The following is a 144,179-nucleotide window of genomic DNA, read 5'->3' as shown; positions in this document are numbered from 1 at the left end:
CTTCCTGAACATGTCCACAGCCCTGGGCATGCACACAGTCCTATACGTGATTTGGCTTTCTAGATTCCCAGGAATATGTTAGAGCTTTTCAAAGTCCCCAAAATCTCATTCTGCAGTCTCCTTTTAAGCTTTTTGTTTAGCCTATTGCTTGCCCCAACTGGTATCCACTTGGGGCAGCCACAAAAATAACCAATTGCCTCTAATTATTTTCAACAGAGCTTTTCACACTGGACAGCTTCCAATTAGGTCAAGTAAAGATAGATTTGCAAGTGGGGCCTCCAGGGCCTGAAAGACCGGTCAAATAACTACAATTCTCTGGGTATTTGGCTTTGAAAGAACTCCAGTCCCATTCTACCTCCTCCAGTGGCTGCTAGACTGCTGGTGTTCACCATAATTGCAGGCTGTTGGTTTTCAAGGCTTCTTTGGAACTGGAGAGGGAGATAAGAATAGGGGGCAAGTTACAATATCGCAATGTTCACTGTTCTCATAGAGATTTAGTCTTTTTCTTCAATAAATGCTCCTGATTTCTGAAAGCCTTAGGTTAATTTCCAGAGTTCTAAAAATTTGCTTGTATTTTTGCAGGTTTCTCATTGCTTTTATGGAGGAAAGAATTTTCAAAACTCCTTATCCCAACATTTTTGCTGATGTTCTGTCACATACTCTTTTTTTGGAAACCTGGAATGCCTGTTTCCAGTCCCACTATCCCTTCAAATCCTGTCCAGATTTTACCTCCCATGTGTGAATGTCACTTTTCTGAGGACACTGTCTCCTTGGTATTTGTTGCCTTCTTTGCCCTCCAAGTCCAAGAAGGCCATGACAAAAAGAGAAGGAGCAAATAGGCTTTGAATGCCTCAGAGCTAGGGCTCCTGATGATGCCATGTGCAAACTCAAGGTGGCCTTAATCATTAGTACAAATAATCAAGAGTTGGATCGATTTGTTGGGTTCTGTGTTCTGTCCTCAAAAAAGCACAAACTGATGAGTTGAAAATCTCACAATTTTCCAAGGTGTTTTAGGGCACAGGTGCTGCAGTAAGACTTAGGAGTTCACTGCCTCCTAGCAGTGATGATAATGGTATGCACATTGTTGGGAGCCTGTGAAGATCAGATGGAAAACAATTAAAATAAAATCTTTGACAGCATCTAGCATGAATACTCCATACATAGTTGCTGGCATTTTCATTATCACTGTCAGAGCACCAATACCTAGTAGAAATCCTTTATTGTACATCTGAGTAGGAAGGGATCTCAGAAATCCACCTATTCAATTGTACAACGAGGGCAATAACTCACAATGCCTCAAATTCCTAACAAATGATATCTAGCATATGCTCATATTTCTAAGGACAGGGAGTTTATCCTCTCAAAGGTAGTTCATTGCCTTGCTGAACCACTCTCATCATTAGCAAGCTTTCTCCTGCTAAGCTCTAAATCTTTCTCCCCCTTTTCCCTTGAACTCTTCAAAATAAAGCCATTATCATTTCAGTGCGACAATTCTTCCACTATCTGAAGGCTTATCATGAGCCTACGAACTCTTCTTTCTAGCTCTTGGGAAGAGGTTGCTACCAGCTTTCCCCTGCCTCCCACTGCCATGGCCTGAGGTGTCCTCCTGAAGTGAAGTGGGATATGGAAGGTCTGGGTGGAGGAAATAAATTCCCTTTAAGATCACAAGAGATCTCATGATCTCTTTTCTACCTCCCCTCCCATGACAAGTGAATCCCTGCCCCAGCTCTACCCTGTGAGCAATACCAGTTAAACACACACACACACACACACACACACACGTGCACACACAGAGAGAAAAGAGGTTCAATTTATTGATTGCTCTTTGGGAAAGGTTATATAGAACACTATTGGGGTGAAATTAAATTCTAGTTACAGATTTATAAAACTTTGCTTAAACCAAATTAGCTTTTATAAGACTACCAAGTCCCCTCTCATTCTCTCACACAGCAAAGGACCCCAATCATAGTCTTTAGAATTCTCTATTGTCCTTACATGATTAAAGCAAACATAATACATAATGCAATCGATATTAAATATTTTAAGAATGACAAATCAGTAGAACTACTTTCACTCTTAAGCATTAGCTGGTCATTTATAAATGTTCTGTACATAACAATTTTTATTTTAGATTTTCTCCTTAAAAGGACTGGTGAACTACTCATTATTATCTGCTATTTGTTTGTACACACACATCTTAATTCTTCCAAAATAACACTTAAAATCTTCGTTAAATTGCCTCAGAAATGTTACTCTTTAAGGAACATTCAATTAAAAAAATTAAAGCTCAGATCTTGACTCTATTCAGATGTATCAAGATTTTATTGTTTCCCTCTGACCTGATAAAAGCCTCCAACAACATACAATATGCCAGCCTCTTATTTGCTCAACTTAGAGGAAGTCATATAAAGGAGAAAAAAAAAATGCTTAAAATCACAGTGACCAAAGGATCTGAGTTAATAATTACATTAAATAACCATAACTTTTTAACTATTCACATTCCACACAGTGGAAATTATCCTTTCCTCCAGACTTTTTTGCTTATATTTTTAACTTTGAAGAACTACAATAACAACAACAACAACAAAAAAAACTTAAAAGACTTTCAGGATGTGTGTTTTTCTCTTTTAATGCCAAGCACAAAGTGTACATGATAAAATTCATATTTGGTGTTTGGCATTATTTTAATAGGAAAGATCTAGATCACAAATATCTCGCCATTAAAAGATTTCTACTATAGTAATGAGAAAAACATATCATTACATCATCGGTGACTCCAATACAATATGTAACAGATATGGCATGTTCAATAAATGTTGGAAAACACACGGTACTTGTGCTGGTCTTAATATAGGCACAATAAGAAAAGCAGACATTTCCTTCTTTGGCTAGTGCTGTGCTTTTAGGGCAGTTATGCTGCTGATTATCCCAGTGAAGTTCATTTTGAGGAAAGTCTCTTTACTTAAGCCAAATCTGACTTACATGCAAGACTGTGGTACAAGCTACTAAAAGAAGATTCCTGTTGCCAACTTAAGTCATCTCTTTTTAACAAAACTGCATGCTTGTGGCAGAGTTAGAACAACAACAGAGATTTACTGTCTGTTGGTTTCTGAATGTCATTTTTCCTCTCTAGTGTGGTTTTATATTTTCAGCTCCTTCCCCTTTCTTTTCCTCTCCTCCACCCTCAAAATTCTGGCGTAGGATTTGCATGCTTAATTAAATCCATTCTGTGCTTTATTGTTGGAGGATGCAGATGATCGAAGGATTTAGGGCAAGGGGGTACAGTGTATATGAAAAGCACAGACTCTTGTGTTTGCACAAATTCGCCTGGTATAGAATCATCAGTAGTGAGTTTAAAAGTTTTAAAATTAGACCCAATATTTTGAGTGTTGAAGATGACTTCTGCCTCCAAGCATGGTTCCTATTTAGTTGTTAGTTGGGAGAGCACTGGACCAAAACAAAAATAAAATAAAAGCAGCCTCTTTAGTTGCAATAGTTCTTTGAATGCTGGAGCCTTGATGGGCAACTGAAATGCAAGCCTACAGAGTTTGTTTCCCATGTTACACATGATTTGGCTGGTGAGGCTGAGAAGATGTAAAGGCAAAAAGAGCATCGGGGAGGGGGTGGGGGTTTACTTATGAAACTTCAGGCTTGAAAAGAGCAGGCTAGCCAAATCCAAAATGGCCGGAAGGTCCGCCCAATCCTGAGCTCTGGCCAGTAGATAAATCCTAAATAGGCAGTGAGAGCAGCCCAAGTTTAATCAGAGAACAACCTCAGCCAATAGGTTCTGAATGGCTACAATGTTACATAAATCCTACCAGCAGAAGGACAGCTAAGGCTCTGATTTCTTAACTAAGGGCTTCCCATTAGACCCTCAGAAGGCAAAGGAAGAAGGGCAGGTCATACCCTTGCATTTCCTCCTTGCCTTTTAACCACCCCTTAGCCAGAGACAATCTCCCTCCTCTCCTTTCCTCCACCCCTCGGCTCTCCAGCTATCAAAGGCTAAAACAAAAAGACCCCAATGTTACTTCAAGCTAAACAGAAGTTTGCCCTAAACTCTCTTATTGTAGCCTGGTCCTTCACTGGCAGGTGCATTCAGCAGAGGCAGAATATAATACAGGGTTGTGGCTCTCAAGAAGCATTACACAGAAATAATGAACCAGGAAAAAGGTTTTATAACCAAGCCAAAAGAAGAGATAATAGGACCTTATGCTTATGAGGGTTTTATCTTTTTCCTATTGCTGTGGTGGTGTTTCTGAACTACATCTTCTGTCCACCTAAGGGACAAAGCAGGAGGGGTTGTTTTGCTTTCCTTCACTTACTTGGTTCTGAAAATAGGAGGGGGTCAACGCTTGTTTTAATTTTGCTAATGGGTTACAGCTAATTTCAACAGTCACAGTGACTGCCAAAGTTAGTGATTTGGTGCGCGCCCGGGGCAGGGGGCAATTTCATTTCTCCTCTGTTCCCTTGGGTTTTTTAAATACCAGGAAAAGATCTGCTAAAGCATGGGTCCCACCACGTTTGGGGTTGGCCACGTTTGGGGGTTCTGGCCCCCAGGAGGGGAGGAGACCAAGGCAGAACCAGACCACAGACCTGCCCCCCCGAATGTGCCTTTCTGTGCCACCCTGCATGGAAGCAGATACGTTTACATACTAGGAAGTGGCCTCTAGCAGAGACTGTGTTTCCTCTGGTGTCTGCAAGCACCCACAGGCACCCACGCACACTCACGCACACAAACTACGCACTAGCAGGCTCCCGGCAGGAGGCAGCTGGTGGTTCTTCTCGCCTCTGGGTTTAAGCCAAGTAAGTATTAGGTTGCTTTAGGTATGGCTCTGCCCGCCCGGGGCTGTGTCCCGAGTACAGGCTGAGTGTGTTGGGCTTAATCCAAATCGATGGATATGCAACGACACTGCTTGACGCGCGTGACTCTCTTCTTCTTGGTGGGTGGCTGGAGTTCGGGGCAGTTGAGCGTGACCATCATGGTGGTGAATTTCTTGGGCTTGCAGAAGGAGCAAGACTGAAAAGAGCCTTCCTCCTTCCGGATGTGCCTGGGGATGTAGAATGAGTTGCACTGGCCGTAGCAGAAGCGGTTGATGATGGTGCGACTGTTGCAGCCCTCCTCGTGGATCGTCTGCTTCAGCGGCTGGGTTTTGCACCAGTCTCGCTTCAGATATTTGCGCTCTGTCACGTGCAGGGCCTCCTGGCTGGACTCCAGGACCTCCTCCCCGGGCATGGCGGTGCCCCGCCCCTGGCCCCGCCCCCGGTTCCTGGAGCCGGGCTGCTGGGGAGATTGAGTCTGCTCAGAGTCGTTGTGCTGGGCCTTGTCTGGCGGGGGGATGGCCCCTTGGGACCCCTTCTTTTTCCCTTCAGCAGCTGGCAGCAGGGTCCCCAAGAGGAGAAGCAGAGCTCCCACAGTGTAGGCCGTGCGGCTCATGCTAAAGGGAGGAGACACAGAGAGGGGCGACGTGAAAAATGGAAACCTGAGTTAAGGAAAACGTTAATGAAACAGCTACTGTTTTATCAGGTGCTTGCTAAACACTTGCTGTAATTGATTTCATTTACTTTCACAATAGCTTCACCAGTTTGGGACTGTTTTTCTTTTCACCCTCTGGACCATCAGGCCAGGGAGTAGCTTGCCGCGTTTACAGTGAATAAGACAAGATGTGAACCCAACCAGGCCTGTGTCTTGGCCACTTATATTCCCAGGGGAATTTCCTCCTGGCTTCTGGCACAACCTAAGTTTAACTTTGTATTATGGTCACTTAACTGTATTCAGCCTTCTTTTTTTTAATCAAAGTATAGTTGATTTACAGTGTTGTGTTGGTTTCAGGTATACACCAAAGTGATTCAGTTTTTTAAATATATATTATAACATATATATATATATATATATTCTTTTTCATATTATTTTCCCTTATACTTTATTGCAAGATACTGAATATAGTTTCCTGTGCCATACAGCCCTTGCTATTTATCTATTTTACATATAGTTATTCATTCTTGTACCTGACAATATTTAGTCAGTCGCTACTATGTCAGTGCTAGGATGCCTTTGAATCTCTTGGGGGGAAACTTATTTTCCATCTTGTTTTGTGGCAAGGTGAACTAGACTTGCTGTCCAGAGGGCTCATCTGCCAGGAAGGGGTCCCAGTCTTTTCTCCCTGACTAGCCTGGGCTCTTCCTGAATTGGGTTGGTTGGATGCTTAGAAGATGCTCACTGTTATCAGGCTTTGAAAGGAGATGCACAGAGACCAGACAGAGGGAGGAGAATCCTTCACAGGAGTAGCACAAGGCAAAAAGTCAAGACTGAGCTTCTGATCAAAGTCCTAGGGCAACAGTTTGTTATCCAACCTTGAGAAAGTCACTTTACTTCTCAATAAGTGACTTCACTTAAGCAAAGATGCAAATACCTCACCTCCCCAGATAGGTTCAAATTTGATGTAAAAATGAAAGCAATTTGAGAACTAACTGAATATATGGCAGTACTGCAGACAGAACAAATTAGTTTACCAGAAAGATCACAGAACTCCTAAGATTCTTGGATCTTTCATTCCCATTTTTAAACTATACACAGATATTCATTATATCACTTCCTTTACACCAATAAACACATTTTTCTACTTTTAAACAATGAAATGTCTTTCGCTATATATGTATGTGTGTATAAAATTTAGAGGGTAGAAAATGGGCAGAAGAGAACAGGTATGTGCAAATATTTACATTAGTAAGTGCCACAAACATGCTTAATAAGTTATTGATAGTGAATTATTGTGGATAGGTCTGGAGTTAGATGTGGGTCAGTAGGAACAATGACATATGAACAATGGCCAAAAAAATTAAAGGTGGGGGGGGGGACAAAGGGAAAACTGATCCAAAAAACCAAGAAAGCAAGAATGGAGAGAGAAAATAATACATAGAGTGGGAACTGTAAATCAGAGAAAGGAGGACTGTTCTAAGGTGAAGTGTTCAGGGAAGGTGGGGCAGATAGAGGAGGAAGAGAAGCAGAAGCATATTTTTTCAAAAGAAGGATGTGAGGGAGAAGCATCAGAGAGCTAAGATTCTCCTGGGACAGTGCTTCTCATACCTGCCTGTGCAGACAATCCTTGGGATATTGTTAACATGTGGGTTCAAATTCACCATGCCGGCCTTTCTAACATGCTTTGAGCATCAAGGGTGGCAGCACTGGCAGCCACGGAGGGAGTTGTGAAACGTGTGAAAAGTTGTCTTTTCAGTGAGTGTGGTTTCAAATTCACAGCCTTCCTCCTCAGGCCATCACACACATGGAACCTGAAGCTTGAGGCTCCTCCTGCCTCCCACCCCAACCATGGTTCTGAACCCAAGGTCACAACTGTGAAACACCCTTCCCTCTTCTTCCGCCATTGTGGCACATGATATCCACCAAGTGCAATTTGCCATGCCTTCCCCCCCACCCCCCAAGGAACTGGACAAATTGGGATCCTCTGGAATAATTATCTTTCAAAGAAAAAGGCAGGGGAAGTTTTAAAGGGGCAGCCCCTGTAAGTGATGAGCATGCAGCCCTAGGGATAACGTCAAATTAAGATAATTAAATATTAAATTCAAACTCTCCTTATATGGCATCCCCTTTTAAACCTTAACCTAATACTCTGGGGCAAGTTCCAGTTTGGAGCTGATAATGTGACATTTCTCTCCTGCTCTGACTGTGGACTTCCTGGCTTTTGTCAGTTTATGTTACAACATCTTTGTTCTTTAAACAGAGCCCTTTCTGCCTCAACAACAACAAAAAATTAATTTCCTTGTTTTCTCTTTAAAAAAAAAAAGTCACTCATGAGGAAAGTCCAGTTATAAAACACTGCTGATTTTCTCCAGAGACCAGAATAACTTGAGCCATGACAGTTCAGTCTCCAGGACAAATATATCGTGAATGTGAGAAGCTTTCATAAGTTTCTGTTCTTTATTCAGTTCAGGGCCAGGATCTAAACTAAAATTCAGCCTCTGCCCATTTCCAAGAGGAACACTTAGGACAGCCCTAGGCTTCCACCCGTCATCCTCTCCCATCCCTCCTAAAAATGGCCTCAGTACAAACTGACCCTCCCAGAGCAAAACTTTCAGAGCCAACATCACAGAGGCCAACCTGAGACTTGACCAGAAATGTGTGTATATTGCCTGCATGGACAGCTTCATATCATGGGGCTAACCTTCCCACAAATATCTGTCCAAAAACTTGCAATTTTTCTTCTTGATACCTCGTGGGACCCTCTTTATACTCAACTTTCCCTATCTGGCATTTTCCCATCTGACATTAAGTAAACACCTAGACTGAGAGTCACGAGGGCTTATTTATCAATTCATCCTCAGTACCAGGAAGAGGAGATGCTCTTTTGTTCAATGAATGATTACCATGGACCACATGGACCAACAGAGTTTCTGTTCTTTGCATTTAAAATACCTTCTTGCGTGCTGATGATCTGCAGCAATGACTGCAGTTCTTTGCATTTCTGACCCTCAGTATAGGAAACCCCTTCTAGCCCAGGGAGCTTCTTAATCCTTCTTGTCCTGTTTCTAGGAAAACTCCAAATACCCACTACTTTTTATCTGGTCCCATGGAGGACACTGCGGGGTTTATTTTCTAATTGAAGCCATTGTATTCATTATGGCAGAAACCAACACTAAAGCAGTAAATTCAAAATTAGTCAACTGTGGTTTTCCCTTTTAATGTGGACCAGCTAACTGTTTCTAGGGGAGTGTGCAAACCCCAGAAGAAAAAGGGGTCAAGAGTAACAGGCTGTTTGTTTGTTTTTAAGAGAAGAAAATTTTCTCAAAATAAGATTTATTAGGTGTGAAAAAGAAATGCCTTTTTACTTTCTAAAAGGCTATTCTTTAAAGATCTTCAGCTTTTGAGCTCTTAAATCTTTTTTTTTGCGGGGGGGGGGGGGGGGGGGGGGCCACACCCATGGCATGCAGAAGTTCCTGGGTCAGGGATCAAACCAGCAACACAGCAGTGACCCAAGCCACAGCAGTGACAATGCTGGATCCTTAACCCTCTGAGCCACCAGGGAATTTCTTGAATTCTTAAATTTTATAACTAGTTATTTGGAGGGAAGAAAACAACCAACCTTAGGAATCTCAATAGAGACTCAGCTTCTTGGAGAACAGCTGTGCTCTCTCCGCAGGACCCTGCATATTCCACAAGAGGAAGAATGAGGGATGAGAACACTAATTAGTTCTAGAACCAGGGCTCTGGCAAGTCATTGAGGTCAACCACCCAACCTCTCCCCAAACCAAAACGGTCTGGGTCATTCAGTGAAGGAAATCGGACAATTTTTGTTCTTAAAATCCCATCTGTATTGCCCCCAAATAATTTGTACTTCATAAATATCATGGGCATGCAGGAAACCAAGAAAATGTAAATTCCTTGAGGATACTTCTTTTTCATGTAGACATCTAGCAGAGTGCCCTACTATCAAAAACCAATCTGAATGTTAATCCAGATTTAGATTCTTGTGAATTATCACCCATGTCCAACCATGAACTGAAAAAGATTTCTGATAATTTGCATTCATGAAATGATCCACTCATATTATCAAATGAAGGCTGCATCTCATGGACCCAGAGGCCATCATATGCCCACGAGGACCTCCCTTTATCCTCCTTTACAGACAATATTCTTATTTCAAATGCTGCCTCAATTTCCCCTTAATGCATTTCTGCTTCTCATACTTTCATAGTGAGCTTTCTCTGCCCCAGTTTCCCACCAGCAAGCCCCACCTACCCCTACCATTTTTTCCTTTACCACTGTCTTCCCCTCTAATCCACATGTCCCAAGGGACATAAATACTCCCAGAGCATGTCTTCTCTACCTGGCGATTTCTTTCAGGTTCCCCTAGTGATCTTCACAAAGTCACACTGGCCACCTCTGTCCTGTGCAGGTCATGGTGATTGATTCCAATTTTTGCAAGGCCATAAGAACCAATCATCTAATTCTGGAGAATCAGAAATAAAAGTGCTATGTGTATCCTGTTTTCAATATTCTTGATGTGTTTGGAAAGTTTAGGCCACCTCCTTTTGGCACTCTTCTTGCCGTATTTTTCATTTTAGCTAAGCAACCTGCTTAGAATCAGTTAAAGGGAGTATCGAGTAGGATTAACAGTGAGGAGACAACATGCCTGGGGCTGAATATCTGATCACTTCCACCTCATGAATTAAGTTTAAAAGATATTTAACAGGCAGGACATCAAATGCCTCCTTAGCATGAAAACATAATGGAAGTGATAGCAAATGCTCTAAGTGCGGGCCAGGTAATAGACTCATCTATTCCTTTTTCTCAGGGCTAAATCTTTGAGAAGGGCAAAGATTGTTTTTAATTTGATCTCAATTTTTTTTTTTAAGATAGTCAACTTTTAGATGGAGCAGAGAATTTCTTAAAAATACACTGGGTTGGAGTTCCCGTTGTGGCGCAGTGGTTAACGAATCCGACTAGGAACCATGAGGTTGTGGGTTCAGTCCCTGCACTTGCTCAGTGGGTGAACGATCCAGTATTGCCGTGAGCTGTGGTGGAGGTTGCAGACGCGGCTCGGATCCCGAGTTGCTGTGGCTCTGGCGTAGGCCGGTGGCTACAGCTCCGATTCGACCCCTAGCCTGGGAACCTCCATATGCCGCGGGTGCGGCCCAAGAAATAGCAACAACAACAACAACAACAAAAGACAAAAAAAAAAACAAACAAAAAAAACATATATATATATATACTGGGTTGATTTTTTTTTTTTTCAGACAATTTGCACCAAGATAAGAGTTAATGGTTGACAAACTAGCAGAGGATAAAGTTTCATCCTGTATATATCACAGGTACTGTCACCACCACCTCCCTATTCTGAAGACCATTCAGGCTAAATCAGGCTGAGGCCCAACATCATATAAGGCAGGCAGGAGACCACCTGGTAGTTAAGGATCTGAGGGGTTCTCCAAGCTCATTGGAAGATTTTTTGGTGAAGTTAATAACTGCATAAAATTCTTGTGGTCAACAAGAAACAAGTAAGAAAGTAGTAAATGTTAAATGTTCACTGGACAGCAGCACTCTTGAGAGACAGCCAAGTCAAAGGTTCTGTATTGTAGTGAAAGATGTGTGTTAATCCCTGTGTGAGTAGAATTTGGGATTTAATTTCAGAACAACCTTGTGGTATGCCCTGATGCCACATAACGCTACTGCCTCTCCCAATACCACCAGTAATAATCAGAGCTATCTGTATTTTCAAACCCTATGCTCAATTCTGATCAAATTTTAGAATCATTTTTTGGCAACAAAATACAGGGTAGATAATATCTTCCTTTTACAAGTCAAGGGATCCAGACTCTAAAGGGTTAGGAATTTGTCCAAGGTCACACAGCTCCTCTGTGGGAAAGCCAAGGTTAGAGGCCCATTCTGCGAAGTCCCCAAACACATGTCCTTACCCACTATTCTAAGGATACTCAGGATGGTATTTAATAAGGGACACATGGACTTGTTTCTAATGCAGTGAAGTTTGAAGAATAATATTAACTCAATTTTCAATTTTGTTCACAGTCAAAGAAAACTTTCTCATCCCAGGAATAACTGTTGTACTTTGCATTTCTAAGAGCATATGTAAAACTAAAGACAATTCCTTGCAGATGTAAGACGTGGGCTGATAACACTGACCTGATCTGTTCCTTTCAGCTGGAAGCTACAGTCACCTCCCCTTCCTCCCCCACTCCCTTTACATGAAAGGTTTAAGTTTTCTGGGGTTGTCCTCTACTCTCAGCTTTGCTGCTCCACAGCTTTGCTGCTGACAAGCTTTTCTTGGGAGAGAGGTTTGTGGAATAATATTTCTTGGCATAACATCACTTTTAACACTTAAATCTTAAGATAAAGGGCTTCAGTTTAGAAGACCAGGCAGGCTGCTCTCATTCAGAGATGCAAGATGTAACAGGGTTCTTTTTTCCTCTAAGTTGCCATTTATATAAAGATTATGCTAGCCAGCTTGGATGTTCTATAGAAAGCGTATGGGTTACCAAAACATTTCACTCAAAATGAACCTTTAAGAAAATAGGAAACCTGTGAAGTTACAAAGTTTACAAAACACTTTAATTCCTACAATGACCTGGGGGTTAAACACACACACACACACACAGCAACTAAGTTCTAAAGAGCCCTTAAATAATTAGTTAATACTAACAATTTGAAGCGTGCAAATTTATCCAGTGATGGTAATCAAACCACCTACTCTTGTCGACTGGAGTGTGCATAGGAGGAGGTGAGAATGCAGGTTTTTTTAAAAGATCTTTCCCTCCTTGCTCTGAAAAGTCTGTCCTTTCAAGTTCCCCATGAGCTCCCTTCCTCCCCCCACCCCCGCCAAAAAAAAAAAAAAAAAAAAAAAGGAAAAAAAGAAAAAAGAAAGAAGGAAAGGGGAGGGCTGGAAAGCCCTGGGGTGAAAGAAGACTCCTGGCCTTGGAATCGGGTTATCTTAACCTCTTCTCCGCTATTTATTTAACTTGTGTGTACAGCCAGAAGGAAGCCACTACTCTGGGGTCCCTGCGACAGCTTAAATCCCTGGTGACCCACTTAACACAATAGATTGTTTTAATCAACTCGTGTCGGGGCACCATCTCGAAGGGGAATATAAACAGACGAGGGCACCTCTCTCGGATCTGCTCTTTCCAGTGGGAGATCCAGTTACCTACCCATGGTCGCCTCTCTGCCTTTGTACCATTTAAGAAGAGATTTTTAACCCCTAACTTCAAGGCTATATTTCTGTCTAAAGGAGCCAGGATTAAGAGTCGGCATGGGAAAAGAAGGCAGCAGCCAGATTTGGCCCGGGAGCTCCTTCAGGCACGCTCTAGGCGCGCTGGACTGGCTTCACTGGAGAGGCTCCTGTCTGCCTCGCGCCTCGCCTGGAAGACTGTCGCCAGATCCTGGTGCGGGGAAATGCCAGGCTGAAGGGCCCCTAAGGCGGAGGTGGGATCTGAAGACAATGCAAGCCGGAGTGGTGACATGTCTGTTCTTCCCAAGCCTGAAATCTATAGATAACTACAGCCAGAAAAATGACAGTCTCGACAACCCACAGCGCCCACCCTCCCCCCTACCCCCCGGCCTTGCTCCTGAGCTGCAGAAGGGTCAGGAAAGTGGCCGGAGAAGACGAGGGAAGACCTGGACGTTCAAGCCGGGGACTAGCCTCCTGCCGTCAGTCCCGCGTTGTCAGTCGCTAGGAAAGCGCAGCGAGGCTAGGCGAGGGCATCTCCGACACAAATTAAGGAGTACTCGCGGAAGTGGGAGCCGACTGGTTGTCACTGCGCGTCGCCTGAGCGTCCGCCGTTCAGTCAAGACGCCCATGGGGTAGGGAGAATTCAAGAAAAGGGCACCCAACGCCCATGAGTGTGCAGCCAGCATACTCGGTATTTTCAGTGTGAGCACCGCGGGCTCGCTGGACTCGGGGTCCAGGACCGCGCGCCCGCACTTCATCTGTCCGGTTACCTGACTGACCCTCGGGTTTCCGCCACGGCCGAACTCAGCGGCTCCCGAGTCTCACGAGTCTCCATTTCACTTTGCAGATGGGCAAAAGGATGCATCGCTGATTCTCGGAATCCTCCACCCCGAGGCAGGCCCACTCACAGCCCTCTGTCTGGCGCCCCTCGAAATCTCCAGACCTAGAGACCCGCCTCAAACACAGAGGAACGCCTCAATGCAACTTGCCCCAGCGTCTGCGGCGGAGCCTAAGGACCCCTCTGCTCTAGCTCACCATCCTTCTGCTCCTGAGCTCTCGACTCCCAGACTCCGCGCCCTCATCCAGCGGGCGCCGCTGGCCAGAGAGGCTGCCACGCGCACCAGGAGCGCATTAGCGGAACTCTGGGAGGTGGAAATGGGATGTGGGGCTCTGGCTCTTGACATCCTTTCCCAGTCTTTCCCTCCAGACCGCGCAAGGTGAGGTCACGGCAGCCAAGACCTTGGCACGAAGGACCCCGCCATGGGTCTTCAGGGTTCACCCTGGGGAAAGTGGGCGCTCGACCTGTGAGCACTGAGGGCTGCCGCACGTCTGAACCAGGCGAGATGCAAGAGTGGTTAGCCGAACCCTACACACACACACGCGCGCGCGCACACACACACACACACCCGCGCTTCCGCGCTCACCTGTCAGTGCGGCGAGCCTTCGGGGCCTGCGCTCTCGACGCGTGGCTGTGTGCGCGGCCGCGGCCCGAGCCGCCTGGGCTCGGCGCGGGTTCAGCGGGACAGAGAGTACCACTCTCTCCACACACTGGGTCGCCCGGTCCGCGAAGGGCGCACCGAGTGCAGGGCATCGCGTCGTCTCCCGTTTAAATGCCGGCGGCGGAGCGCGGCGCCCGGGGCCGCGCCTCTTCATTGGCCAGGCGCCGCCGCCGCCGCAGGACCCGCTATCCGCCCCCTTTCCCGGTACTGCCCCCGCCCCCTGCACCCCTCCTGCCTCCCCGCGGGGTCCCCTCTCCTCCTGCCTCGCCTCTTTGTCTGCTCCCCCCGCCCAGGCCGGCTGGGAGAGGTCACCCCAGGGAACCGCGCCTGGAATGCACAGCAAATCACATTTTCCGCTCCCGTTGGAGGGGGAAGCGCGGGAGGAAATCCCCCCGGCTCCCGGCCCCTCATTCCTCCTCCGCCCCAGGCCAGGGCTTTTCCTCTCGCCGGCTCCCCTCCGCCCGCGTCGGCCCCGCGACGCGCTAGGTCGCTGAGACTGCACTGGGAACATCAAGATCTCCGCGACAGATTAGGCGATTCTTTCCCCGTGGAGGAAGCGGGACTGCAGGGCGCTCTGGTTGAACGGTCTCCGCGGCTCTGGTGCGGTTCCGCCCAAGGCCCCCAACCTCGAGGGCGCTGACCCCGGCACCCCAGTTAAACCCATCGGGCTCGCCGGCTGCCAGCAGGAGCCTGTCGCCAACATGACACCCTCCGCTCCTCGCCCGCCACGGGTTCTTTCAGCTCAGATGCTGGCGTCCTCGGCTGTGAGTGTACAGAAGGGAGAAACGGGGGACAGAATAATCCTAAAATGACCCTAAAAATCTAAAATGGAAAGTCAAAGTCTTCGTTGCTAAGTCATTTTTAAAAAGGGGAGAACAGTCGTTCGAAGAGGTTTTCTGTAGCATGTTAAAGATTAATAAATCGGGAAAATAAAACCTCAGACGAGGAAAATAACTTCCCAGGAATGGAAGACAAAAAAACCTACGGATGTGAAGAACCGATGTCACATTCTGTAATTCATTACTGAGAACCTGATGAATCGTGGCGAACATACCAAGCGCAGAATTTTTTTTATTTTTAAGATGAACGAACACTTTCATTTGTTCTCTTAACTTGAAAATTGGTTCCTCAAAGAGGCCATAAAGTTTTGTGTGTCGAGGTTAGAGCCCGTGTAAAAAATCAAGCCGGCTGCATGGTCTGCAGACGGCTTGTCAGCTCAATCAGATGATGACTTCTAAAAACATTTGTTACAGAAGGAAATCTGAAGGTGTTTGTACTGACTACAGCAAAATAAACAAAACGGTGAAGCCCATCAAAAGGTGCTTATGGAACATTCGTGATTTAAGTACTGGGCTAAGAAAACAAATCAAAACCCCCAAGCAGCATGGTTTTTTTCCTTTAGTTAGGGGGTGTGGGGAATGGCAAGAACTGTTGAATGCCTAATAGATAATGTTAGGAACTTGAAATCGAGTTTACAAAATAAATGAAACAAGAAGGAAGTCTGCATTAAATCAGTATCTAGGGAATCTTCATCATCTGAATGTTTTCTTTGTGTAAACGACATACTACTCATGAATGCAGTGCTGCACTTCAAATGTTTTCATTAATTTTTTTGTTGTTGTTAAATCATCTTTGTGAGCCATAGTTTTGTAGTTGCCAGCAAGATGCAGACGTTCAGCAGGGCTCAAAGACATTATCTTGGGCAAGTGGGCTGCAGAAGAAATATATGGTCAGAAATACACAAAATACTTAGGCAATTAACTGTCCAGTCAAAGCCTATCATCAAGCTGTAAGAACCCCTGTTCTCTCTCAGTGTGTAAACTATTCCTCCAAAGAAAAGGAAGCATATTTTACAAATTCATTAACTCTTTCTGATCTAAAATCAACACTTTAGTCATGTTTTTTTTTCAAAACTCAATTAAACAGCTGCAAATACAAAGAGACAGAGCTTACCTGCTACTTTGGAAGTCATTGTTTTAAAGCCCAGACACCGTGGTTTTACATATCTCAATCCATTTCTATCATTAGTAAATTAATCACTGAGGTCCCTCCTAAGGAGGCTTCTCCAACCACACTCTTTAGAAACACTGCCACCCCCATCTCACCACCCACCACCCCACAGCTCTCTGCCGCATTGCACTGCATCATTTTTCTTCGTTGTCACTAAAGTGTCTCTGCCATGGGAATGTAAGCACCATGAGGGTGGGTATTTTGTCTTAGTCACTTTGATTGCATGAAGCCTATAAAATACAGAGTGTCTAACACAGAATTGGGATTCAATAAACAGCTATGGAGTGGAATGTTCAGCACATGCCCACTGAGTAGGATTAGCAGTTGGGCCAGTGCTGAGGCTCTAACCATCACGCCTGTGATAAAGACCGGCCCTTGCCTCACAGAGTTTATAATCTAGTATGTTGGTAAATATTTATACAGAGAGCCAAGCTTTCTGCCTCATATTTGTGTTTCCAAAACTCTCAACCAGTCATTGCAAACCATTATCCAATCAGGATGAAGGCACAAGAGTAAAAACTCTTCAGACCTCTTTAACCATAATTACATAATTGGAACCTGCTCTTAGTAAGAGAGAGTAGACTGACTCCATGTAGGCAAAATTAAAATTTGAAATCTAAGATGCCAAAACAATGATCACTAAATGATACATTTCACTTACAGAAACCACTTTCAAATTAATCTGAGGCTGTTGGGAGACATGTAGATGCCCTCAGCTACTGGTTTGTAAAAATTAAGTCCATTTCTCTTGTTTTGCTTACCTATATATAAAACGTGATTCTGTCCATCTAATTCACAAAATGTTGAGAGGGGGCTACTCTCTAGATTTGGGGGAGAAATTTGAAGGCCTCTGTAGGGAAGTTTTTGCTTAGATCTGCAAAAGCTGTTTATGCCTGTTCCCCTAATTGCAGAGACCATGTATGTCATCTTGCATTGGCTTAAAAAAAGAATAAAGCCCTTTATCCATTTGGAATTGACCTTATATACCCCTCCTAAAAAATGTGATAATGAACGATGAGGGTTAAAGAAAAAGATATTTGCAATGATCAAATAACAGATTCATATCCATAAAATATTTCTTTTATAAATTAATGAGGACAAAAGTCCACAAATAACTCAATAGGAGTTGGCGAAGCACATGACCAGGCATTTCGCAAAAGGAGAAACCTGAACAACCAATAAAAGTGAAAAGATGCTAGATTATACAATTGTGAAATGCAAACTGAAGTAGGAAGTTTCCCTTGCTTAGCAGGCACATTAGCAAAGACTTAAGTCTGTTTGTATCCAGCACTGAAAAGAGTACGGAGAAGCAAGTACTTAAATGTATTGCCAGTGGCACTGTAAATTGGTACAACCATGTCAGAGGGTAAATTTTCAGTATGTGATAAAATTAAACATACAACTAGTGTACCACTCAACCATTCCACTTCTAGGTAAACACCTTAGAACTTGAGTGACATGTATAAGGCATAGAAACTTGGGTGAGCATTTCTATTGTGGTTTATTGATAACCATCTTAGTGCCCATTGACAGCAGTAGGAGAAGGCATAAGAAATTATTTTAGTTGTATAACAAAAGGCTATGCAATTACTAAAAGGAATGGACTAGATTTTTCTATCTCAACACAGAGCTCAAAAACTTAGTGATGTTTGGGGGAAAAAAAGCAAGTTGTAAAATGATACAAGTAGTTTGACACCATTATGCATATTTTATAATAAACATATAAAACAAAAGTATAAATTGTTTATGGAAACATATGTGTTCATGTAAATATATAAACAGTGGCTTGGGAACCAGACCCTGAAGGTGCCCACCAGAATAGAGTTGGGGGGAAGGGAGTAGGATTGAAGATAAAAGACAAAAGTGATTGCAACTTTACAATTGCTTTTTAAATTTTTATTTTTTAAAAATCTTGAGATTGGAGTTCCCGTTGTGGCACAGCGGAAACGAATCCAACTAGGAACCATGAGGATGTGGTTTCGATCCTTGGCCTCAATCAGTGGGTTAAGGATCAAGCGTTGCTGTGAGCTGTGGCGTAGGTCACATGTGCGGCTCGGATCTGGCGTTGCTGTGGCTGTATTGTAGGCCTGCAGCTACAGCTTCGATTAGACCCCTAGCCTGGGAATCTCCATATGCCACGAGTACGGCCCTAGAAAAGACAAAAAAAAGAAAAAGAAAAAATCTTGAAACTAATATATGACAAAACGTTGACAACTTCAATTTCTGGGTGTGGGTATGTGGATATTTGTTAGATTATTCCCTTTACATTTTGGTAATGTGTAAAAACTTCCCAGCATTAAAAAAAAAGAAAAAACCTGATCTTTATATCATGCCTTCTGGAGTTATTTTGGACACTGAGGATTTTTCCTTCCTGGGCATCCTCTGTAAACAAGTCCAATCAAGGCAGGCAGGCTTTCATAACACATACAAGCCCTTGCTGGTATGTATGTCTATGTCTGCAGATCTGTCTGAGCATTGACTCCTAGCTAGTCACCCTACTCTTTACACATTAGCAGTAAAACCTTCACCAGTTTTTTGTATAAAAAGAATGCATATGTATGTGAAATTTCTGAACAATGCTGCCAAATACAAGCATATGAAAGGCTCAGTCATGCAAATTTTAATACAATTTGAACCTAATTCTATGCAAGTATTTATTGTGCCTAATAACTGTGCAGTGCAGTATAGAAAAAGTGAAAGCATGAAAGTATAGACAAAAGGATAAAAGTCCTGGGAGTTCCCTGGTGGTGCAGTGGGTTAAGGATCAAGCATTGTCACTGCTACAGCTTGAGTTGCTGCCGTGGTACAGGTTCAGTGCCTGGTTTGGGAACTTCCACATGCCATGGGTGTGGTCAAAAGAAAAAAAAAAAAAAAGGCCTTCACAGTCAATATGTAGGCACAGTGGGAAAGGCACTGAACTTGGAGTCAGAAAAATCAGAATGAATTCTTAACTCCTCAAAGGAACTGAGTGCCCCTGAATTGGATATTTAAACCCCCTAAACCTAAATTCAATCATGTCTTATAGGAATGGTAATAATACCCCTCTCTGGGTGGATGATGGAAGTTAGTAAAATAAGCTACATGCAATAGATGCCTAGTAAGCAGTGGTGTCTGCTTGGATACTGGAGTTCAACTGGGAGCTAAAACAATACAATGAAAGTATAAGATTAGCATGGGTGGTGTCTGATGTATCTTAACTTCACCATGCATGGCACACTGGATGCCACATCATAGGTGGTTGATGAAGCTACTAAATGGATCCTTGCAAAGGGGAATGGAAGAACGAGAGGGAGGGAGAAAGGGAAAGAGGGAGGCAGGAAGAAAGGGAGAAAGGAAAAGAGCAAGGGAGGGAGAGAGAGAGAAAAAAAGAGAACGGAAACAAAAAGAAGCCATCCCATTCCAGTAAATGGCACAACAACTTCTATTTTTGGTAAAACCAGTGAATGGTATAAATCCCCCACAGAAGGGCACAGGCAAAACAGCAGACTCTTCTGGCTGTCTTCTGACTATGTCATCAGAATCACTTTAACCCAAACTGACAATCCTCAGGATGTTTTCACTGCAGTAACAGAACTTGAGAAAAAGAGGCCAGAAGATGCCTGACCATAGAGCTAGAGGTCGTCTGCCGGCAGAGACGTGGGAGGGAAATAGGACAAAGGCAGAGACATAAATGTATCTCTCACCAAAAAGTCACATCTCCAGTGCCAGAATATAACAGAACCTGCTGGAAAGGAGGCTCCCAGCTTTGTGTACAGCCTGGGTGACTCGTGAAGCCTGAAAAGTTTCCCTGTGTTTGAGCTCTGTGACGTGACCTCGCTCTTGGAAAAAATCGGATGGGATTTTCATCAGTGATTGATTTTTTTTTTTTTTTTTGCTTTCCCTTAGTGCTTGGGCTGCTGTGGGTCTTCGTTTTTAAATCTTTTTCAGGTACACAGGCCAAGAAAAGCTCATTTTACTGCAAATTTCATTTTATTTATTTAATTTTTGGCCTTACTTGTGGTCTCTGGAAATTTCAGGGCTGGGGATGGAAACCATGCCACCACAGTGGCCTGCGCCACAGCAGTGACAACACTGGATCCTTAACCCACTGTGCTACCAGGGTACTCCTCTACTGCAAATTTTAAGTTCCAGAGCCCTGGAGAAAGCCCACCCAAGGTGTTTATTAAACTGAAGGTCTTTGGGCTTTACCCCTTTCTCTTTGGCTGCCATGTTCTTTTACTTTTTTACTCATTTAATTCACTTACAATCTTTATTCCCTTGAGATTTTGCTATTTACTAGGAGCCATGTTTTGAGATTTACTTTTTCAGCTTTTTTGTCCTTTAAGGCATGGAAGTGCATATGTGATTTCACTCTTGTTATAACTCCTACTAAGTCACTTTATATATTTGATAAAGAATGTATAACATTGTAAAAATATTATAAACTCATCATAGAAAACTTGGAAAACAGAGAAAATACAAAAAAATAAAATTTTTTCATCATCCCACAACCCCCAAATTACCACTGCTTGCTTATACATCTATAACACATACACATGATACATATATCCACATACGAACTTCCTTCCAGTTATAGAAAGTGTGTGTATATATCTTAAAGCTGACTTTTACTACCTACTTAATATGTACCAAACACTAGGCTTTACATACATTACTGAACTTAATCTTTATCAAAATGTCTCAAGGGCACACAGCCATATAAGGCAGAGGAAATATTCATGGCCAGCTAATACCTAGGCCCCTTCCAACTTAACTTCTACACCGTACACTGCGTAGAGTCTACCTTGCACACTGTCTTACAGCTGGGATTCGAACACCATGATCACACCCACAAAAAAGCATCCTAAATGCCGAGTGATGTAAATGATGCAAGAGCTTGGGTATTGTTAAGACATTTGGTTGTGTAAGATATGAACATATGCATGAGAAATGTGAGTTTTGGATTGTACATGACTTTACTTATAAAAAATTCCTAACATGTGGTCAGTGAAAACTCAGATATGCTCTGTGTTTTGGGGTTTTGTATAAAAACCACTTTCCTGCTATTGCAAATGTTATTAGTGACAGATAGTATCTGTCCCTTTTTAAAACTAGGAGCTCATTGGAATTCCCTTATGGTGCAGCGGGTTAAGAATCTGGCATTGTCACTGCAGTAGCTCAGGTCACTGCTACGGCACAGGTTCATTCCCTGCCCCAGGAACTTCCACATGTCAGGGGCATGGCCAAAAAAAAAAAAAAAAAAAAAAAGGAGCTCATAAGTAAGCTCAGTGTTTAGGGGCTCTGCTCAGGGCAGAGAAGTGCAGAGCTGAAGGTGGGAAAGTAAATTCAAGACCTATTTTCCCTCCTAAAGATCAACAGGAGCGCCTATGTCAATTTGCACTTGGCTTACAAAGAGTCCAAATTTAAATCTCTTTTAAGTCTTGGTTCCTTTTCACGCATTCCCTCCCTAGCTTAAAAGGTTGGATCATCTGGAATATGAGTTCTCATTCCTTTTTAAAAGAAAGACAAAAAATGTAAACTGTGGGCTCCTCGCTGCTTATGTCAGAGCAATACATGTGTGCTTTATATAAACTAACCATTTGTCTATTAATGTTTGTAAAGAGCTTCTTAGACATAAGGCATTTGGGACACACTCTAGAGAAATGTGGTATCTTTGGAAAGAGGATCAGAGGAAGGAGAAACCAATGAGAAGAGAAATTCCTTTATAGGCATATCCCGAATGTGAAAGGAAATCTCCAAGATGAGCATCAAACTGCATTTCCCCCTATGCTGAAGACCATGGCAGGAGGTGGAAATTTCCAAAGAGACTAGGTAACCTGGCCTGGAATGTTTGTTTCTAGATTATATGTTACTTCTCTGTGTGAAAAGAAAGAGAAATACAGAGGTCATACTTTGGATTGGATGACATGGCCATACATCCCCACATACTGGCTTTCTGATGATCTCCCAGGGGAACACCAGTGACTGATAATCCCCATCAGCCTGAGTGGTGGGGGGACCCTAGGATCTCCCAAGAGCAGGCGTCCACCTGCCCACATGCCTACTGTGTTGTAGACACACGCAGGGCTGAGCCCAGGCTCTCGAAGACTGTAAAGCAGGGTTCTTAGTCACAGTCACATAGAGCCAAAGGAGAAAAACGTTCTGAAAAGCAATCAGCATGGTTCCAGCAGCAGCTACACTGCTAGTCAGAGCAATCTATGAGTGTCCATGGACAGATTAGGATATACTTTCCCTAGGCAAATCTCTAAGGCCACCTCTCAACACTAGCAACCTCAAAAATCCTGCCTAGCCAAAGCCTCAGGACACTAGCCTAAGCCTCTAGTTATGTTTCCAATATTCCTTGAAAGGGTGAAAGGGAAGGAGGAAGGGAAGGGAGCATTCTTTTTAAATAAGAAAGACAAATTATTTTTGGAAAACAATAGCTTCCCTTAATTAGTACGTAAACTTTGCCTTTTATTTTTGTTTTGTTTTTGGGGGGGTTTTTTTGACATGTGGAAGTTCTCCCAGGCCAGGCATCGAACCCACATCATAGCAGCGACCTGAGCCACAGCAGTGACAATACTGGATCCTTAACCCACTGAGCCATGGGGAAATTCTGGCTCTGTGTTTCTAAGAGTCTATTTTAATAGCAGTTATTTCTATGTGAGCTCTGTGCTGTCAATCTAGGGAGAAGAATCCTGCCATCAGGAAGAGGAATTTCAGAGTTAAAGTTTGTTTTTGATACAAACATTTGATACAAAGTTGCACAAATACAGCTGAGGATGGCATAAGAGCCAGAGGCTGAGCACCAGGGGGAGGCACTCAGTCTCACTTTCTGCACAGCCAGCACTCAAGCCAAAGTAGACCACAGACTGGTCCCTGAGCACATCTCCAGATCCCCACTTCCAGGCTGTTGTTTTTGCTGCCCCCTCCACTTAGGATTTCCTACCCTCACCTCCTTCTTTGCAATTCCTGCCTCTACTTCAAGGCTCTTTTCAGATGCTTTAGCATTTTTTGTGATTCTGATCGGATTTTTACTTTGTCTTAGTTGCATGTCTACTTGACATCACTTTCATCAATGCACTGCAGACTCCATGAGGTCTGGCGCCCTTTCTTTCCTCATCCTTGAGTTCCTTATAGGTCTAGGGCTGCATCCTAAGCAAAGATGACACTCATTCAGCAGATGTCTGTTGAACCTGAGGCAAGGATTTCACTTAAAGGAGGCTGAGTTGAATTGTAATAAAAATACCCCAAATCTCATTATTTCAGTCTCCTGTTTTATCCCATCACCTGTGGGAACTGGATCAGAAGCGTTCATCCAAACTTGGTAGCAGGTGTTGAGTTTGAATCCATCCCATCACTTTGCCACCACTGCCCCAGTTGACGTCACATTCATTTCCCATCCGCACGCATGCGCTGCCTCTTTACTGACTGCTGTCTTCATTTCCATTGCCGTTGACACACAGCTGCTGGCGTCAACCTAAATCACACAGGAGATCATGTCCTTCCCTTGCCTTAAAGCCTTTCTTCTCCCTAGCTCTTGCCAAACTTTTAAATGATTCAGTTTATTTTGCCTCATTTCTGTCTCTCTCTTCTACGAGCTCCATGGGGCAACCATCTCCGTCGGGTTCTATGTTTCCCCAGGCTCTTGCACGGTGCATGGAATATAATAGAGCCTCACGGACATGTGTTGAAGGACAAGATTAAAAAGTGCAGAGTTGTTATCATTCTCTCTGACATTAGAAGCCTCGCTCCACCTCCTGTTTTCCTGGTTTCTATACTTTGCCTGGAATTCAATGAACGGAGGAGCATGGTATGGCTCTGGATCTGAGCTTTCCAGTGGAACCTCAGTTCTTAGTTTTGTTGTGGAATCAGAGAGCACATCTCTGTGCTGTGTGTGTGTCCCGCACACTAAGGACAGCCAGCAATGATGGCTCAGGCTTATTCTGGGCACTTCAATTGCATTCAAACTTCCCTTGTAAAGCCAATCCTGAGACAACACTCCTAAGACCCCAGAGAAGTGAGTAAGTTTCATTACCTGCCAGATAGGATAGCATCCACTCCACTTTAAATATCATGGTAGGAGTTCCCATGGTGGCTCAGCGGTTAACAATCCCAGCTAGCATCCATGAGGATGCAGGTTCTATGGGTTAAGGATCTGGCATTGCTGTGAGCTGTGGTGTAGGTTGCAGATGTGGCTCAGATGCCACGTAGTGGCGGCTACAGCTCTGATTGGACCCCCTAGCCTGGGAACCTCCATATGCCTCAGGTGCGGCCCTGAAAATACAATAAATAAATAAATAAATATCATGGTAAAGTCTTACGAGAAATTAGTAATGTGCTGTTCTGTTTGTGTTTGGGGAAACCTTAATAAAGATTTACTGTCTGCGGATACATTCATTTTCTTAGCCTGATGAAATAAGGTACAAAAGAGGAGAGTGAGGAGTTCTTCTGTGGTGTGTCAGGTTAAGCATTTTCATTGCAGTGGATTGGGGTGCTGCTATGGTGCGGATTCAATCCCTAGCCTGGGAATTTCCACATGCTGTGGGCACAGCTTACAAAGAAGAAGAAGGAGGAGGAGAAGTGATATTGTTGTGAGCCACACAGGAAGTCCAGAAGAAGCGATGTTGAATGAGAGAACATTTGCCTATGTGGCTAAGAATGATGCATGTTTTGCCACTGATTTTATTTTTTACTTATTTCTTTTTTTGAAGCAGGGCGTCCATATTCCAAAGTCCTCTTCCTTTACTATTTATAGATGGAGACCTACATTTCTAATTCTAATTCATCTTGAGGAGATAGGGCGTGGCAACAGCATTTTATTATGATTGTTGTGGCTTCTTTTTTTTTTTTTTTTTTGTCTTTTTGCCATTTCTTGGGCTGCTTCTGTGGCATATGAAGGTTCCCAGGCTAGGGGTCGAATTGGAGCTGTAGCTGCTGGCCTATGCCAGAGCCACAGCAACGCGGGATCTGAGCCTCGTCTGCAACCTACACCACAGGTCACAGCAACACCGGACCCTTAACCCACTGAGCAAGGCCAGGGCTTGAACCCGCAACCTCATGGTTCCTAGTTGGATTTGTTAACCACTGCACTACGACAGGAACTCCTGTTGCGGCTTCTAAAGGTACAATTCTGAACCACGGGAGTACCTGATGGCTGCCTGGAAGGAGGCTAGCTGATTAGGAAGGTCTGGGGTCTCAGAAATATATTCAAGTGAGGCCAAGGCATGTTTTTTCAGATATAGCAGAATGGTATGAGGCTGATTGTGGCTGGGTGTAGATTTGCAGGCTACTCACACAGCAGCAGGGTGCCTATATTCTGTCGGTTCCTCACCTGGCCTCTTCACCCATCCTCACACTATCTCTGGTTGTTGTGGTGGGCACTGTTTCCCCAAAGGGACCATCCATCGAAGTCACTGGAGGGACTTACCAATTTATTCATTTCTTTTCTTGCTCTAGACTTCCGAATCAAAGTTTCCTGAGCTAGGGCCTAAGAATCTGTATTTTCACAATATTCTTTGGATGACTCTGACAAGTAGCCAAGTTTGGGGATCATTGACATATTAGAAAGAATTATTTGCACTGAAGCTCAACCACCAACAATCTAACCAACTTTAGACAAGTCACCTCTTGAACTATCAGGAAAACAGAAGAAATGACACCTACAGAAGACTGATGCTGCAGAATTAAAGGAAATGACATCTGTGATCTCATCCTATGTGTATTTAATAAGTCAAGTTAGTTAATACTCTGCTGGTGACCTAGAGGCTTCCCAGAATCTCTTTTATGAAATAGTGTTTAGCTTCCTCTTCTGTGTTTAATTCCTTATGAAACTTCATTCCTCCTTTTGTCAGTCACTAAGAATAAGGCCATATGCAGATGAATCAGAAGACCATCATACCATGTGTTCTAAGAGCCTTCCAAGTTCATTGCTGCAAGAAATGCTCAACATTTAATGCATATTGTTTCTCGATATCTGTTTCCAAATTGCCAGTACAGTTTCCATTTCTGGGAAATTACATAGACATGTCTGGATCCAACTCTTTTATCTTTGCATTTCCAACTGCTCTGTTTTCCTTCTTTCTTCCCATCAAATTCTCATATTTTGACAGTTTTAAGACCAGTTCTTCCTTGATCTTTTCCTTCCTGTAATACATTGAATTCAAAGGAGCCCATTCTCCTTGGTATGCCTTCTCTCCAAACACAAAATATTCTGAAGTTCAGATTCTCTTTCTGTGAGTGGGTTAACATCACAAAAAAATTGTGGTTTTCTCAATCATAAACAAAAGTGTTTTAAATGAACTCTGTTTCTTTTCTTCCAAGCATCGCAGAAAAAGTTGGGACAAAATGAAATGAATTTTCAGTAAGATAATTACTTATTAAAAATAGTGATGAGAAAAGTATGTAAATTGATTCATTAGGAAGAATTTATAAAATGCTTTAACTTAAAAGGAAATACTCTGGTAGGCATTCACAATGAATCAGGAGGAAAACACTCTAGCCTCTTGAAAAAAGCTGTTAAGACTGTTCAGCGTTGACAAAATGTATCTAAAAAAGCCCTTTCCTGGAGTTCCCGTCGTGGCACAGTGGAAATGAATCCGACTAGGAACCATGAGGTTGCAGGTTCGATCCCTGGCCTTGATCAATGGGTTAAGGATCCGGCATTGCTGTGAGCTGTGGTGTAGGTTGCAGACGCAGCTCGGATCGCGTTGCTGTGGCTCTGGCATAGGCCAGCAGCAAGCAACAGCTCTGATTAGATCCCGAGCCTGGGAACTTCCATATGCTGGAGGTGCAGCTCTAAAAAAGATAAATAAATAAATAAATAAATAAATAAGCAAGCCCTTTCCTCTTATAATGCGAGAGAAGAAGGCAAACTGCATGTGGAAGCATCTGATCATATTTCATGTGGGAATGTGCACTCAGAGTTGATCTGAGCATATTAACAAGGGGAGTATTAGCCGCTGACAGTGTTTTGTATTGAACACATCCATTTGTAAAAATAAAAGAAATACTCTATTCATATGTCCAATTTTCCTCTTTATTCAAAATAAAATTCTGCAGTGTGGTTTGAGTTGTAAATCTATTGAAAACAGCTTTGTTGAATCAACAGTCAAGGCATACATAAAAAGTGATTTGGAAATTTTTCTGGGTTATGGGTCGGGGTGGGGAGGGGAAATGGGAATAGAACCTTGGGGCATCTCTCCATACTCTTTCTGGTTTTTCCATCAGCCCCTCTCACTCTCTAAGTTCATTCGCTGTTAACAATAAAAAGAACTCCCCTTCTCCAATGTCACTCTCTCAGAGTTTTCTGGGGGGTATGGATGACTAGTGGAAAAGTAATCTGAATTTTTTAGATAATGGGTACCACCTAGATAGGATGATGATTCCCCATCAGACCCTCAAAAATAGCATCAGCCAATCAGGAAACTTACAGAAGCTACCGAGGATAAATAAGCTAACGGCCCAATCCAAACCTTAACCAAAAAATGTCAAAGTATAGTGAAAAATGAAAAGAAAAACCAAAACACCTCCATCTTCACCTTTTTCTTTGTCCATGCCATTTTACATCTGGAGGGGAGAGTGGAATGGCTTCCCAGGTCAATATCAATGATTAAGCTTGAGTTCGATTACATTTTTTTGCTTCAATGACTCATTTTCCTTAGAATACATTTCTTTCTCTTTTTTTGGATAATGATTTTTATTTTTGAATACATTTTTTAATTTTATCAAATAAGAATTTTTTTGTCATTTTAGGGCCATGCCCGCAGAATGTGAAATTTCCCCGGTTAGGGGTCCAATCAGAGCTGCAGCTAGCTGCCAGCCTACACCACAGCCACAGCAATACCAGATCCTTTAACCCATTGAGCAAGGCCAGGGATCAACCCCGCATCCTCATGGTTACCACAGCCACTGCAAGAACTCTCAAGAATTTTTTTATGTATGTATGTATTTATTTATTTGGGCCGCACCCACGACATATGGAGGTTCCAAGGCTGGGGCTGCATTGGAGCTGTAGCTGCTGGCCTACCCAACAGCAACACAGGCTGAGCTGCATCTGTGACCTACATCACAGCCCATGGCATTACCAGATCCTTAACCCACTGAGTGAGGCCAAGGATCGATAAAACCTGCGTCTTCATGGATGCTAGTCATATTCGTTTCTGCTGAGCCCCGACAAAAACTCCCCAAGAATTTTTTTAAAAAGTGGTCTAGGGAGTTCCTGTTGTGACTCAGCATGTTAAGAACCCGACATAGTCTCTGTGAGGATGCGGATTCAATATCTAGCCTCGCTCAGTGGATTAAGGACCCAGAGTGGCCTTGGCTGTGGTCTGGGCAGGCAGCTTCAGCTCTGATTTTACCCCTAGCCTGGGGAATTTCCATATGCCACAGGTGCAGCCATAAAAAGAAAAGTGGTCTAAAACTCCACAATCTACCATTTGGCCACACTTTCTCCCATGGATCTATTATAAAATGGTAAATGGAAGGCTAAACTGAGATCAGGCCAACAGATCTTTGATGGAGCCTTCAACTGACCTGGGCTTCGACTGCTCCTAGATGGAAAATATAGATTTCCTAATGATTTAGTTGACAGAGTAGAGCAGAGAATGATGATACAGACTAGCTCCACTTCTAAGAATAATGGCTTATGAATACTGGCTTAAATTTGTATATCTATTAATAATGATAATTAACATTTGAGATCATATAATGTTAACTCCGTGCTAAGTAGCTTAAATGTTGGATATGGTCAACTGGCACACAGTATTTATTCCCATCACCTTCCATGTGCCTTCTTGCATAGCAAGGACTGGAAAACCAAAAATTGCATTAGCTAACTCATTAGCAGAGAATATTCTGGAAGCAAAATAGAACACTAAATGTCCATCAACAGAGAACTGGATAAAGAAGATTTAGTATGTGTGTGTATATAAAACAGAATATTAGCCACAAAAAAGAACAAGATAATGCCATTTGCAGCAATATGGATGGACCTTGAGATTATCATACCAAGAGAAGAAGGCCAAAGATTAATATCATATAATATCATTTATATGTGAAATCTAATAAAATGACACAAAAGAACTTATTGATAAAACAGAAGCAAACTCAAAGATTTAAAAATTAAATTTAGGATTACTAAAGGGAAACCATGGCAGGAGGAGAGAGATAAATTGGGAAGATGAGATTAACATACACACACTATTATATTAGATAAATAACAAGGACCTACTATACCATGCAGGGAGGTTTACTCAGTGTTCGTAATAACCTATTTGGGGTGGGGGAAGGATGGATATATGTATTTATGTATAACATCCATTTTGCTGTAAACATTATGCCAATACGACATTATAAATCAACCTTACCACAATAAAATTTTTAAAAATTAAACAAAAATAAAATAGAACACCAGATAAATGGGTTCCCACAAGCTTTGGAAGAGGAAAAAGAAAAAACTATTCTTCTGCTGCTGTTTCTGCTGAGAAACAGTTGCTGCAGGCAAACTTGGCACACCTGTGTCAAGACAATGGCTTGGGGGAGGAGGATGCCATCATCAGCCTTAGCAGGGTTGTGATAGCAAGTACATTAGTTACCACTTCTGAACCTCTGAATTCCAGTTATGCTGATGACCTTGAACTTTTTAAGCCCGGCCATGGGTTCCTGCCTTCTCCTCCACATCTTCAAATAATTTTGTAAGCTCCTAATGCTTTGCATTAAATTGCTTTCACCTGGAAATATCCAGGGTAAAGAATTTGATTCTCGCACTATAATCTAATTCTGAATTTGGCATCCAAATCAAGGTTTAATGCAGGGGTTGTATTACAGAGAATTTGTCCTCCTATCAATTTAATGAGTTAAGTATTACCTTTTCCCATTTGTCAGATGAAAGAATTAAAATTTAGTGAGACAAAATAACTTAATCAAGGTCACTCAATTTGTAAGTAGCAGAAGCCAAGGTCAAATGCCAGTCTAATTACAAAGTTTTGGTGCCTAACTACTTTGAGGGACTCTGATAGCTTGGGATCAGATACATAATAATTATGTACAAATAGCTGAAGATTTATTTATTATGGATGGATGGATGGAATTTGCTATAAAACACATGAAGGAATCACTTAAATCTTGTACATCTTTGTACAAGACTCCCAAATCCCATGGGGGTGGCTCAGTATTTAGCACCTAGAATAGGTCCTTGATAAGTTACTGCTGAAAGAATAAATGAATGGTCTTGTGACAAGTCCCACCAAGGAAAGTGACACTGAAAGGTGATAACTCATATGCTGGCCTGCTTGTGATTTAATTAAGTTGTCAAACTGATTTTATTAAGATGTTTCTCACTTCTCAAGTGTTCTATTGCTTCTACTAAGAGCTATTACAAATATTTTTGTTTCCTTTGTGTGTATTTTTGTTTTCTGTGGGGAGGAATAGCTTATTGACAAGTTCTCCTGCCTCATCAAAGTCATCAAACATGAGAAGATTCAGTCTGTTAGGATGGATTTTAGGTCTATTTATCTTATCCCATTGTTTTAGTGCCTTTTTTTCCAAAACACTCTTTCTTTCTCTCTCTCTCTCTCTCTCTCTTTTTTTTTTTTTTGTCCTTTTAGGACCGCACCCATGGCATATGGAGGTTCCCAGGCTAGGGGTCTAGTCAGAGCTGTTGCCGCCAGCCTACGCCAGAGCCACAGCAATGCCAGATCTGAGCCATGCCTGCCACCTACACCACAGCTCATGGCAAAGCCGGACCCTCAACCCACTGAGTGAGGCCAGGGATCAACCACGCAACCTCATGGTTCCTAGTCGGATTCATTTCCACTGCGCCACGACAGGAACTCCTGTTTCTTTCTTTCTTTTCTTTTTTTTTTTTTTTTTTTTTAGAGTCACACCTGAGGCATAAGGAAGTTCCTGGGCTAGGGGTTAAATTGGAGCTACAGCTGCTAGCCTATGCCACAGCCAGAGCCATGCTGTATCTAAGTGGCATCTGAGACCTACACCACAGCTCACAGAAATGCCAGACCCCACTGAGCAAGGCCAGGAATTGAACCCACATCCTCATGGAGACTAGTCTGGTTCTTAAACTGCTGAGCCACAATGGGAACTCCTAAGATATTCTTGCTTTACAACTTACAAGTAAGGTTTCTAAACACAAATTCAAGGACATGTTTCTAGTAGAATCTTTGCAAACACCTTGCCTGCTTATGAACTTCAGAAGCCAAGGTGTGACAACCACAAGTCTCTTGCTGGTTTTCCCCATGGTTTCCTCTGTGTCTATTAGCAATCATGTTTTCTTTCACTAAATAGTTATGACAATTTTCAGTGGCCCCTGCCTTCTCACAGGGCTAGGAGTTACCAGATCTACAGATCTACTATATTCCACATATTTTCTTTTAATTGCCAAGCCCATGTGTATTTTAGGAGGAAATTTGATCCATCTGTTTCTGATACCTCTACAGTAAAGTAACCAAACTAGGAAGAGCAACCTGACAGCCAAAACGTCCTGGAAGACTCTTTTTTTTTTTTTTTGGATGTGGGTGCTGTGCCCACGACAAGTGGAAGTTCCTGAGTCAGGGATCAAGCCTGCACCATAGCAGTGACCTGAGCCACAGAAGTGACAACACTGGATCCTTAACACCAAGCCACCAGGGAATTATCTTTTTTTTTTTTTTTAACTAGGAAGTCATGTATATGATGAGCAAGCACTCTGGTTCCTGCTCTGCTTAGGCTCTTGGTAAAACCAAAGCTTCAAGGAATGTTGCATTCTCCAAATATATTCTCTTTAAGTAGGTCTGGCTTTCAATACTTCTCATGATTAATGTCCTGGGAGTTGCCTTTGAGAGGTGAGGGAACTGACCCACCCTATTGGCTTCTCCCAGGGGCTCCTCTGTGCTCTGAGCAAGCTCCTCATGGATTGGCCAATGCTTCCCCAGGCTCACAGTTCTAACCTCCAAAGCAGTTGCCATAGCATTTGATGTAAAGACTGGCATATGCCCTGTGTGCTGCCCACATGGCTACTAGACATTCCCCCTGATCAAAGGAGCACTGACAGATGAACAGCCATGGCTTAATCTGAGGCTGAGGCTACCCAGAGATCTGCATTTGTGGTAAGCAGGACCACTATAGTAGTCTGTTCTATTTCCCTGATGAGTCAGTCATGCACAGCTATTGTCTGAGTTCAGTAAATGGAGGCATGTGGCCAGAACTCTGTGTCTTGATACTTCTTGACTACTGACATCTAGGTGGTGATTCACGGAAGCAAGGAACAGTTCTACTGGCTGATTTTTTTTTTTTTTTTTTTTTGCTTTTAGGGTCACACCTGGAGCACATGGACGTTCCTGGGCTAGGGGTAAAATCACAGCTGCAGCTTCTGGCCTGCGCCATAGCCACAGCAATGCCAGATCCAAGCCACATCTGTTGCCTATACCACAGCTCAGGGCAACACTGGATCCTTGACCCACTGAGCAAGGATAGGGATCGAACCGGAATCCTCATGGATCCTAGTCTGCTGAGCTACAGTGGAACTCCCTATTGGCTGATTTTAAAAGAACATATCCACAACTTAAATTCAATCTGTCAATCCAGCACAACATAAGAGGTAATTCCACCCTTCCTTCTTAACACATAGTCTAAGATAATCCATGTTATATTACTTCTTTAAAACATTCCATAGTGTTCATCCATTCAGCACTTATTGCGTTTGTCAGGTTCTATGTAAGTACTAGAACAGAATGAAAAATAAGACACAGTCCATGGCCTCAAGGAGTTTATAACCCAGTAGAGTAAGACAGACACATAATAAGCAAATAAAGATTTTAGGCAACAGTGTGATACCTAAACACACTGTATTTAGGTATTGCGATACCACAGTATTAACTTGTGAAGCTCAAGAGACCAAAATTCAAGTTCCAACTCTGTCACTTACTAGTTGTAGACTCTTGGTTAAGTTATATATCCTCAATTGCTTCATCTAGAAAATGTAAGGAGGGAGAATTAAATGAACCATGTATACATAACCACGTATATAGTAACTCTTATTACCATGTCCTGTTACAGGGACTGCAGAGAAGTACGTGTGAGGTCTCCTAGGAACACAAAGAGTTATGAAAGTGTCAACACTACCTGATGTTGAGGGAAAGAGTGACCTCTGACCTGACCGTATGTCCAAGTGAAAGTTGCTGGGAAGAACATCTACCCAATATGTTGGGGTTCACATTGTCTTAGAATTAGCCTTGGCCTTCTGACATAATGAGATGGATATGACAGGCTTGTCCAGCCCTGAGTCCACCTTGCTTTACAAATATCTCCCAGGGCGCATAAGACCTGGAATTTCTATGTGCCCTGACATTGCAGTATTTCTAGTTGCCTTTCCCCCTTTGCCTATTTTTTTCCTTGTCTAGATTATAAACTTGAACAGCCTTTGGCCTGGTCTATCCACTATCACCAGTGACATTTTAGTGAACTTGATAACATCCTTGCCTCTTAGGAAATCCTCTTGGGACTTATCATCTTCCAGGACAAAATCCATCCACTTTAGGTCTTCATGCCAGTCTCTTCCTCTCTCACCAGACTTCCCTCTTGACTCTCCCTCCTATGTTACCCTTAAAACTATCACCAGAGAGTTCCTGCTGTGGTGCAGCAGAAACGAAGCCAACTCGGATCCATGAGGATGTGGGTTCAATCTCTGGCCTCACTCAGTGGGTCAGGGAACCGGCATTGCTGTGAGCTGTGGTGTAAGTCACAGACATGGCTCGGATCCCCTGTTGCTGTGGCTGTTGTGTAGGCTGGCAGCTGTAGCTCTGATGTGACCCCTACCCTGGAAACTTCCATCTGCAGGTTTAACCCTAAAAACAAACAAACAAACAAAAAAAGCTCTCATCAGACTAGGCTCTCCCACAAGCTATTGCTTCTTTCCGTCCTTTGTAGTTTTGAACATGCAACTCCTTTGCCTAAAATATTCTGCCTTCCATCCTCCATTGTGGGTTTGAGGAACTCTCTTGAGACTCAGCTCAGGAATGACCTTGTGGCTTCCTTTCCAGATCCTTTCCCTCTGGGTCAGCTGCCACACACACCCCCAACTTCCGCCACCTCTTTACACCTGCACAGATTTTGCCAAGACGGCTGTCACCCTATCAGCCTCTCTACGCAGTGAATTCCTTGGGCTCCTAAATCATGCCTGTCTCCCCACCTGACTCGGCCGGTCCTAACTCATCACATGTTTGTGACAGAATCACAGGACCTTAGACTCTCAGCCATCCTACTACTCGGAGGTGCAGGAATGCCCTGTGCCGAAACTAAACCAAGTGCCTAATGAAAGGGCTGCTTCAAATGCCAGCCTCTTCTGTATTTAGCAGGGAAGTGTGAAGCCCACATGGAGCAGAGACAGAAGATGAGAACTATTCTGGGGAGAGGGGCCACAGGCTCTTTGTGACTGTAGAAGTGTTCTGGGGAAGGGTGTTAGCTGGACCTCCTCTGTGTGAGCGTGGTCCTTGAGGGGAGAGGTAGGGAGGTGGCAGGTATGGGAGCAGCTCCGCCTGCTCTGTGAGCTGCCCTGTGCTCTAGAAAGCAGCTGTGACTGTGAATTGATATTTTAACTTTATAGCCCAGTCATGGGCCCCACATCAGCCGCCCTTGGCCTGAGCCTGGCATGGTGTTAGGCAAACCAAGCTTTACTAAAAATGTTGTGTGGTAGCAAGATGCCTGAGGTGGCTGACAAGGATCCAGATCCCACCCCACTTCAGACTGAGGAAGTGCCCTGGGTTCTTAAACTGTTATTTGGAGGGGTCCTGAGGAAGGAGATTCTAGACCACTTGCCAGGTATGTGCTTGATTGATCACCGAATGTATGAAAGAACTCTTGAGTTGATGAAGAGTTGATGGTGATTGCACTGTGGTGGGGAACTGTTGCAATTCTGATCTCTGATGGAGTATCTTCTAGCCTTAAATAGGTGTTCACTGGGAGTTCCCTGGTTGCCTAGCGGTTAAGGATCTTCGTCTCTGCTGTGGCATGGGTTCGATCCCTAGCTGAGGAACTTCTGCATGCCGCAGACGTGGCAAAAAAAAAAAAAAAATGTGTTCACTGACTCCCAAAAGGCTCCAGGTGAGATGTGGCTGAGAAGATGCAGTTCTTGGGTGTCAGACTCTGTGCAGTATCTCTTTTTTTTGCTTTAATTTTATGGTAATCATAAGATGACTCAAGCCTAAAAGCGAGGGCTTTTGCAGATGGGGAATTAACTAGGTTCTAAACTGGAGCTGCTACAGCATTCCGTCCTCCCTGACCCTGCCCCCTGCACACCCCCACCTCCAAATCCAAGACTCTATCATCTATATTCACAATTCCATTTGACCTCACAATGCCAGCCCTGAAATGTGGGTGTGGGCTTGCAAACCCTTGTGTGCCTTTGCACTGTGCATCAGCTTTATGGCTTTTGCTTTACTGCTGCTACTTTCCTCTCCCCCCCCCCAACACAGATGATATAATACCTAGGTCAGTACTTCCTCTAAGTCATTTAATGTAGAATCCCCAGAAACAAGGCTTCTCAATCTTTTGCAACCCACACCTTGTGGGTGTCTCACTCTCACTGGTGCCAGATCAAGGGCCAGGCAGAGGGTATAAGGATGAACAACAGCAGCCCCACAGCCCTGCTGGAGGACTGACTTCCTCTAGCTGATGATCTAGCTGATGTCTGCTACTTTAAATAAGCATTCCTGGCCTTCTGGTTCCCAAATTCCCCTGGGCCAAGATGTGGCACTCAGAGATCACCCTGAGGGCCTGAAGACTTCTGGTGCCCAACCCCCAGCCTCTGCTATAGCTGATATCTGTGCCACTTCTCAGTGAAGCTGAGTATCTCTGAAAATGTTCAAGAAAGAGGAAAAGAGGAAGGATCACTGTGCCCTTGTGTCTAGCTGGGTAGACAGGAAAGATTCTCCGGCTTCCCCACCCCCCCACCCCACCCCCCGCAGTGAGAATGGGGGAAATCCTCATCTGTAATGGCCCCACCATAAACTCCTCCAGGCCAAGGGCTGTGGCCACCGCCCTCCCCACCCCCCGCTGGGTTAACTGCTCCCTAGGGACCTCCAGCTGGCCATGCCCACAGTGGGAATCCAATCAGGATTGATAGTTGATGGTGCTGGCACCTTACACTCTATGCTCAGGTCACTGTGCCCAGCACAGTCTTCTTTTGCTCTCCATGTATATGTGTGTGTGTGTGTGTGTGTGTGTGTGTGTGTGTGTGTGTTGGGGGATGGTGCAGGGATCTACAACCATCTTCCTGGTTTCAACCATCCTTGGCTGAAGCATTTTGGAAAAACGGATAGGACCCCAGAGGTGAGGTGATGCCCCTTCTGGCACCCAGTAATTTCGTGTGTTTCTGCTATAGATGCCACCCAGACTCCATCAGAAAGAAATGGCCTTTTTGAGTCCTGTTGGTCTCATAAAAGTCCTCTTTCTTTCCTGCCTCAAGTCATCTTCCTCTCTCCAGGAGAACCCCTGCTCCTGCCAAGGACCCTGACCCTCACCATCCAGCTCACTGCCACCAGTGGATTCTGCCTCCCGTGAAACCCTCTGCTATCTCCTTTCACAGCCCCCCAGGGAAATTCTCTTGATCAGACTCCCTTTGTGCTTCCTCACATTTTCCACAGCCTTACCCAGTAAAGCTTCATACCTTGTCCTACATTGTTGTTTCTATGTCAGTGCTTACCTTAATTTACTCTTATTCATAAACTATTAATTGTGGTTTTATTGTGGAATTTCCAATGTAGAGACAGAGGTTCAATGAACCCCCATGTGCCCATGAGCCAGCTTCAACAATTATAATTTATGGCCAGTCTTGATTCATCTCTACCCTCCAATTCCCTCCCTCATATCACTACCACTGGGTTATTTTAAAGCAACTGCAAGATATTATTCCATTTGTAAATAATTCAATATTTATCTCTAAGTGGGAGGACTTTTAAAAAATATAGCCATACACAAAAACAGACATATGGCTCAATGGAACTGAATAGAGAGCCTAGAAATAAACCCACACACCTATGGTAATTAATCTATGACAAAGGAGGCAAGAATATACAATGGAGAAAAGACAGTTTCTTCAATAAGTGGTGCTGGGGAAATTGGACAGCCACATGTAAATCAAGGAAGTTAGAACACATCCTCACACCATACACAAAAATAAACTCAAAATGGCTTAAAGGCAAATATAAGACATGATACCATACACACACACACACACATACACAGTGGAATATTACTCAGCCATAAGAAGAATAAGGTAGTGCCATTTGCAGCAATGGCACTAGACATTATCATACTAAGTAAATCAAAGATAAATATCATGTGATATCACATATATGTGGAATCTTAAAAATGATCCAAATGAACTTATTTACAAAACAGAAACAGACTCACAGATTTTGAAAACAAACTTATCGTTCCCAAAGAGGAAAGCAGGGGAAGGATAAATTAGGAGTTTGGGATTAACAGATATACACTATTACATATAAAGTAGATAAACAACAAGGTCCTAAAATACAGCACAGGGAACCATACTCAATACCTTGTAATAACTTATAATGGAAAAGAATCTGGGAAAGAAAATATATACATTTATTATAAATCATAAATCATATATACTTCAATAAAATAAATTTAAAAACAAATCTAGCCATGAAAACCGCATAACAACTAAATATCACCAAATATCCAGTCACAACTCAAATTTCTCCCATTATCTGATCAATGTCTTCATTTGATTTGAATCAGGATACAAATATGACTCACATATTACTATATTTGGTTTATACATTTAAGTCTTTCTATAATAACTGTTCTCCATCTTTTTTTTTTTTTATTCCTGCCATTTGTTGAAAAACTCTAGGTCACTTGTCCTATAGAGTCTCTTTTAACCTAGATTTTTGCAATTGCTTCCCAATGGTGTGTTTAACCCATTTCTGTTAGGAGGGAGTTAAATCTAGAGGTCCACGTAAGATTGGGCAAGAACATTTTGCTGACAGTGCTTCATACTGATCACACCAGGAGGTACAAAATATCTGTCTGTTTGATCTCATTGACCAGTGGATTCAGGTGCTGCTGGCCTGACCAATCTATTAGCAATTAAGCCCTTGGTCTTTCACCTGGTGATTAGAAGCTATTGATTACTGGCCATGACAATTTCCTCGTGATAGCCACTTAAGTCACTCTAACCTCTTCTTTCTTTCTCAAAGGCCTCTCATGACAAACCTTTCTATTCCTCAGTGATGGCCAACATCGCTCACATTACCACTCTCAGCAGTAATTTTCTAACCTTTTGGGGATCACAGATCCCCTTGAGAATCTGAAATTTCATAAGAAAAAAAAAAAAAAACCCAACCCACAACATATGCATAGACACACAGAATTCCACTGAGCATCACAGGCTTTTGGACTTCAGATTCAGCCTGCACCCTTATATGGTCGAGGGCAACTTTGACCTTGTACAGAACCTTGCTGCCCTGACCTCACACTCTAACTCCATGACTACTGCTCATGTTAGTGACTCTGTCTTTTGTTCCTTGACCTTACAATTTTTCTATTTCCTCAAGTCCTTTGATCTTTACCTCCTCTCAACTCTGATTCCTGTAGTTGTCACCACAAAGTTGTCTTTCACCATCTCTTGAAATTTTTCTTTTGCCGTGAATCCAAACTCAGCTTCCCTCTGGCTGCCAACCTATTTACCTTTCCCTCTCATTTTCCTTTGTACCTGTTGAAGCTTATTTTGGTCAACATCATTTCCGTGATCCTTTTGATCTTTCTCAGATCACTAGTCCAGTCTGACCCATGGTTATAATGGGTACCTCAGTGTCACTTTCCCTCATGTTTTAGAATCTTGATTCCTTGATGTCCTACCCATGTGCCAACTTGTGGTGCTCACTCTTGTGTCTGCCTTGCTTTTCCTCCCAGGGCACAAAAAGGGGCTGGATAAGGTTAATAAACAATGTTGGCAGGGTCCTTACAAATTCAGACTAAGTTACTACACTGGTCTCTCAGAAGAGTTCATGCACTTTCATTCATCTTTTCCTAATTCTCTGTTTCTGTGCTACTCAAGACGTTGTCCATGGGTCAATGGCATCAACATCACTGTGAACTTAAAAGCAAAATCTAAGGCCCTTCCTGGAACTATTGTAATAGACTGTGCATTTTTCACAATATCCTCAAGTGAATCATATCCACATTAAAAATTAAGCACTGTCCTATCTGTTCCTCACAAAAAGTTGTTCTAAATTTTTCTCACAGAACTTTTTTTTAAACTTTCTTTTTATGGCACACCTGCAGCATGCGCAAGTTCCTGGGCCAGGAGTCGGATCAGAGCTACAGCTACTAGGCCACAGCAACGCCGGATCCGAGCTACATCTGCAACCTGTTCTGCAGCTCATGGCAATGTCGAGTCCTTAACGCACTGAGCAAGGACAGGGATTGAACTTACATCCTCAAGGACACTATGTCAGGTTTTTAACCCACTGAGCCACAACAGGAACTGCACAATACTTAATTCTTGATTCCCACATGTATCAATCAGCCAGGGTCCAAGCAGGGAAAGAGAAAACACTCTGATTTCAGAATGAAAGAAGTCAATAAAGAAAATTGGTTACATAGTGATGGAAGGGCCAGGAAGCCAAACAGGAGTTGGTGAGATAACCCTGAGATGAACCATATGACAGAAACCATGGCTTCCTTAGGCTGCAGGGGCCAGGGAAAGAGGCAGCATGACTGGGGTCCCAGAGACCAGGCTTACCTGGCAGGAGATGGAGCCTCAAAGAAGATGCAGTTGCTGGGAGAAAAAAAATGAATCACCTTGTTTTTTTCCCTTTACTCACCTTCTACTCGGCCCTCCGTGACCTCACGTTAACCCCAGATAGAAGTCAGCTGACAAGGGAGCCTTAGAGAACAAGGGAGGGCAGAAAAGGCATCTGAAGGCAAACAAGCCAAACACAGGCACAGGGACCTCACTTTCTCCTCCTGCTTCACCTGTATGTCCTTCATCATAACCTCAGAACATGACCTGAGCCATTTTTCCTTCCTTCTGTCCAATCTCAGAGAAAGAGACATGCTTTGGTTTTTCAAAGAGAGCTGGAACTGGTATGAAATGTAATTAAAATGCTTGTAAGACACGGAATCCATAGGGTAGACCCTCCCAACTCTGTAAGTCCCCAGAACATGAAGGAAGTGTCTTTTGGAATCAGGTGGCATTGGCACTTCTGAAATCATGCTGCAGGTTGTGAAAAAACTGCCCGTGGAAGCCCTCTAGGAAAACCACCTCCTGCTATGAAACAGGTGCCAATACTTTTCTTGATTTGTCCAAGTTGATAACAACAGACTCACATGCTAACCGAATTCAGTCAAGTTATTCCTCTTAGACAAGTCACTGACAGCTAGATTTAATGTGCACTGATAAAAATGAAAATCAAGGATGATCTTTTTCGCCAAGTGCTTTCTCACCCAAAGCTTTAAAAGCAGCAGGGGCTGGAGTTCCTGTCGTGGTGCAGTGGTTAACGAATCTGACTAGGAACCATGAGGTTGCAGGTTCGATCCCTGGCCTTGCTCAGTGGGTTAAGGATCTGGCGTTGCCCATCAGCTGTGGTGTAGATGTGGCTCTGGCAAAGGCCAGTGGCTACAGCTCCGATTAGACCCCTAGCCTGGGAACCTCCATATGCCGCAGGAGTGGCCCTAGAAAAGGCAAAAAGACAGAAAGAAAAAAAAAAAAAAAAGGCAGCATGGGGCTGAATGACCTACTTGGAGCTCACAGATTGGGTGCTTTGCTTGAGGAGTTTGTTTGTGTTAATCTGAGTCCCCAGTGTGCCCCTAGAGCCTGGACCTGTGCCTGGCACATGGTAGAAACCCAATGTTTGCTGAATGAATAAAATAACTCAGAGACTAATAACCTTGGTCCCTATGTTGATTGTGCCACTTCCAGCTTCTCATGGAAACTCAGTCCTATTCTCTGTAAAATGGGAATAGCAATACCACCCTCCCATTTACTTCACAGTATTATTAAGATCAGATACAACCATATTTGTGAGTTTGTTCTAGTAAGCAAGGAAATTGTTCCCATGATGCTCTAAATTAAAAAACTTCACACACACATGCTTGCATACACATTTATTGAGATGCAGCCAAGTGAAATGTGTCCACTCCTCCTCTGGGGCAAGATCTCCTTTATTGGTGTGTAACAACACCCAAGGGCTGGAGGAACTACATAATCAAAATCAAACGCCAGCTTCTTACAGACTCGGCCACAACAGTGCCGCCCTAAACACCATTTTAAGCTGCAAGAAATTGGAGGACATTTCATTCATTGGCTTTTTATAGTTGTTGACATATACACTTCAATTTTAATGCTCATTGCAGACTCACATTAAAAAAAAAAAAAAGAAAAGCTCTTACCCCAAATTAGCAGTAAGCAGAGCTATGAGAGTGAAGGACAACACAATATCAAACTACGGCTGCTGTGCAACCATACTTGTTTAAATTAGAAACAGGCTGCCATTCACATGGCCTCTAGAGACACGTGCACATAAGCAATACCAAAGGAGAACCAAGGGATCGTGGGGGTTTCCGCCAGCATCGTCACTTTACTCAGGGTCCTTATCCTCATCTGAAAAGTGGGGGACCGACTTCTTTGCAACAACGTTGTCCAGTCTCTGTCCTTGTAAATATGGATTGACACTCTGGAAAAAAAAAAAAAAACAAGGTTTGGTATCCCATGCAAGCATAAGATACAGACGTCTCACAGAAGAGGAGAACAAGAATCATTTCTGGCCCCCTGGGTTAAAAGATAACAGTGGTACCTACCACCTACCAAATGATTACGTACTAATCAGTACCCCAGTGACTGGAGAAACAATGACAGATGTGTCTAATTAGGTCTTTCACACGACTAGTACTGGATGTAATAATGGCCCCACCCTCTTTTTTGGCATAAAGATTTGAAGTGAACAAGCTAATAAACTCTTCCTATTAACTTAGATACAAAGCCCCATATGAAAGAGAAATTATTATCTTGTGGCCCCATTTAGGGGGTGAGAGAGAACAAAATGTACTAAATTATTTTACAAGAATATTCTAAAGAAGATGACAGAGCAAGGCCAAATGGGAATTAGCATCTGCAGACTGGTCACAGATCACCTGTTGCTGTGATTGATTCTTGCAAAACAGTATCCTACTTAAAGAGGACTCATCAGGGGCCCCTGGCAATTATTTTCACCTTCCCTCAGTCAAATTCGTGAGCCTAAGAAAAGAAGGAAAGCATATAGAAAGCTCCTTTATTTTTGACTCAGGACTCCATCATCTGAAATCCTGTTCATCTGATGGTATTCTGAATGAGTCAAGGTTTTTCCATTCCTTGTCTAATACATACCTTTTTTTTTTTTTTTTTTTGAGGTTTGGATGTGAACTAGTAATTGGAGCTTTACAACATAGTATTTCGCAAGCAGAAAAACATTCAAAAGTTTTGGAAGATATTTATTGAAGTTGCCTTCCAATAACTGAACAAAAATATAAGAGAAGAACTATAGTTTCAAATGGCCAGCAATCCCATGGCACGCCTAGTGCCCAGGGATAAATGGAGGCATTTCACAGGGGTCTCTCTTGTCTATAGGACATTGTTACCATGACTTTCAAAGGATGAACAGACATTCTCCAAGAGAAGGCCTGGAATCTGAGGTTAGTATTTATAAATGCCCTTCCACATTCTGATAGGTAAAAGCATGAATGATGAAAGGCCCTCTCATCTTGCAAAAATGCATCACAAACAGGCTGAGAGTTATAAAGTGTGCAATGCTCTCATATAGCTGAAAAGTGCTATGTCACCAAATAATAGTATTTCTGGGAAGCATCTTTAAAATATTTTAAGTAACTAAAGTACTTTTTATATCAGGAATTGTCAAGGAGAATGGCCTGGCCTTCCCCAGGGAGTCAATCACTCAGAATCTCTGGCTACGTGGAGCAACTGTGGACTGAAAAAGTGTATTTTGTATTATAAATATTTTGATTTTTAGTCAGTATATTTCCTGAAAATAATCCCAATATATGTTAAACCGATATGAGATTTTCATATTTCTCAAATATGGGAATAAAGAGTTGATAAACTCTATAAATACAAGAAATAGTAGATCTCAAATATTAACAAGATATATCTTAAGAGTTAGAAAATTTGCAAAGTCATTTAAAAGTGAATGGACCCTTTATTCGCTAAGCAACTAAGAATCCAATTGGATTTGAGCAAGTATAGAAAATTACATAAAACCACATGGGCTCTGTTGTAATTCTGGGGAGAATTCTTCTTGGTAGGGGATTTGATGGGAGGAAACCCTTCTGCTCAGACCCAGGACATGCCAAATGTTAAGGGGGAAGGAGAGGAAGGAAATTAATGAGGAAGTAAAAGGAGAAATCACTTGAACTTTTTTTTTCTTTCTAGGGTCGAACTTGCATATGGAAGTTCCCAGCTAGGGGCAAATTAGAGATACAGCTGCTGGCCTATGCCATAGCCACAGCAGTTCAGGATCCAAGCTGCACCTGCGACCTGAACCACAGCTCATGGCAACGCGGGATCCCCAACCCACTGAGCAAGGCCAGGGATCGAACCCTCGGCCTCATGGATACTAGATGGGTTCATTCACCACTGAGCCATGATGCGAACTCCCACTTGAACTTTTTTGATAAATGTCTATGAGTATTGAATCCTACACATAAGAGTAATGATAATGATGATACTTGGTTTTAATTATCCTCTGAAGAACTCAAGGCACTTAGATATTTATCTTCTCCCTTGGGTGAGAGACTGGCTAGGTTATACAGGGAATGTTACTACCATTTCACAACTGGCTGAACCACTGGGATGGGATCCCTGCTGTACCTCACTGGAGAAAGCTTTGATTTTTTTCACAAAAGCAGGGCAGAATTTCTTTCTATCAATCCACACCCTTGAGGGAGTGGCTGAAGTCTTCAATCAAAATGAGAACACCGGAGTTCCCGTCGTGGCGCAGTGGTTAACGAATCCGACTAGGAACCATGAGGTTGCGGGTTCGATCCCTGCCCTTGCTCAGTGGGTTAACGATCCGGCGTTGCCGTGAGCTGTGGTGTAGGTTGCAGACGCGGCTCGGATCCCGCGTTGCTGTGGCCAGTGGCTACAGCTCCGATTGGACCCCTAGCCTGGGAACCTCCATATGCCGCGGGAGCGGCCCAAAGAAATAGCAAAAAGACAAAAAAAAAAAAAATGAGAACACCATCTGATGGCAGGGGAGGCAAGTTCTGTCTCTCCATCAGCTCTGAGAGGCCCGTGGTTTACAGCCTAAGCATGGATCATTGTAGATGCCTGAGAATAGGAAGAACTTGATACCCTTGGGTCAAAGTGACCTTTGTTTTCCTAAATTCTAAGCTTTTCCTATGTGGAAGAAGTTGAGGCCAAAAGAAAATCCTTTATAACATGCGCCCTAGCCAGAATCCTGAGTTTTGGTAATCACTGGTCTCATGGAAACATGACCTAAAGCGTGACCCACGGTCATTAACCGAGTCAGGGCAGAAGGAACAGTGAGCCAGGAGTAGGGACAATGAAAGCTTCACACTAAGTTCCTCACTGTGGTGTGGTCCTTGGTCTCATTTGGAAATGTCCTTGTCATGCCACAGAAAACTATTCAAACCATCTTCCTGGTAAATTATGTGTATTCTGAGCTCCTGGAAGAGAATTTATTGATGTTCTCTCTCACAAGATCACAGCACAACCTTCGGACTCTTCCTTCTACCATCTGCCATTGAAAACTGTAATCACCCAAGAAAAAGCCCTAATAACCCCATTAACTCTCTGACGATGGTCTGTTTCCAAAGCAAAACTTGGCTTCTAGAAGAGAAAACTGGTCATGGGTCTTCTGTATTTTGTCAGGCAGCACAGGGGCTGGGAACTTGCCTTTTGGGGGGCCTGAGGAATGAATGCTGAGTCCAGAAAACCCACATCTCTTAAAACATTCGCTGCCTGGATTGGCTTAAACCATTCAGAATGGCCACAATGACCACTGTCCAGATTCCCAAATTTTGCCAGTATCTAGGTACTTGCTGGTCTACATAAATAGCCAGTGGCCTGGGGTACACTGTTTGGTTTGTATATTCTAACTCAAAGGGTTACTATCTGGTAGCACTTTGCTATGTAATGGCAGGACTTTGACTTTTTTCTTCCATCTGATCAGGAAAAAAAAAAAAAAGGCAGGTGGCCAGGCAGGTAGTAAGGCACCAATGGATGAGAAGAATGGACACTGACCACTTGTTCAGTTTCAACACCATAAATTGCACTGAACATCCAAAGAAAACTGTCCTCAGCTTTATAAGAGGCATCACTATAATGGCTAAATGAACAGCACCCAGCCCGGGTCCAGACCACCTTGGGCAGCCCTGAGACGGTTCATAACTAAGCCTGCAGGTACTTCACCCGTCAGCAAACAAATGCAATAGATCTAGTGGATTTTTTCACATCAATCTGGTTAGGCCAAGGAAAAAAGGTATGAAGGTATGTAGAAGGAATGAGGATTGTTCATCTCATCTTTTGCCCCCACATTCCTTCAAAATTACTGCCTATAGCAAAGAATTCAACACTTTCTGGTTCCTGTCTCGTGTCTGTATAATGCAGATGTGTGAGCAGTTTCCCCCAGTGGCCTCCAGACCCTTTGAGGAAATACGTACTCCCTGCATCCCTAGACCCATGGGAGGGACACAACAGGCATTTCATGAATGTGATGGAGGTGGTGGAAAAGCCATAAAACCTGGTGCTCCTCAGAAAATCATGTTGCCAAAGCTTGGGGAAGACATCCCAGAAACCAAGGGCAGACTTTCCAGGCCTGGCCCTTGTCACTCGGGCCCACAGTTGAGCCCTCCCAGGACTACACATTAAAGGATTCAGCTACTTCCCAACAACTAAGGGTAACAGCTTGTCAAATGCCCCCTCCCCCACTCCAGAAAGCTCCTGGTAACCCAACAGCCCCCCAGCCAGCCAGACATTACCCTCCGCTTGCGTCTCTGTCCTCCCTTCATCTTCTCATACAGGAGTTTCTTGTTCTAGAATGAGGAGAAAAGAAAACACAAATGCAGAAGCATGGATCACACTTGGTCAACATCTATTTTATAATCGGTGCATCCCCCTGGATACGTGTGCACACATATATTTTGGAAACGAAACTAGATGAAAGGAATGTCGTGTCGGCAAGACAGACCACAAGAGAAAAGCTGGTGGCTGGGCAGCTTTTAATAGAGTTCTCTGCAAGGCCCCGAGGCACACCAGCATCATCAACCATCACATAAAAAAGAAAATACGACATTCTAACATACAAGGAACCCCCGAGACCCATCTCTTCATTGTGAACGGCCTTTGTTTCAAACAAACAAATTTTGTCTTATTTTACTTTGGGATCTAACTCCCCTTTTATGAGCTATACACCTCAACTGTTCTCTAGAGTAGCATCTGACTATTAGTAACAATCCTCTATGTAAATAAACGAGACATCTGACTCCTGTAACCCTTCCTCTTGGGGCTTAAGCCTGTGCCCCTAGTCAAGAAAATCAGAAAATCATTTGGTCTATAACATTTTTAATAGAGTGAACCTTTTAAAAACTGCCAAAAAAACTTCTTGGCATAAGGGAAGTTATGTTGGGTGGGGGTGGGGTGGGGGGAAAAACAGGCTTTGTTACCACAGTTTGTGTAAGTGTTTCTACTAATGCTGGATTCCCAGTACACAGTGGACTTGAATGAGCTCTAGAATATCAGATGCATGTTGAATAGATGTCCCTTCTGTTGTGATTATAAGAGACAGAATAGTCAGCCTGAAGGCCGAAAAAGATGGGGAAATGAGGGCTTTACTTGTGTTTTCTTCTTTTTAATTTGATTTTTTTTTCTCTTTTTATTGGCTGCATCCACAGTATATGAAAGTTCCTGGGCCAGGGATTGAATCTGAGCCACAGCTGCAGCAACACCAGATCTTTAACCCACTGTGCTGGGCCAGGGATCAAACCTGCGCCTCCACAGCGACCCGAGCCACTGCAGTTAGATTCTTAACCCATTGTGCCACAGTAGAAACTCCTATTTGATTTTTTAATCAGATGGAAGATAATATATAAAAAAGAGGTGAGTCATTTTACTCTAAATCAAATACCCTGACATTGACTTTTTTTTTTTAAGGAGATAAGAGAGTTTTGGTAAGGAGCAAGTTTATAACACTTGTATCAAGTTGTTTTTTTTTTTTTTTAATGGTAGATTTGGAAATGAAAATGACAAATGCCAAGAACAAGCTGCATAGTTTTCGTGTTCATTAAAAACTACTCCACCCACAAATTACAATGAGTTATCTCTTGCCCAACTTCAACTATGCACAGAGCCCATGCCAAGGAATCAAGGAGCATCCAAAGTCCCAAAGGCTGGTCTGGCCTCCATCTCATACTCACTTAGAGAACCAATCGAGTGACTCTCAGAAGGGAGAAAAGGCAGATGGGCAGATCATTCACTTGAGGAATGAAGATGTCACAGTGAAGTTCATTCCTGTCATCTGCACTTGCCTTTCTGTGGATGTAACAATTTCTGATGCACAGAGAACATCCTGGGAGTTTGTGCTGGGGGGCTGGGAGATGGCAGCCAGGAAACAGGCTTCTCCCTGTGCATCATCAGAATCAGCTGCCTGCATGGAAGGGAGTGCACAGGGCCTGCCAGCTGGTGCCAAGGGGTGCGACAGCCAATCAGTCACGGCAGAGGTCCACTCTGCCACCAGCCGGGTAAAGGCAGCAGCATTTCACTTCCTCACCTTTAGAAGGTCATGGGGTAGGTTATGCCCATAAGAGCCTTTATTCAAAAAGAAATGCAAAGGTCTGGTAAGTCTTCTTCTCAAAGCTGGTCCTTGGGTTTCCCTAACAGCTCAGGTTGGGATCACAGCAGGGTGTTTTCCCATCCTTGCCTGACAGTGGCTGTGGCGTTCCTGACCAGCCCTGCTATTGCATAGATATAAAGGCAGGGATTGGCAGGTCTAGTGTAGGTAAAAGAAGTACACAGAATGAATGAGAAGCCAGCCCCTCTCCTGACATCCATTCCTCAGAGATGGGGTGGGGAGGGGAGAGGGGGAGCCTGTTTTCCATATGAGTAGCAGGTTTGAGTTCATAAAGAGGGCTTTCCATTGTGCCATCAAGATTTTGGACAATTGCCCAGATCTTGGTTTCAAATTCCATTCCTAAATGGAACCAGGGAGGCTTCTTGGAAAAATGTCTAATTCCAGGGCTAGGGCTGGGAAAGTACAAGGATGAATGAAGTTGGGATACCTAATTGCACCAGAAAAGTAAGGAAGTACTCAAAAAGTGATGAGATGTGTTGAAAGGAAAGAAGAGCCAGCTTGCAGAGACTCCCACTGGCTAAATTGGGAACGGTTTGAACGCAAAATAAATAACAGCAATCAGTAAATCCATACTGATAATCAGTAAACAAAATTTAAAATATTTGAATAGTAGTTCCTTTGTGGTACAGCAGGTTAAGGATCCAGCATAGTCACTGCAGTGGCTCAGGTTGCTGCTGTGGCATGGGTTTGATCCCTGGCCCAGGAAATTCCACATGCCATGGGTGTAGCCAAAAAAAAAAAAAAATTAATAAAAATAAATAAATAAATAGGGGAGCAGGGGAAACTCTTGCTTAGAAGAGAATGCCAACAAATAAATGCGAGGATCATAGAGTTTTTTAAAAAAAAATCACCATTTACCACTATCATAGTTATAACCGATTCAGAGCGAATATCATCAATGGATACTAAAATTGTTAGTTGAAAGGGAAATGCGGACAGAATATTTGTACAATCTTGAAGTAAATCACCACAGATTAATTATTAATTTCAAAGTAAAAAACAGTAATTTCACTCTGGAGAAACCTGGCAGACAACACTTTGACCAAGTCACCACCAATTCTGGGACATGTGCCTCCTGAGATGAAACACTAAGAAGAACATAACAGAAAGTCATAGCTCAGGAGTTCCCTGGTGGCTCATCGGATTAAAGATCTGGCATTGTCACTGCTGTGGCTGTCACTGCTGTGGCATGGGTTCAGTCCCTAGGCTGGTAACTTCTGCATGCCACAGGTGCACCGCCCCCCCAAAAAAGAAAGAAAGGCATAGCTCATGTTTAACCACATGAAAACACAAGAGAAATCCAAACTGAAGAGCATTTGACTCTGCAGATATGTCAGGGGCATGAGAGATAGAAAGATAGAAGGTCCTGTCTTTCATTTCTCCCATGGCTCAGGTTCAGCTGCATCCTCACTTTTCTAAGTAACGTTCAGCAATTAATGTGTGAAGGAGGGAGTGACTGACACTACGGTAGCCAGCCTTTGGTCATGGCTGCTCAATGCTGTGGATGCACTGTCTGAAAGACAACCAGTCCTAGATAGGACTCGACAGGACCGCTATACAGGACATACTCTGAGTGATGAGCCATGAAAAGATAAGGAATTTATCCAGTTTTCACAGAACCCGTAGGGTCGGATGGTCTGATTCAAATCCCAGCTCTGGGAAGGTTATTCAAACTCCCGAAGCCTGTATTTTTTCATCTGTAAAATGAGCATGATAGGGAAGGGCAGACTGAATGAAATAATTCACATAAAGTGCGCAGCATGGTGTCTGGCACACAGTACATGCTCGACAAATATGACCATTTACTACCTATTATAACATACAATGACTATTACTATCATCTTTATATTCTCATCACCCAATACAGGGCCTGAAGACACATGACATGCATTTTGTTCATGTGTCTTGATGCATTAACAAAGAGAGAGAAATGCAGGAAGTCAGACAGATGCTGATATTTAGAATATATGAATCATTGCTCAAGACCCAGCTGAGCTCCAGCTAATATCTAAGAGAGGGAAACATTATTAGCAAATAAGGAATCAGGGTCTTGGGTGCAGTTCTCTGATGAAAGATAACTCCTTAGTTAAAGGATGGTGGAGCTTAAGACAAGCTTAAGCTCATCATTCTTTACAAACACTAAGGCAGGCTTGGGGACTCAGAAAAGCAAGACATACTCAATTTACACTTCCATGTGAAGATCAAGCAAGTCATGTTTGACTCCTAGGTGGTAATGAGAAAGTAAAGAAAGGAAATCCATGTTTAAACATGCACATAATTACAGACGGTAAAAGGTGTGTAAACATTGTTCCTGGTCAGTGATCTCTAAGAATCCTAATTTCTAGTCTTTGGCTCTGATATGGTCAGGGAGTGACTGAGAGAAAACTACTCAGGATTTAGAGAAGGAAGCAAAGAGAATGGAGATGGCAGCTGCCCTCTTCCTAGAGTGCTGGGAGTGGGCAGAGCTTAGTAAGAGATATCTGTAAAGGTTTTCAAGAAGAAGTGAGGAAGGTTGGCAAAAGAGAAGTTTCCATCTCTCCTCTTCCTCAGTTGGGCTCTGTGTCCTCACTCAGGCTGTTCTTCTTCCCCTTGCTTCCTTTCTCTCATTTCCAGCCTAACGGTCACGTGAGGTAGACCTGTCACCTTAGACTTCAATGCTGCCCTTTTCAGTGCCTTTGACACCCTCAAGGGTTACTATCCAATTGGCCATGTGAGTGCTCAGTCCTGGGTCCTCTTCCACCCTTCCTTTCCACCTTCCCCAGTAATTGCACCTTGTACTCACAGTATAGCTAGATCTTGAAGCTGAACAGTGCTAAGGTAGGTTCCATTTTATTTTCATGCAATTCATCTCCACCACAAGATGGTAAGCTCACAGAAGATCATGTTGATGACACTTGTATATGGAGCACCAAGGCCTGCAACAAAGCATCTTGCCCCCTGCTTCTGTTTGGCAATACTCTTGCCCATCTCTTGTGGATTCCTTCCCAGTGCTCCACTGGGGTCTACTTTTTTCCTACTCTTTCTCTCTGCTCTCTTCTATCTTCTTACCTCTCTGTCTTCTTCCTTTATTTTATTTATTTATTTATTTATTTATTTATTTTTGTCTTTTTGCTATTTCTTGGGCCGCTCCCACGGCATATGGAGGTTCCCAGGCTAGGGGTCGAATCGGAGCTGTAGCTACCGGCCTACGCCAGACCCACAGCGGAGAGGGATCCGAGCCGCTTCTGCGACCTACACCACAGCTCACGGCAACGCCGGACCCTTTAACCCACATGAGCAAGGGCAGGGACCGAACCCGCAACCTCATGGTTCCTAGTCGGATTCGTTAACCACTGCGCCACGACGGGAACTCCTTGTTTATTTATTTTTATTTATTTTGCTTTTTAGGTCCACACTTGCCTGCAGCATATGGAAGTTCCCAGGCTAGGGGTCCAATGGGAGCTACAGCTGCCGGCCTACACCACAGCCACTGCAACATGGGATCCAAGCTGCATTTGCAACCTACACCACAGCTTATGGAAACAGTAGGTCTTTAACCCACTGAGTTAGGCCAGGGATCAAACCTGCATCCTCATGGATCCTAGTTGGGTTCATTAACTGCTGAACAACGAAGGGAATGCCCCCCTTTAAAAAAAAAAAAATTTCCTCAGAGGAAAAGTTCATACCTTCCATTTCATATAATCCTGACATAGTGCTTTTTTTCCCTTCCTGGTGTTCTGTTTATGCCATGTGTCAATTCTCATCAGTTCTCTCGTCCCCTTTGAAATGTCTTAGATTCTCATTATGTTGTGAGAGTCACTTAAATTCTCTACATTTACAGCCTTCGTACCTGGGATTACTTCTTCTATTTTTTCCTGCCTTTAGTGGCTTCTCTCCATAGTTCATCTTCTCATAAGCCACCAGAATAACTCTTTTATAGAAGACTTTCATGATTTCAGTCTCTTATTCAAAAACCTATAGATGTTTGCCTATGTAACGCAACACGTTAAGCTCTACTAGTAGGTTTCATAGTGGCGCTACAACTTCTCCCTAACAGAACTGTTTATGAAAGGAAAGAGAAATAGAACAACGCATAGTAGAGGAAGCAAAATTAACTTATAAAAGGGTACTGTTGCTTTAAGACAGGAAACTTGCACATTGACAGTTGAGGGTGTCAACTCAGTGCTTGGGTGATGGAAAAGATGATGGAAAAGAAAGTGGTTATTAATGAGGAGGGTCCTCTGTCTCTGAAACAATGAATAGGAAGAGACAGAGTTTAGTCCCGAGACCACAGTATTCCTAGTAAAGTAGGGAGTCAGATGGGCTGTCAGTTGGGAGCTGAGAAGAGACCTATAGGTCTAAACAGGCTTAGCCAGTCAAGAGTCTCCGCTCATCCCTCATTCACTCACTCCTTCCACGGATGTACTGACCACCTATGTATATGTGAACGAACATTCTTGAGTATTTTTCCATTTTTCTCACGTGGCTTCAGCATTTGATTACATCAGCCAAACCACAGGAAGATAGATCGATAGATTCACAAACATTCAGTTGTGATCTGGTTCAATTCATTGTTCCAGCCTGTTGGAATCTCCTTGAATCCCAACTCTGTCATCCAGTGCTAGCCCGTCCAATGTTGTGTCATCCTTTGAGAATCTGATAAGTACATGTTCTATACTTTCTATTACAAACATTTATAAAAAGGTGGAGTGGGATAGCACTAAGACACACAGGATACCATGTGAATTCACCCTCTTGATATGGACTCTTTAACAAGCTCCCTTCTGGTGCTATTCTCCTGCCTGAGCTGTATCTCTCCACCTCTTCCAACAGGAGACCAGAAGAGAGCTCATCAAATACTTCAATCAAGTCCAAATGCACCACACTCACTTCATTTCCCTCATCAAGCTGGCAAGTCAATGAATAATGCTGGCAAGTAGAAGGCTACAATTAGATTGACAAAACTTGTTTTTATCAAACCTGTGCCAAATGGTCATGAGTGCTCTTTCCAAGTGCCTATAAACAATTTCCTTAACCAGCAGTTATAGATTCTTGCCTGGTATTGACATCAAGTTCACTGCTACCCATTTTGGAATTTTTCTTCTCTGTTTATAAAGCAGAATTGAATGTCTGTCTCTAAGCTTCTAGTATGGTTTTCCCTTAGTTCTGCATCTTCTTCAGTCTAGAGATAAAATTTGCAAATTTTCTTGGTATCTTTTTTTTTTTAACCAGAAAAAAATCATGTACTTCCTAAAAGAGCTTGTGAAACACTGGTGAGATCTTAGGATGTGTTATTACATAGGCTGTGGTGTAGACCAAACTAGATCTTAGGATGTGTTATTACATAGGCTGTGGTGTAGACCAAACTAGATCTTAGGATGTGTTATTACATAGGCTGTGGTGTAGACCAAGCCTCTGGAAACCAGAGAAGATGAGATTGATTCAGTTCGCTAACACTTCAGGTGAGTTGGTGTATTTCGCCCAAGACACTGAGTGTGGTTTGGAATGATAATTACTCAAGGTCCCTCTCAACAAGAGATTGCTAAAAAAATCAGCTTCTAAACAAAATTTCTTGTCTCTGCCCAGCCATACTGCTCACCTCTGCCATCAGTACCTTCAGAGTACCAGTGTATAAGACCTACCAGCAATTAAGATTGGACTTACCCACTTGCCCAAGCCTGGATAGTCATGTTCTGGATCAAAAAGGTGCTGGTGTAACTGGAATTCTCGACTGAACTCCGCTGTGTCAGGGGTGTTTTCTAGACATCCATCATCTACTGCAAACAACAGAAGGTTTCTGAGAAACAGCCAAGGCATCTATTGTTATTCTAAGAGTTAACTGATTAAAAACAATCAGACACCCAAAGGTCAAAATCTATTCACATCAGTTACTCTCAGTCACTTTCCTGCAGGGATTTGCTCATCCCAGACTCCCACCCATGGCAGAGGCTGGTTGGCTACTCACCAAAACCACTTCCCAATCCCCATCGGCATATGGCTAACTTCCCAACTTTGCTCTGCAGTCAGGTGGAGTCATATGCCTGGGTTTGGGCCAGTGGAATGTGGGCAGACGTGATGTACCTCACTTCCAGGCCTGGCCCATAAAAGCCTTCAATATGAGCCCCTCTCCTTTTCCTCCTAATCTCCCTCCTCACCCCACCACCTATTTGTCTGTTTGCTGACTGGGACAACTGTGGATGTCAAGTGTAAAAACAGTAGTCAGCAGCCTGGGTTGCCGAACGCCCCCACCCCCCACCACACACTCACCTACCTCTGGCAGGACCTCACATGGATGAGAAATGAACTACCTCTACCATGTTAAGCCACTATCATCTTTTATCTGTCATAACAGCAAACATTTCCTTCATGAATATGCTTTCAATCCATATGACTCACTCAGTCTTCTCTGGGGCAAGCTCTTTAGAAATGATTTTGGCTTCTTGGAGAAAATTCATTATATAAGAACAATACTTTAATTAGACAGTACTTGATGTATGTGTTGTAGTGGTAACAGTAAGCTTGGAGTCAGATGGACAGACCTGAGCTCAGGGTTCAAATCCTAGTTCATAAGTGACAGATGGGTTTAGATCCTTGGGAACGTTAACTTAGACCCCCTAAGTCCATGTATTTATTCATCAAGGAGATGGGAATGATAATGGCCTTACCCTACAGGGTAGCTGTGAGGAATAGAGATGATCACATAATAGGTTTCCTCTATGTTTTAGTTCCCTCCTCACCATCTCTCTTTAAATGACAGTTCGAATTATCAATGCCCTTTGAAATAAAGCATGTCTTCCATTCAAATCCAAGAAACTTTATTCCTTTGGGCTACTGCTTTATTCCTAAGCCCTGTCATCACTGGACACAATGCTCGGAAAAGAAGAGTCATTTTTTTTTCTATCTCTAATGTGCTTTCGACGACAGTACATTTTAAAAGAGAGGGGAGAGATTGTGAATTTTGTACAGGACCAGGAGAATGAAAGAGACTTCCTTTCAAAGAGATAGTGAGGCAGCAAAGTCAAGGCCAAAGGGGGCCTGGTACACTCAGGTAGTCTGGTCTCTAGAGACAGTTCTGACACCCGCCATCAGTGTTAAGCATCCAGTCTCTCAGTACTTAGCAGCATGAAGCTCATGTGGATGACATGAGCATTCAGATGAAATCCCTGATGTGGTTCTAATGTGATTCCTCACTTCTTACTGAACTATTTATCTCACTTCATCTACAGCAATGAACATGCAGGAAAGGAAGTGCAAAGCAACAGAAGTCAGGCAGGCTGCATATGGCAGCTTTACAACCTTTTCCTAATTGTTTCTCAAGTACCTCTGAGTGGGCCCAGACCAAGATATAGAGATAAAGCCCTGCTCTGGGAATCAAAGGTATCTGGGCTTGAACACATGCCCTGGAATTCACATCCCATCCCTGAAGACGAGGATGAGGACAGACCCTCTAAATTCTGACTGCTGCTCTGCGGGGGTGGAAGGGCCATGATTCAGAGGCGGGTACAGTTTGGGAGGGGAAATCAAGGTTCTCTTCTTGGATTGCAAGATGGTGTGGTGTCCTGATTCTCAGGTGTGTCTCCAGCAATTTCTTACAAATAATGGCTAAATTTAGCAAGTAAGTTCTTTTTTTGTCTTTTTAGGGCCACACCTTTAACATACGGACGTTCCCGGGCTGGGGTTGATGCGGAGCTGCAGCTGCCGGCCTACACCACAGCTCAAGGCAACGCCAGATTCTTAACCAACTAAGTGAGGCCAGGGATCGAACCCACGTCCTCACGGACACTGTCAGGTTCTTACCCTGCTGAGCCACAGTAGGAACTCTGAGTTCCTTTTTAGAATGCAGATTATGGTAGAACAAAGAAGGGCAGTAGCCTAATGAAAAGACAGGAGAGGAGATGGCAGATAATTTCAGATAAGAAAGGGTCTGGGAGCCAGGTTTCAAGCCAGCTCTACCAGCTTGTCTCAGAGCTCCTAAGGACACAACATTAGTGCTTGATTCCACGCATCTCTTCCTGGGCTCCACCTTCAGAGTTTCTGATTTAGCAGGTCTGGAGTAGGGCCTGAAAATTGGCATTTCTAATAACTTTCCAGGTATGTTCATGCTGCTGGAACTATACCTTAAGAACCACTGTATTATGTTATAGCTGATCAATTTAACCAAGTCCCCATAGAGACTGTTTACACTTCAGACTTTGAATTGGCCTTTCTTCCTACCCATCCAAAGCCCCACAAGCAAGTGAAAGGTGGCTAAAGCAGTTGCTTCTGTGCAATGATTCAGATTTTCCTGCACTGGCTTGGTCACATCTACTCTGGTTGTCCCATCCCAGGATGCAATCTCTGTCCCCCATGGAAAACAGAGACCTCACCCTAAATGAAAAGAGGACTCTCTTTCAGAGAGAGCCTCTATCAGAGAAAGCTTAGATTATGTTCACAAAAAGCTGAGGGGCCAGAGTTCCCATCATGGCTCAGCAGTAGCAAAATCGACCAGTATCTGTGAGGATACAAGTTCGATCCCTAGCTTCACTGGGTTAAGTGGGTTAAGGATCCAGCATTGTCATGAGCTGTGGTGTAGGTCACAGGCAAGGCTAGTTCCATGTTGCTGTGGCTGTAATATAGGCTGGCAGCTGTATCTCCGTTTTAACCCCTAGCCTGGAAACTTCCATATGCTGCAGGTGTGCCCCCCAAGCCTCCCAAAAAAGTTGAGAGGCCAAGATTGTCAGAATTTTCAGAGCAAGGCAGTATGTCATGGCAGTTGGGTGAACAGTCCTGAATCAGGAAGACCTGGGGTTGAGTCTTGGCTCAGCTACTTGCTACATGGATAACCTTGGGCAGCTTACTTTCTAAGCTTCATTCTCCTTATATGTAAAGGAGGGATAAAAAATACTAACATTCCACAGCCTGGGCTGTGGGATGGAAATCCTGTGAAATCAGATTGTTATGATCATTATACAACTACAGATGTGATAAATTCATTTGAGTAATAAAAAAAAAAAGGAAAAAAATACTAACATTATTATTACTGGGCTGGCAGGGAAAGACTATTCTGATGCTGGAAGTTAGTACAAGCCCAGGAAAGAAATGCATTGCTTCCTAGTGGCAAAGCTATTTATAACCAGGATGCCATTTCATGAGCCCTTACTCAATTCTAGGTGGTGTGCCATGGGCTTAATATGGATAATTTCATTTAATCCCCACAACAAACCCCATTTTGCAAATAAGGAAACAGTTGCAAGCAGTTCATTAACTTGTTCAAGATCACATGCCTTGTTCACCATGACCCTTAACTACTGAGGTAAACTGCTCAAAGCCCAGCATGTGTGTAGTCCACTGTCCATTCATTCTCTTTGGCACTAGGGGTAGGAAAGTGAAAGGGATTCCCGAGTAGCAAGGAAAGTGTTCACCTTCTTCCTTAATCACCCTCCTACCTTCCTGGGTCCTCTCTCTCTCATGCCGCCCCCAATCCCCAAGAAATATTTCAGGATAGATTCTCACTGGTTATGACATAGTTGAAACATCCATTGTCTAGAGAAGGAAGGAAAACAAATGGGCATGGATCATCCACAAATATTAGTTCTGAAGACTTAAAAATGGGCAGCAATTGTATCACAGAAGAGGCTAAAAGAGAAAATCCTTCTCCCTTTTTATTAAAAGTGGAGCAGGTGCAGCAAGTTCCCTGGTGACCTAGGAGTTAAGGATTCCACCTTGCCGAAACCTGCTGTGGCTTGGGTTCAATCCCTGGCCTGAACCAAGGGGGTTAAAAATAATTTTTTAAAAGGTGTTAAAAAATTTTAAAAATTAGGAGTTCCCATTGTGACTCAGCAGGTTAAGAACCCAACATAGTCTCTGTGAGGATGCAGGTTTGATCCCTGGCCTCATTCAGTGGGTTAAGGATCCCACATTGCTGTGGCTGTGGTATAGACCTGCAGCTGCAGCTCTGATTCGACCCCTGGCCCAGGACTTCCATATGCTGCACGTGTGGCTTTAAAAAGAGAAAAAAAATTAAAAATTAAAAAACAAAAAAGAAAAGTGGAGCAGGTGCAGAAAAAAAGCATCAGTTCCCAAAGAGGGAGAGAGGCAGAAGACAAAGCCTCTTCAAGGGAGTCCTCTGTCGGACAATCTGAACAACTGAATCAACTGCCCTTCCCAAGCTACATACTATTACACGGGGGCTCATCTGACTAGGAGTACTATTTCTCTGAGTATGTGCAGCCTGTGTTAGAATGTTTAACTGTACTTCCCATGGGAACCCAAGGGCATGCCCATTACCTGTTTTTCCAACGGGACAGGGATTTGGAGGGTCCGGGTAGCCCTGGTCTTCACTGAAGTCTTTAGGAATGTTGTCACCAGTCAACTCTGCCACGATGTTTGGGATGTTGCCAAAGGGTCCCAAGTGCTGTAGCCCCTCATGAGCTCCACCTGTCGGGGAATCAGAAGTAGTTCCTTTCAGGCCCACGACATTCACTTCAACTAATCTTTATTCAGGCAAACCATACTGAAAAAGCACCGTGCTCCTTGCTCTGGAGAGAGGAAAAGAAATACAACAGTTGCCGCCCTTGAGGGGGCTAAAAATTTCGTCATGGAGACACGCGGCACATATATCATTTCCACACAGGGCACGCTATATGTGCTATAATAGACATGTTAAAATCTAGTAGTGGAATTTCCTGGTGGCTCAGCAGGTAAGGATCCAATGCTGTCACTGCTGCTGCCTGGGTCACTGCTGTGGCGTGTGTTCGATCCCTGGCCTGGGAACTTCCACAGGCTGCAGGTGCAGACAAAAAAATACAATAAATTTTAAAATAAAAAAATAAAATATAGCATTGGGAGTAGAATAAAGGAGAGTTTCATCTGACTGATAGAATGGGGAGGGCTTCTTGGATAAGCTGGAGATTGAGTGGCATTGACACAGATGGGGAGGGCTTTGGAAGCTGGATGTGGACCTTGGGGAAGAGAAAAGGAGGCTGTTGGCATCCAGGGAAAAGAACAGGCTGAATAGCAACCAATTACGAAAAAAAGGGAGATGAAGCAGTCTCTGACCTCCTGAAATTCTAGAACAACCGCTTAAAATCAGGTGTAGTTACTTCGATCTCTTCTTCACGGCATATCTTTTTATATCTGTTTGTGTATACTCATTATTTTACTTACTATTATAGCATGTGGCTGCATGGTCTCTGTTCTCATGATTACAAATGACTATGCAATCTTCTACCCAGGGGCTCTATCACAACATATTAATCATTCCCTCATTGCAGGACACTTAGTGTTTCCCAATTTACTCTTGGGCATTTAATTTTTTCCATATTTTGGATTAATTTTCACAAGGAGAAATTCCCAGAAGTGAAATTACTGGGTCAAAAGCTATAAATATTTTTATGGCTCTTTATATTATATTGCCAAACTGTTTTCCAAAAAGAAAATATCATCAACAAAATCTGAGAATACCATTTTTATAACATCCTAACCAGCACTGGGTTTTATAAAGTTTTATGTTTTATTTGCTAATTTAAAAGGTTTTTAGAAAAATTACTGTTTTAGGGAGTTGCCGTCATGGAGCAGTGGTTAATGAATCCAACTAGGAGCCATGAGGTTGTGGGTTCGATCCCTGGCCTTGCTCAGTGGGTTAAGGATCTGGCATTGCTGTGGCTGTGGTGTAGGCTGCCAGCTACAGCTCTGATCAGACCCCTAGCCTGGGAAGCTCCATATGCCGTGGGAAGCGGCCCTAGGAAAACAGAAAAAAATTACTGTTTTATTTTGAATGTCTTTGATTACTAGCACAGCCAAATATTTTTCGCATGTTTATTTACAAGCTTTAATTTCTTTTCTTTGAGTTGTCTGTTTATGCTCTTGGAATTTTAGTGTTTCTCCTATCAGTTTTCATGAACATTTGACAAAATTAACACATGAAGCCTTTGAATGTTACACTTCCTGCAAACATTTTCCCAGGTTGTCTGACTGAATTCTGGTCATTACTGTAATAGCTTGCTAACATAGGCTTTTATTTTTTTATACTTAATGACTTTTATTACATTTATAGGTGTACAACAATCATTGCAACCAAATTTTATAGCATGTCCATCCCAAACCCTCAGTGCATCTCCCCACCCCCCAACCTATCTCAATTGGAAACCATAAGTTTAGCCAAGTCTGTGAGTTGGTATCTGTTCTGCAAAGAAGTTCATTGTGTCCTTTTTTTAGATTCCACATGTCAGTTATAGCATTTGATGTTGGTGTCTCATTGTCTGACTGACTTCACTTAGCATGATAATTTCAAGGTCCAACCACGTTGCTACAAATGCTGTTCTTTCCTTTTAATGGCTGAGTAATGTTCCATTGTATATGTACCACATCTTCTTTATCCACTCCTCTATCGATGGACATTTAGGTTGTTTCCATGTTTTGGCCATTGCAAATAGTGATGCAATGAACACTGGAGTACATATGTCTTTGCGAGTGGTGGTTTTCTCTGGATAGATGCCCAGGAGTGGGATTGCTGGATCAAATGGTAGTTCTATTTTTAGTTTTCTAAGGAATCTCCACACTGTTTTCCACAGTGGTTGCACCAATTTACATTCCCACCAACAGTGTAATAGGGTTCCTTTTTCTCCACACCCTCTCCAGCACTTATTGTCTGTAGACTTTTTGATGATGGCCATTCTGGCTGGTGTAAGGTGGTACCTGGTACCTCATAGTGGTTTTGATTTGCATTTCTGTAATAATGAGTGATGTTGAACATCTTTTCATGTGTTTTTTGGCCATCCGTATGTCTTCTTTGGAGACTTGTCTGTTTAGATCTTCTGCCCATTTTTTGATGGGGTTGTTTGTTTTTTTGGTATTGAGCTATAGGAGGAGTTTATAAATTTTGGAGATTAATCCCTTGTCAGTCGATTCATTTGCAAATATTTTCTCCCATTCTGTGGGTTGTCTTTTTGTTTTGTTTAGGGTTTCCTTTGCTGTGCAGAAACTTTTAAGTTGAATTAAGTCCCACTTGTTTATTTTTGTTTTTACCGTCATTACTCTCAAGAGGTGGATATGAGAAGATGCTGCTGTCAATTGTCAGAGAGTGTTTGGCCTATGTTTTCCTCTAAGAGTGTTATAGTATCTGGTCTTATATCTAGGTCTTTAATCCATTTTGAGTTATTTTTGTGTATGGTGCTAGGAAGTGTTCTAATTTCATTCTTTTCCATGTAGCTGTCCAGTTTTCCCAGTACCACTTATTGAACAGGCTGTCTTTTCTCCATTGTATATTCTTGCCTCCTTTGTCATAGGTTAGTTAACATAAGGTTTTAATATTTATGTAGTAAGATTTGTTGTTACTATCTTTTGTGATTTATTTTCACTTTCTGAACTTACAAAACTACTGCCTCTTCAAAAGAACCGTAACATTTAGATATTTCTTTCAGTGTTTCTATTTTTAAAATCAGTTCTTTGGTGCAGCCACACTATGAAAACAGTGTCGAGGTTCCTTAAAAAATAAAAATTAGAGCTACCATACAATCCAACAATTCCACTCCTGGGTATTTATCCAGAGAAAAAGAAAACCACTAATTCAAAAAGATACATGCTGCCCAATATTCACTGAAGCACTATTTACAATAGTCAAAATATGGAAGTAACCTAAGTGTCCATCAACAGAGGAATGGATAAAGAAGATGCAAGATTATATATATAGTCAATGGAATATTACTCAGCCATAAAAAAGAATGACATCTTGCCATTCATGATTTATGACAACATGGATGGATCTGGAGGGTATTATACTAAGTGAAATACTGTATTTTTCACTTACGTATTGAATCTAAGAGACAAAATAAATAAACACAATAAGACATAAACAGACTCACAGATACAGAGAACAAACTAGTGGTTGCCAGAGGGGAATGGGGGGTTTGGGGTGAAACAGGTGAAGGGGATTAAGAGGCACACATTTGCAAATATAAAATAAATAGGTCACAGGGATGTAATGTACAGCACAGGGAATACAGTCAACAATATTATAATAAATTTGTATAGTATGCAATCTATAAAAATATTGAATCACTATGCTGTGCACCTAAAACATATAATACTGTAAGTCAACTATACTTCAAAAAATTAATTCTTTAACCTATATTCTATATGTTTTAGTGCATGTAAGTAATTAATCAATTATTCCATCAGCATTTAAGTAATTCTGTCTTTTCCCCATTTATGTCATTCCTTCAACAAATATTTAAGTGCCCCAGAGATACCAAAACCTGACCTGAGCACCAAGGCACAGCAGTGAAGAAGAAAAACTTATGTTGTATAACTTGTTTTACTTACATATAATGCATGTCAATTTCTGGACTTTCTTTTCTTGTAGCCTTAATATCCTATAGGGTTCAGAAACTTTACTTTTCCAACAGTAGAGCTGTCATTTCAGGAATGAATTCCTACTTTATTAACCTTGTTGCTCCCTTAATGCACAATCACCCTGTTCACAAACCTCCACACAAAGTGCCAAATCAAAAGCAAAAGGTACCTTGCCTGATGTGCATGAAATTAGAACCAAAATCAAGCTAAAATAACCATACTTCCACCTTCCTGGGAAGAATGGTCTTGATGACAGGTTCTATTACTTGAGTCTAGCTGAGCAAGGGTCCCTTCAGCCCTGGATGAGCTGTGCCATGGTATAGCCTTGGACACTTGCTTTTTCTCCTCTTTTTTGGTTGAACCAGCTCCCCTTTGGATTGACACATTATTTTGTTTGGAAATATTAATATATTCAGTAGGATCATGGCTAGATCTTCATGTCCTGGGAATCATATTGTCTCTTTCAAGTGACTTTGCATACTTGTCTTAATGTATTATATTTGATTAATGTTTATCCTCAAAAGGATCACTGTACCTCTTTTAATTCCAAATTCCTCTGGCTTCCAAATATAGATACCACCAAGGGACTGGGTTGTTTGGTTTACATTTATAATATAGTTCATGGCTTTGTGAGTGAGTAGCCTGCAAAACTTCTGCATTTAAAAAAAGGTATTGTTTTTGTAAATTGTCCATGTGAATATTTAAATAAGATGTATTTTTATATAACCCATAAACATCTAAATAGAGCTAATTATTCAACTTTCTTAATCATAGTCTTTTATGTCCTTATTCATATTTCATCTCTTTATCATGATCTGACGGCTATGTACTAAAATCTATTACTACCAATAACTGTCTGTCAGTATTTTTTATTTCTTACTGTTTTTGTAGGGCCGCACCTGCAACATATGGAAGTTCCCAGGCTAGGGTTAGGATCCAAGATACATCTGCTGGCCACAGCCATAGCCACAAAGGATATGAGCCATGTCTGTGACCTATACCACAGCTCACAGCAAAGCTGGGTCCCCAATCCACTGAGTAAGGCCAGGGATTGAACCCACATCCTTATAGATACTAGTCGAATTAATTTCCCCTGTGCCACAACGGGAACTCTGCTTTAGCATTTTGATGCTATGCTAATTGGCATGCCCAAGAGTATAAATTCTACATTTTAATTGTGTTACTAATTGATTAAGTTAAATGATTAATTGACCAATCATATTTCTTTTTGGGGGGTGGAGAGGCTGTGCCTGTGGCATACAAAAGTTCCTGGGACAGGGACTGAACCTGTGCCACAGCAATGACAACACTGGATCCTTAACTGCTAGGTCACCAGGGAACTCCTGACCGATCATACCTTGAGTCATGTTTCTTCTATTAGTATTACAGTATTGTTTTGTTTGATAAATCTTTGATCATTCTTTTAACTTTTATGTACCTTTCCAATGATCTTTCCAATTCATATTGAAGTGCCTGCCTTGAAAGACATTCAAGAAATTCATATTTGTTATCCCACATTAACACAAGACCTGCAAAAGGTTACAGAGACAGATACACTTGGCATTGATATATATGAAGCTTTGTACAATCTTGGCATTAGAGCCACCGCCATGCTTGCTATAGGGCATGCCTTCTGGTGTGTCAATACATGTCTCAACTTTTGAAAGCACCCTAGCCTTAAGTGCCAGGAATTATCCAACTTGGCTTAAGGGAGAATGCATGTCTTAATGCTCCATTGGTAATTAATGAAGGAAGCAAACACAGTTTCCTTTATGGAAGGCCTGCCAGGGCTCTGTTTACCTCTGTGCACCAGTGCCATTAGAATGAATGGAGCACTTGTTAGGCAGCAACAGATGTTTAGCACCAGGCAGATACATTATAACACAAGCTCTTTTAAAACTATATTTAATGACATCAAATCAAGAAAAATGCACTGAGGTAGGAACTATGGAAGAAATGGAAGTGAAAAAATGCAATTCTTTGCTCTCCAGGAGCTTGACTTTTATAGACAAGCAAAGTAACCATATATAGAAAATAATCAGAAAGGATATGATTGAGGATACAACCTAATGCCAGTTATTTGGTTCAGTATAATGTTTAGAGTATGCTGATTTCGTACCTGAAAACAAGTCAAACGAACTGCTTTGAACCCATGGATGCGATCTGGTCTATTAGCCTCACTCTCAATAAAACATACACTTAAAAATCATTATTCATCAGCTTAAAAATCTGTACTAACCTCACACCACCCGTCAGAATGGCCACCATCAAAAAGTCTACAAACAATAAATGCTGGAAAGGGAGCCCTCTTACATAGTTGGTGGGAATGTTAAATGGTACAACCACTCTGGAGAACAGTATGGAGGTTCCTTAAAAAACTAAAAATAGAGCTACCATATGATCCTGCAATCCCACTTCTGGGCATATAATACAGAAAACCATAATTCAAAAAGACACATGCAACCTAATATTCAATGCAGCCCTATTCACAATGGCCAAGACATGGAAGCAACTTAAATGTCCATCAGCAGAGGAACAGATACAGAAGACATGGTACCATATATACAATGGAGTCTTACTCAGCCACAAAAAAGAATGAAATAATGCCATTCGTAGCAACATGGATAGATGTAGATTATCTTACTAAGTCAGTCAGACAGAGAAAGACAAATAGCATGATATCGCTTATATGTGGAATCTTAAAAGATGACACAAATGAACTTATTTACAAAATAGAAATAGGAGTTCCCATCGTAGCTCAGCAGAAATCAATCTCAGTAGCGTCCATGAAGAGACAAGTTTGATTCCTGGCCTAGCTCAATGGGTTAAGTATCTGGCATTGCTGTGAGCTGTGGTGTAGGTTGCAGACACGGCTAGGATCTAGTGTGGCTGTGGCTGTAGCTGTGGCTGTGATGTAGGCCAGCTGCTTCAGCTCTGACTCAACCCATAACCTGGGAACTTCCACATGCCATGGGTGTGTCCCTAAAAAGACCAAAAAAAAAAAAGAAAAAGAAAAAGAAACAGAAACAGATTCACAGGCGTAGAAAACAAACTTATGGAGTTCCCATTGTAGCTCAGTGGTAACAAACCCAACTAATTCCATAAGGCCAGGTTTGATCCCTGGCCCCACTCAGTGGGTTAAGGATACAGCATTGCTATGGGCTGTGGTGTAGGTCACAGACACGGCTCAGATCTGGCATTGCTATGGCTGCTACATAGGCTGACAGCTGCAGCTCTGATTCAACCCCTAGCCTGGGATTTCCATATACCATGGGCGTGGCCCTAAAAAGAAAAGAAAAAAGAAAAGAAGAAAAGAAACTTATAGTTAACAAATGAGAAAGTGAGGGGGGATAATTAGGAGCCTGGGATTAACAGATACAAACTACTACATATAAAATAAATAAACAACAAGAACCTACTGTATAGCAAAGGGAACTCAACTCAGTATTTTACAATAACCTTATAAGAATCTGCAAAAGTACATATATATGTACGTATATGTATAATTGAATCACTTTGCTATACATCTGAAAATTACTACTACATTGTAAATCAACTATACGCCAATTAAAAAAAAGAAAGAAAATATATGTATTGAACATTACTACATACCAAGACCTGGACTAGAGGATCAATGAAGCAAATAAATGGGAGCCTTTCTCTCACAGAGCTTACAGTGTGTAAGAGCTAAGTCAAGAAATGTATTTAAGATGCAGAGCTGTAACTCACTTGTAATGTAATGGAGATACAGCAAGATACCACAGGTGTGTAGAGAAGAAACTTCTAACCCAGACCTAGGAAGTGGAGGACTCCCTGTAGGAAGCAATGTACCAATGATTGCAGTCAGTGCTGTGAAGATAACATGGTTCCTGTTCTCTTCATTCTTCATTCTAGTTGGTTGTTCAACACAATAAGCTAGTGGTATGTGATAAGATATATTCTCTTGGAGTTCCCGTTGTGGTTCAGCGGAAACGAATCTGACTAGGAACCATGAGGTTGCGGGTTTGACCCCTGGCCTTGTTCAGTGGGTTAAGGATCCGGCGTTGCCGTGAGCTGTGGTGTAGGTTGTAGACGCGGCTCAGATCCCATGTGGCTGTGGCTGTGGTTGTGGTGTAGGCTGGCAGCTGTAGCTCCGACTGGACCCCTAGCCTGGGAACTTCCATATGCTGCAAGTGTGGCCCTAAAAAGCAAAAAAAAAATTGGATGTTGTGTAGAACATTATTTTAGCAACAGTTTAAAGCCCTTCTTCCTACCTAAGGGTACACGTCAGAATCACTTGTGGAGTATTTTAAAATTCCAGTGCCCCTTACATCAGATCCACTGTACCCAAGCACCCTTCTGTACAAAGGAAGATTTAAAGGGAGTTAAGGAGGCCTGCTACAAGGCTACTGCAGAAACTCAGGGGAGAAGTGATAAGGATTGGCCTTAGGATGGCCCCACCACTTAAGTAGAAATAAGAGAAATTTCAAATAGTGCTCAAGGGAGAGATGAGTCAAGGGTCCATGAGGCTTGCAAAGTCTAGAGGCCCCCTGATTCGGAGAAATAAGGCCATTGGTAAAGACAGTGTCTTTCACTACAGCTTTTAAATTACTTCAGGTGATTAATTAATCCTATCCTGTGATGATGCTCTGTGTATCTGTTTCCATCACAACCACAGCATTCCAGAAATGTCTCTAGAATAGACAGAAATATTTAATTCTTGCCAAATAAGTTTTGAGCCATTTTGTTTATATAAACCTTGCTTTCTATAATAAAATGGGTACCATACAGCTGTGTACTTTCAAACTCTAGATATCAAGTCATTGGTGGGTTTTCTTTGCATGGTTATAGCAATAAAATGCCAGTCAGTCGTGACGTTCAGAGGCAAGGGAGGGCATGGAGTGGGAAGAAAGGACAGAGACTTGGGTTGTCTGATCTAGGCTAGGGCCCTTAAATCTTGTTCTTGGCCTACACTGGAGCCCCATAAAAACTTCTCAAGGCTCTTGCTATACCTTGTGGAATTTCTCCATTGTCTTTCAGCTCATTTCGACATTCCCATCCCTGCTTCGTGCTGGGCCTCTCCTTCTTCTACATGCCCTTTTAAGTTGGCAGTTCTGCTGGGTAGTTGAGCGTGTTGGTTTCATATAGCTATCTGGTCAACCTGAACACCATGCTTTGCCTCCCACAGACTTGGTCGGTCTCAACACGGCAGCTCCCAGCCAGACTCCAGTGGACCACCAGCCAAGGCCTAGCATCTCCAATAATCAGCTATCCAGAAAAAGGCACTCTCTTTTCCAGTTAATTAAAAACTCCAATTTCAAACTCATTTTCCTAATATAGTGCTTCTGATGATCATTTGCCATCATCAAGTAAGTGAAAATATGAACACTGGATACTACCTTCTGACCCCCAAAATTTTATCCAGCTCCACAGAGTCATGAGTTTTTGGTTATAACAGCTGCATTTTTTAGTTGTTTAGTTATAGAGTAAATCTCTGGTATCACACCTTATCTTGATGTCATTTAACTCTCCTAAATGTAGTCCATAAAAAACAAAATCTGAGTGAACTGAGGTTTCCAATTATAGTAACATCTCACTTATCTCTTTACTTGAGAATGTGGTTTTCCACATAGTTATCCAGGTCCCTGAAATATCCCTATTGATATGAATATTCATTTATTTAACCATTTTAAGGGGGAAATGTCACTAGGATTTCTGGCTAAATACTTTATTTTTATCTTTTTTCTTCCCCATATCTGCAGCATGCGGAAGTTCCTAGGGCCAAGGATCAAACACACCACAGCAGTGACCTGAGCCACAGCAGTGACAATGCCAGGTTCTTTATCTGCTAAACCACAAGGGAACTCCTCTAGGTAAATACTTTAAACAGCAGTTTTGGAATATGATTTGACTTTTTCTTGATAATTTGGGATTATTATTGGGAATATCCATGACTATACAGTGTCATAGCAGTGTGTTCTCAGAGCATGCAAGTGTATACAATGACACAACTATATTAAATGGCCCCAGCTGCTACGACTTTTAAAATTCCTTGTCTCCTCCCTCTTTGCAAGCTATTAATCCTAGTCATCCTCAATCTTTTTCATAATCAAGAACAGTGCATAAATAGAGAGTGGGCCTAGGCCCTGCAAGGCTTGTCTTCTTATTTGCTTTACTACACACATGAATTGCACGAAGACCTCAAAAAAAATGCAGATTCTGATCAACACAGGAGAGGTGGACCTGACTGCAATCCTTACAAGCTTCCCAGGTGATGCTGATGCAACTGGCCCATACATAAATCACACTTTGAGTAGCAAGGGCTAGACAATGCGTGAGCCAAAGGGAGTCGTAGCTACAGCTGAAGTCCCTTTATTTAAGGTTTCATTCTAATTATAGAAGCACTGCCTCTCAGTCCACAAGAAAAGGAGCGAGCCCCCCGCCCCGTCCCCTTTCTCATTCAAACTACTTTCTCTTGGGGACCAGAAGTAAAGCGCTTGCTCAGGAAGGTACATTCTCGAAGTTTAAGTGACTTTCTCCTCTGCAGGACTGAAGGCCTCACTCAAGGGCCAATTCTGGTTGCTGCTGAGGAGGACAGTTTTGGTAGAAGTCCAGGTTGGTCAGAAATGAAGAAAAGAAACAGGGGTCTGCACCACTCCCCCACCTTTTTGTAATACTACAGTTTCAGAGGCTTCAAAGTACTTTAATATCCTTATTAAAAACATTTTCGTGAGGTCAGTAGGACAAAAGTCATTGCTCGTAACTGTGAGAAAGTGCATCCTGGGACATCGTTACTTGCCTCCAGCTGCCCACCAAGTAGGTGCTCTTTGGAGCCTGGGATCTTAGCACTGTTTCCAGGCCCAGGAGAGCCCCAAGGAGCCTCATGCAGCCCATCCCCATCCTTTCCAGTGGTATCCATCAGCCAGAGATCAGCTTGAGCACCAGAGCAAGAGTTGGTAGAATAACCTATCAGCATAATAGACACCTTTCCTCTCTCACTCTAGCTCACACTGAGGCTCCAAGGTGTCAGTGACTTGAGGGGGGAGGGGGCACATCCCCAAGGCCACAGGGTGACTCTGAGATGGGGCGCCAGCCGTGGGCCTCATCAGCGCGGTTCCTTCGGGTCTGGGTGCCAGCCTCATGCCAGAAGGTTTAGCTCATCCAGACATGGCCCCACAATCTGGTAACACCCTGACAAGCTCGCAGCCAGTGGTCTCACCCGCAGCCCCATGCTGGGGCCGCCTGGGGAACCATGCAACCAGGCAATAAAGGAGAATTGTGGTGGGGCAGCCTGGTGCCAAGGAGCCAGTCACCCACCTCATAAAGAGGGAGTTCCGTAAGGAGAGGCTGGCAGGCAGTGGGCACACTCGTCTGAATACCAGCCATTCAGCTGAAGGGAAAGGAGCCAGCAGTTTTCACTTATGTTACCACAAACAGCAGACACTAAAAATACACTGCGGTCTGGGCCTTCATGCCTCTGGCGTGTCCCCATACATCATTTATAAAGCGATGACCAGCTCTCCTTTTGTTAACATTCTGGGAGACTGAAGCAGTCAGATAGGTGATTCTAACGAATTCTATTAGACTCGAATGAAGTCTCACTTCCTTTGGTTTCTCCCTGCCACACCCGACAGCTGAGGGCACACAGGAGGGGGCACCTGAGAGATAGGAAAGAAAGGGGACAGAGGGAAAAGGTCCCTGGGCAGGGCTGAGCAGGAGGGTACCCACCATGGGCTCGGAGGTGGCAGGACAGGTGTGGGTGGTGAAGAGGCAGCTCTGGCTGGAGGCGAGGGGACAGTGAGGCCCTTAAGGAGGAAGGGCTGGCTGGCCCCAAGAGGTTGGGGGGAGGGGAGGTTGCCTCACAACTTGAGGTAAACACATTTTTGCAAAAAGCAAAATCACTTCTCAGAGCTTGCAGGACTACAGGCAGGCCTTGGGGATGTGGCGGGGTGGGTTCCAGACCACCGCAATCAAGAGTTTCACAATAAAGTCAGTCACACGAAAGTTCGTTTCCCAGCACGTGCAAAAGTGATGTTCCCACTGTGGTCTGTTAAGTGCGCAACAGCACTGTGTCTAAAAACACAAGGCACATACCTTCATTTAAAAATACTTTCTTGGAGTTCCCACTGTGGCCCAGTGGATTAATAATCCAGCTTGTCTCTGGAGAGGCACAGGTTCAATCCCCAGCCCAGCGCAATGGGTTAAGGATCTGGCTTTGCTGCAGCTGTGGTGTGGGTCACACCTGCAGCTTGGATTCAGTCCCTGGCCCAAGAACTTCCATATGTTGTGGGTCCAGCCAAAAAAGAAAAAATATATATATTTTCTTGCTACAAAATGCTAATAATCATCTGAGCCTTCAGCGAGTTGTAGGAGTCACATCAGAGATCACTGATTGCAGGTCACTATAATATAATAGTGATGGAAAAGTTCAAAATATCATGAGAATTACCAAACATGACACAGAGACACAAAGTGAGCAAATGCTGTTGGAAAAATGTGTCAATAGACTTGATGCACAGTTCCCTCAAATGTTCAGTTTGTTAAAAAAAAATGCAACATCTGTGCAGTACAATAAAAGGAGATATGCCTATCATCTGTCACCTGCTGTACAAGCATGCCTGGGTTTCTCCTTAGCACAGCATTCAGGCGGTTTCACTGCATGTGACTCTCTATACTGTAGCAAAGAAGACAGAGCCAGGAGAAAGGACCAGAAAAAGACAACGTAGTCCTTATTAATGCAGAAAAGCACCTGAAAGCAATGGCCAATTTAAGGGGTGGGATTTTTACATTTTTGATGTCTAATATCTATGTTTCTTCTTCCTTCAAGCCCAATGATTTAAGTGAGCTACAAGGAAGAAATGGAAAGAATTAAGACTAGTTTTCATACATGCCCATTCTCAAAATTAACTCCGTGCATTAAGGCCTTTTTGGTCTTGATTCCTGGTGAAAAATAAGAGTCCTAAAATTCAAACCTAGCAATGAGAAGCAACTGATTTTCATTTCCTGGGATGCTTTCACAGACAAGAGACCACCTTTCATAAGAACCTTTAGAGCTTCCCTTTGTTTGGATCTTGGGTTCAAGTTCACATTGTGGCACACATCTGATAACATCTAAAACTCTTTGGACTTAAATTTCCCCCTTTTGGTGTTCCCCTTGTGGCTCAGCAGTAATGAAACCCACTAGTACCCATGAGGACTTGGGTTCAATCCCTGGCCTCGCTCAGTGGGTTAGGGATCCAGCATTGCCATGAGCTGTAGTGTAGGCTGCAGATGCGGCTTGGATCCCGCGTTGCTGTGGCTGTGGTGTAGGCTGGTACCTGTAGCTCCAATTCAATCCCCAGCCTGGGAACTTCTATGTGCCATGGGTGTGGCCCTAAAGAGACAAAAAAAAAAAAAAATTCCTTTTTAACTTGGTGATAATATGCTCAGTGAGCAGCTGAGTGCCTGGAAGGTAGTTAAGTGCTCAATAAATGTTAACTACTTTCATATTCCAACCGGTATTTCCTAATAGCACAATGAACAGAACCCAAATGGATGATCCTACACATTTTTTAATTCCGATGCCCATAGTTCTGTACTTGGCAGTGAGCAAGAGAGGCTCCAAAACAGTTGAACTTTTTATTAACAGCAGTGCCTCCTCATCCACTTAAAACTAATTAATGCTTGAATTCATCCTACTCTTTTTTTTTTTTTTTTTTTTAGCATAAGCATCCTCCATCCCCAACCCCCATTACGCAGGTGGCATAATCTCCTTCTCAAGGATTTACTGTCCAGTTACAGGGGACAAAACACAAACCTGATGGAAGGGCCAGTTTCACAGAAGAGACCACATGCTCGGGGGGGGGAAAAGAAATCTGTAACCTAGAATGAGAAAGTGAGCGTATGACGGTGTACGGTTAGAGATGGGCGCTATGTCCTCCACTCTCCTCCTCCCTAGGCACACAGTTTAGTTTAAGCTATTTAGAATGGGGAGGACATATGTTGCAATATCCACATTCTTGAAACTCATGACGAGTGACCCCAAAGCACACAACATTTGGTAATTGAGAAAAACAAAGGAATGATTCTATCTGTGCTGAATTGGCTTATTCATTGATTTACCCCAGGGCAGGGGGCTGGTCCAGGAGGCTTGCTAGCGCTATCCTAGTGCTCTGAGTGCGAGCCTGGTCCCTCAACTGGGACTTCCCCATGTAGCCTGCATCATTGGCAAATGCATCATCCTATACATTTGTTGAGTTCTGAATAGAGTTGCGCCTGCTGGCCAATAAGCAAAAATAAAACTCACTGTTCAGATGTTTTGTCTTGAAAGGCATTTCTTTTCATTCTTTTTCTGCCTCTCCCCTTCATCCTAGGATCTAAAAAAACTCAGGCTCCTCTGGGACCAAAGGCAACATTATTATCATCTATTCTGAAGCTCGAAAACAGTGAAGGCAGAAAGTCAGAATCAAAGTGTGCTGCATTTGTAGCTTTCACATCTCCATATGGTTCCAATTTAGGATCACAAGCCAAGTTGTTTATTTTAGCAAAGCTTTTTAGTTCACTTTTAAGGTATTTTGCTTAGGCATTGCTTGCTTTTCGAAAGGAGAAAATGTGTATTTTTTTCCAAAGTGGTGTTTGTTTTGGCTGTTTACTCATTTGCAAAAGTTCAAATTCTAGTCTGTGGATTTAACTCATTTTCCCGTAGCCACCACAAGCCCCGCCCCCGCCTCCTCCAACACATACACCCAAGCCCCCAAATTAAAGTAAAATACATTAATTTGAAAAATGAAGCATTTGGGGGGTAGCTGTGAATTTTGTGGCTTTCGAAAAAATTGTTTTAATAGGTAAACTGCAGTGGCACTTTCAGTCTCTTCATGTAACTATTTGCTGCCTGCAATGAAGTCTCTACTTGGCAATTTGTATGGAGACCAGGTATGTTTTTGTACTGAGGTTAAGGCTGACTTGGAGTCCTTTATAATCTGTAGTCTGGGATTCTTGCTGAAATTATGTGACTTAACCGGGAGGCAGAGTGGATCTTAAGTTGAAATATCAACCACTGTTGAAAAACTAATGGGACATAGAAACAAAACATATAAATAAAATTGTGGTGGTATTAGGTGAGGACATGGACAAGACCATCAAAAAGTCCAACTATGAACTTGGACCCTCTAGCGCCTGTTTCCATCTAGAGTCCTGCTGCCTCCACTGATTCAAAGGCCCCGACTGCATCTTCCTTTCTGCAACTTTACTGATGACATCCTCTGTCCAGAGCCTGGGCCCCACCTCGCTGCTCTCAAAGACATGCCAAGTCCTATGTGTCATTCCAGTGGGTGAAGTTCTCTAACAAGGTAAGTGAGATCTCACATATGGCCCTCTGCTCTTGCATAATATATTTGCACCTTAGAGAATTCCTGGGATTAATTATTTTAACCTAAAATCACAACTTTACCAACAGGAGTTCCGGGCCTGCTGGTGGACCAGCTAAAGGCTATGTCAGTTTCTTAGGTCAGCAGAAAGGCAGTGATAGTCCTGGTATGCTGCCAGAAAGCCACATAAGTAGGACATCAGAGGCCAAGCCAAAGTCAAACAAATGGCCACAAGGTTCATAATTAGTGATCAAGCATCCAAAGAAATAGCTTCTGACACAAAAGAAAGTGAAGGAGGCCTGCAGAAGCACAGGAAATAGGGAAGCAATGAGAGGGTGAGCTGCTAGGTGACAGTGACACCAAGCCATCATGATCACGGAAGTAGTCTTCTGCCCCAGACATAAAGTTCTCTGATGGCTTCCTTCTCAGCAGCTTGAGTTTTACAGGGGAAGCAGGTCACTGGGAACACGTGGATAAGGGGTAGCAGAAGCCATGACAGGTTCATTCTGGATGGGATGAAGATGGGAGGGGGCAGGGCTTGGCAATCTTGTGCTTGGTGTCAAGAGTCTCCTTTCTGAGGTTCTACTGGCCAGGGGAGCAGAATCCTGGCCCAGAAGGTATGTGGCTCAGGAAGGCAGTCATCTCACATAGCAGTTCCCTCATCTATAGATTAAGACAAGGGGAGTAAATTTGGGTCAGGGAAGGCCTCTGGGGTATGACAAAGAATAGTCCCACTTGAGGAGTTCCCTGGTGGCTCAGGAGTTAAGGATTTGATATTGTCATTGCTCTGGCTCCTGTGGCCTGGGTTCCATCTCTAGCCCAGGAACTTCATGACACAGGAGCAGGCAAAAAAAAAAAAAAAAAAAAGTTCCCACTTGGCTTTACAAATTGGTACCTGCATTTTCAATCCCCTATTTCCCTTTCTCCATCAAAATCCTCTGAAAGCAACTAAGCATCTTTTATAAAGAGCTAGCATAAATATTTGTTTTGGACAGTGATCTGCTTATAGGATGTTCTTTTCTAAGATTCTGGCAGTTAGTATCTTTTCTCTTTCTTTTTTACTTTTTAACTCCAGTCTCAGAAGGAGAGGGCAGGTGGGTGTGTGTACTGGAGGGAGGGGGGACCCTGGGGCTAAATCTTTTGCAAATGTTTGGTATAGTTTTTCTGACCTGTAGTTTTCCCATCACACACAGATAGTCCCAACTTCTCTTTTGTTTTTTTTCTTAAATTGAAGCATAGTTAATTTACAATGTGTCGGTTTCAAGTGTACAGCAAAGTAATTCAGTTATACATATATATGCATATATATTCAGTTATACATATATTTTTTTTTCTCAGATTCTTTTCCTTTATAGTTTGTTACAAGATACTGAGTAGAGTTCACTGTGTTCTACACTTGGCCCTTGTGGGTTATACCTTTTATATACTGTAGTGTGTATATGTTAATTCCAAACTCCTAATTTATTTCCCCCTACCTGCTGCTATCCCCTTTGGTAGCCATAGTTTGTGTTCTATGTCTGTGAATCTAATTCTGTTTTGTTAGTAAGTTTATTTGTATCATTTTTTTTAGATTCTACATATAAGTGATACCATATGATATTTGTCTTTCTCTGACTTAATATCATAATTTCTAGGTCCATCCATGCTGCTGCAGATGGCATTATTTCATTCTTTTTAATGGCTGAGTAGTATTCCATTGTGTATATGTACCACATCTTCTTTCTCTATTCATCTTAGGTTAGATACTTAGGTTGCTCCCATGTCTTGCCTATTGTGAATAGTGCTGCTGTGAACATCGGGGTGCAAGTATCTTTTCTAATTATAGTTTCCTCCAGGTTTATGCCCAGGAGTATGAATGCAGTATCATATGGTAAAACTATTTTTAGGGTTTTTTATTGGGTTTTTGGTTTTTTTTCGCTTTTTAGGGTCACACCTATGGCATATGGAAGTTCCTAGGCTAGGGGTCGAATCTAAGCTACATCTGCTGGCCTATATCAGAGCCACAGCAACACAAGATCCAAGCCCTCATCTGTGACCTACATCACAGCTCATGGCAACGCCAGATCCTTAACCCACTGAACAAGGCCAGGGATCAAACCTGTATCCTCATGGATACTAGTCGGGTTCATTACCTCTGAGCCACAACAGGAACTCCTATTTTCAGTTTTTTAAGGACCTTTCATACTATTTTCCATAGTGCCCGCCTCAATAGACATTCCCACCAACAGTGTAGGAGGCTTCCCTTTTCTCCACACCCTTTTCAGCATTTTTATTTTTTGCAGACTTTTTGATGATGGCCATTCTGACTGGTGTGAAGTGATAGCTCATTGTAGTTTTGACTTGCATTTATCTAATAATTAGTGATGCTGAGTATCTTTACAAGTGCCTTTTGGCCATCTGTATATCTTCTTTAGAGAAATGCCTATTTAGGTCTTCTGCCCATTTTTTGATTGGGTTGTTTGTTTTTTTTGATATTGAACTACATGAGCTGTTTGTATATTTTGGAAATTAATCCCTTGTCAGTAGCATCAGGATGCTACCAACTTCTTCCTTTCATATCCATGGGATCTCTGCCTGGCAACAGTTACTAAGAATAAAACAATATCCTCCCACACTGCTAATGGGAATGTACAAGGTTGCATCTGCTTTGGGAAACAATCGGGCAATTCCTCAAACAGTTGAACCAGCAATTCCATGTCTAGATATATAACCAAGAGAAATTAAAACATATTACCACACAAAAACTTGAACTCAATGTTCATAGCAACATTATTCATAATAACAAAAAAAAAGGAAATAAACTAAATGTCCATCAATTTATAAAGAAAAAGACGTCAAAACTAACAAAAAATGCTTAGCTACTTATTGAGTAAACTAAGTGCCAGGTGCCATACCTGGAGCTGGGACCCCCTGGCATGCTGGAGGAGACACAAAGATGGTTGTCACAAAGCTGTGTAGAAAATGAAAACAGCTCCAACTATGGGTACAGAAGAGGGATGTCTGGTAAAACATACTCGGATAGCTGAAGCACTCCTAACACTGAAATTATAACATGTGTGTCTCTTCAGAACCTTAAAAATATCAATCCTTCTTACTCATAAATGGTAATGGGAGTGAAGAAAGCATAATTTAAATGTATTCATAAATCCAGACTTGCATTTAAAAATTGTCTTTCCAACTAAAAAAATGGTCAGAAGGTCCAAACAGACATTTCTCCAAATAAGATAGATGGCCGAAAAGCACATGAAAAGATGTTCAACATCACTAATTATTGGTAACTGTAAATCAAAACCACAATGAGGTAATACCTCACACCAATCATAAAGTCCATCATCAAAAAATCTGCAAACAGTAAGTGATGGAGATGGTGTGGAGAAAAGGGAACCCTCCTATACTGCTGCTGGGAATGTAAATTGGTACAACCGCAATGGAGAACAGTATGGAGTTTTCTTAAAAAACTAAATATAAAACTACCACATGATCCCATAATCCCACTCCTGGGGCACCTCTCTGGAGAAAATCATAATTCAAAAAGGCACATGCACCCCAATGTTCATATAAGCACTATTTACACTAGCCAAAACATGGGAGCAACCTAAGTGTCCCATGTCAGATGAATGGATAAAGAAGACGAGGTACATATATTTACCTGGGAATATTACTCAGCCATAAAAGAACAAAATAATGCCATATGTGGCTTTGATATGGAGATTGTCATACTAAGTGAAGAAAGTTAAACAAAGACAAATATCACATGAGATCACTAATATGTGGAATCTAATAAAAATGATACAAAAAAACCCTTATTTATAAAACAGAAACAAAGATTTCAAAATCAAATTTATGGTTACCAAAGGGAAAACATAGGGGGGAGGCATAAATTAGGAGCTTGGGATTAACATATATGCACTACTACATATAAAACAGTTAACAAGGAGCTACTGTATAGCACAGGGAAATCTACTCAATACTCTGTAATAACCTATGTGGGAAAAGAATCTGAAAAAGAATCTATACATGTATATGGATAACTGATTCACTTTGCTGTACACCTGAAACTAACACAACATTGTAGGTCAACAATACTCCAATAAAATTTTTTTTAAATAAAAAATAGCTTTAAACTTATTTTTTAAAAATTTTAAATGGCTTCAACCTCCCCACCCATTCTACCAACCAAAATTTTAACTAGAACTACAGACGATAAATAAATAAAAATTACAGTCTCTTTACTTGAAAGAGTATATAGCAGCTCTATCCTATATAGACACAATGAAAGCTGAAAGTTGTAGAGGTAATTTCAAATTGCCTAGTAACCTCATTTCCAAAAGGAAAGAGGTACAGATGAAATTAAATTCAATAATTTTTGAAATATATCCTAATAATCCAAATTGCTATCATTTCCACATATAACTGATATCAAAAAATGACAGATGAGATACTTTGCTTTTTTTTTGGTACTACCTTCAAAATCTGAATGCAGTTTTACTTAGAGTACATTGCAATCCTCATCACCATATTTCAAGGGTACAGTAGCCACTTGTGGCTGGGCTCTGTGTGGACAGCTCAGGTTCATAGAGCTGGTCTGGGAGCTCTGTAGTCTGACTACTGAAGTTTGAATCTTGGCTCCATCACACTAGCTTTACCACCTCATCTGTAAAATGAGGGTGCAAGTAAGGGGTTGGTATGAGGCTAAAATAAAATAAAATTGAATAAAAAATAAATAAAATAAAATTATTTTTTAATTTTAAAAATTTAAAAATAAATAAAATGAAATAAATAAAAATTTAAAAATTAAATTAAAAATTTTAATATATAAGTAAAATGATAAAAAATATAAAAATGAAACAAATAAATTTTAAAAATAAATAAAATAAAATAGACTTTGGAAGGGGTTTTTTGCATGGATTCAGGCAAATATTAAGTGGCTGTCATTTTACAATGCATGAACTCTATCCTTAAAAACTTATGTCATCCTGGACAAATTATCTTACCTCTTTCAATATTCATTTTCCTTTTCTGTAAAACAGAGGTGATAATAATACTTCATTGAGAAGATTAACTGGTACAAATATAGCACTTAATAAATTGCTTGCCCCTTGAATTCAGGCGTCAACAAACAGAAACAGCCAAAGGGCCAGCAGAGCAGGAACAGAGGTAAATGAGCCAGGTAATTGGCAAACTGGATGTCACAAGGTCATTGTGCTGCACTCCACCCTACCTCACTCAGGCAGTTTGAGAGTGCCATGAGACGTGTTTCTTTTGCAGTCCCTCTGCTAGAAGCTAAGAGCAAGCAGGCATACAGTTTCACAGGCTGATGGACGATGGATTTAAATCTTATTCAATGCATCCCTGAATATGCCCAATTCAACACACAGGCATTCCAGATTTTAAAACTATAGCATGACTTGATCCTCCTGGTGTTAATAAGAAGAAAAACAAATAAACTATTGGTTTATTATATAATTCAAAATATTTAATGGTAATGGCCTTGACTGCTTTCCTACTCCAAGGTTTGTTTTTTCATATTTAATGGCTTATACAAGATTTTGAGATGGAAAGCTTTAAGATTTTAATTAAAACCATATCTTAAATATCCTTCTTCTCGTCTGTGTATTTGTTTATTTTTTTTTTTTAGGATTGATTTGTTAAGAGTTTTGGAATTACCGGAGAAGAGCTTTTGAGGATGTTTGAAACCCATGATTCAAACCGGGAGGTCACCAGAGTGACGGGATTGGTTATGACACCAGAAGGAACCGGCCATTCCTCACCCCAGGGCTTGGGAACCCTCCACCCTGTACTTCAAGGAGATGTTGTAAACCAGTCCAAGGTTTGACTGCTCCTTCGTGCTTTAACGTTCCGAAGGGCTTAGTTTTGAATAATAAGACCTCCATGAAAAACAAAAGAGCCATGGATGATACCAAGGGCTCAGCCGCTTCTCCCATCAATGCAAAAGCAAATTTCATTAAGACACCATCCCTACTTGGTTTTACAATTCACAGCTCTGACTCCCCACTTCACCAAGGAATTCAATAAAACAAATGTAACAATAAAAATGAAATAAAACCAACAGCACAAAAAGACCCTCCAATAACCTAGGTTCCCTCTTGACCCTAAATTTCTCTCTGTAGCCATGTTCTATCTTTCAGAAAGTGACAGAGTTTTCTTGTGACACAGTGGGTTAAGCATCCAGCATTGTCACTGCTGTGGCTGGGGTGGCTGCTGGGATGCAGTTTCAATCCCTGGCCCAGAACTTCCACATGCTGTGGGTGCGTCCAAAAAAAAAAAAAATGGCAGAAGCAACTCTTTTTGTTTTAATATAGGAACTAATGCTGATATGATTATTTAAATAAACATAAAAAGAACTGGGTAAAAAGATAGTCTTACCAAAATAAAATAAATAACCTGAGAATCTTCAGAGAGATTATTCAGGACACTCATGTTATCCTAATTATTGCAGTGGCATCAGGCACATTTCGGAGGAAAGAAGCCCTGATGAATAAATGTACTTCTACTTCAATTCAAGGCAGTGATTTGAGATTTAAGGGACTTGGGTGGGGGAGGGGTGCACAACCGTAGAAATGTCATTTACACTGTGAAAAGCTTTTCACCCAGGAACTCCAAGGGTTTTACTCATGTTGATGTCCATCTCCCATTTGATAGGCAGAGAAGAATGACTCTGGAGGGAGACGATCCTCTGAGACCAAAACCAGAAAGACAAATAGATACTGGGTTCCCTTTGGCATCCCTGGCCCAGATCACAGTTGGGAAGAGAGACTAGTCTCACAATTTATTTTATTTTATTCAGATTTTTTAAACTTTTTTGGGTTTTGGTTTTGGTTTTTGTTTTTTGGCTGCACCCATGGCATGCAGAAGTTCCCAGTCCAGGGATCGAACCCAGGCCACAGCAGCTACAATGTTGGAACCACCAGGGACCTTCCTCAGGATTTATTATGCATTGGAGCCCCATTTAATGACACTGTAGCCTCCTTACCTTTCTTGGGCCCCTTCAGTATTTTTCACGTACGCAGACACTCAAAACATTCTGTGAGACTGGAGGTGATGAAACGGTTCTCAGCAGGTCATGTGTTATTTATATAAATAAAAAATTCTAGCAGAACACACATGACTAGGGATCTTGCAATAACTGTTCCTAGAAGTGAATTTACAGTGAAATGAATGAAACAAGACTCAGAATCTCTCAGAGTTCCCACTGTGGCACAGTGGGTTAAGAATCTGACTGCAGCAGCTCAGGTCACTGAAGATGCATGGGTTTGATCCCCAGCCCAGTGCAGTGGGTTAAGGATATGGTGTTGCCTCAGCTATGGTGTAGGTCACAGCTAGTATCCTTGAGGACATGGGTTCGATCCCTGGCCTCACTCAGTGGGTTAAGAATCCGGCGTTGCAGTGACCTGTGGTTAGGTCTCAGATGCGGCTAGGAGCCCATGTTGCTGTGGCTGTGGTGTAGGCTGGCAGCTGTAGCTCTGATTTGACCCCTAGCCAGGGAACTTCCATATGCCTCAGGTGTGGCCCTAAAAACACCAAAAAATAAATAACATAAAAGCTTCTCAGGTGATTCTGGGTATCTATCAGGTGAGAAAACTACTATTCTAGGTAGCTTTCTCTAGCCTAACAGGCCTGGTAATGCCACAGTACTTGAAACAGTCTATCTAGCTGCCCTGATGCCTCTTGTTACAAAGTCAGCTGGGACAGTGTCAGCTGGGGCAAGTAATACCAGCCCAAGAACAGCCCTATCACCAAAGCCTACCCACTGAAGACTTCCTTACAGGAAGGGTCCAGAGTGGACAAATCTAGAGGGACAGAAAGGAGATTAGTTGAGGCCAGGGGCTGGGAAAGGGGAATAGGAAGTGAAGGGAGCAGGGGAGGGGGCAGAGATGGGGATAGGGTGATGGCCAAGGGGAATGGCCTTTCTTTGGAAGGTGATAAAAATGTTCTAAAGTTGGTTGTGGTGATGTGACTATGCTGAAAACCAATAAAGTGTATGCTTTAAATGGGTGAATTGTATGGTATGTGAATTATGTCCCAATTAGTAAATAAACAAGTAAATAACCAGCCCTAACCTTCCCTTCCTCCTCTGCACACACACATAAACACACACAGATGCAGACACACACATACCATGCCAACGCGGGATCACAAGCAGGTTACTTACAAATACTCAATGAGTGAATGTCCTAGAGTTTGACCAGCACTCAGCAGCTTATCACCTCACTCACTTGTTAACACCTTCTCTGCCCACCCCACCGCCCCCACCCTTCCTGCACCAGATAGCAAATGGTCCTGGGCCAATGGCACCACCTGGTGGCCATCACAGGAACTCTCGGACCAGGTATTTCTGAACATCTCTCTCACCATTGGACCTCAGGCATAAGCTATTCTCTTTTCTTCTGCCAAATTCAGGGTTCAGTTAATTCTAATTTAGGTAATCTCCAATTTATACACAAGAATTCCTTTCCACCTCTTCTCCCAATCCTTGCCCAGAGTTCAACCCCTCTATTGCTGCTAAAAGGCTTAAGGAATTTCAGTTACAAGTCTGCCTTGTGAAAAAGGCAAGCAGTAAATCTTAGACACAATTAAGTCTACTAATTAATCTACTAACAATGCAACTCATTAACAAATGTCTTGGAGAATAATAAAAGCAAATAGTTATATAATAGAAGGGTGGTCTGTGTGGTTGGTAATCAAATAAATACAAACTAAAACAATGAGATGTCATTTTTGCCGGTCAAAAGATTTAAAAAGGTAATGCTCATAGTTAACAAGTTGGCTGAGATTCCTACAAACAGAGGAAGAGAGAGCCCAACATTTACAGAAATCAATTTGACAGTATGTAGGAAATGGAGTCTAAAAATATGCGTGGAACATGACCCACTTTTTCTTTTCATAGAAATATATACCCTAGAGAATTTATCAGGAATCTACACAAAGGTTCATGTGCAAATATGTCCACTGAAGCAAAGCTTTTGCTGGGGACAAACTGGAAAAACTAAATGTCCAATATTTGTGGAATGCCTAACTAAACTGTGGGATAAACATAGGATATAATCCAATTAGTAAAAATAATTACAGCAATGCTTTTAATGTATGAAAATGGTCTTGAAAACATATTAGGTATAAAAATCCACGTTAAAATATTTATAGTATGTTTTCTTGGGGAGTTACAACTGAGGCATGCAGAAGTTCCCTGGCCAGGAATTGAACCCATGCTACAGCAGTGACCTGAGCCACAACAGTGACATCACATCGTCCTTAACCACTAGGCCACCAGGGAACTCCTACAGTATGATTTTTTCACTACACACACACACACACACACACACATATATATATATATACATACATAGAAAGAGAGCCTGGAAAGAAATGCACCAAACGTTGAAAGTAGGTATCTCTAAGTGGTAAGATTGTCAATGATTTATTTTCTGAATCATCCACAATGGCCTTTATCAATTTTATAATACAAACAATTAATATAAACATAAGTAAGACAGCCACAGAGAGTCTTTAAAGGTACCACAAATTGCCTTCTGAATGCACTGCAGCAGGAAAAAATAAAGCCCACAGAGAACTGGTTCTCCACAAGGGGTGATGTTGGTTGGCAGGAGATAATATTATTGTGGGTTGTCTCAAGTGGCAGGGGATATTATTGTGGGTTGGCGATGCTGGTGTTCTGGAGGCATGGAGGGGGCAGATGTCAGGGATGCAGGCCCCACAACCAAGAATTCCATGGCCCAATGTCATGGGTGCTGAGAGTGAAAGCCATGCTCTGGAGTCAAACTCATGATGTGAATCCAGACCCTCAGCCACATCAGATAGTCAGTCCTGGCCAAGGTCTCACCCACTCTACACCCCAACCTACCCTTGTGAGGGGGAAGCACAGGATTTCTTAGTTAAAAAATAACTACATATGGAGTGTCTGGTACATAGTAGGCACAAAATAAATTATTGGTTGTCCTCCTAGAACCACATTTAAAGAAAGAACATGATCACATATTCCATTTTGTGTTTCCTTCTGTAGGTATCAAAAGAGAGTGCTTCCTAACCTTTAATTAAACTAAATTGCCCTCTTTCAAAGGGTACTTGACTTTGGGAGTCAAGCCAGTTTCGAGGTGCTGTGCTCTCCCTGGATTCTAGAGCTTTACAATCAGATTGGCAGGGTGAAAATGTGGGTCTATCCAAAACTCATAGAGGCAAATGTTCTAAGTACCAGGGCTAATGCAAGTGAGAAGCTGATGTCCTGTCCTGGCACTGCCCACTGGGTCCACCTGGGACCAAAAGGCTGGGCCCAGAGGAGGACACTAGGCACCAAAGGACACACAGATGTTGTGTGTGAATCTCTTATCGAACAAAGCAACGGGTGAATGCATTTGGTTTTCTTGCACTTTTCCCCTCTCCAATGAATGATTTGAGCTCTATTTATAAATCTGCTTGGAGAAATTAAAAATTATCTGGAAATAGCAGAAGTCTAAACCTAGGATATATTCTTACTGCTTCTGCATCAAAAGAGCCTTGGTACCACTTGCGGCAATGGAGATCCCATTGGTTGCCTCTCAACTCCTCTGCTTAAATTGGAGCAAGGCTGATGGGCATCCACATGCTCTCCTGGCTACTGTAACTGGGGGGTTAGAGATGCGACTTGTCTTGGACCACAGATGAACACACTGAAGCAAGGCTGGGAGGCCTGGCTGGGGAGGGGCGCTGGGGAGAAAGCTGTGTGGATACCAGCAACTTACTCTGCTCACAGCCAGGATCTGGAATGCTGAGCGCAAGCTGACCACTCCCTGCCTGCAGTCACGTCTTGCTGTCACAGCCCAGACCCCTAGGCACCACAGCTCTGCATGTAAAAAAAAATAAAAAAAGCCAGAGGCGCTGACCAGGCTCCAGAGTGCTGTATACAGACCTCCTTCAATGAGAACCAACTGCCAAAAATTCTCTTCACTGACCACACATGCAAAAAAAAAATTCTTCTGATATTAGTATAATGTATCATTTACTGTCAGAAGAACTGCTTTTTCCTCCCTTGCCTTCGGAAACATTTCTAGGCCATAGCACCTGCATTGTTGCCATATTTTTGCACAGTCCAGTGACCAAGGAGTATTTAGAGTCTGCACAAACTCAACAAATGGTGTCTCCCATCATCTGCTGAAGGATTGGAAAAAAAAAAAAATGAGGCAGAAGTGACCCGCTGGTTCGGTTCAGAAGACAACTATCTCTGTAGTTTACAGCAAAGGGGCTCCTCCCAGCAGGCCTGTCCACTCCTACTGCCCAAGAGGAAAACGTTAGTCAACCACATCTTGTCCAAACAGGGCTGGGCTTGTTCACACAGGCTGCCGAGCTCTCGCGTACCAGGAAGGTGGCACCAGGACGGTCCCTTGAGCCTCCTCAGGGCAGGCCAGTCTCCTGGACTGACTGTCTCCTTCACCACAATCTGTCTCATGCAAAGATAAACTCTGACAGGCTAGTGGGGGCGACAACCAGGAGGACCCCGAGCCGGCCCCCGATCCCTGCTGGAAGGGCCCTGGGTAAGTGTCACTCCATCCTGATCAGACCGAATGCCATGTACTCTGCACCCCCCGGTGGGCACCAGTGTTCCCCACAGTGCTGGGAGGGGTCAGTGTCTGGCCCCCTGGGAGCTTACGAGTCAGTGTGTCCAAACAAATAACCCCACAGAGGCGGGTGAGAGGGAAGGACTGGGGGTTGGGGATTGGCATATGCACACTGAGGTATATGGAATGACTGGCCCATGGGGACCTGCTGTATGGCACAGGGAACTCTACCCAATATCTTGTGATAATTCATGTAGGAAAAGAATCTGAAAGAGAATGAATGTGTGTATACATATGACTGGGTCACTTTGTTGCACAGCAGAAATGATCACAGCCTTGTAAATTAATTATACTTCAATAAAACTTAAAAAAATGAAAATTAAAAAATTTGAAAAAGTAATAAAATTGTTATCTAATACTAAAAAAATAAATAAATAACCCCACAGAGAAAGTGGAGCAGCTAGTAGAAGGAGCTGGTCTAGGGACCATCCAGCACATGCTGAGCATGGCAGGAGGCGTGTCTGCTCCAGTCCCCCTGTGACATCCATACATACTTTGTGACTGAAGAAACACCTGCCCCATCCCCAGAAATCCCAGTGGTGTTTGGTGCCTAACTACAAATGTATTTGACCAAAACCAAAAGAACTACCCAAGTCCCACTCCCACCTGCCACCACCTCCACCTCTGTCAAAGGCATCTGCAGATGTGGGGCAGCCTTTTTATCTGCAAGGAACACTCTGCAGACAAGGGGACAGGCTGTGTGAGGCAGGCACTTAGGGTCCCAATTGACATGGACAATGGGCTCCTGTCCTTAGATACTCTTTTTTTTTTTTTTTTTTTTGCCACACCTGCAGCCTGCATAAGTTCCCAGGTCAGGGATCAAACCCGTGCCACACCAGTGACAACACCGAATCCTCCACCACTAGGCCACCGGGGAACTCCCCCCAGATACTCTTAAGTAGAGAAATGTGGCGACAATCTTAAAAGTGTCCAGCCTTCTTGCCACCCCCTATTTGACCCCCAACCACTCTGCACTCAACACATTCTAGATAACGAGTCTATTTCCTCCTACCTCTTCATGCCTGAAACTAAGCCCCCATGATCCACGTGACCACCTCCTCAAGGGCATGCAGCTAAACTCCACTTGACCTGCGAAGGCTTCCCTGAGGCCAGAGCCTTACTTCCCTCCAGAACTCCTGTCATGGTGACTGTCTCAACCACAACCTGGGCTCGCAGCTTTTATCTTGGCATGCTATATGTGTGTCTTTCAACATTTATATTTGTCTCTTTTCCCTTACCTCTTTTTTTTTTTTTTGGACTGCACCTATGGCATGGGCATGAGAAAGTTCCTGGACTAGGGACTGAACCTGAGGCACAGCAGTGCCAACACCAGATCCTTAACCCACTGAGCCACCAGGGAACTCCCAAGACCTAAGCTCCTTAAACAAGGGAGGCTCTAATCACAGTAAGAGAACATGGGCCCTGCTACTCCTCTTTGCATCTCCTGGTCCGTGTTTGTATCACACCCATTCAGCCGACCCACCCCTGGAGTGAGGGGTGTGTGACACCTGGTTCCTGACCTTGCTGTGTTTTCACCTTCATACAACTCTAGAGGCCTTGAGACTGAAGCACCAATGGAAAAGGCATCCAGGGATGGAGAAGTGAGAAGAAAGGCAGTTCAATCCTGCTGTGTCCCCAACTCAGTAAAACCACTCAATTCCTTGGGTCAGTTTAACCTTTACTACAGGTTAAAAGAAGATGAAGCCTGACTCTCTTACCTATTTCACAAAGATCCCAAGCAAATAAGTTATATGTGTGCTGGCTGTTTTTCAAGTGTATCAAGGCCACAGTTCCTGGCATGTGGTAGGCATTTTATAATTATTCATTGAGTAAATAAAAATGGAAATGAAAAGATGATATTTTGATAGGATGCATTGCTCAGGGTAAGTGCACTAATCATGACCTGCCAGACACACCATCACATGGACAGCCAGCTCTCAAGCCACTGAGAACACGCTTTCCAACCCATCCACACACCACCCTTAGGCCAACATCTCTTATGTGCACACGACCAAGCTTTGCTCTCGGCTTGGCAACTGACTAAATTGTCTTCTTGACTTTGAAGATACTTCTATACCAATGTCATGGTCAAAAAACAATAGCATGGTTGAGTTTGGAGAAGTTGCCACTTACTGTTTTTCAAGAAACATCCATCCTCACTACAGTCTGAGGTTCTGAACTCTCTATTTATTTATTTATTTTGTCTTTTGGGGGCTGCTCCCATGGCATATGGAGGTTCCCAGGCTAGGGGTCAAATTGGAGCTGTAGCTGGTGACCTATACCACAGCCACAGCGATGTGGGACTCAAGCTGAGTCTGTGACCTACTCCACAGGTCATGGCAATGCCGGATCCTTAATCCACTGAGGAAGGCCAGAGATCACACCTGTGTCCTCATGGATATAGTTGGGTTCATTAACCACTGAGCCACAACAGGAACTCTAAAGGTTCTGAACTCTTAAGGTCAACACTGATAGGCAGCAGAGCACTTTGTCAGGTGGTGGTGGTTAGGCAGGGAGAGAACTGGTTCCTCCAAAGTTTAGCATGCAACTCTTGCAGGCAGTTTCCCCAAGTCAAGCCTAGGAGGACACGGGGGAAAAGGAACAAGGAACATAGGACATGACCATAGATATGACCATCTTCCAGACCTGAAGCTATTCACATCTGGAGATATATATGTGGTAGGATGGAAGAGGGAATGACAGTGACAATGATGCATCCCAGATGAGTAAAATTTCAGGCTGCCCAAAACACTTGTCTATACATTATTTAACTTGACTGCTACATCAATCCCATGAGAAGGTCTGGGTGGCTCACCTCCATTTTCAGACTGGGGAACTCAACTTCATAGAGTTCAAAGGACTTGCTTAGTGCCACAAGGCTGGTCTGAGCCTGGGCTTTGGGCATTGGCACTCTTCCAGCCATACCACACAATGACCACCATGCCCCACCAGGCACACCGCATGCCCCTTCTGCTCCTCCAACCCCACAGTATGCCACGCTCAAAAGTCATGCTGAGTTTTCACTGTGGTGCCAAGACGTGGTCTGCTAAACCCTTCCAGCCAGCTTTAATAGCTTTCTTTACGAACCGTGGTGCCCAAGGTATTGGCACCAATTTGTTCCAAGAGGGCAGTTTGTCAGAAAATTGGCTCACTGAAGCTTCATGTCCCTGACACACCATCTGCCCAAATCCGCCTGTGGTTTACCACGACTCCCGGCATCATTACAGCTTCTCAGCTAAGTATCACAGGATTATATGCATCTATGGGGATGGAAGACAGCTGGTTGGAGAGAGGCAGTCAAACCTAATACAGCTGGCTTGCCAACTAACGCTAAAGCTGTGGGACGGTGGGCAACATGACACTTTAAAAAAAAACTGTTAGAAAGCTTGCATCAAATGAGACAGGGTTCAGGAAAGTATTTTTGCAAACCAAAAAGAATTGTATAAGATTCCGTTACCGCCACTGCATTCCCCCACAGGTGCATGATCCGCGTGGTCAATTAATTATCTGTGGAAAATCATGCCCTGTGGTGACACGGTGCTCCCTTTCTCCAGAGGGCAGGTCTCAGGCAACGTGGAACAAGGTCCCAGCTTCAACCTGCTTCCCATAGGACAGCGCGTCTGGGAGGACACCTACCAGAAGCCTATTTTCAGGAGCCGCTGAGATGCCTCCTGGGGAAAAGCTTAAACTAAAGGGAGGAGGAGTCTAGCTGGATATGTCCTAGCCTTAGTGGTCAGTGGGGGTGGGGCGGATTGTTAACCCCTGCTGTGGCTGAGGCTTAGTGAGGTTTTTCTCCCTGTCCAGCCTCTCATGTGAACCCATGGAAAGCACAGCATCAGGGATGGAAGGCTTGTTGGGAATAGTGAGAAAGAAAATGGAAAGCTCTGCTTTCCTAAAACTCTCTGGGTTAAGTTTAGGGGCATTTAGGGGCCTCCCCCCGCCCTCAGCACCCAATACTTTACAACAGACTCCCTGAGGTTGCAAAGGCTTTGGGTTCAGTAGCTGGAGTCTTGGAGTTTGAGGTGGTGCTCAGCTGAAGGGGACAAGCGGTAGGAAGAAGGGAACATGGGAAGTGCCCCACGAGAGGGACTGAGTCACTGTGTTCAGCATCATCCATGGCTCTAGGGCACTTTGCAGAAGCTGAGGTCCGGAGTGAGTAGGTGTGAGAAGAGAAAAGCCAGTGAATTTTGGATTATTAGGATTAAAATGCTCGAAAGGTTGCTACCACAATGTTACTAAGTAGTACTACTGCATAGGTAATAGTACTACTATGTAGTACTGTGTAGTAGTAGGTTGCTACTACAATGCTACAATGCTACAGCAGTGCGAACTGGATAAAATAACACTAGTTTCATCTGCGGGCATCTTGGGAGATCAATGTTGTTTCCAAGAAGCAAATAAATGCAGCGAGGTTATTGCAACAGATATTTCATGAACATCTATTACGCGCCTGGGCCTGTCCAAGCCTGGTGGGTACAAAAAGCAGGGCCGACGCTGTATCTGCTACTATGGACCTTGCAGTCTAGCAAGGACAGCAAGCAGCGCTTCCGCGTAAATGCCAATTCATAGGCAGTCTCTACCCAAGCAGCAAATGCAAAGATCAACAAGGAGCCTGGGAGCAAGGATCACCTGCAAAGATAAACCTTTTTCCCAGGTTGGTCCAGGATCAAGCCTGTATTCAATCATACTATTAACCAACTAGCCTCAGGAGCAGCGTGCTCTGTGGGACAGAACAAAAGGGTCCCCCAGCATCCAGCACAGGTGAACCCCATACAAACACCAGCTGAATCCCTGCAGAAGTAAGATCTCTGACCGTCTCTTGTTCCATAAGTGTAAAATTCGGCAAAGAACACCTGCCTTCTTTGCCTGCATCAAGGAAGTGATGGTGAGGAGTAAGCAAGACACTGCATGTGGAGAGAGTCTGAGCCAGAATCTGTAAGGAAGTTCTCAAAGGCACAGTATTGTCTTTCTAAGGACTATAATCACTTTCCCTAGAAAATCAGGGCTCAATGGCCACGATCGCTGTGTTGATCATCTCTCCTGCTGTGATGATTATTTGTGTATGTCAGCTTAGCCAGGCTATAATCCAGTTGTCTGGTCAGACACCAGTCTAGATGTTGCTGTGAAGGTATTTTTTTCAGTGCAATTAACACTGAAATCAGTAGCGAGTAAAAGACAGTACCTTCCATCATGTGTGTGAGATTTACCCAATTAGTTGGAGGCCTTAAGAGAAAAGACTGCGGTCTCCGTGGATGGGAAGGAATTACACCTTCAAGAAAAAAATCGCAACATCAATTCTTTCCTGGGTCTCCAGCCTGCTGGTCAACCCTGCAGATTTCAGACTTTACGGCCCCTACCCACGACTGAATGAGTCAGTTAAATATATAAAATAAATCTCTCTCTTTCTCTCACTCTCTTTTTTTACCTTAATCATACTTTATTTGCATCTTTTTCTGGCCACGCCCATGAGGAAGTTCCTGAGCCAGGGATCAAACCTGCACCACGGCAGCAACCTGAGCCACAGCAGTGACATCACCTATCCTTAACTTCCAGGCCACCAGGAGACTTCTATTTGTGTCTTATTTAGACACTTGCACATTTCAAATCTCATTAAAGCTCTCTCTCCATAATGATATGGGACAGTAGAAGAAAATTATGCAGTAATATCCAGTTTCCAAACAGCAGTTCAATATTTTTGAGATCATGTGATATTTTATAGATACTCTACTCATACCTGATATCAGTAAAATTTAGGCTTGTGTTTTTACAAACTTGAAAGCCCTGTAACATTACAGCATTCATTTTGGTGATGTCATGGTGAACTGAAAAGAAACTCTGAGGAGCTTCCAATTTGCTTTTACCTCCGCTCCTAGAGAGTGATAAACGTCATGATTTTTAGACACCTTGATAAATTATGCACATATCCAGTTTTGAACATGTCAGCTATTGTACATATACATATATACACACCTTAGGCTATATGGAACTAGATGTGTGTTTGTGTGTGTACATACACAGAGAGACAGAAAAAAAATCTATTTACAAATAAATCATAAATAGGGGGTTCCACTTATATCTCAGCAAGTTATGAACACGACTAGTATCCATGAGGATGCATATTTGATCCCTGGCTTAAGGATCTGGCACTGCCATGAGCTGTAGTATAGGTTGTAGAAGAGGCTTGGCTCATGTGTGGCTGTGGCTGTGGTGTAGACTGGCAGCTGCAGCTCCAGTTTGACCCCTAGCCTGGGAACTTCCCTATGCCACAGGTGTGGCCCTAAAAAGACAAATATTCAGTTTTAGATATTAGATATATATATGTATGTATGTATATGTGTGTATATATAAGTAAAAATACATACATATGTTTAATTTTTCCAGCTTCTTTGGAGAACCCTAATACATCTGTGTTCTACTGATTCCATGAAAACACACCGAGGCTCAGACTCACCCAGGCTCTAATGTATATGGAAGTTAGCACTTCACAACAGTAGTTCCAGAGTCATATGCCAACCTGACACAGCAGTTAGCAGCTGTTAAAACAGTAAACTTAATTTTTGTAGTTGTGCTGGTTTTCCATGTACCTCTTTGCCTTTATAAGGCAGTCACTTTTGTTGAAGGAAGGAACTGAATCTCACATGATTCAAAATTCACATAATTTGAGAACAATCCTGCCCAAGGATGATGACTTTTTCTGCTATTCAGCTAAAATGCAGTAGGCATTCTTTACAATTACTAAGCTTATTTCTTTGAAACGGTGATTCTTGACAAATTATTGCTTGGTGGGCATTCATATGACCCCACATTCTGTATATGCAGTGAGACTGGACTCAGTTTTTTTTTTTTTTTTTTTGGCTTTTTGGCTTTTTGCCTTTTCTAGGGCCGCTCCTGCGGCATATGGAGGGTCCCAGGCTAGGGGTCTAATCGGAGCTGTAGCCACCGGCCTACACCAGAGCCACAGCAGCGCGGGATCCGAACTGCGTCTGCAACCTACACCACAGCTCACGGCAACGCCAGACCTTAACCCACTGAGCTAGGCCAGGGATCGAACCCACAACCTCATGGTTCCTAGTCAGATTCATTAACCACTGCGCCACCACAGGAACTCCTGGACTCAGTTTTTTATCTCCTAGTTTTGCTAAGTCACATAAAAGCACACACAGCACCTCAACAGACCATTAAGATTATTTTACATTTTTGTTCTTGATCTGTGCTTTGGTAAAACATTTATTACCTTAAGCAAAAAAGAAACAAGACAAAAATGATATTCTCTAGATCTTCTGACCTTGGGTTATATTTTACAAACTACCTAGGAGTTACATTATGTAAATAGAAAAGGTTTCTAATATAATTGGTAAAGAACTAGTAATTAAATGATATGCATAAAAAGTGAAAACCACTTGTCTGATTTTTTTTTCTTTTTACGGCCATACCTGTGGCATATGAAGTTCCCAGGCCAGAGGTCGAATCAGAGCTGCAGCTATGGTCAACACCACAGCCATGGCAACACTGGATCTGAGCCACATCTGTGACCTTGATCTGAAGCTTGTGGATCCTTCACCCACTGAGCAAAGCCAGGGATCAAACCCGCATCCTCCCAGAGAAAATATCAGGCCCTTAACCTGCTGAGCCGCAAGAGAACTCCATGAAATTTTAAAATATCAAAAAGCATATAGGTGGAGTTCTGGTCGTGGCTCAGTGGTTAACGAATCTGACTAGAAACCATGAGGTTGCAGGTTCGATCCCTGGCCTTGCTCAGTGGGTTAAGGATCCGGCGTTGCCTCGAGCTGTGGTGTAGGTCACAGATGTGGCTCAGATCTGGCGCTGCTATGGTTCTGGCATAGGCCGGCAGCTACAGATCCAATTAGACCCCTAGCCTAGGAATCTCCACATGTCTCAGGTGTGACCCTAGAAAAGACAAAAATATATATATATACATATATATATATATGTGATGTAGGTGAGATGTATAAAAAGGAAGGGAGGTTCTGGAAGCTGACTTCATTTCATTTGTATTTCTGAGTGAGTGGCTTGAAATAGTACCGAGTATCTGAAAACACTGAGGCCAAAGCCTCCAAACTTCACTGCATCTCTGATGTACCTCTGCCTGGTCTCTATTTTTTCCGAGCTGAGGAAAGATCTAAACCCAGGGCTTCAGCTGAGCTTTTGGTCAACCCCCAGCCCCCACCTCCTCAGTTGAAATGAACCCCTCAGTCATCTGCTCTTCATCCCACATCTTTAACTCTCTCCCCATTGGTTCTTGCCAATTAGTACTTAAGCTCAAATCTCTAAAACAACAACCTAACAAAAACCTTCCTCATCTCTACATCACCAACGGCCCCTGTCCTTTCACAACCATGACTCAGTCTTCTCCCTACAACCCGATGTGCTGGAACAGATTTTTACAGCATGTTTTCTTTCATGTTTACTGCATTGTGGTTTCTGTCCCCACTACTCCACAGAACCTGTTCAGCCCAAAGCCCCCAGGAACCTCGGTGTTGCTACACTCAGAGAACACTTTACACCCAACCATCCTTATTTCACATGACCTCCCTGCTGATTCTGACAGTGGGGACCACCGCCCCTTCTTGAAATACTCTTTTCCTTATTTAACGGCACTTTCCTGGTTCTCCTTAATACCCGATCTTTCTGTTTTCACTACAGAGTCTTCTACCTGGCCCTGTGGACTGAGTTTTCCAGGCCTTCTCTCAGATGCTCTGCTCTTCTTACCTGATACTTACCCAGGAAACCACATCCATTTCTAGGGCATCAGCCACCACTAATATGGGAACGACTCCCAAATCCCTTCCCTCACCCAGACATCACTCCTGTGTCAAAGACATCCAAGTGGCTTCTGGACACCGGCACCTGGACGCCCCAGGACACCTTAAACCCAACAGTAAAATAAGTCATCATTCTCATTCCCATCCACCGGTAACAACACCCCCCTCCCCTTATTGCTTTTCCACTTCTTATCACTATCCGTGCATTTTTTTTAAGAAGAAATAAACTGGAAATCATCCAGGGAAATTTTAAAGATTAGGGTTCAGGATGGGCTCAGCGAAACCCCAAAGGACATGGGCCAAATTGGAGGCCCTTATCCAGTCAAAGGCAACCCTCAAACCCATGGCTCTCACTGGCTCTCCCAGGATGAGGATAACATAGGAACCGATTTTAATTAGAATACCTGGGTCAAGAATCAGCCCCACTGCTTCCTCCAAATCAGAGAGAGGCTAGACTGAAACTTAGTGAGGCCCAGGTGGGGGTGTTCAATGCTTAAGGCTCTGCCCTCCAACCTTCAATAGGAAAGCAACTGTTGCCACCATGTGGCGAAGTGGAGGCACTGCAGCTCCTTTAGGAGGCCAAGGGCCAGCCAAGTAGCGTTTCCTTCAAATTGACCTTATCTTACAGATTCTCCACCTGATATTTATTAAGAAAAAAAAATCTTGGTTCTCTTTAAAATTAAAAATCTGAAGTCAGTTCTCTTTAAAAATCTGAAGTCCAAAATTCAGTGTCATAACAAAAAAAATTTCAGTATCATAAAAAAAGAATTTTGGCGTTTTTATGTCTGGCAACATTGGTATAAATTTATCAGGGATCCATAAAGTGCCAGTATTTATAAATTTCTCAGTAGTTCTATATCTTGTGGTATCACAAGGCTAGTACCAGGTGGCCTAGAGTAGTAGGGAAAATAAACCCATGAACCTGAGGAGACCCTCTTTTACCTGAGGCTGTTATTCTGAAGACAGAAGCACATTTTCTGGTTGAAGTCATCGAGAGCTAACATTAGTGTCAGCTGGCAGAGCCAACTTCTGACTCCCAAGGGTCTCTGTCCCACAGTTAATGGCTCTCTGAATCCATCCCTTGGACAACAGGTGGCTTTCCTTGTTTCAGGTGGCAACAGTAGCCATTTAGCTATGTCATGGGGACAGATGAGCCACCTGAGCTTGGGGGAAAGTGGGCACTGCTAAGACACAAGGTGCACTGAAGCACAGCTGACCTGTATTGCCAATTGGATGAGTCATCAAAGACAACATCCAGAAAAGCCCCTGAAAGAGGAAAACACAAAGTGAGAGAATGCAGTGACTAACAGCAGCCCCTCTCTGCATGTGAGAGAGTGGACTGAAACCCCACATCATGTGTGAGAAAACCAAGTTTCAGAAAAGTTGCCAAGATCACATGCAGCTAGTCAACAGCACGGTGAAGGCCTAAGCCCAGTCTTCCCTGCCATCTATTCAAGGAAGTTTTCTTCCCTATAAAACAAGTTGGTGCCCATTTGCTTTTCCTTTGTGTTTTCGATTTGATTTGGGTTAAGAATGTACACCTTTGAAAGATGCTCCTTACCAAGTCATGTTTAAAGGGTCTAGAGAGAAGAGAAAAATAACCTCCCCCATCCTCTTTGGATATTTTGAGCAAATGCTTCCTCCCCACTGATCATTTAGAGCAGGTCAGCCAGGAGGCTGGCTTAACAACCTGCAACCCACCCCCCTTTTCCTTCCTGCTTTTGCTTTTTTAGGGCTGCACCCCCAGCATATGGTGGTTCCCAGGGTAGAGGTCAAATCAGAGCTATAGCTGTTGGCCTACACCACAGCCACAGCAATTCAGGATCGGAGATGTGTCTTCGACCTACAACCACAGCTCAAGGCAAGGACAGATCCTTAACCCACTGAGCAAAGCCAGGGATCGAACCTGCGTCCTCACGGATCCTAGTCAGATTCATTTCCGCTTCACCATGGCTGCAACTCCTTGACAATCTGTAGTCTCTTAACCAGAAGGCTGGGTACCAGGTTTCCAGAATCATCTAATATTTATAGGCTTGACGTCTAGTTGGCCCCCTGCTGGTTTCATTCCATAACTGCAAGAAGTCCTTCCCGTTTCTCAATAGCTTGCAGGACAAAAGGCACAAACCTTGCACTCTGGTGATCAGTCATATTCAAACACTTTACTTTTGTTCAGCACATTATCTCCTAGTTCTTGGTGAAAACCTCCACGTAGATTTTTTTTTTTTTTTTTTGCCTTGAGCTGAAAGGAAAAAAGTCTCAGAAGATCTGGATATCAAATGGTACTTATAGGAGCTCCCGTCATGGCTCAGTGGTTAACGAATCCGACTAAGAACCATGAGGTTGTGGGTTCGATCCCTGGCCTGGTTAGTGGGTTAAGGATCTGGTGTTGCCGTGAGCTGTGGTGTAGGTCGAAGATGCAGCTCAAATCCCAATTTGCTGTGGCTGTGGTGTAGGCTAGCAGCTACAGCTCCGATTTGACCCCTAGCTTGGGAACCTCCATATGCCGCAGGAGCAGCCCTAGAAAAGGCAAAAAGACAAAAAATAAATTTAAAAAATGAACAAATAGTATTTATATACTTATTGTCACCAGATATATTTAGTTTTCAAATATTTATTCAAATACACATCCATTCTTCAAATATTTACCAAGTGTCTACTATGTGTGTGGGTACAAAGCAGCAAATAAAACAAATAAAGCTTTATGGAGCTGACATTCCAGTGGGTAGATAGACAATAAGCAAGGAAACAAACATTCATTAAAAATTTTGTTGTTGTTGTTGCACCCATGGCATGGATAAGTTCCCAGGCCAGGGATCAAACCTGTGCCATAAGCAGTGACAATGCTGGATCTTTAACTGCAAGGCCACTAGGGAAAGCCTCCTTATAAATTTTTTAAATGCTATGGAGTTTACAAAAACAAAAGGAGAAGCCAGAGTTCCCATTGTAGCTCAGGGGTAATGAACCCGACTAGTATCCACCAGGACACTGGTTTGATTCTTGGCCCTGCTCAGTGGGTTAAAGATCTGGCGTTGCTGTGAACTGTGGTATAGGTCACAGACACGGCTTGGACCTGGCAATTGCTGTGACTGTGGCACAGGCTAGCTGCTGCGGCTCCACTTTGACCCCTAGCCTGGGAATGTGCCATGGGTGCGGCCCTAAAGAAGGGGGGACGGGTACTGTGGCAGAGAATGTGGGGCTATTCAGATAGATGAGCCGGGGCAGGCCTCTCTGTGAAGATGACCTCGAAGCAAGCCCTGTAGAGGAAGACAGGGCTATGCAGAGTGGGAACAGCAAGTGGTGTGAGAGCGAAGGGAAGACATTGGTGCAGCCGAGGCACTGCAAGGAGGCTGGGAAGGATGGAGGCAGACAGCAGGGAAATTGGCAAGGAAGCTGGCCTTGACAAGCACAGTCTAAGAGGCATGTCCAGGGAGCTCCCTGGTGGTCTAGTGGTTAGGATTTGGCACTTTCACTAATCCTAGGTTCAGGATTCGGTTCAATCCCTGGTCTGGGAACCGAGATCCCAAGTCAATTTGGTGCTGCATGCTGCAACCAAAAAAAATAAAAATAAAAGGCATCTCAAAATTAACATGTGCACAACTGATCTTGAGATCTTCCTCTGAAAAGCCTCTGTTTGCATTTCTCTTAGGAGAAGGCTCCTAACGCATCTCCCCAGCTGCAGTCCTCCCTCCCTCCAGAATATTTTCAGCTGGGAGTTCCCATCGTGGCTCAGTGGTAACGAAGCCAACCAGTATCCCTGGGGACTCAGTTTAATCCCTGGCCTCACTCAGTGGGTTAAGGATCCAGCATTGCCATGAGCCATGGTATAGTTCATAGATGCAGCTTGGATCCTGAGTTGCTGTGGGTGTGGTGTAGGCCAGCAACTGCAGCTCCAATTTGACCTGTAGCCTGGGAACTTCCATATGCCACAGGCACAGCCCTAAAAAAAGCAAAAAAAAAAAAGATGATCACATCACTGCCCAAGATCTCCAGTGGTTTCAGATACATACTCAGAGAAAAGCCAAAGTCACTGTAGGACTGCAAGACCCTGGGCTGAGATCTGGCCCCACACACCACCTCCCATCGCCCTCCCACCCCACCCTTCCCCGAGTCTCATCTCCTCCTGCCCTTGGCTGTAGCCACACTAGCCTCCAGGCCTTTATGGCTTCTGCAGTTGTAGCCTTTCTGAGAGGTCCTCAGAGATCAAACGGCTCACTCTCTCAGCTCTCAAAGCTGTGCTTACCATCTCAGTGAGGATCCCCTGCCACTATTTTGTTTCCTTCACCCCCCCCTTCTGATTCATTGATTAATTGACTGAGTCTGCACCTGCACAAGTTCCTGGGCCACGGATCAAACCCATGCCATGGCAGTCACCCGGGCCACAGCAGTGACAATGCCAAGTCCTTAACCAGGGAACCCGCCCTTTTTCTGCTTTATATTTTTATAGCACTTATGACATATTTACTTGTTTATATAATGACTACACCTCCCCTGCCCTGACAATCTTTCAGGTTCATGTTCATTTCCTCAGTACCTAAAACAGTGCCTGGCACTCAAAAAATACTTGTTGACTTGACAAATGAGTGGTAGGAACAGCTGATTACGGGGGATTAGGAGAGAACGGGAGGTGAGGAAGTTTATCAGCATGTGTGAAAAGGTTACCGCGAAAGTAATGAGAAGAGATATGGGATCAAAGGAGAGAATTTTTTTAAATGGTCTCTAGGGGAGTTCCCGTCGTAGCTCAGTGGTTAACGAATCCGACTAAGAACCATGAGGTTTCGGGTTCGATCCCTGCCCTTGCTCAGTAGGTTAAGGATCCAGCATTGCCATGAGCTGTGGTGTAGGTAGCAGACGTGGCTCGGATCCCAAGTTGCTGTGGCTCTGGTGTAGGTGGGTGGCTACAGCTCTGATTCGACCCCGAGCCTGGGAACCTCCATATGCCGCAGGAGTGGCCCTAGAAATGGCAAAAAGACAAAAAAATAAAAAATAAAATAAAATAAAATGGGCTCTATAACTTCAAGGACCTCACAGTGACTTATACTACATCCTATATTAAAAGGTTAGTTTCCAATTCTATCAACTTCAATAACGAGATTAGTCTAAGAATTACACAATTAATCAGAGTAGGCACAATAAAAGAAAATTATCTTTTATGTGCCAGGTATTAGACAATGAACAGCCCTGAATGCAAGGAACTTAAAAGTCCAGTAAGTCACCTAAAATGATGATGAGGATTCATTTAGAAATGATCTCGTGGCAGTGTAGTCAGGTCGGCTAAAACTTTACTTTTGTTCCTCTGAACTGGAATGTTACCTGCTTGCTGGTGAGTAAATTTAAATCCTATCTCCCATATCTGGAGAAAACCATAATTTGAAAAGATACATGCACCCTGATGTTCACTGCAGCACTATTTACAATAGCCAGGGCATGGAAACAACCGAAATGTTCACTAACAGAGGAATGGAAAAAGAAGATGTAGTACATATATACAATGGAATATTACTCAGCCATAAAAAGAATGAAATAATGCCATTTGCGGCAACATGGATAACCCTAAGGATTATCATACTAAGTGAAGGAAGTCAGACAGTGGAAAGATAAATATCACATGATATTACTTATATGTGGTATCTTAAAAAAAATACAAATGATCTTATCTGCAGAACAGAAACAGACTCACAGACTTTGAAAACAAACTTATGGTTACCAAAAGGGACAGGTAGGGGAAGGGATGGACTGGGAGTTTGGTATTAGCATATGCACACTGAGGTATATGGAATGACTGGCCAGTGGGGACCTGCTGTATAGCACAAGGAACTCTACCCAATATTCTGTGATAACCTATATGGGAAAAGAATCTGAAAAAGAATGGATATGTGGATGTATATAACTGAATCACTTTGTCATAAGGCAGAAATTATCACAATAACATAAATCAACTATATTTCAGTAAGATTTAAAAAAATGAAAATAAATAAGTAAATAAATCCTATTCCCCCCCCCCCCCCAGCTAAACAGAAGCTTAATGAAGTAATTTGCTCAAGGTTACATTACTAATAAATGATGGAGCTGACATTTAAATCCAGGTATCTTTGGGAAGAGTTGGTATTACATGTGTGTTGAAATTCACACCAGAATACACATGATGCCTATTATGTGTATTCTTTTTTTTTCTTTTTTTTTTTTTTGGTCTTTTTAGGGCCACACCCAAAGCCTATGGAAAGTTCCCAGACTAGGTTGAATCAGAGCTACAGCTGTCGGCCTACACCACAGCCACAGCAATGTGGGATCCCAGCAGTGTCTGTGACCTACATCACAGCTCACGGCAACACAAGATCCTTAACCCACTGAGCGAGGTCAGGGATTGAACCCGCATCCTCATGGATCCTAGTCATGTTGGTTACCACTGAGCAACAATGGGAACTCCTATTATGTGTATTCTTTCTATAAAAATTAGAAAAATGTTTCTCACTTTGTCCTTCATAATAAAATCCTCAAAACAACAGCAGTGAAGGGATATAGAAGATATTACTTGCATCCGTCAGACAACTGGGCATGAGCATGACCGAATTTCTGAGCAGAGACAATGCTAATAAATGGATGATTTGAAGCAATCCTACACTCACATGAACAAGAAGCAGACCACCCCATACATTAAATGCCAAAGTCCAGGACTGGGGAAAAAAACCCTGGGCTTCTTGTTTCCTTTTCCCCTCATGTCTTTGGACTAGTTTCTTTGTTGGCTTGCACTCAAGCTGTCATAGGCAGAATTTTAAGATGACCCCCAAGATTCTCACTTACTTGTGTACTAGAATCCTCTGCCTTTGAGCACAGGGAGGCCCTGTGCCTACAGTGGGCTACCACTCCCTTGATAAATGACACAAGGCAGTGGGGTGGTCGCTCCCATAATTATACTATATTTCGGTTAGCAGACTGAAAGGATCTTCTCCCTCTCGCTTTGAGGAAATAAGGTGCCATGTTGCAAAAGGGCCAGTGGCTTACAACCAACCTGAAGGTGGCCTCCGAGAGCTGAAAGGGACCCCGTTCAAAGTCAGTAAGAAAAAGGGGACCTTGGTGCCCCAAGAGCAAAAGAGCTGAATTCTGCAACAACGTTAATGACATTGGAAGAAAACCCCGAGCTCCAGCCAACACTGTCTATCTTGTCAATACTGTGATGTCAGCCTGAGGAGACTCTGAGTAAAGGGCCCAGGTAATCTTTGCCCAACTCCAGACCAAAGGAAACTGTGAGACAGTAAGTGGGTATTGTGTTAAGCTATGAAATATATGGACATTTTTGACACAGTAACAGAAAATTAAAACAAAAGCCAATGTCCATCCCTTCCAGACACTATTAGAGGAGACCAAACATGATGTCACATTAGCCCAAGGGTAATAACGAAAACAGTTTTAAATTCAGAATTGTTCTAAATCATGCCTGTTATGCCTGTTCAGATCTCTATGCCTTTTCACTTGCCATTCCTTCTTCTCTTTTTTTTTTTTTTTTTTTTTGCTTTTTAGGGCTGCACCCCAGCATATGGTTCCCATGCTAGGGGTCAAATTGGAGCTGTAGCTGCCAGCCTACACCACAGCCACAGCAATGCCAGATCCAAGCCACGTCTGCAACCTACACCACAGCTCACAGCAATGCCGGATCCCCAACCCACTGAGCGAGGCCAGGGAGCGAACCTGAGTTCTCAGGGATGCCAGTCAGTTAATTAAACACTGAGCCACGACAGGAACTCCAAAATGTTGCTTCTTCAAAGAAGTATTTCCTTACCCCCACCACTCCTGAGCAGAACAAATTCCTCTTTTCTTCTTTTCCATTGCAGCAGCTTGCCTATGCATCTATCAAAACACTGACCATGAGGCACTGTAATAACCTCTCACCCCTTGCACCCCAGAGTGAGATTCTTTTAGGGCAGAAGCACCCCAGTATCCTGTACAGGAGCTGGCATAGAGCCGATGCTGAAGAGCTGGCCACTGAGTGAAGAAAATGAGGCTCTGGATGCCCAGAGAATTTCTGGGGTTTTTTTCCACACAGATAATCAGGCCTCCAGTATTAATGGGAACCTCGGAAAGCCATCACCATGGCAACAACTGGATGACTAAACAAACACTGTTAAAAGGGCAGATATTTACTGTCTCGAAAGAGCTGGTCTGAAACGGGCAGGTGAACTTGAAGCCCTAGGTGGTAGCAGGTGCTGGAAAGGATATAGATTCTTCCCAGAAGGGATGGTGTGAAGCTCTGTCTGATTTGTTTTGCTTCAAGACCTGTGCTAGGTTTGCAGGCTTCTGATTCAAATCCATTCCTGAAATCAAATGTCAGCCTAAACAGACAACAATCCCACAGAGTTAGTGTTACGTGATGTCTTAACACTTTAGGTAACAAGACAGAAGTGAGAATCATACATCCATAATATTCATGGCATTCCCAGGACTCAAAGGCAGATAGCTGTTTAGGAAATTATGGGCTCAGGCAAAACTATGCAAAATCAAATAGCATTTGCTGGGTGTGTGTTTTGACAAGGCTCAGAGAAATAATTCAACTTTTTCCTTAGGACCCACTCCTGTGAGCAAACACTTGAGGTGCTCGCTTGTGTTTAAACTAAACTAATCATGCTACTGCTTTAGGGCTCCACCTCGGTGGAAAAGGCGTGTTCAGAATCAGAGGGATACAAAGCAAGGCATGGAAATAAGGCATCTGCTCTTAAAAGCTGCTCATTACCACTTCATAAGAACTAGACTCAGATTCTCTCTATAAATAAACCACTAAACAAAAGAGTACTACTTTCTAATAAAAGTATTACAACCACATTGCCAGAAACTTAGAAAAATTCAGGGGGAAAGTGGTCTTACTATCCTAAAACAATTACATTAATATTTATTACATTTTTAAATAACATTTTAAAAACTTTTTAACATAAACTTTTTTTTGGCTATGCTCTTGGCATGCATAAGTTCCAGGGCCAGGGACTGAACCCACACCACAGCAGCAACCAGAACCACAGCAGTGACAATGCTGGATTCTTAACCCACTGCTCCACCTGGGAACTCCAACATCAATTCAACGTCAGTACCTCTTCTGGCTCCTTTTGGGTTTATCTGATGTCGTCCCCATGAATCAAATCAGATCCTTTAAGATCTTTATATTTCGAGGATCTTTTACAAATACAGATCACTTGGGTAGCCAGCTAAGGGCACAACTTGCCAGAGATCAGTTTAGGAGAAGACATGGGGTCTGGGTTCTAGTCTTTTTTAGTGATGACACTAGATGCTCCTTCATTCACTTCATAGTGTCAATATACCAGACTTTGTGCTAGATGCTGGGCTATAGCTGTGAATTAGACAAGGCTCCTGCTCTCACAGGACTTATATTCTCATGTGGATGGCTGTATGTATATACTGCGCAGTAAAGAAGAAAAGGGAAAATAGAGGGAGAAAGTAGAGATTCTGTACTAGCTATTATTTCACTGCTAATGGAAACTGCAAACTGGCAGAATACAGTAAATACCTTCGATGCTCTGTGGGCCCACAAGATTCATGGCCTGGTGAGCTGGATACTCTACCCGTGGCCTGGCAATGCCCAGCTGCTCCATCACGCCATGGAGCAGCCTCTGGATATCTGTTTCTGAGACCCGGTCAGGGGTCCTCGGGCTATAAGCCAATGCTGGAGTCCATCCAAATGTCAGCCACAACACTAGGCCAGACAGCATGGTAGAAACCATCCTGGAGACCATTTTTAATCTGCAGGGAAGAAAAAAAAAAAAAAAAGACCAAACATGTATCAATTGGCCACAATTGGCAACTGTGATGATGCAATCACACAGTCATTCCAGGAAGTGATTCAAGGACCACCCAGAATGGGACTGCAGTGAAAAATCCTTAAGAGTTTGCTTAGGCCTTTTAGGTGCCCACTTTAGCCAGGACATCTGCTGTGAGAAGGTATTAAAGAAACAGAATAGTCAGCCACAGGGAACTCTATCTAGTCACTTGTGATGGAATATGACGGAGGATAATGTGAGAAAAAGAACGTATGTATGTGTATAAATATATATATACACACACACATGCATATATATATATATATATATATATATGACTGAGTCACTGCTGTACAGCAGATATTGACAGAACATTGTAAATCAACTAGCATAGAAAAAAATAAAAGTCTTTAACAAAAAGGAAAAAAGAACAGTCCAAGATGGCCAGTTCCCTCTGTTGTCTCATTCTCAGGAAGACTAGACTGGAAAGGCAGTTCCCATTCATTTCTTACTGTCCTTGTAGCTCCCTGGAAGTTCTGCATTTCCCCTTCCCTGCCACTCGCTCCCTCTCTTACTAAAGCAAACAACAACAAACATTTGCTTTAATTTTGAGAAAGAGGCAGGGAAAGTGACATCTTGACTTTTCTCGTCTTGAGGAAGAAAAGACTCACGGGAAGCAGTTGGAAGACCAAATGGTAAGGAAGCACAGAAAGCTTAGGAGTGGTGGAGGGGAACATCTGAGCCAACAGCTAATACTTTTGAGATCCTGAGGGGGGCTGAGAATACACATAGCTCAGGCCTCTGGTGCGAGAGATAAGGGATGCTGGCCGGAGGAGCTTGGGCAAATGCCTCAGCTCTCTTTGCAAAAAGGGAGGAGAAAGCGTCTGTCTTAGAGGGTTACTGTGAAGGTACATGTGGGAGCACATGTAAGAGCGCAATGCCAGGCACAAAGCCCCCTCAACTGCTATTATCATGTTAGCAATATTGCCTTGCTATTCTGGAGGTTAGAATTTGGGGGACTGAAGGGTGGTGAGAAAGAATGGGTGAAGGAAAGAGAAAAACTAGTCAGGGTAGTCAACCTGTCCTGCATGTTGGCTTCTATGGAGGCAGAAGTCTGCTGGAAACTGAGGACAAATATTCACTCAGCTTCCCTCTGCAGCTGCTGAGCCTGAGGGTGGACACTTCAGGCAGGGTGGGAGGGGGGCAGGCAGACTCTCTTTTGACCATTCTTCTATGAGGGAAGGGAGAGGTGGTGGTGGCATGCATTTCTTCCCCGAAATGGCAATATTGATAACCCCAATTTCAATTTCTGCAGAGGAAAAGTCTTATTTAAAAGCCACTACTAGATAGAAAACCTTGTCCCCCAAAGAGCTGAGAGCAAAGCCTGCAATTCTGACAAAAAGGCCGGAGGCAGACACCAGCTTCTCCAGCCATCTTCATCTTCCCCTCCTCCACCCTTAATGCAGGATATCTTTGTTTCATTAACACCCCCCCAGCCAACATCTTTCTGATCTGCTGAGCTAGCCAATCTTCTTCCTCTTTCTCTCTTATCTACAGCCGAACCTCCAATTCCCTCACCCATCCTTTGTCTGCCCCCAGCCTTCAGCTCCAGGATTCCAGCAGGACGCCCTCCCCCACTGCGGATCGCGGAGAAAAACCCATTTCTTGGGGGGACGGGGGGCGGCGGCATGAGGTCAAGCCGGCCTCAGCGCAGGACTTACCGAGTGGCAGCTGGAGGAGCCTACAACGGTCTGTGCCTCAGTAGGGGTCGGGCGGGAAGCCGGGTAATCTGGGTAGCTCCTGCGTCACCTCTTTTCTCATCTTAGCCCCGCCCCAGCCCCTCCTCCAGCAGGTGGAGGCCGCCTGGCCAGCACTACTCAGAAAGCAACCGAGATGCTTGTTCAATCCACCCACGGGTTCTAAGTACACCTCCTGGAGACCCTCTCCCGCTACCGACCCCTACGGAAATTAACATTTTCTCTAGCAGGTATCTAAACAGTGTGCCCAGATCGCCTGGCCACTTCTGCCCTTTGCCCTCAATAGCGTACTTTTAATTGTGTCGTCTTCCAGCCTTTTTATGTTGTTTTAAAGTCTTTTAGCTTGAAAAGAGGCAATGTGGCAATGACAGGGGGGGGAGACAAGAATTAAAGGCCCTGAGAATTTACTGGGAGTGCTTTCTAAAGACTTTTCATTGAGCAGAAAAACTAGGGGGACATTTAATACAAGATGCTAGAAATTCCTGTTAAATGATAAACCAAAACCACGTGAAAACCTCTAAGAATATTAATTTTGAGTGTTATTTTCCAACTTCCACTCCAACTATCAAGGAGAATTTCTTTGGCCTCAAGAGAAGCCATACTCCCTGCACATGGCAGAAATATATCCAGGTAGATCCAGAATGCTCCTTGTTAAAACACTGGAAAATTTTGAACACTTGAGTTTTGTTCAAACACAAGAATCGAAGTGTAAAACCATACCGTGAACACAGTATCTCTTTCAAGACTGGGGATGAGTAAAGTACCTGGAGGTCCAAGAATAAGTACCTTGAATCCTGAACTCTGTACCTGGCTCTAGTCCCCAAATCCATTATCATCTACAGTTATTTTATGCAATGAAGAGGCGCCTGCAAAATTCATTTGAGACACTGTGGTCTTTTGGTTTGAAGTCAGCCTCCTTCCTACCACCTTTTCTTCCATGGGTGCTCTTCCATTTCCAGCTTTTGTTTCAGTGCGTGCTAAGTCAGTAGGATAAGTACTGTCTATTGCTTCTAGGCTCAAAGACCATGCTGGGGTTTAATATATTTTTTATTCACACATCCTGAGGTTTTTTTTTTTTTTTTTTTTCAATTCTGAATTTTACCTTGTGTTACTTGTTTCTTCATTCTGTGCTTGGAAAAATGGAGAAGCCATTACAATTTATTGCCTTTGTGTGGAATGGAAAGTTGACAGAAATACACTAAAATGTTTATGCTTCATGTGACATCTGGGCCTGGGCCTGATGATTTTCAAAATCCTATATTAAATTTTTAGTGATTGTAGAATGTTGTCATGGAGTTCCCGTCATGGCTCAGTGGTTATCGAATCCGACTAGAATGTTGCCAAGCAGTCTATTAAGTTCTATATATAATTTGTTGCTCATAATAATCAAATTAATATTAGATCTTTACCTGTAAGAACTAAGTGAAAATAGTCCTTGAAGTTTCTGCACATGTCCAGACACTAACTTTTGTTGTTTGTATATCATTTGATCAAGTATCCCCATGAGATGAGTAAAATTATCTCTATTTTGTATAAGGAAAAAATGAAAATAAGGATATTGGAGTTCCTGTCATGGTACAGTAGAAATAAATCTGACTAGGAACCATGTTTCAGGTTTGATCCCTGGCCTTGCTCAGTGGGTTAAGGATCTGGCATTGCGGTGAGCTGTGGTGTAGGTCACAGACAAGGCCTGGATCTTGTGTTGCTGTGGCTGTGGTGTAGGTTGGCAGCTATAGCTCCAATTGGACCCCTAGCCTGGGAACCTGCATATGCTGAGAGTGTGGCCCTAAAAAGAAGGAAAAAACAAAAAAAACTACCTAGAGGTTTTCGCCAAGAATAATGTGCTGAGCAAAAGTAAAGTGTTACTGATCACCAGAGTGCAAGGTTTGTGCCTTTTGTCCTGCAAGCTATTGAGAAACGGGAAGGACTTCTTGCAGTTATGGAATGAAACCTGCAGGGGGCCAACTAGACGTCAAGCCTATAAATATTAGATGATTCTGGAAACCTGGTACCCAGCCTTCTGGTTAAGAGGCTATAGGTTGTCAGGGAGTTGCAGCCATGGCGCAGCAGAAATGAATCTGACTGGGATCCATGAGGACGCAGGTTCGACCCCTGGCTTTGCTCAGTGGGTTAAGGATCTGTCCTTGCCGTGAGCTGTAGTGTAGGTCACAGACACGGCTAGGATCCCGAATTGCTGTGGCTGTGGCATAGGCCAGAAGCGGTAGCTCTGATTTGACCCCTAGCCTGGGAAACTCCATATGGGGCAAGTACGGCCCTAAAAAGCAAAAAAAAAAAAAAAAAGAAAGAAAGAAAAAGGAAATAGGGGTATTAAATCAAGGCTAAAACTAAAATTTCCTGACTCTCCAATTACCGTAACTGCAAGTTTTTCACTTTCATGATCCTTTACCCAAATTACAGCTTTCAGCTAACAAAAAATGGGAATGATGTGTGAAAGTTTTTATAAATATCTTCCATTATTGATTACTGATTAATCCCTCAGAAAAGCCACTAACTCAGGTGATTTGTACAGCTAATTTCATTATGCCTTCTTACTTAATTAGTCTTTCAACATTTCACTCACACCAGTGGACATAAAAGGGTATTAATACACTTTTTATAGTTAAAAAAAAACTGCTTTGAATTAGTCAATAAACATCTCAGAATTTGAATATTTTCTATATCCACTATTAGAAATATACCAAAACTATCTGAAATGCATACCCATTCTATATTAAAAAAACCTATTCTGATGTCAGATAAACATGATGCTTATATCTACTGATTTTTACAGTCTTTATATAAGTAAATAATTGTTAGTTCTGAGAACGGGTCAGTTCCTAGTTAATGAATATAGAAATAGGAAATAGCTTTGAAATAACATATATGTACTGCTATCAAGGAGAGCTTACTAAAACAATCCTCTGAGGACTTTAAATTCCTAACACATCACACACACGCTGCCTGGTTGCTGCGTGGTGTGAAACATGGTTCTCTTTTGCCCTAAACTTTTTTTTTTTATTACTCAAATGAATTTATCACATCTGTAGTTGTATAATGATCATAACAATCTGACTTCACAGGATTTCCATCCCACAGCCCAAGCTGCCCTAACCTTTGAATGTGGTATTCTACCAACTGGCCAGCAAAACTATCTTTAGTGGTTGATTCTACATGCATATTCCTTCCTCTAAAACTTGGAGAATATGGTCTACTGGGTTGTTTTTGTTTTGTTTTGTTTGTTTTTGTCTTTTTAGGGCTGCATCTGCGGCATATGGAGGTTCCCAGGTTAAGGGTCGAATTGGAGCTGTAGTCCCTGTACACCACAGCCACAGCAATGCCATATCCAAGCCACATCTGTGACCTACACCACAGCTCACAGCAACGCTGGATCTTTAATCCACTGAGCAAGGCCAGGGATTGGACCTGCGTCCTCATGGATGCTAGTCTGATTCATTTCCACTTAGCCACAATGGGAAATGCCCCCTCTACTGTTGATAGTATTCTTTCCTTAAAGATTTATTTCTAATAATTTAAAATGTAAATTTATATAGATTTGCTTGACAATTTGGGTCAAATTCTAAAAGGTACTTGAAAGTTTTATTAGAATCTCAGGCAAGTCATTTTCCAGAATGTTATCTTTAATGTCTCTACTAAATAAATAACATTTACACACAAGACAAAACCATCACAGGGCTCCTCAAAGAATCCAAAGTGTTAAAATCTAAAGTATATGTACAGAGGGGTATCAACCATTTCAAATTCTAAAATCAAGCATCTGCAGGTAAGCAATCACCTTGATTAAAATCTTCCAAGCTTAATTACTCCTCCTTAAATAATTTTAAGTTTTTTGTTGAACAAAAGAGATACAAATGTATCTCTTGTGCAAATTAACTTTAAAAATACAGTATGGCTTAAAAAGTCATCAGTTACTTCTGCAGCATCATACTATATGAGCATACTTTTCATCATTCTGCATTAGCCATTATTCTTAGTTCAAGTGAACACAGCATACACAACTATAGACAATATAAACCTAAGCACTCTGTCCCCAAAAGGAATAAAGGATTAAGATGCTATTGAAGCAAATGCATTTCTAGGGATTTTTATGAAGAAAATAAACATCAATGGAATTCGAGAAATTAGATTTGCAGGGCTCATCTCTGTGTTAGAAATTTCTTGGGGAAACCCCGTCTGCCTTAGGAGTAACAGGTAATAGGCACAACTCATTCCATTCTTCCTATCACAAGTTAAAAAATAAAGTTCATGCAATTTTCAAATATTAATTTCTTATAAACCCATTCAACAATTTCTTTAAAAAAGAAAAGTGTAACCTCTGCTTTAAGAGATCACAAAAAAATTAAAAAGCTCAAATATTGCCATAATTAAGAATAACAAAGTCATCATTTATACAAGCTTAAGAATTCAAGTTGTTTGTGCAATGAAATTAAAATCTATAACAATCATTCTGAGCTACAAACTAATGTGTAGATTACCTTGCAAGTGATATCATCAACTTCTAATTTTATTTACATTAATGACAGGTGTAACATTTACCAATTACAAGTCTACAGGTTTACTTGATGGTAGTAGTTGAGCTTTTCCAATAGGATTTTTTGGGGAACCTTTATACCAGACCCTCTCTTTTTCTGAAGGTTTTCTAAGGATCTTGTTATTATTTATGCCAATGGAAAAGCCCATATCATTATTTACAACAGATTTTGATATATCATGATTCGTCAGATCATCCAAGGGAACCTTAATTTGGCCATTAGATATCACTTCCTGTTTACAAACTCTGGTAGATCTAACAGAAGCATTCACAGAGTGTGGGTGTCTCTTCATTTGTGAGAAAGATGTACAAATTAACTCCATGCTTGATTTTGAAATCATGTCCGTGTTTGTCTGTTTGCATGATGTAGACTTCTGTTCTTTTGGACCTGATTTGGTACGTGGAATAGACGAGTCTTTTGAAGTACTTTCTATATGAGAGGGAAGAGCACTATCACAGCTCACTGACTTAACCAGAGGAGAAGCAGTGTCACCAAGACTTGCTAATTTATGCCTTGGAGGTTGTCCACCATACTCCAACAAAGAATTAATTCTTCTGACAGACTGACGGACAGGTGTACGCTGAAACTTAAGAGGTGACTTAACTTTTGTTTGATTTGGTTCATTTAAAGAAAGCTTGTTAAACCACTGTATATGGTCAGAAACCTTTCCATGCTCTGTCATTTGTAAACGTTCAGAAACCGTTTTAGCACATGTTTCCACCAATGACTGCTGTTTAACGATTCTCACAGGCCTAGGCTTTGACACATTTGCGTTGTTACATGTAAGCTGCCCTGAGGAAGAGGTGCTAGCCACATCCTCCCTAGAAGCTGCGCATTTCAGTAATTCAATCACATTTTCATTCTCCTTCAATTTCGTGTTTAGTGTATCCCCTGGGGACTCTTGCTTTATTTGTTCATCGCTGGGCAATTCTTGCTTGCTTATGTAATCTTTTGGTATATGTGAATGAATGCTGCTTTCTAGCTCTATCTTCATCTGAGTTGAGTAACATTTTATAGTGACTTCGCTATCCAATTTCTGCATTTGATGTAGTGATAAGTCTCCTTCTGAAAAACTATTTTCATCTTTATATGTGTGGTGTTCATTTGATTCTATCACAGTCAAATTATTAGTTTCAAATAGATTTTTCTCTGGGCTATATTCAATAGAAGATGTTTCACTGAATTTTACTTTCTCCACATTAGTTAATGATGACTGCCCGTGATTTATCAATGCATGAAGATTACTACCAGATTCAGAAAATGCTTTCTGAATTTTCATCACAGTCTCTGTTGTCAAGTTATTTTCATCCCCACTAAGAGAGCTTCCAGTTATGCTGTTATTATGCTTATTGTGTACATTAGAAGGGGTGGGCTCATAGGCGCTAACAGGTGACTTTTCAAGCATTATATCAGGCTCCAAAGAAGAGTTTTCCACCTCAAGAGTTCCATCTTTTGGAGAAGTTTCATTTCCATCTATTTCTTGAAAACTTGAACCACTAGGTCCTGTCCAAGACATCCGGTAACTTTTTCCACCTGGCCGCTCTGGAGTTAATAAGTTTTCCTCAGACTTACTGATCTTTTTTGAACCTAAAATAAAGCAGTTGTTTTTAATCATTTATATTTAACCCAGTTTTGAAATGTTATTCAAATATATGAAAAATTAAATACTAAGCATTTAATTCTGATGAATTAAAGATTTGTTAAAATAAATAATTTTTATATATAAATGTCGAACATTTTTATATTTACATTTACAAAAATACTCCATTGGTTCATAGAAAAATACATTGCCAATTCAAATATTTTCACTACTCAAACACAAATTTTCAATTTCTAGAACAAATTACTTAATATTTATTTTATCATTAAGAAAGCAACGAAAGGTTGTATGTCAATTATATCAATAAAACAGGAAGAAAAGTTTTAAAAAACAACTACACTAGTCTTTTGGGGTAAAACTCCAACAATACCATGTAAATGTACCTTTTTTTGTTAATCTTTCATCAGTATCTGGGCTAAAAAGCAGACCTGTTTTTACAGATTCAATCCTGTTTTTTAAACTTTGTTGACTTGCAAGTCGTCGACCAACATTCTCAGATCTATCGACACCAGAACATGCATTCTGTACAGAAAAAAAAAAGCAAAAGAAAAAGTTTTGGTTAGCCTATAGTTAATTAAACCTAGTCAATTCAAAATATTAAGACAAAGTAAAATTTTGGAGTTATCAAAATCCTCTATCGCTAATTTAAAAAGTATATAGCTAGATGAATAGGTAGATATAATTGCAGAACAATTTTACAGCAAACACAATATACTTGCATGCATGCTGATTAAAGTGTAAACATTTGATTTGACTATTAGTGGATATTTTACTATCTAAAATAAAAACCTCACACATTAACTTAAAAAAAATTTTTTTTGTGATGACTCTGTGCCAGGGCCTGTTCACAAGAATGAAAGAAAGCAAAAAACAAAAGAAAAAAACAAAAACCAGACCAAAATTGTACCCTTGTGGAATTTATATTCTCAATAGGGAGATTTAGACTTAGATTTTATAAATGCAGACTATACAATACATAAGATGAAAAGTGCTATGGAGAAAAGTCAAACAAGGTAAGCATTTGGAATGGTGAAAGATGGGGATGTAATTTTAAACAGTGATCAGGAGTTCCTATTATGGCTCAGTGACAAAGAACCCAACTAATATCCATGAGGACGTGGGTTTGATCCCTGGCCCTGCTCAGTGGGTTAAGGATCCGGCATTGACGTGAGCTGTGGTGTAGGTCGCAGACTTGGCTTGGATCTGGCATTGCTATGGCTGTGGTGTAGGCTGAGGCTGTAGCTCCGATTTGACCCCTAGCCTGGGAACTTCCATATGCCACCAATGCGGCCCTTAAAAAAAAAAAAAAAATTAAAGAAACAAAATACAAAACAAAACCCATAGTGATCAGAAGATGATCTGTGAGTAAAGAAAAACAAGAGAGAGAGTCATGAAGGTATAAAAGGGAAAGAACATTACAGTGAGAAGAAGACACCAATGCAGTCTCTAGGGATGAAGCAAGGCCTGGCACATTTAAGAAACTGCAGGAGGCAAACGTGAATGAAGCTAAGTGAGCAAGGGAAAGTGGCAACAGGAGAGCCTTGAGAGGGAGGCCAGGAACAGATCGTGTGGAGCACTGCAGGTCAATGTAAGGACTTTGGCTTTTTTCCCCCCCTCAGAGTGAAGCAACAAGTGACTGGAGGGTTCTGAGCAAAGAACTGACATGACTTAACTCTGGTTTTTAGAGGATAATTTTGGCTCTAGTACCACATCAAGGCAGTAGCAGGTAGACCTACCAGCAGGAACTTACTGTAGTTATCTGAGTTCCAAATGACATACCTTAGAGAAGATTAGAAATGTAGAACCAGTGATAAATGGTTAGTCTGGATAGACTCTGAAAGCAGAAGTGAGACAGGATTCCCCAATGGCTCAGACAGTGCATGTGAGAGAAAGTGAGGGGGCAAGAATGCCTGCATGCTTTTTTGGACCAAGTGATTGGAAGAATGAATTGGTAAAGACTGTAGGTAAAAGTGGGGGTGGGGGAATGGAAAAAGAGCAGCAGTGAAGAAATGCATCTCAGGAGCTCCATTTGGAGTAGGTTACACTTGAGATGTCTAATGGATCAACATCCAAGTAAGGAGATCAAATGGGTAGATGTTAAACAGTCATGTTATTCAGGAGAACATTTTGGACTAGAGATATAAACTTGACACATTAAGTGATACATGACCTTTAAAGCTTATGATCACCTTGAGAGTGGGTCAAGAAAGGAGAAATCCAAGGGCAAAGCTTTGGACTTCCAGTGTAAAGGAATTGGAAAATTAACTGGTGAAGAAGAAAACCATGAGACTAAAGTGTCCCTGCAGCAAGGAAAGAAAGCATGCCAAAGAGGAGCAAGTCACCAGCTGCATTACATGCTGCTGACAGATCAAGTCTAACAAGGGCTGATATCTGTTCACCTATCTGAGCAATCCATGAGGCATCTTGTGAGAAGTGTCTCAGTGAGTGCTGGGGATGAAAGCTACATGAACTGATTTAGGCAGAATAGAAAAGGAGGAACTGGAGATAACACAAGTGTAAAAGTTTGGTATAAAGAGGAGTAGAGAATGGGACAGTAAATGGAGGAGAGGCAGGGATGAGAGTCTTTTAGCATCAGGTCTTCAGCGTTTGCTAATATAAATATCAATGAAATGGTGAAAGACACTTACTCTATCTTTGCTACTTTTCCCCAGACTAAATTTCAAACGAAGAGATCTTCGAACCTTTTCTTTACGGCTGATTTTAGGAGAGAAACAGCCTGCTTTTCCTGATTCCACCCTAGAAAGAATGGGATTAAAAACATCAGTTCACAGCATAAGAACTGAAGGAATTTCTACACAATAAAAACTGGAAGTCCAGAGCCAATCACATTGTTAGCAGTTGAACAGAGTAATAATTTTCTAGGTTTAAGATACCATATATGTATGTTGTATTTGCATATAAAAATGATCTTTCCTGTTAAGAGTTTAGTCACATATAAATCAGGTTAGAATACACTAGTCTTTTACATTAATAGGAAATTTAAAAATTACACACATCAACATAAAACAGGATTTTTTTCTTTTAGCAGCACTGTCAGCATGTGGAAGTTCTGGGGCCAGGGACTGAACTCAAGCTGCAGTTGTGACCTGCACCATAACTGAAGCAATGGTTCCTCAACCCACTGCGCCACACGGGAACTTCCAAAATAGGATTTTGGGCAAGTAAAATGGACTCAAAGTAGGAATCTTTCCCTGGAGAATATGCACTTGATTAATAAGAACTATAAAGGCAAAGGGGTTTTTTCTAAATTATGACTCAAATATGACTCTCAATAGGAAGACACAAAATATTTTATTAACTATATATACCAAATTTTTATCCAGTGAAAACAAAATAAATGTCCTGGATAATTACCTGCAAACTTTTTTGCTTGCAATCCTTTTACTTCGTCTTAGCATGCCTGTACTGATCAAATGGTTTCCACTGATGGCTACAGGAGAGAGTGAACCCTGAGATGACCCTTCTGGGCTTGTATCAAAGTGAACTATAAAAATAACCACACGTAAGAGATTATGCATACTTACTTTCTTTTCAAAGTATAAAATATTAAAACAGTTAGATTTAAAGTCTTAATTTCTACCCCTAAACAATGACAAAATCATGTAATTTCTGGTTAGAATCTTTAGGGGTCAAATAACCCAACTCAACTTTAAAAAGTATCAATTTCTTACTTTTAGTTGCCAATTAAAGATTAAACATTAAACATTATCTTATATTAGAGTTTTGCTTTAAACTCCTAATTCTACAAGGGAGGGGTATACTGGTTGCAGACTGGGGAAAGGCAAGCTTTTAAGACATAGAGACTTGAGTTTGTCTACCACTTACTAAATGACTTTAGGCTCTAAAAAATGGACTTCTGTGGGTTGGTAAGGGATCTGGAAATCATGCCATAAGCTCTAAAATTTTTGAGAAGGGGGGTAAGAAAAAAATACCTCCAAAACTTTAAAAATTCCCCACACTGTAACCTACAATGGTTACTCCAGTGGTAACACCCCTACTTTGGATTTAGAGATGCCCAAATGCTGGCGACCTCAAATCAACAGAAGATAGGAGTTCCCATTGTGGCTCAGCAGAGATGAATCTGACTAGTATCCATGAGGATGCAGATTTGATCCTTGGCCCTGCTCAGTGGGTTAAGGATATGGCATTGCCGTGAGCTGTGGTGTGGGTAGCAGACACTGCTCGGATCTGGCATTGCTGTGGCTGTGGTATAGGGCAGGGGCTGCAGCTCTGATTCAACCCCTAGCCTGGGAACCTCCATATGCTGCAGGTGCAGCCCTAAAAAGACAACAACAACAACAAAAAAAATCAACAGAAGACAGCAATCCAGCCACAGCTTGAAATCCAGAAGTAACTAAAGAAGAATTCAAGGTGTTCAATCACATAAAATCTGAGCACCAGTGCTATCCACAATGACCCATAAGTTTCAATAGGTATGGCAGTAAAACAGACACACACACACACACACACACACATTAATTATACTGAACCACTGTCTATTTTAAGTTAGGGGACTTTATAAAAATTGAGAGATTTGACAAAACGGAGAATAAAACTCTGGCTCCCAAAGGTTGGTATTAATATGAAACAGCACCTTGCCCAGAATAGGCACTCATGTTAATGGTTATGACTCAATTATATAAATTTTATTTGCTACCTGATACTGGCGTAGAACTGCTGCTGAAGAGATTACTTGGCAACAACTCAAAGTTAAAATTGTGCTTGATGGACCTCCTTTTCTTACTTGAGAAACCATGAGAATCTACTGGCAGTTTACGCTTAGCATTTGGTGTAAGAATCGGTGATTCGGATAGCTGGGCTAAAAAAAAATGACAGTGATTTGTTGTTTCTCCCACAGAATCGATAAAATACAAACACTTTATATAATTTCTTCTTATAAAGCTATTACTTAGCGCTAACCTAACTTGGGGGCGGGATATGTTCACATTAACATTATGAAATATAGATTATATAACTAAATTAACACTATGCAATTACTTAAAAATAGTGAACTGGCAAAGTGGCAAGACTCTTAACAACAGTATAACTTAAACACCAAATAGACTAAAAGATGCATATAATACACAGTAAAGAGTATTCAACAGGGAAAAAAATTATAATCAAGGTGTTAAACAAAAACTGATCTAAATATTATTGCTTTTCATCATGACTATCAACCAGTTAATGTCTTCAATCTGTAAAACAAAACAAATAATCATGTTTTCTGTTGTTGGGTTGAATTATTTAGTCACAAGCAAACCAAAATAAAAAATGAACATACAGTGATAACTTTCTGATTCTAAAATAAAAGAGATTGAGTTATTTTCACATGTCCAATAGCATCCAATTTACAAACAGGATATGATTTAGAAGATTAAAGATATAATAGACTGAAATAAATTCTTACTCATAATTTTAGGTTCATTATATCCAATGTAATTATATGTTATATATAATTACATATTTATATATCCAATGTTATAATATATTATAGTATAATAGCTTCACTGAAAATTATATTTGAAATCAATTAAACAAGTTAGGTACTTAGCATAGTAATTAATTTCTATATAATACATAGAAATTCTATTTAAATAACTTCATATAATACCTACCAGTTCTTTCCTGTTGAGGTGTAATAGAAGGTGTTCTACTAGATTTAAGTTTATTTAATGCTCCACTTACAAAATCTGAAATGCAAGGCATGCATAATCATATAATCAATTATAACTTAACATTTATCTATCTTTCACCAATAATTCATGTTGCTATTTTTGGTCTTCTAGCACCTAAGTTTATATCAACATATATATTTTAAAGTCACTTAAAGTTATTTAAAAGGAATTATTTTAAAATAGGAAAAAAAACTGAAGGATACATTTTTATTCTGTTCTCCACTTATACTCCTAAATCTCTCAAAAAAATAAATTAGTAAATAAGACATACAATACAGAATGAATGTATACAGTGTATATATGTATGTATAGAATGAGTGTGGAAGAAGAAATCATTATTTTTTGAGGAAGGGAAGAAGAGATGGCATCAAGAGAAATAACTTTCACAAGGGAAAGAAAAACCTGGAGAGTGTCCTGAGGGATTTGTAGGTGTTGATTAGGTAGGAAAGTAAAACGCAGACAAGGTGACTTGCATATCCAAAGGCATGTAAGAAAAGCAGAATTTACATCTACTAGAAACCAGGAATTTGATACTGCTAGAGAGAATAGTGAAGAGTAGATATGGGAAGAGCCAAGTCTTGTATATTAGGCAGAACAGAGCTGTATATCATTTTTTTCCCCTCATTTTATGGCCGTAACCTTAGCATATGGAAGCTGCTGAGCCAGATATGGAATCTGAGCTTCAGCTGTGGAAATGCCAGATCCTTTAACCTACTGCACTGGGCCGGAGATCAAACCCGCACCTCCACAGCATCCCAAACCACTGCAGTCTGATTCTTAACCCACTGCACCATAGCAGGAACTCCTATATATCATTTTGAAGAACCTGAACTTCACCAAAGGCAAAAAGGAGCAAAATTATTTCTGCACTTTAGAAAAATCACTTTGGCAGCAGTGACAGATTTGGAGACAGGCAAGCTAGGTAAAGGCTCTTCTAAGTATGCTATTCAGCCATTCAACAAATATTTATCTTCTACCTATTGCGTGTTAGGCACAATGAAGATACAACAGTGACCAAAAAGACATGGTTTTGCCTGCATGAAACATTCCAATGGAGGAAATAAACACTAAATATACTAAGGAATTAAATACCTACTGTCAAATGGGTAGTGTGAAGTACAAATATAACAACAGACTTAGAATGAAGAGTGAGAGAAGATTTTCCTGAGGAAATGATAGTTGAAACCTGAAGGAAGAGTTGGTATTAGCCAGGCAAAAGATGAAGGTCTGAACTGAGGTAGGAGCTATGGAAAAGAAGGCAGGAATAAAGGCATTTAAGAGATCAAAGTGATAAGACTTGGTGGACAGCGGGATATGGGAATGAAGAAAGAGCAGATAGGACATCAGAAATTCTAATTTTGATGACCAAGTAGACAATGGTGCCACCTAAAGAAGTTCTACAGGCCAGGAGAGAGTGGAATGACATACTCAAAATATTGAAAGATAAAAACTATCAGCCCTATCATTCAGCTATGGAGGAGAAATGAAGGCTTTCCCTGACAAACAGAAGCTGAGGGAGTTCATCAGTGCTAGACCTGCCTTATAAGAAATGTGGAAGAGAGTTATTCTACCAGAAACAAAAAGGCAAAAGTACACAAAACTTTGAGTAAGATGATCAATAGACAGAATCAGAAAACTGCAACTCTATACCAAAACAAGTTGTCAAACAATTATATAATAAAGGTTAAGGAGTTCCTGTCCCGTCTCAGAGGTTAGTGAGTATCCATGAGGACCTGAGTTCCATCCCTGGCCTCACTCAGTGGGTTGGGGATCCGGTATTGCCATGAGCTGTGGTGTAGGTCGCAGACGCGGCTCAGATCCTGCGTTGCTGTGGCTCTGGAGTAGGGCAGCAGCTACAGCTCCAACTGGACCCCTAGCCTGGGAACCTCCATATGCCGTGGGTAGGGCCCTAAAAAGACAAAAACACCAAAAATAAAATTAAAAAAATAAATAAATAAAAAATAAAGGTTAAAGGAAAAAAAGCAGTAAAACCAATCCTAGCTACTTCAATTTGGTAGAGAACTCAAAACATAAAGAAATAATTTGAGACAACAAAAACATAAAAGCGGAAAAGGATGAAACTCCTATAGGCAAAATGAAGACAAGATGCTACTGGCAGAAGAAGGACTATTTTATCTACAAGACAATTTTTATTTATTTATTTATTTATTTCTGTCTTTTTTAGAGCCACACCCACAGCATATGGAGGTTCCCAGGCTAGGGGTCTAATCGGAGCTGTGGCTGCCAGTCTACACCAGAGCCGCAGAAATGCCGGATCTGAGCTGTGTCTGAGACCTACACCACAGTTCATGGCAACACTGGATCCTTAACCTACTGAGCAAGGCCAGGGATTGAACCTGCAACCTCATGGTTTCTAGTCAGATTCGTTTCCGCTGCACCACAATGGGAACTCCTATAAGACAATTTATACAAACCTCATAGTAACCACAAAATATAAAACAACAGATATAAAATTAAATAAAGAAAACTGAGGAATAAAACATATAGAAAACCACCCAACTAAAATGGCAGATAGAAACACAGAAAAAAAAAATGGAGATATAAAACAATCAGAAAAAAAGATAAAATGGCAGTACTAAGTCTTTCTCCACCAATAGTCATCATAAATGTAAATGGACTGACTTCACCAATCAAAAGACACAGAGTAGCTGGATGGATAAAAAGTCAGGACCCAACTATATGCTGCCTCCAGGAGACTCACTTCAGCTTTAAAGACAAAACAGGCTCAAAGTGAAGATATGTAAGATGCTATTCCAATCAAAAGATAGTCAAAAGAAAGTGGGTATAGCCATACTCATTTTAGATAAAAAAATATTTCGGGAGTTCCTGTGGTGGCTCAGTGGTCAACGAATCCAACTAGTATCCCTGAGGATACAGATTTGATCCTGGCCTTGCTCAGTGGGTTAAGGATCCGGCATTGTGTGAGCTGTGATGGAAGTCACAGATGCAGCTCAGATCCCACGATGCTGTGGCTATGGCATAGGCTGACAACTATAGCTCTGGTTCAACCCCGAGCCTGGAAACCTCCATATGCTGCAGGTGTGGCCCTAAAAAGACAAAAAAAAAAGAAAGAAAAAAAAATTTCAAGCCAAAAAGGTAACAAGAGACAAAGATGGACACTGTATAATGATAAAGGGGACAATTCAGCAAGAAGAAACAAGAGTTATTAATACGTGTGCACTTAACATATGAAAACCAAATATATGAAGTAATTATTAACAGAACTAAAGGGAGAAATTGACATAAACACAGTAACAGTAGGGGACTTTAACACTTCACTTACATAAATGGATAGTTCATTTAAAAAGAAAGTCAACAAAGAAACAGCAGTCTTAAATGAAACATTAGACCAGATGAACTTAATAGATTTGCACATGGAACATTCTCAAGGATAGACCATAACTTGGAACACAAAACAAGTCTCAATAAATTTACGACTGAAATTATACCAAGAATCTTTTCCAATCATAATAGTATGAAACTAGAAATCAACTATAAGGAAGCTGGAAAAATTAAAAATGCGAAGATGAAACAACCATTGGGAGTTCACATCATGGTGCAACAGAAACAAATCCGACTAGGAACCACGCGGTTGTGGATTTGATCCCTGGCCTTGCTCAGTGGGTTAAGGATCTGGCGTTCCTGTGAGCTGTGGTGTAGTTTGAAGACGTGGCTTGGATCTGGCGTTGCTGTGGCTCTGGTGTAGGCTGGCAGCTGTAGCTCCAATTAGACCCCTAGCCTGGGAACCTCCATGTCACAGGTGCAGCCCTAAAAAAAGACAAAAAGACAAAACAAAAAAACCACACAAAAAACCCAAAAAACTATTGGGTCAATGAAGAAATCAAAGGAGAAAAAAAACAGGTAAATCCTACAAAACAGTCAAAGATTTAATACCTATTCTTAAAGACTGAAGAGGAAGGAACACTTGCTAACTCATTTTATGAGGCCAAATTACCTTGATACCAAAGCCAAACATGATAATGCAAAAAAAAAAAAAAAGAAAATTACAGGCCAGTATTTCTGATGAAAATAGAGCCAAAAATCCTCAACAGAATATTGGCTAGAAGCTGCAGCTCTGATTTGACCCCTCCATATGTTGCAGGTATGGCCAAAATAAATAAATAAATAATTTAACATTGTTAATCTTCAACAAAGGAGGCAAGAATATACAATGGGGAAAAGACAGTCTCTTCAGCAAGCAGCTGGACAGCCGCATGTAAATCAGTGATGTTAGAACACACCTTCACACCACACACAAAAATAAAACTCAAAATGGCTTAAAGACTCAAATATGAGATGAAACATGAGTTGTTCCCATCATAGCTCAGTGAAAACGAATCTGACTAGCATCCATGAGGATGTAGGTTCAATCCCTGGTCTCACTCAGTGGGTTAAGGTTCTGGCGTTGCCATGAGCGGTGGTGTAGGTCACAGATACAGCTAGGATCCCACATTGCTGTGGCTGTGGTGTAGGCTGGCACTTACAGCTCTGATCCAACCCCTAGCCTGGGAACCTCCATATACTGTGGGTCTGGCCCCAAAAAGAAAAAAAAAGAGAGAACATAGGAAAAACATTCTGACATAAATCATATCAATGTTTTCTTAGGTAAGTCTCCCAAAGGCAATAGAAACAAAAGCAAAAACAGGAGTTCCCGTCGTGGCTCAGTGGTTAATGAATCCGACTGGGAACCATGAGGTTGCGGGTTCAATCCCTGGCCTTGCTCAGTGGGCTGGGGATCCAGCGTTGCTGTGGGCTGTGGGGTAGGTCTTGGACGTGGCTTGGATCTGGCATTGCTGTGGCTGTGGTATAGGCTAGCAGCTGTAGATCTGATTGGACCCCTAGCCTGGGAATCTCCATGTGCCACTGGTGCAGCCCTAGAAAAGGCAAAAATACAAAAAAAAAGCAAAAACAAACAAATGGAACTTAAGCTAACTTCTAAGTTTTATAAGGTTTTCCACAGCAACGAAAACCATAAACAAAATAAAAATACAACCTATGGACTGGGAGAAAATACTTGCAAATGATGTGACCAAAAAGGGCTTAATTTCTAAAATACATAAATAAACTCATACAATTCAACAAAAAAATCAAACAACTCAATCAAAAAATGGTCCAAAGACCTAAATAGACATTTATCCAAAGAGGACATACAGATGGCCAACAGGCAAGTAAAAGATGCTTATCTTCACTAATTATTAGAAAAATGCAAATTGAAACTACAATAAGGTACACCTAACACCCATCAGAATGGCCATTATTAAAAAGTCCATAAAAAAATTAATGTTTGAGAGGATGTAGAGAAAAGGGAACCCTCTTCCACAGTCGGTAGGGATATAAACTGTGCAACCACTATGAAGAACAATATGGAGATTCCTCAAAAAAACTAGAAATAAGAGTTGCCATATTATCCAGCAATCCCACCCCTGGGCATACACCCAGACAAAACTATGATCCAAAAAGATACATGCACCCCAATGTTCATAGCAGCACTATTTACAATAGCCAAGACATGGAAACAAACTAAATGTCCATCAACAGATGAATGGATAAGATGTGGTATATATATACAAAGAAACATTACTCAGCCATTAAAAAGAACAAAATGATGCCATTTGCAGCAACATGGATAGACGCTGAGATTACCATACTAAGTGAAAGCAGAAAGACAAACACCATATGATATCACTTATACATAGAATCTAATTAAAATGAAACAAAAGGATTTATCTATAAAACAGAAATAGATTCACAGATATAGGAAACAGACTTGTGGTTGCAGGGAGGGGATGAACAGAGGAGGTAAGGATTGGGAGTTTGAGGTTAGCAGATGCAAACTATTATACAGAGAATGGATAAACAACATGTTTCTACTATATAATAGCTCAAGGAACTATATTCAATATCCTGTAATAAACCATAAGGAAAAGAACATGTAAAAGAATGTACATATGTACAACTGAGTCACTTTGCTGTAGAGCAGGAATACAACACTATAAATGAACTGTATGTCAATAAAATTTTTAAAAAATTTTAAAAAGATTGAACATTGTTAAAATGTCCATATTACCTAAAGCAATCTATAGACAATGCAGTCCCTATCAAAATCTCAAAGACATTTTTCATGTACACAGAATTAAAACAAAAAAAAAATCCTAAAATTTATATGGAATCACAAAAGACTCTGAAAAGCCAAAGCAATGTGAGAAAAAAGAAAAAAGCTGGAGGTATCACCTTCCCAGATTTTAAATTGGATTACAAAGCTATATAGTACTCAAAACAGCCTGGTATTGGCAGAAAAACAGATACATATCAATGGAACAAAATTGAGAATCCAAAAATAAACCCACACATACATGGACAATTAATTTATGACATGGGAACAAAGAACATAAAATGGAGAAACGATAATCTCTTCAATAAATTGTGTTGAGAAAACTGGACAGACACATGAAAAAGAATGAAACTAGACTATCTTATACCACACACAAAAATCAACCCAAAATTGATTAAAGACTTATATAAGATCTGAAACCATTAAACTCCCAGAAGAAAACAGGCAGTAAGCGACGTGACATTAGTCTTAACAGTATCTTTCTGGATCCTTAACCCAGTGAGCGAGACCAGGGATTGAACCAGCATCCTCACAGACACTACGTCAAGTTCTTAACTCACTGAACCACCATAGGACCTCTCATATCACTATTTCAAATCATGATCTCACACCTGGATTATTGCCACACATTTCTGACTATTTCCCCTACTTCTGTAAGCCTCAATTCTCCAAACCAGATTACTTTCTAAAATAGTTGAATCATGTTATGCCTCTCCTCAAACTTTGCATGGATCTTCAATACCCAGTTTAACGTTCTAATTCTTTAGCTTGATATCAAGCTTACCACAATATCATCTTAATCCCTAGGGTGAACCACTCACATCATGCTGGTCTATTTACAGATACAGACATTGATTACTTGTACCTTACACAAATCTTTCTTCATGACATCCTAGAATAAATAGGACACAAATACTATGACCCTCCACCCAGTTCCCCTACATTTTACCTATTCTTCAAGAAGGTTCAGTCTAATCTCCTCTTGAAGAGTCCCTGGTCATTACAACCAGGGAACTTTTCTCCTTTTATGTTTGTGCTAAAGATCGAGCATGTTAAGACTGTGGTGTCCTTTTTATTTTCCAATGCATGTATCATGTCTTTTCAATTATGCTATAAGGACCAAAAAGGCATACACCATAGCTTATGCTTTTTTATGTTCAAACACATTTCAGGAAAAAACAAACTGCTACACCTCCACAAATGGGACTGCCATGACCACTTACCTCCTACACTTTGTCTTCGCTTTCTCTTATAGTCACCAGGAGTTTCGTAATCACCTTCTTCGAAGCCTTCTAGCGATGGAGTAGCACAGAGACCATCAATACCCAACATACCTGGTATCTTTTCTAGGATAATATCTGGAACATGCCCTAAAAAATTGTTCACAATTAAGATCTTTCCTCTACCCGCCCCCAAAATTGTTCAAATAGTATATAGCCACTTTCTAACAGTTTCCTTCAGAGTTCACTTAGAAGTGGGGATCTCCCTCATTTAAACAAATCCCATTACTTAATAATGTGACATCATACCAATATCTGATGCATAATCAATAAGAGTTTGTACTACTGCAGCCTGTAATCGCAGCTTTTTTTCTGTGTTAGCAGACATCTTTTCATGTCCTTCACTTGTCTGAAGAAGATTTGGTGCAAATATTACAGCAAGATTGCTGCTATCCATCTTATTCTCACTGGACCTTAAATGAAAAAAGGTTTTAGGAGATGGAGCCAAAGATAAAAATATAAAATTAAAATAACACATTGAGTATACATTGGAAACTTCTTACTTTATCAATTAAACACAAGATACAGTTATCCTTCATCTACCCATCTACACGAAAGACTTGAAATAACACAGAACCAGAAATACACAGCTTCTGAGTACCTAGATGTGATAAAAACATTGTTACCCACACAGTACACACTTTGTTTTTCCATACAAATTGCACATGTTTCTTTGATTTTCAAACTCACAAGAGAATATCAAAGTACTGAAGGCAGCAAATATGTCTAAACAAGTAGGCTCAATGACAGCAGAGAGAAGGGACAAATTTGAATAGCAAAACGCAAATATTTTGGAGTTCTTTTGTGGCACAGCAGGTTAAGGATTCAGCATTGTCATTGCAGTGTCTAATTTGCTGGTTCATCCCCTGGCCCAGGAACTTCTACATGCCACAGGGGGGTGGGGCTAGGGGACCAATATTTTAAAAGAAGAGGGGGGAGACAAATATTTTAAAAACACAGTAATCCAAAGCCATTCACTGGCCTAAGAATCCTATAAATACCCATTAGCCATTAAAGTATTCATAATGAGAAGGGTATACTTTTTATAGTAAGGAAAAATATAGTATTTTTATTTCCATTCCAAATGAAATTTATTATCATAAAGGTAAATCTAGCTAGCTGAGAAATATAACTATCATCTCCCAAGGCTACTCACCTAAGAGAAACTTTCCTGAGAAAGTTAAAGAAGTATCTTAATAAATCAATTGTGTGGTCAGCCAGAAGACAGGAGAGCAATAATGTAGCTGTATTCTTCTCCTCTGTTCTTAACTGTTGAGCTTTGAAAAGTGCTTCATGCAAATCACCTGGAAGAATGGGCTCTGGCAATTCCCTAAAAAACTGCTTAAGAAGTCCTGCAATATCACAAGGTGGTGCAGAAGATAGGCATCTTTCACCATGATCCAGTTTATTCTGAAATAAATATAATAATCTTGAGCATTCAGGGGCTTAAGGGTTTATTGCAAATAAAGTATCCTTTCTTATACTCTAAAGAGCTTTCTTTAATAAATTTAACTTTTGTTTTAGTATATAGATCACTCTTTCTTAGAAGGCTAAACAAAATTAAAAAAAATTTTTCATTTCATATAGTACACTACAGAAACAAGGACCATGCATTTGAAAGTACTCTGTAGGAGTTCCCGTCATGGCGCAGTGGTTAATGAATCTGACTAGGAACCGTGAGGTTGTGGGTTCGATCCCTGGCTTTGCCCAGTGGGTTGGAGATCCGGTGTTGCTGTGAGCTGGGATGTAGGCCGCAGACACCGCTCGGATCCCATGCTGCTGTTGCTGTGGCTCTGGCGTAGGCCAATGGCTACAGCTCTGATTAGACCCCTAGCCTGGGAACCTCCATATACCATGGAAGCAGCCCTAGAAAAGGCAAAAAGACAAAAAAAAAAAAAGGACTCTGTAAACTTTTAAAGAATTATATAAATAGCTTGATTGTGACTATCATTTCATAATGTATATCAAAACATCAAGTTGCACACCTTGAATGTATTTGTTAATTATATCTCAATTTCTTAAAAAAGCTAATGATACACGTTTTAGAAAAAATTTCTTCCACCATTAAAAACAAAAAAGGTATTTGCAAACTCATTTTCTGTCAATGGTTCTTCATGTAATTAGTCTAAATATTTCAATTCTAAAAACCAAATCAAAAAGCGGTACAAATGAAAAAGTATAGTTCAAGATATGCTTACCTTTAGTGCTTTTAGACGAATAACAGATCCTGATTTCCTAAAAAGCCCTTCTGTATGAATATGCTCTTCTAAAGAGGTGCAAGCATCAACAAGAAAACTGAAAGAGAGAACTCTTTTCAGGTGGTGAGACACACATCTCACTAAATCCTATTCTCCTGCGAAGATACAGGAGCAGATGGAGTACTACATACCTTTCAGAAGCTCTGATGCTACAAATTCCTATAATCTCTGATAAAAGGCTACTTTAAGTTTTCCTTCTTGCTTCCTAAATTTAATTCTCTAAAGGCCGTCATTTTACCCACACAACTTCAATGAGCCCATTCAATCCTACATCCTTGTCAATCTTAATCCATTTCTCGGCTTCTGTTCAGAGTATAAGATTTATCTTTTTTTTCTTCTTTTTTTTTGCTGCCTTCACTTCCTCACATGCCAGTTGTTGCTCAACCCTCTGCAATCAGACTCAACCCCATTACTCCATCAAGGTCACTCATGGCCAATGCCTTGCCAAATCCACAGTCAACCTACTGTCTTCATCTTGCTTACCCTACCAAGTATTTGACATACCAGACCACTCCTTGAAGCTCTCGAAAATGCTTTTTCCTTACACTTCTGGTTTTCCTGCTGTCTCCCCGAATGCTCCTTCTCAAACTTTTCTGGCTCCTCTTTTTCTGCCAGACTTTAACATCCTAGGATCACCTGGTGCTCTAAGGCCTTCTCCTCTTCCTTAGCTATTCTCTCTCTCAAGTGATCTTGCACAGCACACACAGCTTAAAAACCTGCCATCTACTACTACATTTGCCCAAAAATAAGGCAAGGTTTTTTCCTCACCAACATTACTTCTCAGAAAGTCAAATGTATCCCCGTCCTCAGAATCCTTCCCACGTTTAGAGGTGTGTGCTCAATTTCTTTATACCGAACAATTTTTAACAATCAATACTGGCTCTAAAGGCTTAGTTAACAGCTATTAACAACAAATTTGAATGGACATCAACTGCAAACAAATGAAAGCCCTGTACTGATTGATGCAAAGTGGATGAATGTTGCAGAGGGTAACTGACAGAAAAGTCTGCTTTTTTAAGAAGCAGGCAAAGAAATTACAACAAATAGTCTTTATTACTAGGGCTATGACTCTGCAATTCTAAATGTTGAAAACATCATTAAAAATTTTTATTAGCCATTTGAAAAGCAAAATAGTAAGTGGTTACCTCATGAAAGACAATGAATCTGTACCTACAGGGTGAGTTAGGGAAAACTTTTCTAAGGCAACAAGGTATTCAATAAATACTTTCGGACAATGCATCAATTAAAAACCTAAGTTATTAGACTAGGTTATAGCCAGATGAACCCTACTTAGGATTGAGGGACAGGAATTAGGAAGAGCTAAAATAGTTTCTTTATATGCATTTGAAAACTATTCTCTTAATACGTAAACTTCCCTAGTAATTTCTGAGGCAGTTAGTCCAGGTTATTTACAAATAGTGACACAGAAAAATTCAAGTGTTACACAATTTATATTCACAAAGACATCAATATTTTAGCTTAAATACTCTTTTATCCAACATTTCTAAAACAAAAAATATGAAAATTATATCTGAATTGGTAGTTTAGTATATTGCTGAGTATAATCAGAACTGCGATGGAAAAAAAATGCTACAGAACTGAAAACTCTAACTTAATAGAACAAAAATAATTTGCTTTCCAACACTTAGTCATCACTGAACCTTAAAATTCAATTCTGAAAATAAGTACAAATTAAAAAGTTAAAATATGTAAAAGTTTAAAAACAAGTTTTACAGGAGTTCCCATTGTGGCACAGTGGTTAACGAATCCAACTAGGAACCATGAGGTTGCGGGTTCGATCCCTGGCCTTGTTCAGTGGGTCAAGGATCCGGCGTTGCCTTGAGCTGTGGTGTAGGTCGCAGATGTGGCTCAGACCCCACGTTGCTGTGGCTGTGGCCAGTAGGCCAGCGGCTACAGCTCCAATTCAATCCCTAGCCTGGGAACCCCCATATGCTGCGGGTGCAGCCCTAGAAAGGGCAGAAAAGACAAAAACAAAAACAAAAAACAAGTTTTACATTAGTTAATGCTGAGAAACAAAATCAGCTGCTAGTTCCAACTGATTGTATGTATCAATCAACTATCTCCTTTTAAACATTCATATACCAGTTCGAAATATTTATTCTGCATTTCAAACTTTGCTTACCTTGGAATGTGTCCATATTCTGGTACAAGAGACTGGGGCAATGTATTAAAAGGTACTCCAAATATTTTACCCTAAAATGACAAATTCGAGTTACTCTAATACAAATAGTAGGCTCAATATAAGTCTTCTTAACCATTAGGCAAAGTAAAAACCTCAAAAAATAAAACAATAGCAGAAATAAACTATCAATCAAGACAGAAAATAACTATATCAAGTACATTTGTTAAAAAGTAACTATATACTAGACATTATGCTAGGCGCTGGGAGTTCAAAAATGGTCAAGATAAAAAGTCATTCCCCTTAAGCAATGCAGCAAATTCTGTCAGTTTCCAATCCCATAATGGGAAAATCAATCCATTTAGTGTTGAGTCAGGAAATTTTTAAACAGAATCTGGCCCCAAACATTAACATTTCTGGAAAAATACTACAGGTTCCTTCAGTAACTATATACATTTATAAAAATTATATAAATAAATGCTACAAATTCTATATATATTTATAAAATTCACATAACTATACATTTATAAAAATTATATAAATATATATTACAAGTTATATATAACCTTAAATTTTTTGTCTGCTACCTTATAAACATTAACTTGAACAAAAGGCTAAACTGACTAATAACAGGTAATTCCTGTCACTCATTAAGTACTTCCTAAAATTATATCAGGGTGGTTACTTTTAGACCTGATTATCTTTTCCACACTCTATGGGAGAGTACTAGTCAAACTGTTCTGAGGTACTCAAGGAAGGGATTAATTCAAATTGCATTTCATACTTTGAAAACTCTTTTTAAAAAGTCACATTTGAATGTGTTACATGCAAATTTTAATACATCTTAAGATACCAAGAGTACACTTGCATGCTGGATAACTTGAGTTTTTAATACACACCTCAGAATGAAAAATTTGCCAGTATCTTTGAGCATATGTTCAAACTTATTAAAATTAGTCACTGATTAAGAAGGTTATAGCTTTGGACTTAAAAATAAACTCAAGACTGTACATGTCTGCTTATATAAAATTAGATGAGTGGACATATCTTATCTTACATATGTTAATTTAGCTTAGAAGCATCTGCTTTCCAAGCATGATCTTTTTTTTTTTTTTTTTTGTCTTTTTAGGACCACACCCATGGCACATGGAAGATCAAGCCACAGGCTGAATGGGAGCTGTAACTGCTGGTCTACCATCACAGCCACAGGGACACTGGATCCAAGGCTCATCTTCGACCTACACCACAGCTCACAGCAACACCAGATCCTTAACCCACTGAGCAAGGCCAGGGATCGAACCTGTATCCTCATGGATGCTAGTAACATTCGTTTTTGCTGAGCCAAGACAGGAACTGCATGATCTTGAAGCAGTAATGTTTTTCGTGTTTTTTGTTTTGTTTTGTTTTGTCTTTTTGCCTTTTCTAGGGCCACTCACGCAGCATATGGAGGTTCCCAGGCTAGGGGTCTAATTGGAGCTGTAGCACCGGCCTACGCCAGAGCCACAGCAATGTGGGATCCGAGCCGCGTCAGCAACCTACACCACAACTCACAGCAATGCCAGATCCTTAACCCACTGAGCAAGGCCAGGGATCGAACCCGCAACCTTGGGGTTCCTAGTCGGATTGGTTAACCACTGCACCACGATGGGAACTCCTGAGGCACTTATGTTTTAAGAGCATATTATTTAACCTTCTATTTACAATAAGAAATCATTCAGTATTCTTAATGATTTGACAAAATCTCACTAGTCCTCTTCCAAGTATCTGGCTCAATTTAATTGACAAATATAGAAAAGACTGTGGTGCTTTTAGACCAGGCTACTAAGAGAAAGGACTGCTAGGTTTTAAATCTTAGCTCTCCCACCACTTATCAGCTGAGTGAATCAACTGCCCCAGTATCCTTACATAGGAACTAAGTCATGGAGTTGTAGAGAGAATTTAATGAATTAAGTGATGGAAAACATGGTGGGGGATGTAAATTATGAGTTTGGGATTAACATATTCAAACTACTACATACAAAATAGATAACCAACAAGGACATATTGTACAGCACAGGGAACTATACTCAATATCTTGTGTTAACCTAAATGGAAAAGAATCTAAAAAAGAAATAATATATATTTAATAACTGAATCCACTTTGCCGTACACCTGAAACTAACACAACTTTGTAAATCAACCATAGTCCAATAAAATTTTTTAAAAAAAATCTAAAACACTGGTGTCTGACAGAACAAGCATCTGAACGAGTATCTGCTGCTGTTACAATTATCATTTCAAGGAGAGCTATTTTTAAAAAGTTAGCATGGACAGCCCCTTATTTGGGCACATCAGAATTTACTTGATACTGTCCAACCAAACAAAACGTAAAAGTAAGTCAGATGCTGAGCTGATTAAAGTTTACAAATGTCATACATAACTAGCATTCAGAGGGCTTTTTTTAAGCCTCATTACTAACAGGTGCTATAATTTAATCTTATAAAACTAATAACATGCTTTTAAAATTTTATGTATTAGAACATCACTACAATATCATCTTTAAAAGACTTCTAACACTTTTCTTAAAGAGCTTAAAATTATCATTAGATCATTAGATAACAAACACCAAAGAGCTAAAGAAATCTAGTCTTCAAGTAACAGATCTCATTCCTGAAACACATGATCTTCTGTATTTCTTTATTAGAATATTTTTATTGGAGTTCCCGTTGTGGCTCAATGGTTAACAAACCCAACTAGTATCCATGAGGACTTGGTTAAATCCCTGGCCTGGCTCAGTGGGTTAAGCATCCGGTGTTGCTGTAGCTGTGGTGTAGGCCAGTGGCTACAGCTCAAATTGGACCCCAGCCTGAGAACCTCTGTATGCTGCAGGTGCCGCCCCCCAAAAAAAGAATATTTTTATTAGGGTTTCTGAATTAGGATGTAGACCGCTGATTATCATAACAACTATCTTAGTTGAATAAGTGGCATGTGACAGGCATTGTACTAGTCCTATCTATAGATCTTACCATTCTTTAAATCCCCTAAACAACCCAAGAAAAGTCACCATAATTCCCATTTTATAGAATAGGAAACTGAAGCTTAGGACAAGCAGCCTAAGCTGCTTAAACAAGACCACACTTTGAAAAGAGACAGAGCAGAATTCAAACTCAGATCTGAATTCAAAGGCCAAGTGTCAGCTTTCCTTGAGTGTTAAGAAAGAAAATCTCAATACAAATTATTTCATGTACTTATAAAACCTATTATACTTGAGATCATGGAAAGCCAGTTTTACAATCAGAAGAAACCACTTAGTTTTTAAAAAAACAAATATAAACAAATATGTTGCCATTAAGTTGCAAACCACAAAACCAACTTCTCCAGAATGTATAAGCTATTAAGAGGTATTTAAGCTTTTTGATAAATTTTCTGCTCCAAGAACTTATTTTCTTTCAGAAACTATAGACTATTAAGACTAGAAATGCAAATTAATTTTAGTTGTAATCACTAAGTATTTAGAAAGCACAACACATGGAGTTTCCGTCATGGCTCAGTGGAAACAAATCTGACTAGTATCCATGAGGACTCAGGTTTGATCCCTGGCCTCCCTCAGTGGGTTAAGGATATGGCATTGTTGTGAGCTGTGGTGTAGGTCACAGACACAGCTCAGACCTGGCGTTGCTGTGGGTGTGGTGTAAGCCAGCTGCTACAGCTCTGATTAGACCCCTAGACTGGGAACCTCCATATACAGTGGATGCAGCCCTAAAATGACAAAAAGAAAAAGGAAAGAAAGCACCATATAATTAAACAAATAAATCTGAAATAAAAGATTTGTATTCAACATATTTTTCACAATGAAAATATTGATGATTCTGCAGAGATTTTAAAATCTCATTCAAAATCCCCTTACCTTGACCACCCCAAAATCAACAGCTTTTGAATCATTCCAGTCTGGTTTCTCAATTTACTCATTAAAAAAAAAAAAAAAAAAAAAAAAAAAGCTTTATGATACAGCCAAGAAGCAGGCATGTTTTTTTTTTTTTCAAATTGGTGAATATAAAGTTATTATCTGAAGTCTATTTCAATACAGTCACAGCCCCTCATCTATTAATTCATTTAGAAAAATGTACTGGCACCCCTTGTCCCTCTCCAAATCTTATTCTAAAACAGTGACGATGGGGGTAGTGTTTTTCTCCCTTCAAATGTACAACTTGTTCAAAAAACAATAAATTGGCAATATTTGTAGACATTTTAAATTGTCACAACTGGGACATGCTACTGGCATCTAGTGGGTAGAAGCCAAAGATGCTGCAAAACATCCTAGGATACAGGACAGCTAATCCCAACACCCCTCAATGAATTACCTACTTCAAAATGTTAAAGTTGATGAGGTTGACACATTTAAACACATTCTTTTTTAGATCCATGAAGCATGAACTGGTATGACCTAGTAATAAATGATGGTACATAATGTGCCTCCTTTTTTAAAAAACCTAAACCTCTTTCCCCATGTACTATCATTTCCATGCCTTACTTACCACTTTTTCCGTGGATGCTGCTTCCTGCCTCCTCCGATCGCACTGTCCACGGCCACCCTTGACTTTAATGCCATAGACAGCCCGAAGCTGCTGTACCACCGCCAACCGCACCAGCTTCTGATCCCACATCCCGAACACGTCGCCCACTCTCCGAGGCGGGATGTCAGGCCTGACCCTCGCTCGCCACCAAGTCTTCCAATTTCCAAACCCTCTCAGTTTTGCTCTCAGCTCCGCTGCCTCCCGGCCACGTCTGGCACTCTTCCGGTCCCGGACCCCAGCCACTTCCACGGCTTCTTCCTTGATCCTTTACACACTTCCACCGACGGTCTTCTCCCAGCCCTTTGACCTAGCCACACCTCACCTTTCCCTCACTTACACCGGCCTTCTTTCTTGTCACTCGACCCTTTCAGCTACTTACAGAGACCTCGCTCCTTTCTCCCTAATCCTTTCGGCTCCTTGTACCACGCCTGTTACCAGCTTCTCACTACTTCCGGCTACTTTCCTCCAAGCCTTCCTTTGCCCTTTTCTATCTCTGAGCTGTAAAAACGACCCTTTTTGCCCCTTCTGCCCCAGCAGGCTCGGCTGGGCGTCCGTCCCTTTGGCCCCGCTCCCCCCAACCCTAGCCCAGCCGCCGGACCAGCCGGCTTGGGGGCCTCCTCCAGTCCCGGTCCCCGCCCGGGCTGGTCGCCGCCGTCACCCCGTTTCACAGGCTGCTCCTTCCCTCCCCCATCAGCCTTCCTGCGACCCGCGACCAGCACATCATTGCGCCCTCACTGAAGTCAAGCGTCTCTTCTCATGCCTCCGCTCCCACCGCCTCTTTAGATACCCGCAGCCTCTGCGGGCCCGTACTCCCTCAGTTCCAAGGCAGGCTCGAAAGGCAGCGCCAAACAGCGCTCCGCACTCTGATTGGTCCGCTCCTCTTTTCAAAATCAGGACCCCGGAGGGTGGCCAGAAGATGCCTGTCTAGCGAGGTGAGGGCGAAGAGGAGACCACAAAGGGGGTGGCGGGCAAAACTAAGAAACACAAAGAGAAACGTAAGTTCCACTTACTCCTTCTTAGCCATATTTTTGGAGGAAAATACTGTTTGTTGTGTATTTTAAAACACCTGGCACTTTGAGACAATATATTTGGGAAATGTAATAGACACCTTATTCTCATTTTTTTCAGAACTTGGCCGAGGCCCGAGGCCCTTTTACGAAGAAACTGGTTCTACGGAACCGGAGCGGAGACAATTTGGGTCAGGATTCACAAACGCTATTTTAGTAACTCTAAAACAGGACGTTTGGTGGGGACTTCGGCTATAGGAACTGGTCCCATACTTGGGAGACTGATGGTGACGGCCAAAAGTTAGCAATTAGGTAGTTAAATACAACAGAAAAGACATGTCGTGAGAAGTCCGAACGCCGCGGAAGGCGGCAGCTGCGCAAGCTTCTTTCTTTTGGGTTTGCACTTAGCTGACCCAGGAGAAGTGCGGCTCTGGGGCCACACACTGCAGAGCCTGGGTTGTCTTGTTAACTTGTTGCTAGATAAGACTTCACCAATCCAGCCGTAGTCCCCGGGCCTTTTCCACTCTCAAACATCAGCAATCCCATCAGGGTGTTTTGTTTTCTGGGATGTAGTTCATTTAAGGCTGGGCACTCAAATGCTGCAGACAATATAGCATACATTTACTATCACCCTGCCTCACCCCCATGCAAGCTTGGTAGGAATAGCAACATTGTATACCTCGGAGAACTACACTCATTATTTTGTAATAACCTATGAGGGATAAGAATCAGAAAAAGAATACATATATACACATATATAACCGTATATAGCTCTCTGTCTCTCTATGTATCAACTGAATCACTGTGCTATACACCTGAAACTAAATGATGACACTGTAAATCAACTGTACTTCAATTAAAAAAATAATAATTTAAAAAATAAAACAAAGTAGCAACAGAACTTTGTCTGCCTTCTCTGTGTGCCAGAGGCTAACTAATATTTGCTGAATGAAGGGATTTAAGTGGGGAACGTTTCCTTAGATCATTTTGCTCCTTTTGGAGCTCAGGTCCTTAGGTGTTCTACCCTCCGCAGTCTAAAGATTCTCCTGAAGAAGCGAGAACAAAATGGAAGTTAAGCATTTTGCTTTATTTTAACAATTGTTTATTGTGCCCCTCCTATGTAGCAAGTTTGGTGCTGGAAGAGGGAGTAGGTAAGAATATTAACCAAGGAGTTATATTAATGGGGGCATAATTATTAACGGCAAGAAGTGCACTAAGGAAAAGAATATTATTCTATGATAAGAGTATGATGGAAGATCCTTGATCAGGGAGGGGCATTATATCAATTAACTTATCTGAAGAATCAGGAGAAATTAACTAGTAAAAAGTAAAGGTGGGATGGTGGAGTGGGACCAGCATTCAAGAGACAAAGGCACTGCAGAAAAAAACAATTTTAGCAGGAACCAGTGCATCAGAGACTCTACTGAACCTACGTCTCCTCTCTTCCTGCTTCAGACATAACTATAAAAAATTACTTATGTTGTCTTGAAGTTCCCTTCGTGGCTCGGTGGTTAACAAACTCGACTAGCATCCATGAGGATGAGGGTTCAATCCCTGGCCTCACAGAGTGGGCTAAGGATCCGTCGTTGCTATGAGCTGTGGTGTAGGTCGCAGACATGGCTTGGGTCCCGTGTTGCTCTGGCTGTGGTGTAGGCCAGCAGCTGTAGCTCTAATTAGACCCCTAGCCTGGGAACTTCCATATGCTGTGAGTGCGGCCCCGAAGAGCTAAATAAATAAATAAATTAATTAATTAAATTACTTGTATTGTCTTTACCCTCCTCCCTTCCCCAAACTTCACATTATTATGGGTTTTAGGACCCACTTTGTCTCCTGAATATTAATTCTTCTGTCTTAATGCTTTTTAATTTTTTTAATCAAAGAATTTTTTTTGGCTGTGCTTGTGGCTTGCAGAAGTTCCTAGCCCAGGCATCAAACTCACACCACAGCAGTGACAACACCAGATCCCTAACCTGCTGAGCCCCAAGGGAATTCCTCTTAATGTTTTTTTAAAGCTGAGCTCTTTGATTTTGTGTTTTATCTCCTTTCTCTTAAGATGACAATATTAGTTTTTAATAATACTATCATAGTTACTTATTTGCTTTATCCATATATAATATATACACATATAAATATGTACACATATATACATATATATATAAAACAGAATGACAATATTGCTAACATAAGATGGCTGAATGAAATTTATATTTGTGTGGCTTATTTTCCTCCTTCATATTATATCTCATTGGAAATGTACAGACAAAATACTCTGTTTTAAATGAACTGGACATACATCTTTTTGCTCATTGTGGATGTACCTGTAGTTTATCCAACCAGACCCCTATCGACGGATACATGGGCTATCTCCAGACTTTTGCTATTACAAAAAGGTCTTTGTGCACATATAATAGACTTTTGCTAATAGATGTTTAGCAGAGATTGGGACAAATGGGATTGCTAGGTTAAAGAGTAAAAGAAAATATTATTTTGCTTATTATCACCAAGTTCACCTTTATAGGAGTTGTATGATTCTGTATTCATAGTAAAATTGTATGAGTGTCCCTATTTCCCCACAGCCCCTCCCATAGAGTGAACTGTCAAACTCCTAGATATTTGCTAATTTGATAGGTGGGAAATGGTATCTCTGTATAGTTTTGCATTTATCTTTTATGAATGAGATGGAGTATTTTCTTAATGGTGCGTGCATATAGTGAATGCATATGATGAAGTGTAAGGATGAATCTGTTAAGGAATATGAAAGATACATAGCTGTGAAGTAGAGTGGAAAGAGCAAGGCACAGAAGACTTTAGTATGTATGAAAGGAGGGGTAGAAATAATATGCAAATGCAAGTTTGATTATATTTAAAAAAATAAACAACTGAAAGGTAAATAAAAAATATAACAAAAGTCGGAGTTCCTGTTGTGGCTCAGCGGTTAGTGAACCCAACTAGTATACATGAGGATGCAGGTTCAATCCCTGGCCTTGCTCAGTGGGTTAAGGATCCTGCATTGCCATGAGCTATAGTGTGGGTCGCAGAAGCAGCTCAGAAGCAGTCACTGTGGCTGTGGCGTATGCCAGCAGCTGTAGCTCCGATTGGACCCCTAGCCTGGGAATCTCCATATGCCACTGGTGCAGCCCTAAAAAGACAAAAAATAAAATAAATAACAAAAATGGTAACCATTGAGGAAGAAAAAGGGGAGGGAGGTGAGAGGAATGAAAGCTAGACCTCTGAATAGATTTTGTTTTAGAGTTTGACCTTAGAACCATGTAAGTGATTAACATATTTAAAATACAAATTAAAATTTAAAAGCAACCTCTAACATGGAAAACAATGGAGTTCCCAACGTGGCTCAGTGGTTAATAAACCCAGCCAATATCCAGGAGGACATGGGTTTAGTCCCTGGCCTTGCTCAGTGGGTTAAGGATCTGGCATTGCCATGAGCTGTGGTGTAGGTCACAGACGCAGCTTGGATCCTGAGTTGCTGTGGCTGTGGTGAAAGTTGGCACCTACAGCTCTGATTCAAACCCTAGCCTGGGCACCTCTATATGCCAAAAGTGAGACCCTAAAAAGACAAAAAATAAAAAGATAAAATAAATAAAATGGAAAACAAACTGAAGTAAATGAATCAAACTTTTCATCTGTTTCTCTTTCTTTCTTCCTTTTTTTTTTTTTGGTTTTTAGGGCCACACTCTGCACATGTGGAAGTTTCCAAGGTAGGGGTCAAATCAGAGCGGCAACTGCCAGGCTACACCACAGCTCAAGGCAACGCTGGATCCTTAACCCACTGAGGGAGGCCAGGGATCAAACCAACATCCTCACTGATACTAGTTGGATTTGTTACCACTGAGCCACAACAGGAATTCTTCATCTGTTTCTGTTTTTCTTCTTCTTTTTTTAATTTTTTTAAGGCTGCACCTGCAGTATATGAAAGGCTAGGCATTGAATCGGAGCTGTAGCTGCTGGCCTACAACAGAGCAACAGCAACGCAGGATCCAAGCTGCATCTGTGACCTACAAATGGTAGAGCGGGGCAATGCCAGATCCTTAACCCACTGAATGACGCCAGGTTCTAACCCGCTTCCTCAGGGATACTAGTCAGGTTTGTTACTGCTGAGCCATAACGAGAACTCCTCATCTGTTTCTTTTTATTTGAATTTTATTTCTTTGTATTTGAAAAAGGCATTTCATTACCTATTTTCCATGAATATGGACTTCTAAAAAAAATTAGAAACTTTTTATATATTAGCCCTATGTGATGTAGGTTTCACTTTTAAAAAGTAACCTTTGTTGCACTTTTCCTTTTTTATTTTCTTTTTTCTTTTGGCCACACCAGCAGCATTCGGAAGTTCCTGGGGATCAAACCAGTACCACAATAGTGACCCAAGCCACAGCACTGACAATGCCAGATCTCTAACCTGAGGGAACTCCAGGACTTTTACACTGCTACTGAGAGCCCATAGAGCACCTTGACTAAATAAAGGAATATCACTTTTACAGGAACAATAGACTTTGCTTTTAGTTAATGCCACTAGATGGCACCTATCTTTTTCTTTAGAAACTTCACTTTCTTTTCTATGAAATCCATCAAGTGTCTGCCAAAGTTCCTCCCTAAATTTTCCTCTTGCATCCAAGAAAAGGTGACCTGGGTAGCTTTTCATATTAGATCCAGAGATTTTCTCTGTAAAGCCAAAATGATTGTCCTTGAAATTACTGCCTCCTAGGCCTGGCATATTGGAGACATTATGGATTTTATTCATTCATTAATAAAACAAAAAACATTTGGGGAAATGTCTGAAATTCAGATTTGGCTAAAGTAGAAATTAATACAATGATTTTCTCAGGTCACTGGAGCTCTCTGCAGAATGTTGACAGGGCGATGCTTCATATAGACCCCCAGCAGGGCTGAGATGCTTGCTCTCCCTGCTCACAGCAGTGTTGGGCAGCCTGAGAACTGAGAACTGCTCCCAGAGAAGGGAGCTGCCTCAGCCCAAATGCCGCCTCCTCCTGAGGGCAAACTCCAGTGCTCATGCTGCATCTGGGCCATGCATGGATACAGAGGCCTTGCCCCTGGCCTCAATTCAGTACAGCTGAAGGGCCTTTCAGCTTCAGAGCTTTCTGAGGAATGGACTTAGGATGATGTGGCAAATATATCACAGCTCTGCCTTCCCATCAGTCCAATTCTGCTTTCTTTACTCTTTTACTCTTGCTATTGCAAGACCCAACATACCTCCTGCTCAAAAATCTCCATCTCAGTGTCTATTAATCAGTTAAGATACAGGGTTGGAGTTCCTCTTGTGGCTCAGTGGAAACAATTCTGACTATGTCCGTGAAGACACAGGTTCAATTCCTGACCTCGCTCTCAACCAGAGCCTTGCCATCAAAGTGCGGTCCATGGACCAGCAGCATTGGTGTCAATCTGGAAACATTAGAAAAGAATAACTCAGGCCTCACTCAAGACCTACTGAATCATAATATGCCTTTTTATAAGGTTCCCAGATGATTTGTCTGTACATTAAAGTTTAAGAATTTCTGGAGTTCCTGTGGTGGCTCAGTGGTTAAAGAATCTGACTAGGAACCATGAGGTTGCGGGTTTGACCCTGGCCTTGCTCAGTGGGTTAAGGATCCAGCATTGCCATGAGCTGTGGTGTAGGTCTCAGACATGACTCAGATCTGGCATTGCTGTGGCTGTGGCATAGGCCATTGGCTACAGCTCCGATTAGACCCTAGCCTGGGAACCTCCATATGCCATGGGTGTGGCCCTAGAAAAGGCAAAAAGACAAAAAATATATATATAAGTAAATAAATAAAAGAATTTCTGGAGTTTGGGGGACAGGATTAAGATGGTAGAGTAGAAGGACCAGAGCCACCTTCTCTCATAAAAGCAACAAAATTACAAAAAACTGCTGAACGACATTCAACCAAATAGACTACAAACTATCATAAAAGATATCTTACTCCAGAAGACAAAGAGGAGGCCACATCAAGATGGTAGGAGGGGTGACTACATGATATAAGCAACCCCACATCCACCAGGTGGGTGGCCCATAGACTGGAAAGTAACTGTATCACCCTCGGGAGTGAGAGTTCTGAGCCCCATGTCAGGTTCACAAGCTTAGGGATCTAGCGTTGGGAGGAGGAGCCCCCAGAGCATTTAGCGTTAAGGGCCAGCAGGACTTGTGCGCGGGATCTCCATGGGACTGGGGCAAATGGAGACTCCATTGTTGAAAGGTGCACACAGGCTTTCATGTGCACTGGGTCCCAGGGCAAAGCAGAGAATCCACAGGAATCTGGGCTAGACCTCACTGCGGTTCTTGGAGGATCTCCTGGGAAAACAGGGGGTGATTGTGGCTCGTTGTGGGGGGAAGGATATTGGAGGCAAAATGCTTAGGACTAATCATCACTGTGTGTTTCTCTGGAGGTAGCCATTTTGGAAAAATCTGGCCCCACCCATCAAGGATGAGAAGCCCCAAGCCAATTATTTGGGTGGGAACACAGCCCCATCCATCAACAAACAGACTGCCTAAAGACCCACCAAGCACAGAGCCACCTCAAATCTCACTCAAAGGCAAAACCCCACCAAATAGAGGGATGAGAATCATCTCCACTGCCAGTGGATGGGCACCAGTCCCTCCCAACAGGAAGCCTGTAGCAAGCCTCTGTACCAACTTCAGCCACAAGGTGGCCAGATATCAGAAGCAAGAGAGGCTACAACCCTATATCCTGCAAAAAGGAGATCACCAAAAATCTATACAAAATGAAAAGGCAGAGAATTATGACTCACATGAGGGAGCAAGAAAAAAACCAGAAAACCAGCTAAGTGAACTAGAGATTATCAACCTCCATGAAAAAGACTTTAGGCTGATGATTGTAAAGATGATTCAAGACACTGAAAATAAACTGGAGGTAAAGACTGATGCATTACAAGAAACACTGAGCAAAGAAATACAAGATTTAAGGATTAAGCAAGCAGAGATGCAAAATACGATAACTGAAATAAAAAAATTAAATAGAAGGAATCAATAGCAGAATACAGGAGGCAGAAGAACGAATAAGTGAGGTAGAGAACAGACTAGTGGAAATCACTGATGCTGAACAGAAAAGTGAAAAAAGATTGAAAAGAAATGAAAACAGTTTAAGAGAACTCTGGGACAACGTTGAACACACCAACATCTGTATTATATGGGTGTCAGAAGAAGAAGAGAGAGAGAAAGGGCCAGAGAAAATACTTAAAGATATAATAGCTGAAAATTTCCCTAACATGGGGAAGGAATCACTTATTCAAATCCAGAAAGTACAATGAGTACCACATAAAATAAACCCAAGGAGGAACACTCTGAGACACGTATTAATCAAACTGACCAAAATTAAAGACAAAGAGAAAACACCGAAAGCACCTAGGGAAAAGAAATAACATCCAAGGGAACCCCGAGAAGGTTATCAGATTTTTCAGTAGAAACTGCAGGCCTGAAGGGAGTGGCATGATATACTTAATGTGATGAAAGGAAAAAACTTCCAACCAGGATTACTGTACCCAGCAAGGCTCTCATTCAGATTTGAAGGAGAAGTCAAAAGCTTTACAGACAAGCAAAAGCTAAGAGAATTCAGCACCACTAAACCAGCTTCACAACGAATTTTAAAGGAACTTCCCTAGGTAGAAAAAAAAAAAAAAAGGCCACAACTAGAGACAAAAATATTACAAATGACTAGGATCACCAGTAAAGGTAGGAAATCATCCACACACAAATATGCTACCAAAACCAAAAATCCTGAGGAGAGGAGGGTACAAATACAGGGCACTGGAGATGCACTTGCAATAAGATACCAATAACTTAAACCAATCTTGTATATATAGACTCCTATATATATATATATATATAGACTTTATATATATATATATATATATATATATATATATATATATATGGACTTCGTATATATATATATATATATATATATATGGACTTCATATATATATATATATATATATATATGGACTTCGTATATATATAGAGAGAGACTTCATACATATACACACACACACACACACACACACATATATATAGACTTCATGGTAACTGCAAACCAAAAATCTACAATAGATTTTAAAAAAAAGGAGAAAAAGCAATCAAACACAACACTAAAGACAGTCATCAAACCACAAGAGAAGAGATCAAGAGAAGAAAAAAGACCAACAAAAACAAGTCCAGGGAGTTCCTATTGTGGCTCAGAGGAAACAAATCTGACTAGCATCCATGAGGACGCAGGTTCGTTCCTTGGCCTTGCTCAGTGGGTTAAGGATCTAGGATTGCCAAAGCCAAGGTGTAGGTTGCAGACACACTTGGATCCCACATTGTTGTGGCTGTGGTGTAGGCCAGCAGCTACAGCTCCAATTCAACCCCTAGCCTGGGAACCTCTATGTGCCATGAGTGTAGCCCTAAAAAGACCAAAAAAAAAAAAAAAAATCCAAAGCAGTTAATAAAATTGCAATAAGAACATACATATAAATAATTATCTTAAATATAAATGGACAAATTACCCCAACCAAAAGACATAGACAGGCTGAATGCTGTCTTTAAGAGACCCATTTCAGTTCTAGGGATATTTACTAACTGAAAGTAAGAGGATAGAAGAAAATATTCCATGCAAATAGAGATCAAAAGAAAGCTGGAGTAGCAATACTTATATCAGACAAAATAGACCTTAAAATAAAGAACAGTATAAGAAACAAAGAAGTATATTACATAATGATCAAAATATCAATCCAAGAAAAAGATATAACAATTGTAAATATATATATACCCAACATAGGATCACCTCAATATATAAGGCAACTGCTAACAACCTTAAAAAGAGAAATTGCAGTAAACAATAATAGCAGGGGACTGTAACACCCCCCCCCCTTACAACAATGGACAGATCATCCAGACAGAAAATCAACAAGGAAGCACAGGCCTTAAATGATGCATTAGACCAGATGGACTTAATAGATATTTACAGAATATTCCATCCAAAAGCAGCAGAATACACATTCTTCTCAAGTGCACATGGAACATTCTCTAGGACAGATTATATTCTGAGCCACAAATCAAGCCTCGGTAAACTGAAGAAAACTGAAATCATATCAAGCATCTTTTCTGACCACAACACTACATGACTGGAAATCAACAATAAGGAAAAAACTGCAAAAAACACAAACACATGGAGGCTAAACAACATGCTACTAAACAACCAATGGATCAAGGAGGAAATTAAAAAATATGCCTAGAGGCAAATGACAGCATAGACACAACAATCCAAAACCTAGGGGATGCAGTGAAAGCAGTTCTAATAGGGAA

The 144,179-nt window shown here is 41.8% G+C and overlaps 3 protein-coding genes across 8 annotated transcripts; all 3 read right to left on the bottom strand.

The window, feature by feature from the left end:
- Positions 1-1,792: 1,792 nt before the first annotated feature.
- GREM1 (gremlin 1, DAN family BMP antagonist) lies at positions 1,793-14,308 on the bottom strand. Of its 4 annotated transcripts, none has more exons than XM_047766791.1 (3): positions 14,120-14,308; positions 9,096-9,156; positions 1,793-5,435 (listed from the first exon to the last, which is right to left on the bottom strand). In XM_047766791.1, exon 3 carries the CDS (start codon positions 5,432-5,434, stop codon positions 4,880-4,882), a length of 555 nt encoding a protein of 184 aa, XP_047622747.1. In that variant the 5' UTR covers position 5,435; positions 9,096-9,156; positions 14,120-14,308; the 3' UTR covers positions 1,793-4,879. The 4 variants fall into 4 exon arrangements, with proteins under 4 accessions (XP_047622747.1, XP_047622750.1, XP_047622749.1 ...); XM_047766794.1 differs by lacking the exon at positions 14,120-14,308 and adding an exon at positions 13,731-14,026; XM_047766793.1 differs by lacking the exon at positions 14,120-14,308 and adding an exon at positions 13,466-13,702.
- A 26,988-nt stretch (positions 14,309-41,296) lies between these two features.
- Positions 41,297-105,686, bottom strand: SCG5 (secretogranin V). Of its 2 annotated transcripts, none has more exons than XM_047766789.1 (6): positions 105,590-105,686; positions 103,619-103,851; positions 58,312-58,461; positions 53,710-53,819; positions 46,199-46,252; positions 41,297-41,880 (listed from the first exon to the last, which is right to left on the bottom strand). In XM_047766789.1, the coding sequence occupies exons 2-6, from the start codon at positions 103,842-103,844 to the stop codon at positions 41,785-41,787; spliced, it is 636 nt and encodes a 211-aa protein (XP_047622745.1). In that variant the 5' UTR covers positions 103,845-103,851; positions 105,590-105,686; the 3' UTR covers positions 41,297-41,784. The 2 variants fall into 2 exon arrangements, with proteins under 2 accessions (XP_047622745.1, XP_047622744.1); XM_047766788.1 differs by having other exon boundaries at positions 53,710-53,822; positions 105,590-105,685.
- A 3,559-nt stretch (positions 105,687-109,245) lies between these two features.
- On the bottom strand, positions 109,246-134,673 carry ARHGAP11A (Rho GTPase activating protein 11A). Of its 2 annotated transcripts, XM_047766786.1 has the most exons (12): positions 133,797-134,673; positions 129,286-129,356; positions 127,083-127,179; positions 126,041-126,294; positions 125,134-125,297; positions 124,828-124,974; positions 117,412-117,486; positions 116,454-116,615; positions 115,151-115,280; positions 114,424-114,532; positions 112,159-112,297; positions 109,246-111,762 (listed from the first exon to the last, which is right to left on the bottom strand). In XM_047766786.1, the coding sequence occupies exons 1-12, from the start codon at positions 133,923-133,925 to the stop codon at positions 110,183-110,185; spliced, it is 3,057 nt and encodes a 1,018-aa protein (XP_047622742.1). In that variant the 5' UTR covers positions 133,926-134,673; the 3' UTR covers positions 109,246-110,182. The 2 variants fall into 2 exon arrangements, with proteins under 2 accessions (XP_047622742.1, XP_047622743.1); XM_047766787.1 differs by lacking the exon at positions 117,412-117,486.
- Between the last annotated feature and the right edge of the window lie 9,506 nt (positions 134,674-144,179).

The sequence above is a fragment of the Phacochoerus africanus genome, chromosome 2 (assembly GCF_016906955.1).
Source record: "Phacochoerus africanus isolate WHEZ1 chromosome 2, ROS_Pafr_v1, whole genome shotgun sequence".
In the NCBI taxonomy this organism is placed as follows: Eukaryota; Metazoa; Chordata; class Mammalia; order Artiodactyla; family Suidae; genus Phacochoerus; species Phacochoerus africanus.
The sequence above is the reverse complement of the archived record's forward strand: the minus strand, read 5'-3'. Positions and strand labels throughout refer to the sequence as shown.

Excerpts from the sequence above, each read along its gene's own strand:
- GREM1 (XM_047766792.1), bottom strand. The coding sequence starts at position 14,286 with ATGCCCTGCACTCGGTGCGCCCTTCGCGGACCGGGCGACCCAGTGTGT. Across the intron at positions 5,436-14,119 it reads AAGGCTCGCCGCACTGACAG|CATGAGCCGCACGGCCTACA; the intron begins GTGAGCGCGGAA and ends TCCTCCCTTTAG.
- SCG5 (XM_047766788.1), bottom strand. The coding sequence starts at position 103,844 with ATGGTCTCCAGGATGGTTTCTACCATGCTGTCTGGCCTAGTGTTGTGG. Across the intron at positions 46,253-53,709 it reads ATCCAGGCTTGGGCAAGTGG|AACAAGAAACTCCTGTATGA; the intron begins GTAAGTCCAATC and ends TCCTCATTCTAG. Across the intron at positions 41,881-46,198 it reads GACAGAGACGCAAGCGGAGG|AGTGTCAATCCATATTTACA; the intron begins GTAATGTCTGGC and ends TTTTTTTTCCAG.
- ARHGAP11A (XM_047766786.1), bottom strand. The coding sequence starts at position 133,925 with ATGTGGGATCAGAAGCTGGTGCGGTTGGCGGTGGTACAGCAGCTTCGG. Across the intron at positions 124,975-125,133 it reads TGATTATGCATCAGATATTG|GGCATGTTCCAGATATTATC; the intron begins GTATGATGTCAC and ends ACAATTTTTTAG. Across the intron at positions 114,533-115,150 it reads GCAAGCAAAAAAGTTTGCAG|GGTGGAATCAGGAAAAGCAG; the intron begins GTAATTATCCAG and ends CATTCTTTCTAG.